Source organism: Pelecanus crispus, chromosome 1 (genome assembly GCF_030463565.1).
Source record: "Pelecanus crispus isolate bPelCri1 chromosome 1, bPelCri1.pri, whole genome shotgun sequence".
Classification (NCBI taxonomy): Eukaryota; Metazoa; Chordata; class Aves; order Pelecaniformes; family Pelecanidae; genus Pelecanus; species Pelecanus crispus.
Window position 1 is genome coordinate 62663077 of NC_134643.1, and position 118783 is coordinate 62781859.

The following is a 118783-nucleotide window of genomic DNA, read 5'->3' on the forward strand; positions in this document are numbered from 1 at the left end:
GATACGGGAGTCCAGCACATCTTTTCTCTCTCCTTCCCTACCTCCAGTGCATCTTTAGCTTCTTCTTATGTCAGGGATGAAGGAAGAACCTAGCATAAAAAGTATCTTTAAATACGTCCATTTATGGAGTCCCCCAGGAAGAGCAAGCTCGGACAAGCTTTTCTGCACCAGGAATAGATGGCAAAAGGAACTTGCAGACTGATGTGCTTTGCACTGATCTGCTGCCGTGTCACTGCATCTTCCCTCAGATGTTGTTGACATCTGCTGCAGAGGAACCAAGAGCATGTTTTTCAGCAGGTAGTGTAGGCGGAGTCCTGTAGCCAGTAGGCGGATTTAACAGCAAATCCACACAACGGCATTCTATTTTCAGCTAGAATAAATGTTTCTTTTGGTAAAGATTTGTCTATCCCAAGAGGCTTCCTGTCATGCTCCTAAGTTTGAAAAATATACTTGGTTCAAATGTCAGTTTTTACATCCATCAGTCCTATGTCCATTTGATGGTAAAAGAAGCTGCCATTTTTCACATAATCTTTTAAATATCAGATGACAGGCATTCACATTAATTCATTCCATCCCCATTTTTCTTACCTCAGCTTTCATGACTCTGTTCATGCCGAGCATTATACAGACTCTTTCTAGCTGTGCTCAGTTGTCTCACCAGAAATGATTCACTAAACTTTGCACAAATGACAGACTACTTCTCCTCAGTTTCCTGGGAACAAGGGCCTGTCATTTGTATTTGACGGATTTCTTCCCAATATTTTGAAGCAAGCTTGAACTGCTGTGTCCTTTCCTTCCTACTGTTACTAATCTTCCTCTGAACTTAGCCACATTCTGAATATCACATGCATTGCATTATTTTCTACCATATACTTTACCTCTCCTATATCTAAGCTTTTGCAGTTAGCAGTGATGTATTTCTCTTTATTAGTGGGGCACAAGCGTTGGCTGAAGCTGGCCAACAGATTCACCATTGATTTGAGGGTTGGAGTACACAGGGACAGATCACGTTCCCAGACCATACGTCCTTCTTGTTGCCATGTGGCCCTCAGTCTCACAGCACTTTGCGTAGGAAGATCGTATCAGCATCCCTCTCTTACTGCTGGAGAAACTCAAGGCCCAGAGGGCAAAGCAGCTTTCTCACAGCCACCCGGGAGGGCTCAGAGCAGGATCCAGTCCTCTTGCCTTCCACCCGGCTGCTGACTCCAGGAGATGCTGGTGCCTTGGCAATGAGTTGCAATCAAGAAACAAGAAATCTCTTGAGTTAGAATAACTGTATTCTGTATCAAAAAGTACGATGTAAGTAAGGACATGCCTAAATGCTTTTTTGGACCAGAGTCAATCCAACTGAAATTTAATGGCAAAAAAAATGTGGGGTTTTTTAGGGAGAATTTTTTTTTTTTTTAATCTTTAGCTGATAAAAGTGAAAAGGTGTAAAATAAAAGCTTGTGTGGATCTATAATGTCAGTTAATATAAATCTGTTCATCTCCATGAAACTAAAGTAGTTTTTCTGGTATTTTACTTCCTCTGTAAAAATCGGCTGTTGAATGTTAGGGTGATTGATTTAGGACTTTTTGGGTCATCACTGCCGTTCCTCATTAACAGATGTGTTTCTAACGTCTGACAAGAAAGCTCAACCACGCTATTACTCACACAGGTTCTTCGGCTGGCTCTACTATACTTATCTGAATGAGTAATGGTTCCACGATTGACCCTTTCCCTTTGTTGAAGTCTGCAGTAGTAATTAGTTTTTTCTAAGTTATCCCGATACTTTTTTGAAACATGACAGATGACCTAACACTAACAAGTAGGATGTTCCCAGTTTAACTCCTAAAGCCTGGCCCTACAAATGCTTACACACACATAAATGCAGTTCTACATATACACATATATTTAAGCACAGAAATGTGCCTACTAAATTCATAATTTAACAGTGCTTGCAATTTTGAAATTTAAAACTACCAAAGAGCAAAGAGAGACATGCAGTTCTAAGTCACTCACTTAAATTATCTAAATTGAACAACCAAAAAAGGCCCCAATATAAATTAAAAACAGTTGCTTTGTATATATAAACGTGCTGAGGGCATGGATGCTGCAGGGTGCATCAAGAAGTTCCTCATAAGCTTGCCTTCTGTAATTTATTTATTGTCTGACACTGCAAATCCAGAAAACAGACTACACGGGTAACACAGATCTCAAGAGTATCTGTGACAACAGTGCTCATCTGTCAAGTGAGACCTGTCGTCAGTTCTCAGCTGCGCTCCGTAATAGCAAGGACAAGCCTGTTGTTAAGCTCTTCTCTCCACTTGTTTATCTGACTTGACAGCCCTCATTTCTACACCAGGATTCCTCTGTGTAATTAGAGTAGTTATTCTAAATGAAGTAAATAAAACTGAAGAATGTTCCTGTTGCATAACATGAAAATCTTTCCCAGGTCCCTCAGTCTCAACTCCAGTGGCAAATACCAATTACATGAAACAGAAGGCAGCAAGATCTCGGGAGGATGTCTTTAATGTTTCCTTTGATAGGAAAGTAAATTTATGGCTGAATAAAGCTGTTCCTGCACATTTCTACATCAGCAAATGAAAAATGGGCTGAGAAAGGTTTATCTTTTGCTGCTGCTTTTCTGAAACCCAGAAACTGGCAAGAGGCAACAGGACATAGAGGTTCAGACCTTCCACATTTAGAGAAAAACAGGATGGGTAGGGCTGCCATCTGCTATTCAGTGTCAAAGATAAGGGAGAGAAAGAGGAGCTGACAGATACTATCTTCAATGCGGAGAACATCTAGTGAAGGTGGGTACTTTGAAAAGGAAGTCTGGATGGGTTACCAGGTATCCTGCAAAGAGGGGAAATTTGCCTCAGTGGCTCTTTTAAATCTCTCACAGGGCTTGGTAGAAATTTGTGTGGTCACTTCATACAATGACATGGCCTTTGGAAAAAGGTGTACTGGTATGTGACAGGGAAGAGCAGCCTGAAATAACATGACCACTGCTGGGAGACAACTCTCTCAACAGAAACAGAGAAAAGACATTGCTGTTAGAGAAATAACAAGGGCAGGAATCTCTAGAAAAGTAAACAAGACAAGAAGTTGTTTTGTGGAGATGGAAGCTGTCACTAAAGACAATAAACATCTGGTGGTGTTGATTATATGTTAGGAGCCAGATGAATCATGTATGACTAAATCTAGTATAAGGCTAGTAAGACTGAAAATAAGTCCAGGGTTACATATTTGAAAGAGTAGAGTAAGTACTTACACATCTTTAGTAGTCCCTGTGGCACCTAGAATGAAAAAAAGAAAGGACATGTTTACAAGATAATGGCATAATCCTCTAAACCAACCGATAGCACAGTAGACATTTTTCTGTCTTTCTGTCCTAAACAACACAGAAATAGCAACAGGAATTTTCTGTTGTCAGAGAACAGATTTCTCATGATTGTCTAGTTTAGCCTTAATGATTACCCCTTAAGTCTATCATGCTTAGATCTGGGCCAGATTCTCCGTGGGTGAAAATGATGCTACTGCAGACCAGTGCCCAGCTACAATCACTCAGGGTGAGGGCAACATAAGATAAAATTCATCTTTCTGAATTTTATATGCTTCACTTTGGTCAGTCTTCTGGTGGTTTTGTCTGCTACAAAGCTGCCGCAACTAACCAAGCAGTTACTCCTGAATGCCTGTTTATTTTGTGCACGTGCCATTTGATTCAGCTGTAGACTTGGCACTACATGTGTAAAATGCCATTCCATTCTTCCTGCCACATAAACGAAGTTTTATAAAACAACTAGACAGAACTAATACAAACATTGGACCACAATCCATCCAAAGCCCCAGACATCTAAAGAGGTCAGCCACCCCTTAATTCATCTTGCTGTTTAACAAAAAAGAAAAAAGACAAAAGCTACCACTTGGCTGCCTGATCTCAGTGATTGATTTTTTTTTGGTGACTCAGATGCTTCTTGCTGGGAGACAAACATGCACTCAAGTACAAACTCTTTCCTGTTCCTCCCCAGTTATTAATGCTGTATTGCTATCGCTGGTGTATCATTCAGCTGAGTAACCAGCAAATTATCCCTTCCATTAATCACGTGAGCATGGGTAGACATTAGAAAACCTTTCACTTCTCCTTTTCCTCGTAGTACTTAGCTGGAAGAGGTTATCTGAGCTCACTCTGAAGAAACAGCAGTTGTCAATCCAGAAGATTTTATAGGTTTGGAGGTATGCTGGGTTTTTTTCAGCAATGGCACTTCATTTCTTGAAAATCTTTATTTTTGCTGCTGAAAAATATCCGTAAATAACAAATATCTTTCGTCTCACTCTGATGTATAAGAATATGCCTTCCACATCCTTATTTTAAATGCAGAGAGGAAGAAACAGTCCCACGAGTCCTTCCAGCACTGTCTGCCTGAATGGATGGCTTGGATGGCAGGAAACATCTCCCTTTACAGCTAACTCTTGAACATAGTGTCACTCCCAATTCCTGCAACTTGACTATGCCTCCTTTCCCCAGCAATAATGTAGACTAGACTTGTATAAGACTGTACATGTTTCTTTTGTTAGTATTGTTTCCAGAGTCAGCAAAATCTCAGTACAGCTATAGGTATCAGCAGAAAATCTTAATTAAGCTGGAGGGGGTACCTCTATGCACAATAAGCTCAGGTCTTTGCTTTAAAACTTGATTCTACCAAGCAGCTTTCTGAGACTTTTTGGCTCTATAGGCACGTCTACATAGTACTACATATAAACCCTCCAAATTAATTGTGTCCAGGTGGATGGTTGGCACTGCAGCACTGCATGCAAGCTTGATCTCAGCTGATGTAGGGAGATGTTTTCTGCTACCAAGGCCAGTTCATCCAGAGTCAGCTCAGCTGTGTACCTTCAGGGTACCACCTTGCACATCCAGACAGAGCCTAAGCATCAGCAACACCTCAGACAACATATGTTTTGAAAAGCCTAGCTCTATTGCTGTAGCTAGCAGGATTTTTTTTTTCCAGAAGAAACTATTCCTGTGCTTTGCCTGTTCTGCACCAGAACCACAACTTTCTAATTTTCTCAACCTAAGCTCGCTGCAGGCAAACTCATTTTCTCCAAAAAGGTTCACGGTCCTTTGTGAGGCCTTTGCCAAGCCTTTTCTGAGTCTGAGCTGAGGTCTCAGCACTTTGAATCCTCATCTGAAAAACTAATGCCTTCCTTGCAGGAAGTATGCCAAAAGTAAAAAGTGTTTAATATATAAACTGAAGCCTTAGCTGAGTGAGAACTGTGGGCCTACAGTACCGCTACATTTCCCAGTGGACATACTCAAGTTCCAGTCAATCACCAGGCACACTTCAGTGCCGTGCCCCTGTTCAATGCCATACCTGTCTTCAGTGCATTACGGTACACATACTTTTGCACTCTGGGGATGGGAGCTGTCTGTCAGACCCATCAACTCGGGCTTCATGTAGAGGTATACAGCTATGAACCTGTGTTTGAGCATGGAGATGTGCTCCTAGCATTCACACCTGGCAGCACTTGTTTCCTTTGAATATCAGAGAGGGCACCACTGCTGAAAAATCACTGCAGCATTTTGAAATGCACCTCACACAAAAACATTGAGAACTAAGTATGATAAAAACAAATTCACTTTTTAAGATATTACTTTTACTATTTATAATAAATAAACACATGTAATAAATAAACAAACAAACAGTTTGTTTTCTGTTGGTTTTGTAAGCATAAAGAACCAGGTTATCCTCACTTCCACTGATGGGATTCCATTGATTTCAGTGGTGTTATTTCACATTTTCACTAGCAAAAGTGAAACAAGAGTTTGGTCCAAATTCACTTGAGTACCACTAAAGTACCTGAATATAGATCTGCAAGTATTTCCAGTTCACAAAGCTGTTTTCTTCCTGGAAGAGTTCTGAGCTTGCGAATGAACATCACTTCAGTTAGGTGGCCCACAACTATGTAAAAACTCATAAGGTTTTCGTCATTAGGAAGCCTGAACACTCCTTGTACGTAGATTTTATTTCACAAGGAACCCAATAACACATATGTTTGTTTTTAAAGTCCAATCCATTCACCCTCACCCCTGTTACTTCACTGACATATTTCTCCAACTCTTCCATGTTTAGTGAGTGGCACATTATTTTATAGCTACTCAAGTTCCTCCTGCCAGAAGTTCAGCCAAAGGAACTTGTTTACTACCGATTCACAAACAGTGCATAGCTGTGCCACAGCAGCAAGGCGTAGTGTTCTTGTAGCCACAATGTTTTAGAAATATGACTTGAGAAAAGGCTCACATATTTGAAAGCTTGTCCATTTTTTCCCACTATATCAGCTTGGCCTAAAAAAAGGCAGCACTTGACCCTACAAACCTAGTCTCAATAAGCTCATGTTGATTTGGTTTTCCAAAACCTGTCTAACCTCAGCAACAGACTGAGGGGTAGCCAGGAAACTACATCCACAAAAAGTAGGCAGTACTGAGTTGACCTGAATGACCTCTCTGCTTACACCATCTACATAGCAGGACCATGGGTGCATCTTGGCATTTTAGAGCTGCAGGAGGAAGAGGAATATCGCTTGCAGAATAAACGGGGCACATTCAGACACACATCACTGTGAGCCCAAGTAATTACAGAAGAAAAACATTCTGTCTAGAGTAGTGGAGCTGTGATCCCTCAAAAAACCCCATAGCATTTAAACAGTCACAAATGAAGAAGGACAAAAACGTGTCCCAAAGCATATTCCATTCAGTGAGAGGGGTTTTTGCACTTTCAAAGCAACAGTAGCTTGTTACTGGCAACCCTGCAGAATTTAAGTAACTGCAGGACAAATGCAAAAGGTGGTTGAAAGAAATTGATAGCCACAGATGATGTTCCTCTGTGCTGAGAAATGCATCATAAATGAACACAGAAGACAAAAACTTCAGAAGAACATAAAAAGGATGAGAGGCAACCACTTACATGAATAAAAACATGGATACAAAAAAAGCCAGTATCTGAATTTAGAACAGATTATGAAACGTTTTTCCATTAATTGTTAATGAAAATTTTTCTCCAACATTTTATTGCAAATACTTCAAATTGTTACAAAAAGCAAATAAAAACCTCAAAATTACATGTGCATGCAAGCAACAGTTAAGATTACAAATGAGTTTTCAATTGTAGGCTCCCTTCTGATTTGCTCCAAAAGACAGCACTATGGAACCAAATCCTAACATCAATGAATTTATTCTATTTATACCTCAGTGTAACCAAGGATAGAATTATATCAATTTACTTCAAACTGATTACTTCTTCAACTCATCAGGTGGCAGCTTGGTACATAGACTTGACCTGACCAAACATTAATTTTAAAAATTAGTTGGATTTTAAATAGAACAGCAGCATGGTTTCGTGGGCATTCCACCAAACTTGAAGTTAATAAATCTGTTTAAACTTGGTGTGAAAGTTGTCCATCATAATTTGGCTGTATTTGAAGCTTTCCACAGACTAACAGTTTCTCTGTATATTTAAATGAAGGCTAGACTGTCAGCCTCCACTGAGTACCATAATTTAAGGTGCTGACATTGCTGCTACAATTGATACAGAAAGGGGAGGCACTTAAAAATTGTTAGTGAAGCAACACTAGAATGAAGGGAAATACCTTGAATCAGAAGAAAAAGTAATTTAATGTTTAAGGGCATCTTTTAAAAAGACCAAAAAAGAAAAACTATTTTGGAGCTTCTAAAACACCAGGAAATAACATGAAAGAAGGATATGTAAGCGAGCTAACAAAACATTAGGAAAATAGCAATTAATAATAAAACGTCCTATGGGTAATGGGAAATTTAAAAAATAAATATAATCCATAGTTAACGCATAAAATAGCCGGGTGATTTAAGAAGGATGTGTATCCATCAGTTTACTCGGATAACAGAAGTTGTCATTTCTCAATGAGAAGCCTTTTGCCAGTGTCTGATGCCCTGGCAGGAAAAATTAAACTCTGTGAGTTCTACTGGTGTTCCGGAGTACTGCACCACAGACAGAAATGTTATTCTAGATCATGTCTATTAGTTTAGATCTCACAGACCATAGGGCTGATAGCTCCTCTGATGTCATTCCAGCCGTGCAACAGAAGATAATATCATTAGCTGAACTATCATTACATATATGTCTGCTTAGGAAAAATCAAGTTAGGCAACAATAGAAATTTTACCAAAGTAAGAAAATGGGGACTAGCATAACACGTCTAATGTATTCTGTGAAGTATGCTACAATATTATCCTTAGTCATATAATATGACAGAGTGTGTTACAGGTTAATTATATGTTATGCACCTCTAGCTTTGACATCACTTACTGTAGAATAGTCATAACTTTAGCATTAAAGATGTAGTCATGCTGTGCAAGCCACAAAATTAATTTGTATTTACACAGTATTCATGTCTTTCGGGAAAATACTGAGAGTTACACTTTCCTTAAGAGCTCTAGAATTCCGATTAAAAATGGTACGTCTTCTCCCTCCCCTACATAAAATTATTTTATTTTTATTAGACATACTTTGTAAGGAATGCTAAATAGAAAAAAAAATAGTAGACATGTGACTTCCTACTTTTGTTACCAGTTGTTGGTTATTATAACACCATAGACTGCATAGTTATTCCTGACTGACAGTGGTGAAAGTGAGAAGAGACTGGACCTTTCAGAGCTGTACTTGCTTTGGAAAGGTCTATCAGGGCAACAGTAATAATTCCACTACCCTAATTATGTGTTTTACACGGCATTGCGGTTTTTTACCTGCACTAAGCCATTGGAGATCTGTGGACTATTTCTAAAGAGTATGCAAAAGGCTGCCACAAAATGCAAGTTCTAATGTGTTATGAATAACAGTCCAGGTAAGTTAAACTACCAAAGGGGCCGTACCTTCAGTAAAAATAATTTATGAATCTACAAGCCAAAACCTGTTGAAAACAGCTGCCTTTAATGCAACAGTGGACACATTTATCTAAACAAACAAACTTTTAGTTCAATCTAATTCACTAACTGCTACCACTGTCAGAGTTAGTCTATCTGACATTTACCCATTTGTGTCCTGGTTCAAGCTCCACAGGGTGGCCAGATCAACGTTAATCAAGAAGCTACCACAAAGGGACTAATAATCAACTCAAAATTTTCCTCTGAACGTCTCTGATACTTGCTCTGGTGTTTTTACCCAGCAAACAGAAACGGGATGTGAACAAGCACCACCCTAGCAGTATGAAGCTACGGTGGTCATATACTGAAACAGCTTCCAGTCGCAGCAATGCAGGAATCAAGTAATGGGAGAGAATTAATGTGTGCAAACAGGACAGCTCTAATAAGAGTGCTGGAAGTTCAAGCAAATTCATACAGTGCTGCATTCTTTATGGATGAGAGAGGCCTCTGATAGATATACACAATACCTAAAACCTAATTTATAATCCTTTAACATTAATCAAGTAAGCAATGATGGCAGAAAAGCCTCCCCTTCCCGTATGAGTGTGAAGTGCAGGGTTTAGTGGCAAAACCAGCAACACACCACACAAACACACACGCACATACATACAACTTGGGGAAGTCATCGTCATTCATGCTCAAAGATACGCCCAGTTCCGCAAATGAGGACCAGCACCACCAAAGGCACAACTGAAACTCTGGGTAAAGTACGTCAAAGTGGTGAGAAATGGAGACCCAGTGATCCCAACTGGTCTAACTGCTATTTTGCTGTGCATTTTCAAGAGGTTATGAAGCTGACAAATGAATCTGAAAGACTTAATACAGGTAGTGAAACAGGTGGCAATGTTTGCCAAGTGCAGTTAGGATGAAAAACGATTGAGAAATACTCGCATTTATAATTATATGGTGACGGTCCACTTATCAATTTCCACATACTTTCCTTTTTTGCGGGGGCTGGAGGGAGGAAAAGCAAAACAGCACCACCTTCCCAGATTTTACCGCTTTTGAAAATAACAACGAACAAGTAAGGGAGCCAGCTGGATGCACCAGCCATGCATTCATTAAAATGCAATTAACCTCAATCTCGGAATGACCTCCAACTTCTCTGGCAAGCGAAGAAGTGGCAGAAATTCATTTCAGAAGCGGTATTCGTGGCCTTGTAGGGAAGCAAAGAGGACGGAGCTGACACCGCCGGCGGGATCCTCACGGCCAGCTCCTGGCCTGGGCTCACCGTGCCCCGGGGGTGCTGCTGCTGGAGGCGGTGACCCGCACCGCACCCCGGGCACCAGAAAGCCTCCGGTGCCCCCGGCGGGCCACATCACCCTCCCTCCCTTGGGCAAGGGGATCAGCCTCGGGAAAGTAAGATGCTCCTGCGGGAGCGCGGGCAGCGATTCCCGCGCCTCGGACGGGCAGCCCCCCTCCCCGCCAAACCGGGGGGGATGCAGCCGCACCGGGGAGCGAGTGTGTGCCCGCCGCCGCCGCCGCCGCCGCCCCCCAGCCGCCGCCCCCCGGCAGGGCTGCCCGCGGGGATGCTCGCACCGCCGCTCGCCCGGCACGGCACGGCCCGGCCCGGCCCCGCCGCCGCCGCCGCCGCCCTACCTCGCCCGCCCGCGCCGCTGGCCTTGGAGTTGCCGCAGCCCATGGGCGCTGCCCTGCCCGGCGCTGCGGAGCGGAGCGGAGCGGTGCGGAGCGGCGACGGGAGGCAGCCGGCGGCGGGCGGAGCTGGGTGGGAGATAAAGCCGCGGGGACCCCTCCTCCTCCTCTTTTTCCTCCTCCTCCTCCTCCTCTCCCCACCCATCGCCCGGGAAACAGCCGGCCCCGAGCGCCGCCGCCCGGCCCCTCACTGCACCCCCCCGTCCCTCCCCGAGGAAAGCCCCCCTCCCCGCCCCACCAGCCCCCCCCGGGCTGGACCGTGCGGCTCGGCTGGGCACAGGCACAAGCCCGCAGGAGCCCTGCGAGCCCCGCACGCAGGCGGCAAGCTCGGAGCTTCCCCGGGCGCTGAAGAGGCCCCTTGCCTCACGCCTTTCGGGGCAGCTTTGGGACACCCCTCGTTCACCGCGGGGGAAACCTTTGTATCCACTGGTCCAGGCTGCCACCCCTACATCTGCTATCAGTAACATCCAGGTCGCTATTTTAAGCAAATACTGGTTGCTTTCAGTATTTCTCTTCTTTACAGAAACATGATGGTGAAACTGAAGACCCATGGGGTTGATAAGAGCTACAGATTCGCTTTTCCCAATTAATGTCAATGGCACTGAGAAATGTGCAAGATGAGTTTACAAAGTCTGCAAGCAACCCTTTTTTTTATTTATTTGGATCATTCCCCAAAAAGAATTTGACTTATTTTCTGCTAACCTGAACCTTTCTTCCACACGAAGAAGTAAAATACTTCCAAACCTTGATGGCTTACTCTCGCTCAGTCCTCTCAAATGACCAGGGAGCCAAAATCCAGTGGATAGAACCACAAATACTCTAGATAGATAGATACTACTGCTACAACAAATCTGTTTAAGGACTCAGAAAGACGTTTTAGGGGTGTCATGTAAACACCAGTACAAGCATCATGGTTGCATATGACTGTTCTTTACTACAAAAGGACCAGATACAAAATGCTGCTGCCTGATCTTTCAGTCTATTCAGAGAAGGGAAAGAAAGGCACCAAAGCTCTCTTACAGACTTCCCAAAAAGCACATATTAAAAACAAGCAGCTCCATAAACAGCAGAGTCAACAGTGTCTGGTCTCCTACCAATTTATGCCCTGGGGAAGCACACCTGCTTTGGCTCACTGATGTCTAACCAGCAGTGAGCACACCTCGGAGTAGGGGCGGCATTTGTAGGATCTGCCTCCTCTGGCTGGAGAAATGTAGTTTCATGACATTTGTAGAAAGTCAGTATTTTCAGGGTCTTTGCTTATACCTTCCTGACAAATTGCCTGAACCTGAACAATCAGTTCAAAATGCAGTAAGGCAGGGCTAACGGGCACATATGCATGGCTACACACCTCCTTCACCACCACCAGCCCCCAACCACACAGGCAGTGCGACTGTGTGCGTTTTGCTTCAGAAAAAGATCTCACAAAGGTTCACAGCCACCTCTTTTTGACGGCCAATTTTCTGAACATCTCGTATAGAAAAATAAATCCTCAGGCTGAGCTTTCAAGTGCCAAGCATCAGCCCAAAGTGAATTTTTAATGGCGGAGTTAAGAAGGAAGAAAGGGTGCTCTGAAAGCAAGACTGAAAGACATGCTGCTTAACATCCCATATGGTTTTCTAATACAAAACCAAACAAAAAATCCCAGCAACCCACACTGACCATAGACTTGCCACACTGTGGAATAATCTATGAACAAGTTTTTCATATATAACTTACCTGGGAGGAAGCAGTTGTGGTGAGCACAGAAACGCAGCCATCTCCTCACATATTAGAAGAGGCAGCTGGGAGGCAAAAATCCCCTGGAGATGCCTTTACACCAAGCCACCAACCTGGCCACAAGCAGAAAATACGAGACTGGTTCAGAAACCTGCAGCAGTACTAACAGAAGGATGCTGTCACTTCCTTCTAAGCGCTCTCACTCATCTTACAAGTTCAGTGTATCGCATACAAGCTGAGCACCCTGTGTGCACAAACTAAGGGCTGTATTGAGTTCAATAAGGCAAGAAACTTCCAGCACACCCATCCAAATGTGGAGCTAGTAGCCGTTTCGGAAGACTTAGGGCAAAGGGAATGTGATATATTCCTCTGTATACTGTCTGGGATCGTAATGAGTCAGCCCCTCCTGAACCTTTTAAAAGAAGGGCCCTGAGGCAAACTTTCTTGGCAGCTGTATTGTAGGTGCCTCCTATTTCAAATGAGAGGACACGCTTTAGTTTCAACTTTACCTGTGTTCTACACAAACCGAGCATTTCACTTTATTACTGAAAATAACTGGTAGCAAAATACAGTCGCATAAGCAAGTTAATTAAATGAATACTTTACATTAAAAGAATTGAGTCCTCAGAACAGTATGTTCCCTGCATCGAAGAACTTTTGGTGTCTACCATCATGCACCCTGCATACTTCATCACCTCTGAGGAAGACTGGTAGATGTATGGATGTGAGCTTCTGTAAGTATTTCAGAAGGTGTAGTGAGAAAGGACTTTGTTATTCTTTCCCTAAAACAACCTAAAATTTATCCAGCTGGGAAAACAGGTTAGTTAATGGGATTATCCAAATCTGAAATTCCAGTGATTTTCTCTTTTTGGACATTTTTGTTAGTCTGTTTGAAATCCAAACAATCTGTCTGTCAAGCTGGTATATGGGGCTATGGAGAAGGATTTTTAAATCCCATAGTTACTCCTGGGTATCAGGAAACAGCCCTTATTTCTACAAGAATGTATACTTTCCGGAATTCTTTTTTATCTAGGCATCCATACAGAAACGTTATTCACCCATGATTTTTTCTAACAAAACACTTGCTTCCAAAGGCTTGCATCTCAGCTCATGCAAGTACAGAAAAAAATACAGTGCTAATTACCATCTTCTGGGTATTTTCTTTTGAAGAAGGTCTTTTAGATATGGATGTTCTCAAAACCACAAGTGTCCTGAAAAAAAAATGTCCATTCTTCATCAGTAGTTGGCATCCTGAGATTAATTTTTTCTTAATCAAATTTACAACAGGAATTCAGTTTAGACAAAACTTTCCCACTTGAGGAATTGCACTACAGATCCATTGTCAGAGTTAAACAACACACCACCTTGCTCTGGTGGATTCTCAATTCCAGTGTTTTCAACCTCAAATTCCAGTGTTTCCAGACTGCTGTGTGTGTACTATGTTTCTCCCTGGACAGTTTTACAGTCTTGCTACAGCACTGTTGTTTTATAGCTAGCAACCTGGGCTAGTAGTTTTCACTGACTTGTTCAAATATCATGCTGCTGCACAGATGGTGGTTGTGATCATTTAGCCAGCAAAGGTCAGCCAGTTACACCCCAATTTCCCAGTAAACCTGCAAGGACGACTCTGCTTGAAAAAGTCATTAGTCCAAGCCCCAGTCTACCATGGACAAAAGCACTCTTGCGTCAACTGGGGGTTGTTTGCTTTTACATGTCAGTAAACAAAGCCTAATGTATCAAGATATTAAATTATTTTCATTTATATAAAGAGGGGGGGAAGAAACAGATCAAGAACTTATTAGTAAAAGCTATCATGATTCCACAACTGTCCAAGGTGCCCACTACATGGCAGTGGGAATTGCTTCAGAATTTTATATACAGAAAAGATCTCTGCATTGCTGTGAGCATTTTCAGAAAACCCACTGCATTCTTAACAAAAAGTGTTAACAAATTTGATTTGGGGAACAGAAGCCAAATGACAATTATAACAAAACCCATAGGCCACCAAAAAGAAAAAAAAACTACAATCCCCCATGTTTCTATAGTGTTTCTTAGTAATGCTTATATTGTGATAGCACTTGATGATCACACCAGTCTGACCCCAACTGTGCAAGGTACCACCTGGACATACAATGAATTTCCATCTTCAATGGCAATCAGAAAGACAAGAAATAGCTGATGGGTGAGATAACAGAGAAGCCAAAGCAGGAAGCAGTGGGATAGGATTACTATTTTAAAAAAAGGATGTGCCTAACAAGAACATAAAAAAGCTGTATCGGGTCAAAGCAAAGATCCACCTTGCTCAGGATCCTGTCTCTGATAGCAGCTGAAAGAACAGAGGAAACCCCCAAAACTCTCCCATCTTCCAGCATTTGCAGATCACAGTCTTCCTGAGACAGACATGGTTGCTATGTATTTAGCAATCCTTAACACATTTCTCTTCTATGAACCTGTTCTGCCCACCCTTGAACCCATGTAAGCCCTTGGCACCCAAAGCATCCTGTGATCCCCTTCTCAGCCACGTGTAATTTGAAGAACCTCCTTTTGCTTCCTTTGAACCTGGCTCCTGCCTGCTTCAGCTGTTGATGCTTTGTTCCCTGTATCAGGATAAACACTGAAGAATCAATCCCCCACTTCATGCCATTCATGATTTTTGTTCTTCATAGTAAAATAAACAGCAAAGAATCAATATGCCATATCCCCTATCCTAATCTTTAGTTAGCAGCAGTGATGGTAAGCTGTCGTTTCCTGGCAGCTGTAACAATAGGTAGTTAAAATACTTTGAAAGAGATTTTCTGTGAAAGGATTTTGAAAAAAAGTCATTCTAGAGGCTAAATTCTGCTACTTATAGCAAGCTTTTACAAGAAGCAGTGCAACAGAAGACCCTGCATGGAGGGAGCAGCCAAACTCCTTTGCCCATCAGACTTACTGCAATCCATGCAGTGTCCCCCCTGGCTTGTGCTCCTTGTTAGCAATGAGAAAATGTGGATAAAGAGCTTTCTATACCATCTCCCCCTCTTCCTTTTTCTGGCTGCCTGGGAGCCCCACGCTGGCTGTGGGAGCTTTTCAGCACCAACCCCACACTCCTCTGACCCCTGAGCTGTTCTTGCCTCACCTTGAGCCCACCACTGGAGTGAGCAGCCCACAGACAGGCCAGCTACTAGCTAGCCTTAAATCATCCATGTGACATTATTTCTCATGACAACACAGCGGAGAACAGAATCCAACTACAAGAACTTAAAAGAAGAGGAAAAGCCTTCTTGCCTTTCTCCTTGCAGTGATAGCAGAAAACTTGACATAAGTATTTCTTTTAAATCAAAATGACCACTCCTTCTATTTGAAACACAAAATCAAGCAGAATGGATTGTTTTATAATGGTCTGTGGAAGCTGATTTAAAAAAAACCAACCAAACAAAAAAAAACATTTAAACTCTTCACTTTAAAGAAAAAAGAGTATTTGTCAAGAACAAGGCTGGGGATGTTCCTAAGGCAAGAAGATTTTCATTCATCTATCTGTTCCTGCTCTCATGGAACTCACAAATAAAATTTTCATTATTAGGCTAAATCAGACATGGATTGGGACAAAATCAATGACATCCATGAAACTGCAGCATCTGCTAAAACACCTGGCAAGAAATGAACAAGGAACCCACCGGTCAGCCATGGAGAAGGGCAAGCATATCACTAAGTGGAAGGCCAATACATGTCGGACAAATGTGAATATTCGGTTAGCAAATAGACCAGCTTTACAAAAAATCTCCCCCAAATCTCTGACAGAATGAACAGTAATTAATTTTGCAATAATTCTTTCTGAATGTGATTATTGTGCATAGTCATGAAAATCCCTTTTGTTTTTAAAAGCTAACAGTCCAGGGCATATGATTCTTAGCTGTTTCACAAGGTAGAAACAGAGTTCAGGATTAAAACTTTCAAAGGTAAGTTCATGGGGAAGAAATAAGTCATAATTCAACACTAGTATGTTCACATCGGTGTCATGTCTGTTCCTAAAAAGGTCTAGATTTTAGCACACAGACCTGCACAGAGCTTTTGAAGAATTTGCCCCTGAGCTCAGCTATTACCCACTCCCTGCAAGATTTCTCCTTCAGAGTTGTAAGGATGATTCAGTTTGGGGCCATGTAACCAAGCATTCTCCGAGCTCATAGGATCTCTGTCTGAGTGAGGATCACTATATCAACCTCAAAGCTGATTTAGAAGGTATATTTTATCAGTCTCCTTAAACAGCTGCATTCATATCGGTGGCAGTGAAATACAGTTCCAACATCTGCAGCACGTTCAGGCCTAGGAGAGTGAATTACCAGCTTTCAAGAAATGATCATGTTTGAGACATCAGTGAGTCCTCCCTGGGAAAGGCAGAGGAGGACACAAAAACCTCCCTGGAGATCTTTACCTGAATGCAAATTCTGACCTTCCATGTCTTATTTCTTCAGAATCAGTTGTAACTACCTCACTTTTTCCCTTTCCAGATACAAATGGAGGATCCCAGTGACTTTTAATTAATAAAATTTTAAATTTGTGGGCACATTTTCCTTAATTCCCCTCCCTTCCATTTGAAAAAGATGCTTGGCTTAGCGTTGGTGCATTTGCTGCTACAATCCAAGGTAGGTGCCCTTCAAAATAACAAAAGGACAAATGCTGACATAGTATATTCAGAAACAGTTTGGAATCCTTTCTGTGCCCAAAAGGTAGATATATATGCTGTATTAGATCCTTCTATTAGAGGTCTTATAAAAATACAGGAGATACATAACAGTGCTTCCTACCTCTGAGGTCACTCAGCCTTCATTTTACTATCGCTGATAACAAACAGTCTCCCAAAACTCTATTCTGGAGGAGAAAAGCGTCTTACTCTCTTCTTTTAATATGCTATGCAGACAGAGTAATCTCTTTCCCCTGTCTCTCACTACATAAATTAATTTGTAGGATGCAGCTAAATCAGCTTCTACAAACAAAGAAGGGATCACAAAAATGAAAAGATAAAATAATGGCAAAATGCTAGAGAAAGGACCTTTATACTGAGATGTCATTGAGATGCTGGTGCAGCAGTGCATCCCTTCGGAACAAAGTATGTGCTTCACTTAGGCATGTGCTTAATCCCACTGATGTGTACTTAACACACGCTTGCACCATGTGATAAGCCTAAACTACTACTCAAGTAGTGTAAGACAACCTGATCTAGATCCCTGAGAGAAAACTCTCCTTGCCTCAAAACTGCATACGAGAAAAGGCGCGCCTCTTGGGAGATGGTCCTCTGCACAATATGCTCATCTGCCTTACGAAGTCCTACACCTTCAAGAGAGGCCCTTCTGCACACAAGGCTCTTATTTGCTCAGTATCGTGGGAAGATGCTATCCCTGCTTTATTTTCTTTTCATTTTCATGCACTTTTTCAGATGTAAATTCTTCCTCTATTGTTGATACAGGTTTTCATTAGTTTTCCACACATGGTAATTGCTTTTGCCTTATATTGGTAATGAAGCCAAACAGCACAGTCACTGCCTTGTTTTTCTATGCAGAGTACCTGCAGATTGTAGAAACAGGAGATACATCCTCGTGACGAAAAATGTGTTTATCAAATCTGTGTATTTATCCACCTCTGATTATTTAACACCTTATCTTTTGAAAACTTAGGTAGGCTATACATAATTCACTCCAGGTGGGACTTTCATAACTTGTATGTGCCTTTTTATTGAAAAAATTGAATTCTGCTTCAGCAAATACCAGCCAGGTTAAAAAAGAGAAAAACTCTCTGTCCATCAAAACAGCAACTCTTTATCTAAACATGCATTTAATACAAGAGGATGCTAATAATTTTGATTAATTGAAACTTCTGCCATATTACGCATATGGTAAACAGAAGTTGTTCATATAATTAGCAACATGGAAGCAGTGTGTGTTAGCTTATTTGAAAGACACCCACGTATGCCAATTATATTATTTTGCATTGACTGACAAAGAGCAAAAGTATGTTTTTAACACTGAATTTTAATCAGAATGTGATTTTTGACAGATAAAATACTAGTAAGTTTTAAGTGCTTAGAGAAGTCTTTTGTATACATAATTTGAAATATTTATGAGAGGAGAGTATTTGTACACATGAAATAAAACAAACTAAGCAATCAGGATGTGGTTACGTATGTTCTCATAGGAGACCTCCTTTTAGTACTTCTATAAAGGTGACAATCTCCTCTCACATTAATAAAGATGAAGCAATTCACCCTTGTTCTAACATGGAGTCAGCTTCTGGATCCACAAGTAGAGGAAAAGGGTAGAGAGACACACAGAAATGGACGGAGTTTGGGAATCTCTGCATTAAAGACTAGTTTCATTCAGTCCGGGTTTAACAACATAATGGAGGCAACACACCAAAACCCAGGACCAGCTGTTCCTCAATATAAGCCCAGAATTACTCCCAAAACACTAGTATTTTGTTTACTAGTATGTACATCTGTAAATGTGTCCAAAAATCACGACTTGGGGCTCTTAAAATGCATAGGATTGTATAAAAATTATGAATGTAGCTTAAAATAATTGCTGTGGAGATTTACTACTTTGATTTCTGTTTAGTGAGCATTTAGGTTTTGAGGACTTGCATTTACTCTCTCCCCCACAATGATAAGGACTAGTCTTTTCGCTGCAAACCCCAAATCTCTCTCGCCTACTAAACAAGAAGCACATGTTGCTCGGGGAAGCACTGACGGGGAGATGACAGCCCTGGTAGTCCCTCGCAGCAAACCTGCCCCAGAAGTTTGCAACACGGTGAAACCACATGCACCAGCAGCACCGACCCAAATGTACAACAATGTAAATGAGAAGAGATCTGGACTCAAACCTAACAATAACCTGAGCGCTTACTTGAAACCAAGCCGCTCTTTCTCAATTTAGTTTTCAAAGTACTGAACATTGCTCCATTTGGCAATGCTATGACGCAGTGTAAATCAAATGTAACAAGACCTCTGAAGTACTGTATGCATAAGCAGTTCTGTTCAGGCAAGGGCTGAGAAATTCTGCAGACTTTTCTTTTCTCATAGATTTCTTCAAAAGTAATTGTTAGTTTAAATGCTGACAAGAACATTTTCCACTGCATTGTTATTCATGTTCTCTCATGGATATGCATTGCTGTTCTGCTTGGGGCTTTTTTCTTTTTGCTGTTTCATACAGGTTTGATTTGAGAGGGTGAAAAACTAACTAGGAACCATTGGTCCCTTCTAAGAAAAACCAATGTATATTACTAGGTCCTCCTGACTCTGTCTGCTGTACATGTTGTCTGCATGCTTCATGGTTTTCAGAAAGACAGATGCTTGCAGACCTAGGATCTTGTCAGCACTTATGTTTACAGAGTATTTAAAGATAATGACTGTTATGTGACCCTTGAACTAAATGTTCTGTTCTTAAAAAGTGAAAGAAAAACAAAGATAAGCAATGTGTTACCATAAATGAATTTGAAAGAACTGGAAAACTATTTACTGATCCAGCCAACATTTATATGCCCGATTAACCTTCAGGAATTTGACAGGCTAAACACAAGTTTCTATGTTTGCAGAACTGAAGCCAGGTAGTCAAGTGCACGGGTAACATACGGCAACATTACAGGTGTTAGAAACCACCTGCCTGCACTGCAAATCTCACGGTGGAAAGCAAAAGGGCAGGGCAGCTTCTCCGCTGCAAGGCAAACTCTGGAGAAGTTGATGTGAGGTGCTCAAATAGTCACATAACGTGGGCAGTTTGTAGCCAGCAAGCTGCCCGTGGCCTGGTGAGGTAATTCATCTTGCTTGTACCATGCTCACAGTGGCCTTTATCCTGGGGAAAAAACTTGAGAGAGGTTTGCCGACTGGAAGAATTATTTTGCTAAGCACAGCAGTCTGGCCCTGCTGCCAGCCCTCCTAGGGGCTGTGCTCCGCAGCCTCCCTAGGGGCTGCGCTCTTACCCGTGTTGTAAGATCAGCGCCTCTCTGACAAGACAGTCTAGGAGCTACAGTGCTATGAAAGGTAGTAACAATATGTGGCTTGCAACCTCCACTATAATCATTCAACTCTGCTGCCCTTGTACTCCTGACTGGCCCCCATGAAAGCAAACCACGAACATGCCAGGGTGACGATCCTGCCAGCAGCAGCAACGCTGGATGGAGTGTCTCAGTGCACACACTGTGCTGTTCGGGCTTTCTGGCAAGCCCTGCATTTGCAACAGGAGGTCCAGTCATATGACAGGAAAGGGTTTCCAGTATTTGGCTTTCTCCAGACAGCAGAAGAACTTCCAAGTGGCCGTCACAGGAAGAAAAATTGGAAACGTCTGATCTCGTGAAGCTGGAAGCATCTGAACTGTGGAGGAACACAGAGCTTGGTGAGATGGTTCCTGCTGACCTAGACTGGGGGTGTCCAAACCTTCTGCCTGGGCAGCAATGCAGCAGCTATTTTCCCGGTGTGCGAGCACTTGCTTGTGTCCACGTGTTCCTGAAGCTGCCTTGGCAGCCTGCCTGGAGGAGTCATTCCCCTTCAGTAAACCAACAGACTGTGATTTCAGTGCCCACTTGGGTGCTGCCTGGAGTTTCCTTATTGCTTTCTGTTTCATCCTCTGGGTTTTCTGCTTTTTCTCTAAAAACACAAAATAACACCCTGTTGCACCACCACATCCTGCTCTGCCTTTGCCATGGGCAGCACAGGCAGGCTCCGCTTAAGGGAGAAGCAACCAGGAGAGCCCTTTGCGGCCTCTGTAGTCTGCCGTAGCCTCAGTTATGGACCAGGACCCCCTTGTGCTACGCTATGTATGCAGAACAAAAAGAGCCCAAACAGCAAGCAGGAAGGCCAAAAGGGATATAATAATGCTAGTAGACTTTTGTGCATGCCTAATAGGCCTTAGGATATGTTCTGCCATGTATAAGTGTTACAACTTTATCATTCAGCTTTTTTAGCCTAAGCAGCCACACAAAGATGCCAAGGGAAGGTGAATCAAACGGAGCGATCAGAGTTAAGACAACATGAACTTTTCAAGTCTGTTGTTCAGAAGGGAACACAAAAGTGCAGGGCCTGGTTGGTTCAGGTAATAAAAATGATAAAAAAAATAAGGCTAAAAGCTGGCTTTAGACACAGCGGCAACAGTAAGCGCATTTGCTTCTGATGTTTGTATTAATGTTGTATTTTAAAGACTCTAAAGGAAGGGCTCCGAGTCAGTGTTCCCTCTGACACTAAATTGCCAGTTCTACCTGCAGATCCAACTTGCATTTGCAACATGGTATTCTGACCTTTGGTAACCTTTATACCTAACAGGTTACTTATTAGCATTTCATAAAACAATTATATGCCAGGCATTCAGTGTCTCTTATTTTAGTCTACAGAATCATACCACATGCTGCATTTCTTTGATGAAGCACTTGTATTATTCTTTCTGTCACTTGTATTTCAAAGTAAGATTTTTCACTATACCTCAGATATCCCTGAAATGCATTGGACCGTCGCCTGAAATAGAGGAAGTATCTACTAGGTTAGGGAGCAACACACATTACAAAAAGCACAGCTAGGAGAAAGGAGCCTGTATCTTAGCATTTGCCCAAGCACTGCAAAAACTGTGGACAAAAGGTAATAATATTAGCTTAAAATATTTCAATACTTCTCCCTACCAACGAACCACCCATTCTCTGCTTGCTCCCGTTCCTTGCAAAGCAAATGCAAACTCTTAAATCAGATGCCCTTCACCAGGCAGGCTCCCAAACAGAGTCGTGCCAACACCACCCGAGGCCACGCACCACAGGGCAGAGGCAGGCATGGGGGAAGCAGTGGCAATACCTCTAGCCGGTATTGCCGTCAGAGACTCCGGCTTTTGAAACCATATTCTTATTCTGGACCTGGATGGAGGCTGCTGCTGTACTTGGTTACATGAGGGAACTTAATTGTCCTTAAATTACATTAAATTAAAGATGGCAGTTACACCCTTCACCTTCAAAGAGATTTTAATTCAATCCATCCCACTAGCCAGTACATCTGTACATATCCATTCTGGCATATTACTAATGTGTTTAATGGAAATAAACAAAGCCATGTGTTTTACGTTAAAACAAAGAGCATGAGATCTTGGTTACATGGCAATTAATAATTTCAGTGGAATTTTATTTCAGCCTGGTATTATCTTGTGGGTCATACACAAAATCACAAGATACGCCCTCTCTATGTGTCCAAGAGTTCTCCTGTACTTTAGATGCCCTATTATTAATTTAACCAGAAATTTATTCAGATTCTATTAAAAAATTGTTTTGGGATGCTTCTGGTAAGGAGAGCGGTGAGATTCTTTTTCAAATCTTTCACTTGTAAAAAATTCATTTGAAGTAATTTATTGCGACTGTCATTTAATATACCCTCTATATTTATGCAAGACAGCTGTACAACTTAAGGTAAATTATTACACCTCTAAAAGTAATTTGTAGTTCAAAGATTTCTTTGTCACTGAGCACGAAGATGAATATTAGACACTGTTAAATGCATAAATAGACTCAGCTGACTTTGCAAACATGTGACTAGCACACTACTGCTCAGAAATTTCTTGTAAAGTATAAGGTATGAAGCCAAAAAGGAAGTATAACGCAATATGTTCTTTAAAATTACAATGGAACATATGAGAAAGAAAACACAATGCAATATGACTTACTCTGTAACTAGTCTAACCAGAAAAAATAATTACAGTCAGCTCTCCATTAATTCTGGGTGGATTATCAAATTTGGAAATAAATTATGCTAAGGATGCAGAACAGCTGCCTTGTTTCCAAACAGGCCAATTAAAGCTGGCAGGGCTTATTAACTCACACGCAGCACCATCCGGGCTCAGCACTGCTGCTTCCAGCCTGGCGCTGGCGCTAGGCAGTTAAGTGGAAAAGCACTTGGGCAAACCTGGAAGCAAGGCACTGAGACCCACCAGTCCTGCAGAAGGCACAGTCCCCAGCTGCCATCTCACGCTGTGGTCCCTTCTGTCACACGAGCGAAGGCAGTCTGGGGAGGACCATACTTGACTGGCTGGTTACCAATGGATATTCTTGGCCAGCCTCAAGCAGGAACAAGACTGTCACGCATAAACCTCCAAATTCAAGTTTGAAGATGCGCTAATTTCTGCGAAACTGCAGCAGTGCTGGAAGATTTTACATCACTCTGCCAGGAGATTTATATAACAGACAAATCTCAAGCTTAAAGATTAATCCAAACTTTCTTCTTCTTTCCTTTAAAATTGTTCATTCTCTCAACTATGAGATTTTTGGACTACATTCAGGCTTTTGCTGGAAGGAAGCACCATCTTTTCTTAGAAACAGTACAATTCGTTCATGTAATGAATTACTGCATACTCAATGCTCAATTAGTTATTGATTTTATTTGATGCTATTAATTCTTACGAGTTTTATAAGCAGTATGTATCAATTCCATTTTGGCCATGCCAGGGTTTTTACCTTAAGTTTTCACATTCTAAGAGGCATTTATCTTAACATAATCAAGTCATCTGTAAGTTACAGAATAGGCACATAAAAATTAATTGGACTGCTTACTGGAAGTGTTCTCCAGCTCAGTTCACACTGCCATGACATTTTTTTTGAACATTCAGGTGATTGATTCTAGGTACTGTGCCTGCTGTTTCCCTACTCTCTTTTCATATGTACAATGTTCCCATTAAATTTGGCTTTGAAGAATAGCTACGAGAGTGCTTTTCACTAGCAAGAGATTTTGTAGTAACCGAGTATTGCATTCAATACCAAGATTTAGAAGACAGGAGCTGAAGTGTTGTTAGTCTGCTGCTAGCACTGCCCAGTGCAGCGAGCAGCTCCTGGACCACACGACAAGATAAATGCCATGCCACTTCTCTTCCAGACGGGGATGAAATACTGTGCAATGTAAAGCTACTGAGAAAGCTCTGAAGAAGCTGGCTTGGGTACCAGATGCAGCATAGGTACTGCAGAGTGCCCCACACACATGCCACCAGGAGCTGAGCTGGCTGGGCCTGGCAGCCCAGCACTGCAGCACTGGTGCCGTGCATGGAAACCCATGAAACCCAGAGACGACGTCTTCTCGTGTCAAAGGCTTAGACACACCCTATCCAAAGGTCTGCCTATACACAAAGGTACCTAATTTTTTTTATATCACTACTGTTGTAGAAGTAAATTGTTGAAATGTTTGGTGGTAGTACTATGGGGTTATTTTAATTATTTTAGAAACATTATTTGGCGTTACCAAGACTGAAGAATAATTCTTGAGACCTAATAAAACTAGGTGACTAGGAAATTAATTGCAATGATCAGTAATCCAAGGAAAACGTAATTTCAGTTATTAATAGGCAAGATTTTTTTTTTTAAAGTCAAAACCACCTGGACTGTATTGGGAAAGTTCAATAAAAATGTTTTGATCATATAAATAAGCAATCCACCGAGTTTATAGCTGTGTAAGGAATGATGCAAAAAAGAATGACAGACAGTAAACTAAGCGTCACCCTTCAGCAATTACTTAAGTGCTTTTTGTTTTATTTAAATAAAAGTAGTAGAACCTGTTCTGGAAATAGCTGTCCTCAAGTTTAGAATGACAACAGGCTTCCACACTTGAACCTTAGACTAAACAAAGCCGTCAAGAACAGGATAAGACCTAAAAGGTTATAGCTCTTGGGAGGGAAGACAATGTGAAATAAAAACACAAACCACACCAATGCTTTCTTGGTGAAGGAAATACTTCAACCCAACAGGGAAGAGCTGTTGCTGAACTATTACAAGACTAGAGGGGGAAAGAAAAGGGCAGAGTTGTTAACAGAAGTATTTGGGAAATATTCAAAAATGCCCTGAAGCTACTTTAACAGATAGAGAAAATCTGATAAAGCACGGTCTTCTCTTCCTCAGTGAATTTCAAATGTTTTCAAAATCTCTGAAGAAAGAAAAATAAGACTTTTAACACAGACTGACAAAATTGGCTCAGAAGCCATCACGATTCTTAAGTCTAATGCCTAACTAGCACCTTACTTCATATTCTGTAGGCAAAAAAAAATTCTCTGACTTCTTTCCACCATTCTAAAAGCCTCTGAAACAACATTGTTATGATAAAGCCATATCTGTTTTTGTTTTCTCATTATGTAAATATATACTGTCATACTTAGTATTTTTGGTATTAGCTAGTGATTTTTATTATGGTTCAGTGTCTTTATTCAGGCAGGAAAAGTGGACTGAACGTGAGAACTTTCTTCTTACTCAAGGGCCTGGAACACGGAGTCCAGCTTCAGGTCCCGTGGAGCAGAGTCATACCAAGGCAGGCTTGGCACATTGGGTTAAAGGTCCTAGCACAAGCTTCAGAAGCAATACCAATCAATGTCAGACCCACAGAAATCTCTTAGCTGAAATTACAGGGTTCAACAGTCATTTCTCATACATAATTAAAGTAAACAATCACCCAGCTGATCTGCAAAACTTTCCTACCGCCACCTGCTTGTGTACAGCCTTTTAATCAGCAGAAAAAAATCTGTATTAGCAACCACCTTTGTTGCTACATAAAATGTTCACTATTGATCAAGAATGACAGCGGTGGAAAAATCCACTGGGATTTTAGATGCAAAGAGCAGGCACTTACCATAACGGCCAAGCAGGCCATTGCTAATGTTTGGAGTTCTTTCACAACTCAAGCTGCATTTTTTTAAAAAATTATTTTTCTTCTTTTAAAAGAGGGCAGCAACATGAGTTATCTGAAGACTGAAATTTCTTCTAAGATGATAACGTTATCATTTTACAGCCAATATTTTTGTTTGCATATTCCGTTTAATTGGCAGGATTCCTCCTAAACTCTTCAGAAACATTTCTTTCTTAAATGAGATTCTGGTTTTGCATATCTCCATTTTTGACTAGAGCCACGCTGGAACAACAAAAGCTACAGCTGACAAGCACAGAGCAACTGATCTGCAGATCAGTAACTCTGGACTTTCAGAGAAACTCAGGCATCCAAAAGCAGTGGACACCCTTCAAAAACGTGAACATAATGAAATACTCATGGATCAAGCAAGGCTCTGCTTACTTTGAAAACATTAGCTTTGTTCGACTAAGCATCCGAATGAATGTCCAGATGCTGAAGTTATCCAACACAATTAAGAGAGCAGTGAGACGGTAATGACAACATGGCTTTGTATATGAAGGGCCAGTTAACTTCACATGCATCCCTTCTAGCCACCCAAGAGTAGGGATGTGGCTGAGTGGGGATTGACCTGCCTGGAGCACTCTAGTCCCACAGTTTCGCTTGTTGTCCAAGTCGTCCAACAAACTAATGCACATGCCACGGATGAGAGGTGCTCGTAAGCAGGCCTGTCTGAGCCAGCGGCTGCACTGGTCCTAGAAAGTGGCCGAGATCCTGGGGTGCTTCTCTGAGCCAGCCGGGGCTCCGGCAAGCTGGCTGACCTGCCCGCAGCCCCCAGCCCTGCGGTGTCCGAGCAGAGCCGGGATGCCCCGAGGGGCAGAGCAAAGGGCTCGCCCACAGCTGGAGGGCCTCAAGCCCCACAAGCCTGGGCTGGAGGATGCAATCTTCCCCTCGCTTCCCTCACAGCCACGCACCTTCGCAGCCAAGGAGAACTCCCTCAGCTGAGGGGGGATCCCACAGTCCCCACCGCATCACCCTTCCCGCCACCCTACTAGGGGACAGAGCCAAGAGCCGGGCTGCGGGAAGCCATTCCAGCCCCCGCTGCCCGCGGCCGGGGAGGAGCTGAGCGGGCGCCCTCCATCTGGGGCCTCGTCCCCACAGGCGAGGCCGCCGCGGCGCCGGCCAGGCCCGAGGAGTTAATGGCGGCAGGAAGCCACCCCCCGCCCGCCGCGCTGCCGCCGGCCCTCCCCGTGACACGCTTCCTCCGGCGGACGGGAACTGGGAGGAGTGAGCGGCCCCGGGCTGCCGCCCCCACCCCGCCAGCGGAGCCAGCCAGCAGCCGTGCCCCGCTGCCCGCGGAGAGCCGCGGCCGCCCCCGCGGGGAGGGACGCCGCCGAGCCCCGCCGCCGGGGCGTGCCAGCGGGCCACCGCCGCCGCCGCGCAGCCAGCTCCCTGCGCCCAGCCGCCCCGCAGCGCCAACATGCCCGCCGTCGATAAACTCCTCCTGGAAGAGGCTTTGCAGGACAGCCCGCAGGTAGCGGCCCGCTGCCAGGGGGCGAAGCTGGGGCGGGGGCCGGGGACACGCCTGACACACCTGAGGGCTGGCGGTGCCGGCGGGCAGCCCGCTGGGTCCGGCCGCGGCGGTGGGCGCTTGACAGCTGCGGAGGGCCGGGGAGCAGCCGTGCCGCGGCGGGGAGCAGGCGGTGCAGGAGGGCAGGGCGGCGGGGCAGCGGGGCGGGCTCCCGGCGGGCGGAGAAGTGGGTCAGGGCGACTTGGCCTGTCGGAGCCGGGGCGGGGAGCGGGGATGCTGTGAAGCAGGTAAACGGCAGCCGTGTGTTGTCGGGGGAGGGCTTTGGTCTCCTGCGGGGGCATCTCTCGGGGGAAAACTGGCTGTGTCTGCTCCTGGGGGCCTCTGGAGAAGAGGGCTGCCCCCCAGGGCGGGGGCCAGCGTGTGAGGAGGCCGGGGCAGGGCGCCCTTTCTCCTCACCTCCCTCAGAGTGACCCCTCCTGAGGCTTTTTCCTCACGCTGTCCCGTCTGGGTGCGCGCAGGCTGGCTGTAAGGGTTGCCCTCAAGAGGTGAGGTGTGCTCGGGAAGGATAGGTGGGCATGGCTTGGTGGCCTGGCTTCCTCCGAGGCCCCAGAGGGAAAAGGGAGACTTGTGCTCCGTGAGTCACCTGGCCGCGGTGACAAAAGTGGGCTGGAGGAATGTCACCGCCAGCATGCCTGCTCCTCCCTGCTTGCCGTGAGGGATCCCGAGGGCGGTAGTTCAAGTACAGGGGCTTCCCATGAGGATAGATGAGGTGAGGTGGATCCCACCAAAGAAGACCTCCTTCTGAAGGAGTCCGAGAAATGGGGACAGGCGGTTGCTGCCCGTTCCTGCCCAATCCTTCCAGGCAGGGAAGAACATTTCTCCCCTCACCCCTGTGCTGCGCCCAGCCCAGTGTAGCACCCTGTGCCCCAGTGCCGGGGGCCATGATGCGACATAGCTGCCGAAGTGACCCCTGAGGACCGCAGAAACCCCACAGCGAAGAACACACCATATTGTGATGTTTTTGGGGGGCAGAGAGGTGTGAGGCCTCGAGAGCTGGGAAAAGAGGATGGAAGGAGGGAAGTTTGGGTGGAAGGGAGAAGTAAGGGGAAGGAGAAAGAGTGGGAATTTCACAGAGTGGTGGGGAAGGCACACTTGAGGACAAAGCGTGGTGCAAGCAGGGGTACAAAAGTAATTGGTGAAGCAGGGAAAGAAGAAGGGAGGGTGGATCAGCATGGATCCTGCTCCCAAGCAGCCCTGTGTTGTAATCCTAACTCATCTGCTGATGGATCAGGAGGAGGAATTAATAGGTAAGCTGTGGAGCAGATTGCTGAAAGGTGTTATGGAGTCTGTCGTGACAGATTTTGAAGGAAAGATTGGACATGCACCTGTCAGGACTTAATGAGTCTTGGGGCTCATCTTGATCACCTCTTCTTCTTGACCAGCCGGGTTAGCTCAGTTGGTTAGAGCATGGTGTTAATAACGCCAAGTTCACAGGTTCAATCCCTGCTTACTGCAGGGGGGGTTGGGCTCGATGATCTCTCAAGGTCCCTTCCAACCCAAAGCATTCTATGATTCTTATCCTGTTTTGATGTGATTCCATGAAATCCCATCCTAGTAAGAATGATTTTCATCATCTGTTTGATATGGCTTATGTGGAGTCTCCATCCTCGGAGAGTTTCAAAACTTGACTGGAAAAAGTGTTGAGTAACCTGATGTAATGTCAGAGTCAGCCCTGCTTTCAGCAGGGGTTTGAACAAGGTGAACTGCAGAGTTCACTGCCAGCCTGAACTGTTCTGTGTTCCACAGTTTACCAAAATTTATAGATTTATTACGAGCAGTTATTAATGTTTTTAGTATTAACCTCCCCACTGCCCTCTGGAGCTGAAGAATTTGACATGCAGGATAAGTGAACTCATTTACCTCTTCAGTCAACACCTCCTTCAATGATTAAAGATGTAACACTGACTGAAAGCAGCTGAACAATGCACTGAATTGAATTTGGAAGTCTTCATCTTTCTTCTGACCTGAAATGAAGGCTGTTAACATCTCCTTTGCAATTACTGGAAATACCAGGCTGTGCATAAACCCGAGTATTTGCAGGATGTTTTGGCTTGATTTGGTCATTACTTTTTGTTCAAGTCCTACAACTTTGGGAGGGAGGGGCATTGTTTAATTTTTATAATGGCCCAGTGTTGATAAAATCTATTTTTTCATGCAAGGAAATGTTTTTTTTTCCAGTCTTTTATATTTTTATTTTTTCTTGGGGAGAGCTTTAGATTCACAGCACAACAGGGTGCTACAAAATCAAAGCAAAAAGGCAGTCTCTGTCCCACAGAACTTACAGTGTAGCAGCTTATGGGATCATTTACTTCTGTCTAAAGTGACCTGATTCTCCTCGGCCCTGTGCAGTCACTTAGAGCAATGCAAAGGGATGGTAAAATGAGGCTGTAACCTCACTTTGTTTAAACTGTGTGAAGTATGTAAACTACGTGCAAGACAGAGGACAGTTAGGCCAAAGTTATTTCTTCATCAGTTTCCTGAAACTTGATTTCTCTCTCCCCAACAGTACAGTACTTTTGTCTTGATTTGTCTCCAAGCACTGGCTGAAAAAGGCCATAAGAAGTGTCTTAATTTTGAAGTGTTTGGCCACAAAATAGGAGAGAAATTTACGTAAGCAGTCATGCTAAAACCATGGGAAATACTTACATAAAAGTAGAAATTTTCTTCCCTATGTTTCCAGAAGCCGAGATAATGGTGCTATTAATGAGTCCTCCTAAATGTTAGTTTAATATTTGGATTACTGGTTTATTTCAGCAGCATTAGCTGCTATTCCAGAATTTGTTGAAACAGCAACAACAAAAATACACACAGGCTGGTATTTTGTTGCAGCGATTTAAAATGGTGTTCGTCAATATAAAAGTTTCCAAGAATAACTTCCAAACTGCTTGAATCATTTATTCTTTTTATTATTTTTAACAATGTGCTAATAACTGAGGCCAAGACTTTCAGAAATTATTTCACAGAGCTGTTCTACCTGAACTCGTATTTAGACATCTGAAAAACTGAACCTGCAAAAATTCAGTAAGATTTAGGAATGTAGCTGACATTCCTGTGTTTGGAAACCTCTTCCAGCATGCAGAAACGTGTGATTTGTAGCTTACTTAGGCAATTTCTTTCTAACTTTTTAGTCTTGGCTTGAGATTTGTCTTGATAAACATTGTGTCAAGTTTTATCATTTTTGCCTTCCCTAGATTTATTTTTTAACCTGTGCATTTCATGTGCTGTTGTAATGCTAAACAAGGAAGATGAGCACTGTATAAATAGAAGATAGTTTGTTGACATTAGTTTTGCTTGTTTTAATGCATCATTTAAGATAAAACGTTTAAAAACAGATATTTTTGAAAAGCAGCATGTTTTCAATTACTGAAATAATAGCTTAGTGTGGAAAACTCTCAAAATCATGCCAACTGTCCTTGTAGGGAAGTTCTGCACGAAGGTCCTTTATAAGTTTGGGTTCTTGGTAACCATTTCATTGACTTGGCCTTCTCTCCATTCCTTGGTTTTTATGTTCTCTTCATTTGAAAACAGGATTTTGTATTACCTATCTCCTTACATGCTAAGATCTCAAGCTAGTTTTCTGAATGCATTGACTGGCCATGTCTCTAAGGTAGGAAGTATTGTAGCAGCTTAGCATGTTAGCAGACTGAAATGTTGAGAGCTTTAGAATTACTCAAAGTATGGAAGTACTCCTGTGAAATGTCTAGAACAGAACCCAAGGACTGACTCCCAAGTCATGTACTTTAACTGCTGAGCAACACTAATTTCTGGCTTAGATACTACTCGGCAGAGATGAAGTGATAGTTAATCTTACGCCAGGGTTCTTGAAGGGTGGTGGGTTTGAGTTTTTCAGGACAAACATAAAGTCTGGGCAGAGAGTTTTGCAGAGAAGAATAAATGCCTTGGGGAAGTACATGTGCCTTCTGTTAAAATAGAGGAACAACTTAAAACTATCTTAAATCTTTGAAATAAATTTCCCAGATTCGAACCTGGATGTTTCAGGTATGTTAGAGATTCCTGTAGTATGACGATAGATAAAGCACTTGCTCTGTTACAGGACTGACATGATTATGAAAGTACTGGAGTTTATGTGTGCCCCTCATGTAAGCAGATGAAACTAATTAATGCCATATAACTTGGCTGTACAGATGGAAAGACATTGCCAGTTAGCATCAAATAGATTGGATTTACCAAAGTTAAGACTAAGGATGGGTCATGACTTTGTTAAAGGGACAGCCTTCCCTCTTTCATTATTGTCTCGATCTAGCAAATTCTGGAGCTCAGCATTATTCTGAGATATCTTTGTTTCCCATCTCAGGAGCTGTGTCAGCAATGTAATTCTTTGTTCCTGATGATTCCACCAAAATAAATCAAGGGAATTCATGCCTTTAAGATAACGCAAGTCATTATGCTCTTTTTTTGCCCCCGTTTGCTGACAAGGATGAGCTAGCAGAATGGAGAAAGTACAGGGTATCTCTGAGTGGGTGTATACTTTGCTGCCTGTTGTTGTAGATGAACACTCAGTTGTTTGGTCCCATTACGTCAGCTAGCTTTGGCAGTGGCCCTTTAAGAGTTGCTCAAGACAGTTGAGAGTGAATAATACTCTGTAAATTACCTCATGGAAAGGGGTGCTTTTAATGCAGTCTGACATTAGAGAAGTGAGCAAGCAGTGGTGTTTGACCCAGAGTCCTTAACGTGGTTTGGATTACTGTGTCAGCAGGCAGATATTCAGGATTTTTTACATTCCTGATTATATTGGAAGGAATGCCTATTAGTTACAGAAGAGACTGGGAGTCATGATTTGGCCATACCATTTTATCACTTTGCTTTCTTATGCCTCAGTTTACCTGTCCATAATAGAAGGACTAATTTCTACATGATTAGAGATTCTGAATAAACAGAATCATGCAAAGTTAAAGGCTTATTATTTCTGATTGATTTGTATTTTTTGCTACCATCTATTTACAGTCATTTATGATTCTTAATATTTTCACTTGGGACTAAAACGATTTGCTTTTTTTCTTTTATTGAAGACTCGGTCTTTGCTCAGTGTATTTGAAGAAGATGCAGGAACCCTAACTGAATATACAAACCAGTTGCTTCAGGCAATGCAACGTGTCTATGGTGCTCAGGTAATTTTTCATTTGTGTTTCTTTTGTTCAATGTGCAGTGGAAGATAAATTGCTATTATGATGCTGTTATTTACATGAAAGTTGCCAAGTACATGCACCTCTTGTGGTTTAAGAGGAGTTGTGGGTGTTTTACATCTGATCTCAGCCCCTTCCTGCCTTGATGTTCAGAGAAGTCATATGCATGAAAGAAGTCTTATCTGCTTTGTCTGTCTCCAAGCAATTAGTAAAAGAAGAAATTGTGGTATGTCCTTACCTTATGGTACACTGGAAGACCAGCCTTGACAAAATTGCTTGCCTAAACGTAGACACAATACACAGCTAGGTATTCACACTGACTTTAGGCATCTAACTTAGATGCTGTGACTCACCATTTGGAAGGAACTGTCTATGTCCATTGATTACAGAGAGAATGTACACTTTGAGTCATACTGAAGTTGAGTACCTGAAGTAGTCAGTGTGAAAAATATTGAAAATTTTTGAATTGAAAATGAATTGAAAAAATTGAAAATGGAGCAGGAGCAGAAAAAAAATAACACTTTCTCAAGCACTTACATAACCTAGATGACTAAATCCCTTTGAAAGTAAAAATTGTGAGGTAAATCATATCCAGTGCTTTGGAAAATATTATTATAAATCTGAGTGATTTTCAGTGAAGCTAGGATTCCCCTGTGCATAAAACTAGGTATTTCAAAATACCATATCTAGGTCTTTAATATCTCATGGAACGTTTGCAAGTATTTATGTGGGTTAGATACCCGAGTTCCTTAGAAAGAACAACTTTTCTATTCTTAAACCATTAAATCAGAGGACACAGAGAGATGAGGAGAATGGGGGTATTATGAATTTACTGGAAGACTGAGTGCCTGATTCTTATGTTACCAGGAATCAGTTCAGCTATAAAACTACTGTGAGTGTATGTCCATTTGGTGGGATTGCTCTTTTGGGTGACTGACAGTGTGACTTGGAAGAAAGAGCCATCTGCCCAGGATCTAGCTACCCACACCTGGAAGATCCAGCTTTGGAGAGCTTCAGATTCTTTATGTCCTGGATCGGGTGCAAATGCAGAGCAATCAGAGCCTTACAGCACAGCTCAGATACTTAGAAAACAATACAACACGTAGCTGGGGCCTGGAGAGGTGACATGAAATCAGCACTGAAAGTCAGTGATGGGTATTTTGGTAGAGTCACTGAGCTCTAAGAGTAGCAAGAGTGTGGGCATGTTGGATGGTAGAAATCTGAGACCAAAGAGCAGGTAGGATTGAAATAGGTGAAAGAAGGAAATCAGAGGATAAATATGGCTTGATTATTAAGTGTCCAGCTTGTGGTCTACATGTCCCTTTGCCTGGCTGATGCCTCTTTAGGATGGTATTTTAGGAAGCGGTTACTCTGGCCTGTGATTCATGAAAAAAATGCTTTGTCTGCTTTTGTTTGCCTCTTCTTTTCCATCTTGGTTTTTAGCCTTCTCCATTTCTCTTGCCCCACAGTTACGACATTTCCTCTTTCTTGTCACTGTCTCAGCGCATTTACCCATCTGTACTTTGCAGTACTACTGAGTCTACTTCATTTTCCCAGCACTTCTTGGCCACTTTCTTCCTGCACACTTCCTGCATTCTTCCTGCTTTAGTTTGATCTAAATATTCAGTCACTTGTGAATACCTCATCAGATGTTTGATGCCATTTTGAGATGAGAGGTGCATAGCAGTTGTTTAAAGGCAAGCTTTGTAAGGATGTGGAGGAGGGCACCCTACACTACCATTGACTTAGGAAAATTCAGGTTTAGTGGCCAGTGATAGGGACTTTACCAAGGACATTGGCTCAACATTTAGAGTTCTTAGTGTTGCTTCTTCTGCCATTTAATTCCTTGGGAATCACTGTGTGTTGTGACTTCAGTTTGGGTTTGTGTTCTCAGGATCCAGTAGTGGCAAAAAAATGACATTGCAGTAACAAGAAAGCATAAGTAGATCATATTAAATATGTAAGTGGGGAAAAAAAACCCCACCCTTTTGAAACTTTTTGTGTTTTTTATTCTATATACACTTTAAAAAGTCTTGATATTTTTGCATGAGACCCGAAAGAACACACTAAAATTGGGTCAGAATTCTGTTTTTTAAATAAAAATTAATGGAAATCATTAATTCAGCCATATACAGTGCTTAATTCCCAAGAGAATGTTAGTGTTTTATAGGCTAACATTGATTTCTGACTAGTTTTACTGAGCTTTGCAAATATCAATGTATCTTTTTAAGGAATTGCTCCTGAATATTTTGAAGGAAGACTGGTTTCTGATTGAACTCACCCTCAATTTTTGAGAGGCATACCCCTTACTGCAAAACTTTATGATTGCAGTTGACATAGAAAGAGAAGTGTAATGCTGAATTGTCCACTAAACATGAATGAACAGTTAAGAAAAATCTGTGTGTAATATTTCTTTGCTGCCTAATCACAACTGGAGAGAAAATCAACTTTTGCTGATGTGTTGTTAGGAGACACATTGTCTGGGCCTACTAGCAGTGTATTAGGAAGTGCTACCAACCCTTTTTTGAGAAGGAACGACATTTAGTAGAGTATAAAATTGAGAGTTGTGAGAAGCCAGGTTCTGAATTTGCCTTTTTCTTTTCCTGACTTAAATTTTGTCTTTGCAAAGTCATTGTCGTCCCCTGCTCTGATTTCCTTATCTGTAAAATACGGATTACAGTTACTGACCTACTTTGAAGCAATGACACAAGTTCTGTTTGCACAGCCATGAAAATGGCTGGAATCACAGTCATGGCAGTCAGACAAAACAGCAGTGTGTTGTACCAGTCCACAGTATTGAAAAATCAGGGTTTATACCCCCTCAAAACAGTTAGGACAGTTTTTAAAATTTAAATCTTGTTTTCTTCCTAACTACATTCCAAACTTTAAAATTTCCCAGGTGTGTCTCAACCATATTTTCAAGATTTTCTGGAGAGGTTTACTAGAAGTTTGGTGTTTCATGTGATGAAAGCTCAGATTTTCATGTAATTCAAACCGCTGTAGCTTGTGATCAAATAACAATAGTTGATAGCTCTGAATGGATGCAGTGCAAAGTCTTGGGGGAGTAGCAATTAGTACCAACTGCAAGCTGTTAATTATCCATGTGGATATATGCACATATTTGTCCCAAAACACTGCTTTGTGTGCAGAGCAGCAGTAAGTTTGTAAATTGACAGCTCAAGCTGCTCTAAACACTTGGATCAGTGCATTTGAAAAGAATGCAAGAAAGATAGAAATATTGCCTGGGGCTTTTTAAAACACTTAGAAAAGTAGGAATCTTTTTGAACACTCCTGGTTTTTTTCCCCTGAAGCTACAGATTTCTGCTAGGTGCTGGGTACCTAACTTTTCAGACTTACCTGTATTCAAGCAGGACTTCATGTTGCATGCCTTTAACTTTTCTAATGACAGTAGGGCAGTTGTTGGGATGAAGCCCATCCCAATGAATGCACCCAGTAAAGGATGTAGATGGATGTTTGAAGTGTCTTGAAACTGCTTCTGTCCCCAGTGGAAGGAGAGGTCTGCAGCATCCTATTGTGGGGTGGAGGCGTTGCAGGGTGTCGCAGTGGATGCGCTGCCTAGGCACATGGAGCCACTTGATGTGGAAGGGCCCATAACGCTAGGCCACAGCTGGGTGATGTATTGCTAGCAGATTGCCTTTGGGTGCAAGGCCTTCAATGCGTGTCAAGCCCCTGGTTGCTGTGCAGGATCAAGACAGTGCTCTCACCTCTTTGGGCACCCGCACCAGATGCGATGGGGTGGTGACTCTATTTCACACATGGAATTCTTCAGTGAAAAAGAGACTGCGATGCTCCAAGGCAGATGCAGTGTATGATGCCGTGATTAAGGAGAAGTCACAGGAACCAAATGTATGAGCCGTGCTCTAGGAATGAGGTTTGGTTGATCTGGCAAGCCCATGTGTGTAAATACAGTGAAGCAATTTTATATTTCTTCATCAAATAAACCACATCCATGTGAGTACATACTGTACTTCCTGCTGTAGTTCTTCCATCTGTGCTGTGGTACCCTGAAGTAGTTACCATGTTAGTGGTCTTATAGAGAAATCTTCCTTACAGAGTTTATTCTTGTAGTTCTTCTTCCTTGCAAGTAAGATGCATCTGGCATTACTGCTGTCTGATTTCTGTGAATGTTGTGTTCATCATTCAGGACATTTTATTACCTGAGCAGTATGTAATGAAGCCAGCGGGGACTGTTAGAAAACTTCATTTACTTACGTTGCATGCTGAGGCTCTTGCAATGGCGTATGAGCAAAGTGTGCCCAGTTTACATTCCTGACTTCCCACTGCCATAGTAAATTATTTTCAGAGCTTTACTATCATCTCCAGTTCTTCATCATACTATGGAAATGGCTCAGCTGGGATCTTCACTTGAAACAAAATGCCATTTAGAAACTCAGGAGGCTGTTGTGTCTCTACTGATTATTAGAAGGGATAAACAGTTAAGTGGGTTAGAGGAAAGTAAGATGCAGTATTTTGTCATTGGAAAGAGGTTTCATCTCATTATTCCTGACGTATCTGTCTAGATACTAAGAGCAGTGATGGCAGAAGAGGAATAAAAAGCAACCCATATTGCCTTTATCAATATATCCACGGGGAGAACAGCATGGAAATTGTCAAGTGTAATTCTGTTCAGCATCTGTGTCTCTGAGCAGTTGTCTTGTGATTCTAGAGTCAAATGGGCAAAGCAGCAACAACCTCTGGAGCTCACTGCCTTTTTATGTCCAGACTCTTAAGGAAACTCTTGACAATTACGGAATAGTCTTGGGTTATATGTACCACATTACATGGGTATTGGGACAGCTTGTATCTGTCCAGGGCTATTTTAGGATGTGTTTTATACCAGTATTTCTCCCCCCAAATTCATGACACCTCATGTCTGCATTTTTCAACAGTGCTGGCTGTTTCATCTTCACTAGGCTATGACTCAGTAGATAGGGGTCAAGCTCTCTAGGGCATGCATAGATTTTCATACTTATTATGTTGCATAGCTAACCCCAAGTGTTCAGAATTCTTAAATTAGTTCTTGCTAAATTAACAAGTAAGCACTGATACAGTTTTTCTTTTAGTTGTTTTCTTTTCATGTCTGAGGGAACAATTGTGTTGCCTTTTCAAACGACAAGACTTTTTTCCCCAAACCTTTTGGAACAATAAAGTTTAAGTTAGCATTTTGTAAACTTTCAGTTCCACAGAGAGAAGCTTCAACAGAGTATTAGATAGGACAAACACTCGCAATAAATTACTGTTGTCAGCACTGACTTCTGTGAAATACTGTATATATTATTGTTCCATATTCATTGTAAGTTTGCATCATGTGCCTCTGCACTTCCTGAGGCGTATTCACCATATGTTGCTAACAGAGGTAAGCAGAGCATTATCACATGAGAACTAATGTATTTACAAAGCCACGGGAGTTATTTTTAATACTGCCTATGAGGTTGGAGTTGTCACCATGCCTGGAAGCAAGTTAATGTTGCGCTAAGTAGGATCTGGAGATTTGAATACTACAAGGAGACATAAATGTATGGATGCCCTGCTGGTAGTAACTGTTTTACAAGTAACTGAAGAGATTCTGTCCCTACTGAACTAGCCATCCTATTGCAGCTGCTTTTGCTGTTTTACAGCAGAGTTTTGAGTAGTGTTTTCTATTTCTTGAAGCTATTAGATGATCCTTTGCTGAACTGTTCGCATTTGTGAGGACTGAATGCCATGCTGTGAATCAGCAGCAGGGCAAGCCATCTGTTAGCCTGATCTTGTAAAGTGCTGCGCAGCCTGAGCACCCTGGTGAGGCTTAGCTTCTCTCACCCTTGGATTCATGTTTCCAAGCTATTTAATATGCAAACCTAAGCCTGTAGGACTGTAATGTTTACTAGATTGCTGGAGAACTCTATTTTGTAGGAAGATGACGTGCACATGTAGACAGAGCTGCATAAAACTGTTGTATCAAGACCCCAGTCTTTCTGTGCCTGGTTTTGAAGGTAAATGTGTTCCCTAGTTCTGAAAAGATGAGAAGGCTGCAACTGCCTTGTGGACCTCCTCCTTCAACGACCTACCTGTTTGGGGTTTTTTTTCTCATTTATGAGGCATTAAACTTTCCCACATGTAAGCCAGATTTTATTACGTGTCATTCTGCACGTACAGGGTGCATGAATAAATATCTTTACCAGTATCTTGCTTGTTTACATGAAGAAGCCTTTGGCAGTTCTGCGTGCTAGTTACTTGCAGAGTTTTAAAAATGCCAGCTTTAGCTGGAGTAGGAAAGTAGCTTTGCAGAAAGCTTCATTATATTGGGATTGGAATTGGACATGCTGGAATAGCTCTCTGTCTTCAGAAGTTAATTTATAGCTCAACTTAATCCTTTACATGCCCTCAAATCTGGAGTCTGTTAGATGACTGTCTATAGAAATATCTTCTGACTTCAATGTATTAGCCCTCAGAATTTATTTTGGAAAAAATACAAACAGAGACCCTAAAAAGGGATGGACTGTGTCACTAGTAAATGGTTAACAGCATGGAGATTTTATTACAAACAGGTTACAGAAAAACCATACTCTCTTCTGATGATACGAATAGCTTGGTGAATAAAGGTGATAATGAAGAAGGTGGAATCAACCCAGAAAAATCACATGCCTTTGCTCCGGCACTAGAATAGAAAATAACAGTTGGACATTTTCTTGCTGACTTACTTGAAGGCAGGGTGAGGTATTGAAATAACTTGAGAATTAAACAATGTTTTTTAATCTGTTGTTTTTTTCATTTCTGGTAGATTAATGCTAGATTCAAGACACCATTTCCATTACCTTATCTATGTGAACTGGTGTTAGTGAACTTTATAAAAACCTTTTCCTGGGGCTAGTATGCCCTAGCATGCCAGCCAAGGTGAAAAAAGAAAAACAAATCACATCTGTAATAATAACTAATTGTTTGATACCTATTTGCATACAGTCCTTTCTTCTTCCCTTCTAGTATACTTTTTTACACTAATGCTGCAATGATGTTTTCCCTGCTAAGTAAAATCATCTAATGAAAATGAGTGTGTGTGCAAGGCCCAGTAGTGGTTAATTTTGCCTTCATTTAAAATACTTGGATTTCTGTTCAGGATTTTACTGGGTTTCTGCCTGATACATCATCTCATCAATAGCTCTCCCACTCCAGAAATGCTTGATGAATTCTGAAATGTCAGAGTAATGTGGAAGAGATATGAGCAGGCAGTCAGGATTGTATAGCAGCTTTTCTTTTGCTGTGGTATACTGAATTTCAGTCACTTCAGGATAAAAGAAGTGAATGTTGCTGTATTCCATGGGAAAATGTCTTGGAAATAGATTAAAACCTGTTAAAATAATTTGCCTGGATTTAGTGGATCTGTCAATTGAAGCAATCAAATAACTTTTAAGTCTTGAGACTGATTAGTACTGGGGGAGGGGGGGAGAAGGCTGATTAGGAAGAAATGGGAGGAGGATTAAACCAAACTTTCCCAGATTAGTGTGCTTAGCAATGCAGTATTACCACTGGGTCAGCAGAGCACTTTGCCTGCTTCCTGTTCCTTATGCAATGTGGCTGTCTTTCAGTTTGCTAGCTTCATTTGATTTGTTTACAACTATTTGGGGGGGGGGGGGGGGGTAAGGGGGTGGTTGTTGGATGTTTTTTTTTTTTTTCCTAGAGATATAGGGAATGATTTTGTACCTCTAATGGGAACAAAGTCCGGCAGAGGTTGGGAGGGAGGATGAAGGACCCAGGATTAACTCTTCCACATGGGCAGGGATTGAGTAACAAGTTTGTTCATGGTGTTCTGACACAAAGAACCAAGCCTATAAATGAAAAAAATGTGACCTGCTGGCATCAATGGGATATCAGTGATGTGTGGAACTGTTGTCCCAAAATCCCGAAGTAAATTTTCTGTCAGGCCCTTCCATTAATTTGTTCTGTACCTGGAGTAGTGTGCCATAAATGTCTGCTTGGGGTCTATATGTGACTGTTGCCACCTGATCATATAATTGATATGATGATGTTAACTTATACCCCTTTGAGATCCTCAGGGTTTATGTATTCCCCCATTATCCTGTCACGTACTGGAGAGTGCTCCTGGGGAGCAGTAATCACTGGAAGATGCTTCTTCCACATTGCCCATCCTCAAACTGTCCCACACAGATGAGTAATGATGCTCTTTGTTACTCTTTGGTTATTGGGTGAGGAAACTGAGGATCTGGTAGTCTTTAAAAACCAAACTGGTAGAAGCTTTGAGGACGGCTGACACAAAGGAATAGGATGCCTTTGGTGTCAGCCCATTATTCTGAAGCTTCTTTTAGTGTTAGCAAGTTTAAGCCAGAAGCATTTACTTTCCAAATTCAGAACAGGCCACACAGTTGCAGGCTTTGCAGGAGTAAGTGAACTGAAAAAAGAAAAGAGGCATATTTCTAACACTCAGTTTATTTCAAAAGATTTCTCTCACCCTGACCCAACTGTACAACTGACAGATGGCATTACAGTTGCTGTGTGAGGACTTAGTCTTCTTGCAGTTCTTACTCAGCTCCATCTTTGAGGTTGTGTTTACAAAAAAAATCCTAGTTCTGAGAACCTCTGCTTCTTTTTGTAATCTTAAATTCATCTTTGGATTCCACTCACATGCATACAAATAAACAAACAAATCCTTTTAATGTAATCAGTCCACATAGAAGGAGTCTCATCCTTTCTGTCAAGTCATTGCTTGCTAGCTCCCACTTTGAAGGTGGCAAAGTCTCTCAGGTGTTGTTACAGCCTGGGAGCAGATAGTTAAGGCTCCTTCCTACCCTTGCCTGAGCCCTTAACAAGGTTTGTTAATTTATCATAAAGCACGACATCTTTTTTCCATCCAGTGGCTTGGGAAATATTTAAATGCCAAGTGTTTGTGTAAAGCTTTTTCATATTAAAAACTACACAGTCTGCATAACTGACCTGCAAATCTTACGTGAATCCTTGGCATTATTATTGTATGAAAGTGTAATGCTCATTACTAATTGGCCTGAGACAAGAAACAAGAATAATCCATCACTGTGAGGTAAGAATAGTCATGGGGTGCACATGACCTGAGTTTGGAGCCAGATTAACTCAGTTCTGAGCCCTTGTTTGTACCTTGGAAGGCCTCTGCTCTCCCATCTCTAGCCACGTGTGAGTATTACCACCATAGTGTTTTAAGTTGGTCAGAATTAGCTCACCCATCTTTTTCTGCCATGTGTTCACATACAGCTGCTGTTACCAAGGTTGTGGCTACCTCTCTTTGTTCTGAGCACTGGGGCACACTTAAGACTCTGGCTAGGTGTTTGGGCCTTGCTGTCCATATTAACCCTCCTTCCTGGCATGCCAAGGTGGTGCAGAAGCACCAGGCTGTAATGCAGTATGTCAGAAGTGGCATCAGGCCAAAGTAAACAGTGTTTCAGAATCTCTGGCCCACATAGTTAACTGTGCCATGCTCTGCATGCTCAGGACGACAAGGGAGAACAAGAGAGCACACAAACTCTGTCCCGGTTTTAATGGTTTTCTGTACCAGCATAAAGGGTGCTGTTAAAGCAGATCAGAGATTGCGCTTAGTTTTACAAACTGTCTATGGCCTTATATATTTGGAGAGAGGAGTAGATTATTTTAAGGTTTAAAATGAAATTAAATGAGGAGTGGTTAGTTTTCTGCATTACTGAGGAAGAGAAGGATCTGACGGGTTATGACAGATCCCAGTTCCCCCCTTCCCCTTTTTCTTTTATTCCAGTTTTAAGTCATTGTTAACAAATCAGGAACAGAGGAGTTGATATACTATTGTTAGGAATGCATTGAGTGAAGATCATAGAATCATAGAATGTTTTGGGTTGGAAGGGACCTTTAGAGGTCATCTAGCCCAACCCCCCTGCAGTGAGCAGGGACAGCTTTAACCAGATCAGGTTGCTCAGAGCCCCATCCAACCTGACCTTGAATGTTGCCAGGGATGGGGCCTCTACCACCTCTCTGGGCAACCTGTTCCAGTGCTTGACCACCCTCATTGTAAAAAACTTCTTTCTCATGTCTAGTCTAAATCTATTCTTCTTTAGTTTAAATCCGTTATTCCTTGTCCTGTCACAACAGGCCTTATTAAAAAGATTCTCCCCATCTTTCCTGTAGGCCCCCTTTAAGTATTGGAAGGTCGCAATAAGGTCTCCTCGCAGCCTTCTATTCTCTAGGCTGAACAATCCCAACTCTCTCAGCCTGGCCTCATAGGAGAGGTGTTCCAGCCCTCAGATCATTTTGGTGGCCCTCTTCTGGACCCGCTCCAGCAGGTCCATGTCCTTCTTGTGCTGAGGGCCCCAGAGCTGGATGCAGTACTCCAGATGAGGTCTCACCAGAGCAGAGTAGAGGGGCAGAATCCCCTCCCTCGACCTGCTGGCCACGCTTCTTTTGATGCAGCCCAGGATACGGTTGACTTTCTGGGCTGCAAGCGCACATTGCCGGCACATGTCCAGCTTTTCATCCACCAGTACCCCCAAGTCCTTCTCCGCAGGGCTGCTCTCAATCTCTTCATCCCCTAACCTGTACTGATACCAGGGGTTGCCCCATCCCAGGTGCAGGACCTTGCACTTGGCCTTGTTGAACCTCATGCGGTTCACAGAGGCCCACCTCTCCAGCTTGTCCAGGTCCCTCTGGATGACATCTCGTCCTCCTGGTGTGTCAACGGCACCACTCAGCTTGGTGTCATCTGCAAACTTGCTGAGGGTGCACTCAATCCCACTGTCTATGTCACTGATGAAGATGTTAAATAGCACTGGTCCCAGTACAGACCCCTGAGGGACCCCACTTGTCACCGGTCTCCATGTGGACATCGAGCCATTGACCATGACCCTCTGGATGCGACCATCCAGCCAATTCCTTATCCATCGAACAGTCCACCCATCAAACCCATATCTCTCCAATTTAGAGAGAAGGATGTTGTGGGGAAGTGTGTCGAACGCTTTACAGAAATCCAAGTAGATGACATCCATTGCTTTTCCCTTGTCCACTGATGCAGTCATTCCTTCATAGAAAGCCACTAGGTTGGTCAGGCAGGACTTGCCCTTGGTGAATCCGTGCTGGCTGTCTCGAATCACCTCCCTGTTGTCCATGTGCTTGAGCATATCTTCTAGGAGGATCTGTTCTATGATCTTCCCAGGCACAGAGGTGAGGCTGACAGGCCGATAGTTCCCAGGGTCCTCCTTTCTTCCCTTTTTAAAAATGGGCACAACATTCCCCTTTTTCCAGTCAGCAGGGACTTCACCGGACTGCCATGACTTTTCAAATATCATGGAGAGTGGCTTGGCAACTACATCAGCCAATTCCCTCAGGACTCTGGGATGCATCTCATCAGGTCCCATAGACTTGTGTACATTGAGGTTCTTCAGGTGGTCTTGAACCTGATCTTCCCTTACAGTGGGAGGGGCTTTACCCCCCTGGTCCCCATCTTTTGGTCCATCGATTCGGGAGGGGTGAGGAGAGAAGTTGCCAGTGAAGACCGAGGCAAAGAAGTTGTTGAATACCTCAGCCTTCTCCTCATCCGTTGATACAAGTTCACCTTTCTTGTTCATCAAGGGGGGTACGCTTTCTTTAACCTTCCTTTTCTGGTTGATATACCTGTAGAAACCCTTCTTGTTATTCTTTACGTCCCTTGCCAAATTCAGCTCCATTCTCGCCTTGACCTTCCTGACCTCCTCCCTACACAACTGGGCAATTTCCCTGTATTCCCCCCAGGACACCTGTCCCTGCTTCCACTGCCTGTGCAGTTCCCTCTTACTCTTTAGTTTGACCAGCAGGTCTCGACTCAGCCATGCTGGTCTCTTCCCTTCCTTGCCTGATTTTTTACACTTGGGGACTGATAGCTCTTGTGCTCTATGGAAGGTGTCCTTAAAGATCTGCCAGCTCTGTTCCGTTCCCCTGTCCCTGAGGACCGTCTCCCAGGGGGTCCTTCTGACCAACTCCTTGAAGAGCTGGAAGTTTGCTTTCCTAAAATGTAGGGTCCTGACTGTACTTCTCGCTTTTCCCATGTCCCTCAGGAGCGTGAACTCCACCAATGCGTGATCACTGCAGCCCAAGCTGCCTCCAGTCTTGATATCACCGATAAGCTCATTTGCATTGGTGACCATCAGCTCACTTGCATTGGTGACCATCAGATTGACATATCCAAATGCTTGTCTGTTTTTTTTTTCCAGCTGTCAACCAAAATTATACAATCTCCCTAAAAGTTTTGCTTTGCGTAAGCATTTCTTAAGGATGTGTGTACTTTCATTGGCCAGTTTAGCCATGACAGTACAGAATTCTGTGCTGTTTTGTACTCCTGTATCAACTTAAAGCACTTTAATTACATCAGTACGTTCCCTGCACGTGAATGCATTATATAAAGGCACATCTACTGGTTCTCTTTGTTGCTGTAGATTTGTGGAGAAGATGATTAACCAATATGAAACATTCTTGTGCTGGTATGACAGCTTACATGTTTGAGGGTGTTCTAGTTTTGTTATTTTGGGGGGTGGGCGGGAGATCCAAACCCAAAACTAAATCCCAAATCCTACCTCTGTTCAAAGTAGTTAAACAAACCATGTGTTGATTAGGTCTGAAGTGTACCTGTTACTACTGCTTCTCTATGCGGGTATTTTGGGACAGGTTGTTTACATACAACTGAATGTTTGTGTTAAGCAGTTGCAGATTCAGTCAAGAAGCTGGTAACAGAGTAGTAGTAACAACAGAGCTAAAGACCTTTCATTATTTCTATTAACATGTCTTTTTTGTTTGTAGAATGAAATGTGTCTTGCCACACAACAGCTTTCGAAGCAGCTTCTTGCCTATGAAAAGCAGGTATGTTCAACATATGCCTTTGATTTCTTTTCAACCTCAGCACTTGCGAAGAAGTCGGTGTAAAGAGTGTGGTTTCCAGAAGTGCTTAGGGCATTGGCTTTACTTGGTTTCGTGTGAAGGCTGTTGTAAAATTTCCCAGCATGTTAAGGGAGTTAGGTCACTAGGTCACTTGTGAGAATCTTTTAAAAAAAAAAAAAAAAGGTGCAAAATGTGAGTAAATAAAATTATGAAGATGCAAACCAGTTTGTTCGTATTGTATGACCACGACTTTAAAATGAGTATAATAAGCATTAATGATAAGTTGTCCAAAATCCATTTATTTAAAATAAGAGGAGCAGGGTAAAAGAGTATGTATTATTTGAGCTGCTGTTTTTCCATGTAGTTTTATCATTTATTGCATTTTGTAGGTGTATTCATTACCTTTCTAGTAAAACATGTATTTTATACTTACCTTTTTTGATTTATGGACCAAATGTGTGTTTCTATTTTCAGCATTTTGCCTTAGGTAAAGGAGATGAAGAAGTGATATCCACCCTTCATTACTTTTCAAAAGTTGTGGATGAGGTAAATTGAATTGCCAATATTCTATTTTTACAATAAAGAATATTGGTGGTTTTTCTTTTGGTCTTTGTCCTTTTGGTTATGAGCCTTTCCACTGAAGGCTAGATTGTGCCTGGGTTTTATAGAATCATGTAACTGGGGGGAAAAGAAGTGTAATATCATCCTTTCATAATGGTTAGAGCTGTTTCTGTGGCTTTGTCCCACATGTTGTCCTCAGAGCAAAGCTGAACTTCCTAAACAGGGGAGTTACAAAAGAGACTGAAAGAGGACGTTTCATCTAGGCTGGGGCCATTTTTAATTTAATTGCATTTAAAAATTACATTTACGTTTTTAAGCTTTAAAAACTGCAGTTTGAGCCAAAACCTGTCAGGGATGGATGCAGGGCAGCTATGAATTAGTAAAGTTGCAGTTTAGTTGCTGTGAGATCACGCAGAATCCAGAGATGTCTGGAAGAGGCTGCAGAACTGCCTGCTGAAGGCAGGTTAGGTACTACAGGTGTGTGCGCTGAACACTTCTACTCTCTGTAGGTTGTTGCTGAGTACTGAGAGTCTTTCCAAATGCTTTTGTTAGACCTGCCCATATAACATTTCAATATAATCTTAGTATCTAGGTTGTTATTGCTCAAGTATCATTTGTCACATCACTCTTTCTGTTGTGAACAGCGCTGTGCCATCAGAAAAGTGTTGTTCTTCTTGTTAGTCTACTTTCTACTTTCATTATGAAGGCAAAAGGCTTTACTGAGGTCTACTTTTTGGGAGAGGAGAGGAGATAGGACAGTTGTGGGGCAAAAAATAAGTTAAAATTTTTAGAGCCAGTGGGTAACTCTAACAATATAGTGAGAGGAATCCCGAAGGTTAACTTTTCATTTAGGCTTCTCTCACTGCAGGTCTGCTCTCAGGGAATATTTGAAAGGAGCATTTATTGTCACAAGTCTTGTACTTGTCTGTGTGAACTATGACTAAATCAAAACAAGAACTTTCTCCTTCCCAGGTACAAGAGAACCATTCCATTTGGGAGCAGAAAGCTGAGAGCCTCTCTATGCAGTTCTGTCTGTCACGTTTTCCCTCACCAGAATTTGCTCCATTCCTCAGCCTCCTTTTCTGTGTGTCAGCTACCCCCTGTACCTGTTTCTCAGTTGTCTGTTCTACAGGGATTGAATTGTCCTGGTTTAGTTTTGTATTGTCTAGTGGGAAACACTGACTTCATCCTCACCTGCATAACTCCGCCTAGAAACCTCCAGGATACCGTGAGCAAGTGGACAGAATATCATGGCAGCATGTGACGCACTCCTAGATTGTAGTATCAGGCGCTCGAGCAGTGTAATTGATAATTAGAATCATAGAATCATCGAATCATTTAGGTTGGAAAAGACCTTTAAGATCATCCAGTCCAACCATTAACCTAGACAACCAAGTCCACACTAAACCAATCAAGGGTAGACTAGACTAAACCATGTCCCGAAGTGCCACATCTACCCATTTTTTGAACACTTCCAGGGATGGTGACTCCACCACCTCTCTGGGCAGCCTGTTCCAATGCTTGACTACCCTTTCCGTGAAGAAATTTTTCCTAATATCCAACCTAAACCTCCCCTGGCGCAGCTTGAGACCATTTCCTCTCGTCCTATTGCTAACTACTTGGGAGAAGAGCCCAACACCCACCTCACTACAACCTCCTTGCAGGTAGTTGTAGAGAGCGATAAGGTCTCCCCTCAGCCTCCTCTTCTCCAGGCTAAACAACCCCAGTTCCCTCAGCCGCTCCTCATAAGGCCTGTCCTCCAGACCCTTCACCAGCTTCGTTGCCCTTCTCTGGACACGCTCCAGCACCTCAATGTCCTTCTTGTATTGAGGGGCCCAAAACTGGACACAGTATTCCAGGTGCGGCCTCACCAGCGCCGAGTACAGGGGGACAATCACCTCCCTGCTCCTGCTGGCCACACTATTCCTGATACAAGCCAGGATGCTGTTGGCCTTCTTGGCCACCTGGGCACACTGCTGGCTCATGTTCAGCTGGCTGTTGACCAACACCCCCAGGTCCTTTTTGGCCAGGCAGCTTTCCAGCCACTCTTCCCCAAGCCTGTAGTGTTGCATGGGGTTGTTGTGACCCAAGTGCAGGACCCAGCACTTGGCCTTGTTAAACCTCATACAGTTGGCCTCGGCCCATTGGTCCAGCCTGTCCAGGTCCCTCTGCAGGGCCATCCTACCCTCCAGTTGTCCTACCTGAATCCATCTAATATTCTTAGCATGCCACTGCTGACATGAGAGCCTTGCCTTCATCCTAAACAGCATCACACGAGTGCTTTAAAACATGTCTCGATATGCTGAATTTTAGAGAAACACTTATAAAAACAGGAATGGGAAACGCTCTGAAGTTAAAATATTTGAATGGGACCTTTCATTGTGTTTGGCCCCTGTTGTGATTGTGTCCTGGGTAACCCTTGTTGAATGGAAAGAGATTCTAGTCATGGTGGTGGGACTGTAACTGTGTGGCGTAGGGACTGGTTAATAAAGTCTAATTACAGATTAAATCCTGTTGGGTTAAGCATTAGCGTTAATGGTCAAGTGAACTGCCCTGATAGGGTATGTGGGAACTGAAAAGTTCTTGGATCCTCAGAAAACACCAGGCAGGAATTAAGCATTTAGGAGGAAAATCCCCATCTGTCTCACATACCTTGAAAAATGTATTTTAAGCACTGAAGTACATTGCAGTACATAATATCCTTTTTTTGTCTGCTGGGCACAAATGGCAGGTGTGCTTCTTCAACAGCTGTAGAGTGCTGTTATTTTTATTTTTTTTATTTACACCGTGTCTTAGGGCATTCCTCTATTCTCTTGTTTCAGCTTAATATTCTTCATTCTGAACTGGCAAAACAGCTTGCAGATACAATGGTTCTACCAATAATACAATTTCGAGAAAAGGATCTCACAGGTAGATTTTATTTTAAGTTTTTATTTTCCTCATGTGTTCTGTCTTGCTTATTTCATAATAAATTGAGACATAATGTCATGTAATAATTTGTTCTTTGATGATTCACAGAAAAATTTTTTGTGGTTTTTTTTTCTTTTCTGCTACAGAATTTCATTGACAGGTGTATGCTTTTACTCAGACTTAAATAGCTCAAGTTCACCACGTAACGTTTTATGCACCATATGATGGTGCAAGTTTGAAAATACACACCTCTGTTCTTTGTTGGGTCACTCTGCTTTTACACTAGTGTAATTTTACTGAAATCATTGATGTTATAATGGCCTAAAGAAGGAAAATGTAGCAGTGAATCTGGCTTGCAAACAGTATTTATCCGACTTCAGAAGCTTGGGTTTGTTTGAAAAGCAGAAGCAAGAATGCTTTTTTAACTTCATAGTATATTCCCTCCCTTTTAACGACTCAGTCCACTTTAAATCCTTGCCATCCAAGGGTAGTTCCAAGTAACCTGATTGCACAAACTTGGAAATTCATTACTTAAACAGCAGAGCAATAATGCCAGCATTTGGTGTAATTTCAAAAGCAAGAAGTTCATATTCAAGGTCAAGGACACTCTTAACCTACTCATGCAACAGAAACAAGATTTTTTTACTGCAGCATTTTTTTTTTTTCTTTTTAAAAGCCCACTTGTCAACTCACTAAGCTCAGTCCTGTTTATGTACTTTTTAAAGACATCATTTTGATGGGAGACAAACCAACTACAGCAAAACAGTGACTAGTTTAAGGTTTCTTATATCATAGATTCTCATTTGAAATTGTGAAGACATCAATGGATATCTTGTTTATAATAGAATGTCAAATATAAAGCAGTATTTGGATGGTAAGATTTTGGTTCTATAAACACTTTCCCACCTCTTTAATGTGGTTTCACTGATACAGTGATTGCGCTTCTGTCTTTACGGATTCTGCCCCCCAAGTTCATAAAAGAAGACATAAAAAGAAAATGCAAGTGAAGCCTGCAATCAAAGCCTCAGCTGCTTTGTGACAAAAAATGAAAGTTTCTTCAGCTTCCCTGGATGTCAGACTCTTTTGTTGCATCTATCCATCCATCCCAATCTCCATTCTTCTCTGACACAGTCTGTAGAACAGCATTTTTAGTAGAGGCCTGGCCATGTTGAAATTTCATCATGGGATTAAACAAGGAAGATTAACTGTGTTCTTGTTTTTACTTTTGATCTTGTTACAGTATTGAATACTGTAGAAACCTCTAGGTACAAGTTAGTCACACCTGGGAAGAATTTCTGTCCTGCATTAGAGTCATGAGGAAGTGTTCTGGGGAGAAAAGGGTGGCATGAAGCTGATGAATGTGTAGGTTGTTACAAATAATCAGAAACCACAATGACATCGTACAATTTCCCCTTACTCTTTTCACAGTTGCGTAATGTCTGTTCTTGTGAATGTGCTTTGTAGCTTTTTCAGAAGCGTTTTGCCAGTTGCAGCATACATTGGTATGGACACTGAGAGTAGCTTGTGGCCAACACTTGTGAAAGTTGAATTGCCTATTTCTCTTCCTTCTGTCTGCATGGAAAACTCATGGCCAGTGTTTGTTATGTAAGCATCATAGCCAGCAGTCAGATGTGTTAGGTACATATTTCTTTTCACAGAGAAACTTAGCAAAAAATGTTCCACGTTGATGAAGATTCATGTACAGGAAGGGGGCTTAGTTCATATGTCTCTGGGACTTAAGATTTCTTGGTATCACATAAGCATTGTCAGAAAGTTGTTCAGAACTGCCAATCTTTTATGATAGTGGTGGGCCTTTTGTCATAACAAGCATACTGAAACGGTGCTTCTGTGGGTAAATTACACTGGCAGATAAGGAATCTTTTTCGTACCGATAACTTGCTCAATCAAGTAAACTCGCTCAACTCTTTATTTGCTGTCTGCCTATTCATTTCTCTAGCAGCTGATCTGGTTTATCATTTTCAAGACAGGCACAACTTACGCATCTCTGCTTTGAAAGGATTGGAGTGACTTAGTCATTAAATGTGCCATAAATGGTCTCAGTTGAACAAAGTGTTTACAGCTGGTTTTACTTTGAATATTTGATTTCTGTTTTCCAGAAGTAAGCACGTTGAAGGATCTTTTTGGCCTTGCTAGCAATGGTATGTTTCCCTGTTTTGTTTGTTTCTAATGGTGTGCACCTGTTATATCACACAAGACATTTTTTATCTCCGCACACACACATCACATTTCTAAAAAAAATAATATTCCTTGTCTACAGAACATGACGTGTCCATGGCAAAGTATAGCAGGTTACCGAAAAGGAAAGAAAATGAAAAGGTAACGAACATGAAAGGGAAAAGGAAAAGTTTTTCTCAGCTGTTCTGTCTGCATCATTGTTCGCTTACGAACTTTGGAGAGTTCCATCAGTTTAAATTCACAGTAGCTCAAGAGTACTTGGGATTTCATTTCCAAGCAGGCACAAAGCTTTCAAACATCAATTCAGCAAAGTTATACCTGTTTTCTCCAAGTTAGGCAAGTGATCAAGTATTGTGCTGAACGAGAGCCCTTCAGATCCAGGGGAGCTCTTCAGACAGAGTCAATCCAAATGGTTATAAATAGATTTGTGTAGGCCTACTGTTGTACAGCTGATGTGATGATGCTGTATAACTGGGTACAATTCATTGTGAACTGTCATGAAGCCTTGTGTCTGCTGTTTATAAAGCATTCATTTTTTTCGCATCTACCTTCCTGCTAAATATCTCTGTATGGTTTGTCGTTCCACTTACAGCACACATAACTGTTGTTGGGATTGTTTTACATTTCTTCTTCTTTGCCCACTGGACCACTATCCCAAAATATATCCCTGTATACCTAGAAGTGTGTGATTGGCCCTATCCTGAGAGTGCATCAGTTCTACAGGATGGTGTTTAAAGGAAGTGCATTACAGAACAGGATGTGATATAGCATATTGTGAATTATTAATCTCTGAAACTCCGCTCTTGCAGGCTTATGTTGTGATCTCAGCTGCAAATAAATTTCTTGCACTGAGATCAGCTGCAGAATTTTAGTTGTGGTAGTTACATAGTTTATTGTCACAGGGGCTCCCCAAATGCTTAAGTATCTTGCCAGAGAAGGGCTTGGAAGTACTTGCTTTGGGTTTTGGATTTGCTTTCTTAGTTTCTCATCCTTCATTTTAATGTGGAGAAGTTCTGTAAGGAGAATTGTTTAAAGATAACTTGAAAATAATCAGTAAATATATCCATATGCACAGTAACATTTTGTCAACCTCTTTATCAATTTTTATTTAGCTTAAGGCAGAAGTGGCAAAAGAAGTGGCAAATGCAAGAAGAAAGCAGCATCTTTCATCTCTGCAATATTACTGTGCCCTGAATGCTCTGCAGTACAGGAAGAGAGTGGCAATGATGGAACCTATGCTAGGATATACACGAGGACAGGTATGGACAGTAAAGCATCTATATCACTTAGACATGTCCCTGGGAAAAGTAAAACATTGCAGCTCTGGATTTTTTTTTTTTAGAACTGACAATAACGGGGAAAAACTTTTATTCAGCTTGCCTAGATTCTAACAACTGATTTTGCTTGTGGCAGATAGTTGAATGTTTAGATATTCAGGAAAGACACCAATATAAAAAAAAATCCAATACACTTATATGCAAATCAGGCTGGGGTTAATTTTTTTCATGGCTAAGCTACCCGTGCAGCAGCGTTTACTTCCACTGTTTACTCTGCCTGCACAAACTCTCCTATGTAGCAGTTCCCTTCCTGGCACATAATGTTCAGCATACTGATGAGGCGTGTACACGATACGGAACAGAGCATGCACTGGAGAACTGGAAGGACAGAACAGTAGAGCGGATTGAGCATAAGGCTGGAAAATTCTCCTTCTAATCTTTATTCTGCCAGCAATTTGACAGAGCATTTCTCAAGTCTGTAAAAGGTGGTAGTAATACTGATAACCTGACTCCCCAGGATGTCAAGAGGATCAACAAACTAGTATTTCCATAGCACTTGATTCTCATTACCACCCATTTTAAGGGTCTGTTGTGCTTTGACATGATGAAAGAAAGTGTTGGGAAAATGAGAACTGGGCTGTGAAAACAGGAAAAAATGGATGCAGTGCTCTGAGATTGTAGTGTGGATCATCATCTCCATTGGCCTGTGTCTTGCAGATCATCTGCCCCATAAAAATAGGTAATAAATGAGAAATCAGTCACTTTCCCCAGCGTGGGAGTTCACGCTGCTTCTCTGCTGTATGAAAGAACTGCATTGGTTTCCTTTACTGGAAGCCAAGCAGAACTTTCTTTCCCTGTATTTTATCCGGCAAAACTGCCATATCTCAGTGCTTTATACAGGAAAGTGTTAGGTTGTCATGGTAATGACTGAGTAGCCAGAAGCCAGTTGATATTGATGCTTAAATACCGTGAACTGCCCTTCAGCCCAAGTATATGTTTTCTTTATTAATTACTCAAAATGTGTCTCATTTTACATTTCCAGTGAATGAGCAGGCCCTAAGGAATTTTTTGAAGAAGCAGTGGCTGGTGCAGGGTTTATTTGACTGAAAGCTGACATCAACATCTAAGCTAGGTGTGTCAGTCTATCGTCAGTGGAATTTAGAGCTCTTCCCTCCTGAAGCAGGCTTTTGAAATAGAATAGGTGAATCATTCTTTAAGAGGGCATGCTTTCTCTCTTTTGTCTGTAAAGGGAGTCTCTGGTCAGTAACATGGTTGCAGAAATCTGAGTTAAAAGTAAGAGGAATTACACGTCCCAAGGTTAGGGAAAAGGAGTGGAATCACAAGTACAATTGGATGAAATAGCTAATAAATTGCTTAACAGCCAAGAATTTGCTTTTACATCTCTTTCCAGAGTATTTCACTGATATTTTTTTTTTTTTAAAAGCTTATTAATTGTGCACATGTGCTAGCTGTGTCCATGTTTCACACAGTTGCCAGTAGGTCCTAACAATGACTGTGTGCCCCACAGCAAGATAGTCTGAGGTCAAGTCTCCACTGAGTGCTTTGCTGCAGTTGTGTGCCTGCTCAGCCATACCAGCTAAGTGAATTCATCTTCTGTCACAAAATGTGCACTTTGGCCTTAGTAGCTTCTTTCAGCTCCTTCAGTAGAACAAAATCCATGGCAAATCTGTAGTTGATATAACTGGTTGCCCTGGAGGTTTCTGCTAGCACAGCTACACATCATCACTTTCCTGACTGACTTTGCTATAGCAGTATAAAATTTCCAGGTTGGAGTTGGTAGTCCAGGTTGGACTACTAAATCTAGTGGATGATTTGTGCCCTATTCCTTCTGATATGGTGGCATTGCACGCAGTGGCTCATAACACCACTGGACCCAATTCTGCTTGGTGCTAGTATGGGAGAAGGCTACCTGTTCCCTTATTTCAGTCATTTAGCAAGTTCATTGGAAACATACCTGTCAGCAGCCAATAGCTTATGTGTGTGTAAAAGGGTGTGTGAAAGAGTGGAAAGTTGCAAAAGTGAGAAATACAAGGAAAGGCAATGCAGCTGTTTTGACCGTGTGTTTGATCGACAGCCAAAAGTATCAGTCGTTATGGGATCGCTGTTAACACAGTCCCCACAATCTGTTATTTGTCTGCCAAAGCCAAGATAACTTCCAGTGTCCATATTTTTTTTTTTAAATTACTATTTTTCAGATCAACTTTTTTAAGAAAGGAGCAGAGATGTTTTCCAAAAGAATGGACGGCTTTTTGTCATCTGTTTCAGATATGGTTCAAAGGTAACACAATACTTCAGCGCTGTAACCTTCAGCACATAACAGAGAGTGCCTCTGTTTCTTTCTCACGAGAGTCCTTCCATGCTTGCATTGCGTTGTTGGGCATATTTTGTTAAAGCAGCAGGTGGAAAGGAGGTATGTTTGTACATGTAAAGGAAAATGCTGTCAGTGCACTGCAGTGTATTTTTACAGTATAGCCAGGAACTATATACTGCAGCAGAGTGTATTTTTACAGTATAACCAGGAACTATATACTGCAAAGGGTTCACATGCTTTCTTACATCTCTGTGTCTCTTCATGGACACAAAGCATGGAATCTGCCCTTGAAATGGGTTAACAGAATTAATATAATAGAGCTAAAGTGCATTCTGAATTAGAGGTATTTACACTTGCTGGGTCTTCTGTAATAATACTGTAACAATAATCCATTAACCTCCCAAATAAGGATTTAGGGCCTATAGTGTTTGATGTTCTAGCTGCACGAGGCAACCAAAACTCCTCACACCAGAGAATGTATTCATTGCATCCCGTATAGGCTGTATCGGTCCACTGAGTTCAACCTGCTTTGGCTAATTTATTTCAATAAACTGCCTCACTTTTGTACTCCTAATTTTGTAATTATTTTTTTCTTCTCCCTCTCCTCCCCTGCTTGTAGTGAAAATTGACATTTTCTTTTATAATTAAGTCCCTGTAAATGTAAACTTTACATTTAAAATGTAATCATGTTGGAGAGAACCTTAATAATTTATTTTAAATTGGCTGGAACACTAAACTGAGTCCTTTATTGCTTCATACCTTTCATATGGGATTGTATCCAAATCATTGCTTATTCTGACTGTGGTGGCATTTTAAATAACGCATACTTGTTAATTTGAGAACAGTGTTGCAAGTAATCTCCCTGTATAGTAGATTCTTTCCTTCCTGTACCTCTATGCTTATCTATGTATCTTTTCATACTCCTGAAACAAATCCCTCCACAGTCTACATAGCATTTGTACAGACTGGAGGACAGATTTTAAACTCCCTTGCAATAGTGGCCTTTATTTATTAAGGCTAGAGCACCTTGCTTGTGTCTTACAGGCACAGTGAGGATCCTGCCATTGGACCCTGACCATAGAATAAACCCTTGTTTTCCAAAGTCTGATGGATTTGAATTCTGGGTAGTACACAGTAGTAAATGGAAGTAAAAATAACCTGCTCAGTTGGTTTGCTGAGTCTGTTTTTTGTGCTTTAAGTCTGTCACACAGCAAAGGCTGAAAGTACAACTCAAATGTAACTAGTGCAGGAGTGTGACGTCTTTGGAAAAACCGAAAGAGAAGCTTGCAAAATGCTGAATGACACTGTGCAGCTTAGAAATTACTGACACAGGACATGGTTTCATGACTTAAGATTACACAGCCCCTGAAAACTGTGCTGCCCACTCCTTTCCTTCTTTAGCGCTGGAGATCACAAGGCCTCAGTGAGTCAGATCTGCTTGCTAATCAAGCTAAAAGCTTTGTATTTGTCAGATTTGTTTTCTTGGAATAACAAGCCAATGAGACCCATTGTGCAGTTACAGAATTTCAGCAGTGATGTAGTCTTGCATCTGTTTAAGCTCATTGTGAAACTGAGTCTTCGTATTTAAAAGTATTTTCATTTATACAGTGAATATTGCTAACAGTGTAAAAGCACCTAAGAGAGGACAGGTCATTAAAATAGTCTCAGTAACCAATTGGTATAATTGCCACAAATGCATATAACTTCAGAATTGTCAGCTTTTCTCTCCTTTCTACCTTGGAGATAAAAGAAACACGCTTTAGGAAAAGGAATCCAGTCTTGGGGACCATGAAAATGCCAGGGCAGTTTTGTCGGAAGCAATTTGTGGTGCAACAAAAATGACTGATCAAAAGATTCATTGAAGTAGTGCTTATGTAAAACCTGACAGCACTGTTCCATTTTATTTCAAAATTGAATTTAAATAATTCTTACTCTGACTTTTAATGATAACGTTGAAAGGCACTAGTTTGCAAAATGTGGTCTAATTTAATTCAGATCTGATGATATTACTCAGCCTCTCATATGACTTGGCTAGGTGGTAAGATGCACACAGCTGGTGTCATTTCGGAGGTGATGTGGGAGCTTAGGAAGTCTGAGCTTTCTAAAGATGCGGAAAAGCTGGAAATAAGCTAACATGAAACGGACTAACACCATGATGCAAGAGTGACTCTTCATCTGGCCGGTCAGATACTGCTTAGTGCTGACTTAAATGCAGCACGGTGTCTCTAGACTACATCAACGGTTATGGGATATCACCAACTTCCACAAAAGACTTGGGAGGAGGACAGGAGAAGAATCATATGTACTTGCCTTGTACTTTTCCACAGGCTTTTTGCCACTGTCAGAGACAGAATAGTGGACTATATGGATCTCTGGTCCTGCTGTGTACAGCCTGTGTTATGTGCTTATGTTCTCCGAAAGGTTTAATCACTTGGGCAGGAAGTAGGGAGAAAGTTGCTTATTGTATAGATGCAGGTATTAGTGACTTTCTAAGGTGTGCAATGACAAGTATTCTTATGTTCCCACCCCATAAGTTTTCCTAGTAGCCTGGATACGGTTGATAACTCCTCAAGTTTGGAAAAGTTAATAAAGAAATCAAATATTTGCTAGTATTGTTTCTCTGAAAGTCGAAGAACAGCTGCTGTGCAGTATGGACCTCAAGAGGTCATCTAGTCCACTCTCCTGCTGAGAGCAGGGTCAGTTACAACAGAGTGCTCAGCACTGTGTCCAGTCAAATTTTGAGCATCTCTGTCTGTCTCTCACACACTGCACACGCAGTATCTGGTTACAGCTTGTGTCCATTGTCTCTCACCCTATCGCTGTGCACCTCCAAGAAGGGTCTAGCTCCATCTGCTGTATACCCTCCCATCAGGCAGTCAAGCTAGCAGTAAGATGCTCACCTTAGCCTTCATTTCATGAGGCTGAAAGACAGTAATTGCAGCGTCTTCTCATGTCACATGTTCTGGCCCCCTAGCCATCTTGGTGGCTCTTCACTTGACTTTGTTTCTGTCTCTCATGTGCTGGGGCACCAAAACTAGACACAGAAGTCCTGTTGGACTCTCACAAGTGCTGAACAGACGGGAATAATTACTTCCTTTGACATGCTGGCTCATGTTCAGCTTGTCTTCTAGGATCCCCAGGTCCTTTGCTGAAAGTTGCTTTCTCTCCAGATGCCTCTCATCCTTTACAGTTGCATGGGGCTGCATTCCATCCCAGGCAGGACTTTATCTTTGCTGAACTTCACGATGTTCCTGTCTGCCCATTTCTGCAGCATGTCAAGGTCCCTCTGAACAGCAGCCCTCCAATCTACCGTATCTGTCAATCAGTCTTCCCAAATAAGACAAAGTTCTGTGACAGCCAAGAGATACGACAGTGAAGCCTACTTTGAACTGTGCTGCTATACTAAAGCAACATCTGTATATGTTCAGCAGTGTAAATTCATACGAGCATCTATGAACTTAAGTGTTCCTCATGTGTGCTCATTTCAGGTTTACAGAACAATCTCATAATTCTGATTGTTATCTCTCTATACTGCTTGAGGAAAGAAGATAACTACGTTTAGGACAAATTGCAAAAAAAGAAAGCATAGCTACTGTATGAGGCATATTGAGAGTAACATCTTCAAGCTGGGCTTTCAAAATAAAGACCAAGGGGAAATCCTGGCTGTGCTTTTGCTGCCAGCCTGCCAAAGATAGCCATATTTTCCTTAAACCATTGTTAATACCTTCAGAGCATATGCATCTTGTCTCTTTAGGCTCAGATGACATTTTCTGGGAGCAGTTCCCCATTGTATGCCTCTTCATTCTTTCCTAACTGTACTGATTTATCTAGTCCTTAGAGAAAGCCTTGGACATGTAGTCTTACATTACATTTCCTACAAAGTCTAGTCTAAAAATAAGCTTTATCTTGCACTACTCTCCAATATAATCTCAATGGGTATTTTTTTGTCCACTTTGTGTTACAGATGTTAGCTAAATCCTAGTATAAGTTGACTAATGATAGCTTTGGGTTTGTTGTGGTGTTTGTTTTTTTTTTTTTCCAGCATACAGGGAGAGTTGGATGCTGAAGCTGAAAAAATGAGGGTATCCCAGCAGGACTTAATTGCAGTTAATGAATCTGTTTACACCCCAGATTCTGATGTAACTTCACCTGCTATCAATAGAAATCTCATCCAGAAGGCTGGCTACCTTAATCTTAGAAAGTAAGATGACTGTTGCTGCCCACTGCTTTGTTTAGTTGCTTACTAGTTGCTACCTTTTTTTGTTTGTTTGTTTTTGGTCATAAGACTCCTCAGGTAATGATGTTTGAGGCTCCTGAATCACTGTGGTAGCTGTAATCTTCAGCTCCTAAGTATCTCTTGTCATCTTTGGAAATGTGTTTTAGCAGTTTAAACCAAATTAGAGGCATTTGAGACTGTTTTTCTGAGAACAGAAGTTTACTTCTGGTTGAATTCACCTACAGGGATGATTTCCTGCATTCAGGTAGCTAAAAATTAGAAGCTGATGGGGCTGGGTTCAGATTGTTCCCAGTTCTTAGGGTTAATGAAAACATAGTTCTTACAAAAATAAACAGCTATATTTTAGATTTAATACATGTTTTCATAAATGACCTCCTTTACATAAATAAAAGCTTTATGGACAATGCGAGTGCGTAACTTCGAATGTGTACCATACCTCTGCAGATTCTCCGAATAAAATCTTTCTTCACCTTCCGCAGGAGCTATGTATATTGGTGGCATATAATAACCCTGTTTATGTAATTGATTAAATATCAGTTTATTTCTATTTGAGTAGTAATTTTTTTTTGTGAGTCGACATTTATTAATTTCTCGTAGCATTCTAAGAGCTGGATTGCAATATAATAGGACTCCATAGCTACGGAGAAGATGGACTCTGAGATACTACTTGCAGAAGACTTTTTTTAATGATGATTCTTTCTGCTGAATTTGCTCATGCTGTTCTTCAGCTTGAAAATACTTTTTTTTTTAATCCAGCTTAATAGCATTTCATGACAGTTACTCAATCTCAATAATTCTTTTATTCCTTAACTAGGAGATACTGCAGAGAATGTTTTTAACTTGGGATGTTTGGAATTAGTTTAATTCTTCAGCTTTCATTAAGGATTAGTCTCTGCTAGGAACAGGTGCTGCTTTTACTTCTTAACAGAGACTCATAAAAAAAATTGTGGGGTTCAACATAAAGTTCAGATTAGCATCAGGGTATGTTTGCAGTTTCGTATATGTTTGGAGTCATTTCTAAATGAGCCTTTATCACTGCATCTTCTTTTCAGTAAAACAGGTCTGGTGACAACAACCTGGGAAAGACTGTATTTCTTCACTCAAGGTGGCAACTTGATGTGTCAGCCAAGGGGAGCAGTAGCTGGAGGATTGATTCAGGACCTGGACAACTGCTCTGTTATGGCTGTAGACTGTGAAGACAGAAGATACTGCTTTCAGATCACTACTCCTACAGGCAAAGCGTATGAGACAGGTTTTATTTGAGGACAGCCAGTCACACCTACCCTTTCAGATGCTGTTTCATGTAAAACATGCTTGCTGTAATAGTAAGCCTTTCTGGATTTCCAGAAGGGTGTTTCCAAATTAAAAGCCTGTTCCTTCCCATCCTCCCCCACAACTGCCTGAACAGCACATGCCGTATCCTTTAGCTGCAGCTTATTCGTGATTTTTGTTTCTTTGATGGATAATAGATACAAAGCTTGGTGATGTTATCATAGGACCTGGAGTCAAACAGTCCTGGTGTCCACTGCTAGCACTGATACGCTATGTTTATGTTTTAGGGGTATAACCCTTCAAGCAGAAAGCAAGAAAGAATATGAGGAGGTAAAAATATTTTCTTAATGTTGTTATTCTTGTATACAAGTGAGCTTGAAGAGTTTAATTTCATGTTTCCCTTCCAGTGGATTTGTGCCATCAACAACATCTCCAGACAGATCTATCTCACTGACAATCCAGAGGTGGGAGTTTGTTTCCATCTTTCAGTCCATTCCTTCCAACTTGCTTTCCCATTGTTCTTTACATGGCAATGTAAAATATGTGTATAAAAGAGCTGTTCTGTCTTGTTTTCATAGGCAGCTGCAATCAAGTTAAATCAGACAGCCCTACAAGCAGTGACGCCCATTACCAGCTTTGGGAAAAAACACGAAGTTCACCACGCCAGGTAACATTCTCGCTTGCACGGACTAGAGGCTGTGTGCTCAGTCATGGTTTTTTTACAGAGCAGCAGTCACCCAGGAAACAGCCCTGTCTAGGCCCCGGCTTTACAAGCCTGTGTGTTCTGGCAAATTCCTCTACTTCTGATGTTTCCGACTGAAAGCCGTAAGAGATGTTAAGTATTGAGGGTAATGCTTATTGTTCCACGTCACAGCTTTGAAGCTCCTTGCAGTTGCCACTGGGATTTTGCTGTTTCTTCAGAAGCAAACACAATGCTTTACTTGTAGTGCTTTGCCATAAGGGAATGATTTGTAATGTGGGTAGTACAGCAGGGTCCCCAGTATACGCTGAAGTAAGTATATTCTTGCATATTACCTCAAGCAGTTCCTGTCAGTCTGTCATAGGAATATGCCTTACACAGCTGTCAGAATAACTACTGTTGTTCTCGTGCTCATTTCAGGTCAATCAATACAGCTCTCCTCCTTCAAAAATTGTTAATAATGCTCTAGGATATGCTTATATTCAAAATACATATTTTATGTATCGTTTCTTTGTGTCCACATGATCCTAGCATCTTGCTCAGTGGGAATTCTTCAGACTTCATCATCAGAGTTGGCTTTGAAGTCCAGTGCTGGACTGAAATCCTGCTTTCAGAAGCAGTGTGATAAATAAAATAGGGCAAGTTTGTGTCACACTGCCTTCAACATGAAGAGACTTCTCTGCAAGTTTTGTCAGAAAATTATAAATTCTTTCTCAGATATTTACTTCTAGAAATTCAATCCTTTTCCAGATCTTCTGCCTCTCAGGCCAGTGCCTTTACTACGATTTATGATTCCCTTTATTATAATTGCTCACAGATTCCAAAGATTCCCTATAGCCATGGGGAATGCCAGACAATTTCTTTCTAATTTTATTCACAGTACAGCTGTTTCACTTCGACTACAGATTTATAAATAGAAGAGTATTGCCATCTATTTCACTGGGCAAAGGAAGTAGCTATTTCACTGACAACTAATCTGCCTAATCACTTTTACATCTGTATGCAACCAGAAAACTTTCTAGAAATAGGATGCTGCTAGTAGTGATGTGTATAGTTATGACTTCTGTAGCTGTGGGAAACTGTTTCATTCACTTTGAGAAAAGGTGCAGGAAGAAATCTGACCCAGTGTGCAACACTTCTTCTCCGCTATCGCATTGTAACAAGCCTGTGGCCAAGTAAGATCTTAAAAAGGTGTCAGGATTGCCATTGACACCTGTAGACACAAGTCCAGGTCTCTGCTGTTTGAACTGGTAATGTGGCTGTAAATGGTGACTGGAGGGCAGAGAGGCAAACAGCAACTTATTGCTGAAAGTCTGCCCGTACTGAGAATTGCTCTGCGTTCAGGTTTAATGTACCAGCATTTATTTTTCCTAAATAATTTTAGGTACAAAAACATAAAATGGAGATTTTATTAGAGTCCTCAGTAACAGGCAAATACGAAAAAACTCGGTATTTATGTTTATGTATACTGGTTCAATCCCACTCTGGATTTTTTAATAAGCTCATCTCCCTTCCAGAGCAAAGATAGGGTGTCATTGACTGATTAAAACACTTTTTTTTTCCATTTTCACTTTAGCCAGAATGTAAAGAATATGGAAAATGATAAAATAATTCCCAGTGAATCAGCTGGCATTCAAGACTCCACACAACTCATTGCTCCTGGAACACCGATTCAATTTGATATTGTACTGCCTGCCACAGAATTCATGGACCAGAACAGAGGTGGCAGGTATGACCAGAGAGAGTGATGGATCACTTTAACAGAGTGGTTTCAGGGGAGAAAATTAGGTATTGCAGCATGTGTGTGTGGTGACCAGAATCTGTAAGTAGAGTTTTTATTCTTATTTCATAGGCGTGCCAACCCATTTGGGGAATCTGAAGACAGCAGCAAAGATGAGGAGGAAGGTCAGTGCTTCATTTTTCCAGATAAAATTAGTTATGATTTTAGGCCCAATTCAGCTGTCAGCTATCCAGTGTCTCTTAATGAAAGCACGTGACACCATGGAGCAGCGGTAACAGATCCATAGTACGGCTGAAGGTAGTTACCTTTCAGAAGCCAGTCTTTTAAATATCACTACCTGTGAAAATAAACACCTTTTTCCTTGACAGTCCAAACTGTATTCCAGATTAGTTTTATTTCAGATGTTTAAAGGCAAAAAGATTTGGTTTGCTTGGTTTTTGTCTGTCTTTTTCCTTTTTTTTTTTTTTTCTTCAAGTAGCTGTTGATGTCTTTAGAAAGGGTTTGATAGGACTGTATTATAATTCTGCTCAAGTTGAGGCCGCTTAGTAGCCATTTGTTATCCACGTGCACTCTGAAATCCACAATCTGAATCTCACAGAGGCCCAGCAATGTAGCTAGCAGCAGCAGTGTGTCTCTTTCAGCAAAGGGAGAGTTTCTTACTGCTGCCCCCGTTCCCTCCCCCCAGTGACATGCCAGTAAAAGTCAGCAGTTCTGGCCTTCCTCTGCCAGCACACGCAGGGCTCAGACCTTGGCTGCTCTCCTCTTCCTCTGTACCCATTACAGCCGCTGTCTGGAGCCCACAGCCCCTGTCAGAAAACTACTCACAGAACCAAAGCAGAACCTGCTGCTTTGAACCTGCTGGCTTGCGTGCGCTGTCCCATTGCGAGGTGGGGTGGTTGCAAGCTGCCCGACAGCAGAGCAGCTGTGACAAGCAGCGCCCTGCTCCCCTGCAGCATGCAGACGAGAGCACAGTGCCCAGGTGACAGCCCTGCATCTCAAACTGCGCAGGTGGATCTGCGTAGCTCAGCTCAAGCTGATGCTTAACAATCGCGGTGGTGTCTTGCGCAACGTAGGCATGGCTGTTGTGGCCTTTGAACAGTCACACTCGGTGCGACTCGTCCCGCTTTCCCTTGCTCACCGCCAGCCATAGAGGGAGCCTGATCAAATGATGGCTTTGTTGCATAATGGCTACTTAGTTGTAAACAGGAGTCTTACGGTGATAGTCAATGAGCAGGGAAGGATTTAATGAAAACCACATTGGAACCAGCTGTGTGCAAGGTCAGAAGGACACAGAAGAAAGCGAGGAATGTACAAGGTTTAAAGAGTTAATTTGATGGAAGCCAGGGCTGGCACGCAATCATAAATTTAGCACAGTTTATGTGCACAGTTTATGAGCACCTGATAACAAGATAGGCAAATGAATTTTACTAGCCAATCAAATAAACCTGTTACACTTTTAAAGCTTCCAAGCAACTGTGATTTGTTTTTTTTTTTTTTTTTCCCCCTACTTGCTGCTAGTTCAAGCACTGTTTAAAACTGGGTCAGAGCACTGACTGGCTCATAGCAGGAAGTCACCATCCCCGCAGTCACCGCCCACAGGTTTAGTGTTGAATTGCCAAAGTGAAAGAAGTAGTTTCATTGATAACTTCAGCTCCTGGAAAATTGAAGTGGTGCAGTGAAGGAAGTCATGCCTTTTATCTTCCAGATTCACTCTTGCAGCAGATGTTCGTAGTTCGGTTTTTAGGATCTATGGCTGTTCAGTCAGATGACACAAGTGAGGTGATTTATGAAGCTATGAGACAAGTGTTAGCTGCTCGTGCCATTCACAACATATTCCGTATGACTGAATCCCATCTCATGGTCACCAGCAAGAACTTGAGGTACTGTAAAACTTTCAACTTGTCAATATTCTGTTCTCTTCACACAGCTTGTGATTAGTGAAGTATTTTTGGTTTTGTTTTTCCAAGAAACACACCCTTTGAGAGAGCAAGATCCCAAGATTCACTTTACTTAGTAAAAATGTCTCATCTCTTACTCTGTAGTATCTAGAAGTCATCCTCCTGACTAAGTTGTAAGAACATCTACCAAAATTTAGGGGATGCAGTGGGACTATAAGGCCCTGCAAAGATACAGAAAAAGATGCAAAAAAATGCATTGGAAGATTCTCTTTCCTTACACATAGTAACAGCAAGAGAGCCATCGCTGTCAGTATTGTCACTGTAGAGTACGTTGATACAAGACATTCACTTTAGCTGGAGTGCGTTTATGTCCGTATGCGTATTTGTGTATTAGCCCATACACTCAGGATGCTTACCAAATTTGTGATTCGGAAAGATACTACAACCTGTACGCGTCAGGCAGCTGAGAGTTGGGGTCTAGAGTTGAACCTCGCCATCGACCGACTTGAAATCACAGATAAAGCATTTGATTCTGTGCCTGTATTTCCTCATCTGTAAAACTGCTATAGTGATTGCCTTACTATTACAAAGCACCTTGAAATTACTAAGAACCACTCTAACATAATTTACTTTCTTTCCCCCCCCACCTCTACACATAATTGCAGGTTAATAGATCCTCAAACCCAAGTTACACGAACAAGTGTAAGTAACTTTTGTTTTGAAGCTGGTCTTTGACCACAGCCTTGAATGCTCAGTCACATGAGCTTGAGCTCTTGACCAAGCTAAGTGTATGCTTGCTAAAAAAAAAATAAATTATTATACTTTTCCAGTTTGAACTTGCCACTGTGACACAGTTTGCTGCTCATCAGGATAACAGGCGACTGATTGGCTTTGTGGTCCATCTCAGTGAGACTCTGGGAGAAGAATCCATGAGCGCATATATTTTTGAGAGCAACACAGAAGGGGAAAAGGTTTGCATAACATTTAATCAAATACTTTATTTAGAAAACAGGTCTTGGGCTTCTCAGCTTATGCATCTAGGAAGCAGTGCTACAGAAGCAAGAGCAGCTCAATTTCTTGCTAAGAGAACATGCCTTAACATGCAAGCCTTTGATGGTTTATGTCTAAAAAGGATCAAATTTACAGATAATGCAGCAGCACGTACAACAAGGAGGAAGGGATGTGACCACTAATGCCAATACTAAGAAAGAGGAGGCAGTGTGTGCGTCTAGCAGCAGCACTAACAAAAGCGAACGTCAGCTCTGTTGAGACAGGCACATCTGTAAAGCTTTCAAAGATGAGACGGCCATACTGTGTTAATGCCACTGCCTGCTTGCTGCGTATGTTAAAACCAGACTATTAGGAATAAGGAATGCACTTTTTGTCTTAAAAAACAGTAACACTTTTTCTTACATGCACTGGCAAAGAACCCCCAGGTGTGGAAATAAAAGTTTGGTGAATAAAACTGAGTTGAGTACAAAGACTTACCAGCCCAAGTGAGCTTTGAAGCAGAACGTAAGATAGTTTTATTTTTATGTAGGTGGCATGGTGAATTGGTATTCCACCTCTGCTTTTAGGCCGTATTTAAGACTAAGTTTGCATTAACACTTCTGTGTTTTAGTCCCAATTAAGGAACAAAAAGCCTAAAACAAAATTGAACTTTATGTATGTTTCTTTTTTTTCTAGATTTGCTATGCCATTAGCTTGGGAAAAGAAATCATCGAGGCACAGAAGGTAAATTTGCTTCATTCCCCACATCTGTAGTGTGGTACACCAGATTCTGCTTTTGGTTGCACTGTCCAGGCACCTCTGGTGTGCGTAAGAAAAAAGAACTGCCACTCTCCCTAATGCCAAAGTTTTGCAGACGTCATTTAACACAGCCCCTGGGTAGTTCACACAAAAATAAATTCAGTTTGACTTTGCTTGATTTGAGATAAAATTTGACACCTTAAATCAAATTCAGAACTGTACAAATCCATTTTGTTCATGTTTGCAAGGAAGCTGTGAGCAAAGCTATCAGAAAACCCCAAACAAACTCTTTGGGATGAAGCGTAAATCACACACGTTGCTGTTTCACTTTTAGAAACTCATACTCTTTCCTCCCCTAGGGAAGAAAAACACACCGCGTTTTTCCACTTAAAATGAATGGCAAAGTTACCTAGCCCCTTGTAGATAAACTTATCTATGTAAAGATGTGGCACTAACACATTAGTAGTTGCTGTATATTTTTGCCACTAAGATTTCAGAACAAGTTGGGGAATGAGCTTTTACTCACAGGCAATAAGCACAGGTATAGTAAATGCTTTATTTAGACAGTTTTTCCCCTTGTTTTCCAGTAATTAGAGCAATGCCAGATAAGAACAGCAAAATAAAGGTTCAAAATGAATGCCTACACCACCCAAGGGGTGGTTTTACTGAACGAAAAGGGATTAGTTATGTTTCAAACCTTTAGACTAAAGGTTGTCATTAGAAAAAAAAAAAGTTGCAAAGTCTTAACAAGAAGTACTGAGAAAACTCTGCACCTCAGAGATTGCTGCAGCCTGGTCAACTCTTTGTTTGTTTTTCTTCAGGACCCAGAAGCATTAGCTCAGCTAATGAAGTCTGTGCCGTTAACAAATGATGGAAAGTTCATGCTTCTGAATGATCAGGCAGAAGAGGATGGAACTGTACATGAAGAAGGGGAGGAGTCAGAAGCATAAAAAAACCTCTGGTTGTTTCCTGCAGCCCCTGCAGAAGCAGGAAGAGCAGGGAGTCGTTTTGCAAGAATCTCTGGTTTTCAGTCGTCTGCGCACACACAAGGCCGGCTTCCATCTTCCCGCTAGAGAGAGCGCAGCCTCGCTGCAGTGGAGTTTTCTCTGGATTTACAATGGAACAGCAGCAGCACTTGGCCTTTGAGGCTTTTTGCGTTTGTGAATGTGTAGTGTCTAGGTGTGTCTGGGAAGCTGACAATCTTCAGGAATGGTTCAGCGTTAGCCCCTTGCTGCCAGTAGGTAGGACAGCACAGCTGCCAACCACAAAGGGTTAATGTCATTTCTTCAGATTTCCATGGTGAACAGCCTACAGTTCTGCTGAAATTAGTGCAAGGTGTAAGCTGTCAGCTCCTTTAACAAATACCAGGCCTCCAATTGCCTACCATAGTCAATTTTCATAGTTTGCATGATTATCTGAATGAAGGTTAAAAATGCACTATTTACTTTATTTTCAGATGAAGTTATTTTTAGTCTAGCCTAAGTGTAATGAGATTTATCTTTTGTGCTAGCCTATTTACAAAACAATTTGTTAAACACTAAATTTTTCCTATTAATATAATCTATTTTTATATTGCATCTAGAATAAGCTTACAAAACAAATCTAAGTGCCTACTCTTACCTTCATGGGGACCGCACTCACACATTCTGCAATTAAATAATGGGCATAATGTACCTCCTTGATTTATTATCCTAAATACCACTGACATGCAAACATCAGTAGTAGTCAAACGAATGTGGCGTGTTAGTTGTGTGCAGTTTTTCTACAGTTAGGTTTCTTAAAAGTTAAGTTGCCAGAGATGATAGTTGTAGGACGAATAAGTACTTTCATAATACGAATTCTTTGTATTTTTAACATATGGTGACATGCAACAGCTGAGTCTACCAGCAATCTTTGGGTTTAAAAAACTGAGCAATAAAATGATAGATTGTAAGTCTGCAATGTGTTGACTAGTCTCATAGTACATTCCTAAAATTAGACACTAGATATATTTGGCTACTGAATTTAGGTTTTTTTCCCTTCCAGTTTAACCTGAAAACATGAGCAACTGTACTTTGCAAGAACAAATGAAAATAAACAAAATAAACCATAGTTATTGGGGGGTGTAATCTGTGGCATAGTTTGTATTAATCAAGATAACTGGAACAAATGGCCGAATTTCCTCAAATTTAATTTAACTCTTCTCAAGCACTTACTAGGCAACTAGATTTTCTGTAAGCAGAACCTGTGCTTCAGCATCTGAAAGATCCCAGTTTGCAAGCATTTGACATGGAATAAATTCAGTTTAGCTGGCTGTTGACTGTCTAAAAGGACCATGGAAGAGAACTGTTAGTTACTAACACAAACACTTCCTCATAAATAAAAGCTGAAGCTGTCTTATTAAAAAAGTTAAAACCTACTGAGCTGATGTTACTGAAGACACTAAGAATGAGGTTCTCAAAGTGACATTTATTAACACAGTTTTATGTACATCATGTTCTCTACTCACAAACCAAAGAGACTGAGGTAACAAAACACCCTTTTGTACAATGAGCTAGGAAACGTTAAGTGTTACATTTGGTCCTTTGTACCTGAGAAGCTGAAAACAGCTGTTGTTGATGGACATCCGATGAAAACTCAAATTTACTTCTGGACCTTACACATTAGGACCTCCAGAATCCACCCTTCAGCAGCAGCAGTTCACCTCCCAGTGAAGCGAACGCCAGCTGGGTGCGGCTGCAGCCATCGCTTCCCACCGCTCAGCGCGAACACCTCCTGACCCTGGGGCTGAGAGCGAGCGGGGCGGGCGCCGCGCCCTGCTCCCCCTCACCCCCGCGCTGCCGGGAGGAAGGGCACAACGGGGCGCAGCACTGCAGCAGAACTGGGCTGGAAGAGGTGCTGCTGCCACTTCTACGTGCAACAGCCTTGTCGCAAGGCCGAATGCAGAGGGAGGTGGTGGCACCTGCCTTCTCGGGGGGAGAGACAGGCCTTCAGCCTGTGCTGCCCCTGACATGAAGGAAAAAACCTAGAGATCTGTTTTCCATCCCTGCAGCAAACTCATCATCCTCACTTTCCTTTTATCACCTCTGTGAGTATTGAGTGAGCACGCTCGGTTTAGTTTGGGGGAGGGTTTTGTTTTAGTTCCATCATGTCACCTCCAATCAGTTAGGGCCCATTTTGTTCCTACAATGGGCACAGGAGGGCAAAAGCAATGAAAAGAGTAGTAGCACCACAGCAAGAATTTTGCACCCTTCTCAGATCCTTGTGGGGGAAAAAAGGATTTAATGTGACTCTCACTGACACACAGGAGCATGTGACATCCAAATCCAGGACCCACCTTGTCTTTCAGATAGATGAGAGAAGCTTTCTGCATGTATATGCTGCTACATGACAAAAAGAGAGAGGGAAATACAAACTACAATCCAGTATTAGCAAGAATAGCTCTATTATCACTGTACATATTTGCATGTATGCATATATTTTTGCCACATAAGTATACATTCAGGTCTCCCAGATTAAACAGGGTTCTATAAAAATAGGCTTACGTCTTTCCTGTAGAATTTCCATTGCCAGAACCACATGAATGTTAACCACCATACATTCAGAAAATGCACAGTTCAATTTATATTCAACCACAAAGTATGACCTATTTGAGATAGTGTCTTCCCAAAAAAATACAAGTGCAGATTTTATCAGGGCGCAGGTAATGTCTTGACTGTCCATAGCTACCTAGCAGCTCCATCCTGGGGGAAATGAACCCTGCCTTCCTGCAGTTGCTGCGGAAGAAGGGAATGCAGCGCTTGGCCATTCCAAGCCAAAAACTTATGTGACTTCCGATGAGATAGGAATATGAAATATGTATACACTGCAATTGCAACAGTACGGAAATGAGCAGCAGCAGCAAGAGTGCTGATCTCAGCAGTGCTACTGAGCATTCAGTGCGGGTACAATTTGGTCAAAAAAGAAAGTGTACACAAGTTACGAAAATAATACCTGTATCAAAATAAAAAAAGGCAAAAATATAAATCAAGTAATGCAGCATTCTTTAGGGCAGTCTCTGCAGTTACAATGAATTAAAAATAAAAACTTTTATGAGCCCAGCTGATTTAAACAGTCCATGAAGCTTCTGTGTCATGTTTTCAGAACCAATGAAAGGACTTTCATATCAGTCCAGTCTGTCCAGTTGCAACAAAACATTTTTCCTAGCTTTCTGAATGTGGAAGTGATGGCAGGAAAGGGCAAATCAGAGGTACATCAGGAATTGTCTTAAGCAGTGACCCAAGGGTGGGTGGAACAATTTGAACCATTAAAACATTACTTTTTTTGTAATTAGAAGAGATGAAAGAAGCTGGCAAGTATGGTCTAAAAATACTGTTACAAGTGCAAAAAAAAAAAAAAGAAAACCAACCCAAAAAAGTAATTCTAGTTGGACTGACTAGAGTAATTTATTCTAGTTAGTAAGACCTAGAAGTGTTTTACGTTCTGGGATATTAAAACACAACTGTATCTTTTAATGAAAGTGGTGTTTACTTTTAAGCTAAGTCTAGCTACTTACTTAAGTTAGGAATCTGAGTAACTGTTGCACAGTCTAGAACCTCTACTTGCAGGCATTAACAGATGTTGTATTTATACAGTTCTCACAGTGTTCAGCAGCTTCTGAAGCCTGCAGTGCAATTATTGTTAATAATCAGGCATGTAAGACTGTATGAACAACACAGACGGTACAACAGACCTACAAAGGCTAGGAAATACAGAATTGAGGCTGAAACTTGCAATTAGGCACAACATATTCATGAAGTGTAAGATCACTTAATAGTTACAGACACCCATCACACAGTGTCTGGTCATAAAAGGAAGAGCTGATTGTGGTTCTGTCTTGGCTCTGGGTTTCCTTACTTCTGTAGATGCAAATCAGACCTTCGGTATGAAATGAGAAGTAATTTATTATGTTAACTTTTCTGGTTTTCCTATTCTCTGATTTAGGGAAAAAAAAACAGTAAGGGAAAATAAATGCCTGACAGGATCCTAAGTTCCCACAGTACAAATACTATCTATAGTATTAATAAGGGTTTGTGGAATGAAACATTAATTAGGATTTCCATTTTGTGTAATAGCTTTAACATACATTCACAACATACACTGTTACACCTACAGTGTAATCTGTGGCTGCATTAAACACAACAGGACTGCATAAAAACATCTGAATTGTTTCTTAGACGACAGATACACACAGTATCTTGATTCAATTTTTTTTTTTTCCTGGTTGAAGAGATGCACCAGTTCAGACCTTAGACCAATGGCCTATGACTTTTTTTTTTTTAATGCTATCTTAGAGATGCAAGAATGCATCTAAAAATTAGTAAGGTTTTTTATCTGCACATCTGTACTTTAAAATAACTACTTCCAAGGTCAACATTTTATATAATTATTTTCAATCTAAAAGTGCTGTAAATAATATAAACTCCTGAAAAATAGGAGTTTCTACAGGAAATATAGACACAGACCCAGCCTCACTGGATGCTAGTATACTACTGTACATTGTCTCTTGAGTTTAATAGAGCAAGTAAATCAAATCTAGAGCTTTTACCCCTACAGAGTGTTACTGAAAACGACAATAACATGAATTATTTGAGTAAGTAATCATCACCCATACCAGCCATATCATTTCACAACAGGATCTGCAGGTGTAGAGTTGGAAGGATCTCCGTTGCTTGCTTTAACAGATTCTTCTACAAAAATAAAAAATAAAGACATGGGTCATGTTTAACATTTTATTCAAGGCAGTAAAACCAAAGTTTTAGCATCTATATTATGTCATAACACACTTGGTGCAGTACGCCATGGTCAGCGTATGCAAACTGACCTTGCAGCACAAAGGGGCCCAGCCCTATGAAGAAATCTGTATTTGGGGTGAAAGGCTTCTGCAATCAGTAGAACTTGTGTAAAGATTACATATACATGCTCACATGTTTTGCAGAGTCCAAGTCCAAATATTACTGTAGAAGGCAAAGATATCACTATGTTCAAAGCTTTTCACCCTGGTATGCATTTTTCAGGGAGCTGAACACCTATCACAACAGTGATTATTTAACCTAAAACATAATTAAGTAACTGATGTTCTACAGAATGCTCTCCTAAAGAAGCCAGGATAATATGTCTATTCTTACCACAATGCCTGTAGGTTTTTTTTTTTGTTTTGATTCGGGGTTTTTGTTTGGGTTTTTTTTAGTTGAACAATTACTTGAGCAACTTCACTGAACATGATCAAATATAAATTCATACTGAAACACTTCTTTCTTTGCAAACTGTTTTCCTACTGCAGAAGAAAACTGATCTTTGGCTCCAGTGACTGTAATCTCACAGGTCACTTGTGCCTTTGTCAGAACTACAGCAGAAAATTATTTACCAATTCCATTTTTAATATACTGCTACCTGAGTTTCTAAGTAACTTGTCACTGAACTGCACTTCTATATCTTAATCCTTGGGAGCATTCGCATTTCTTTGAAAAGAATTCTCCCATACCCAAGAGAATCTTCCAGAATTCCTGAGGGAGAATATATAAGCATAAATATAAAATGCAAAATACCCATGTTACCTAGTCAAGAGACCATGCCACAACTTAAGGTCTTACATTTGAATATAATTCAATGGTAGACCAAAACATATCATAAACATCTGAAAGGCACATACAGTATCTGCATAATCTGCCTACATAAGTTGAAAACCAGCTGGTAAACAACAGGTGGAAAACAGCAGTTTATTTCACACCAGTTAAAGCTGTGCAGAAAAGGCTGTCATTGTCAAAATTGGTAATGGAGAGGATAAGGATGATGCTGACATTACTGAATTTAACATTACTGCAAGTACGCAGTTCTCCCAGTCACAGATTTTTTGGGGTTGGTTGGTTTTTTGTGGTGTAGGTTTTTTGCTCCCTGCCCTCCCTCCCCCCGAAATTCACCCATTACAGAGGCAGCCTCTGTGAGCTGTTCTTGACTCCTCAATCATCCATGACCCCATAAAACTCTGGAATACCGAATCAACCTGCTAGCAAGAAAGCAGGTATGGAAAAAGAAAAAAACCACTTTCCCTACTAAGGCACACTCTCATGCGCCAAATGTTCTACATGTAGCATTCACTCATCACCTTCTTTTTCTTTCTTTTCCTGGTTCTCTTCTGCTGCAGTTTTATCTGCTCTGAAAAAAATTCTTGCGCTGCTTAGCGAGAAATAAAGGAGTTCAAATTCCTAAAGGAAAAGATACAGGAGTGTCAGTATATCACAAGAATGAATTTGTAGACAGAAATAAATGGGATTTTTCAGAAATGTCCAAGGCAACTAGATTTCAATATCTAAATCACTTAAATGCTTTTGAAAATCCTCCTCCATTCATACCTTGTTCACATGCATTTTACGAAGCAAATGTCAGCCAAAAACTTTAAAGGGTAATTTAAGCAAAGCAGCATCAGTGCAATAAATCTGTCACTAGTCCACTGAGGCTGAAAATGAGGTTTGTAACAGCAGTGCGAATTTGAGGCAACTTGCTCATGGAAAATCATGCAAGCCAATAATTTAAATGACCGCAAGCTTGATCAGTTTCTGAACAAGGTGTGATACAGGCTTTTTAACAACAGAGGACCAAACACAGTGCACACTCATAGGAGTCATGAGGACACACAGGGCTTTATCTATTTCAACAACAGATGTGCTTTTACAGAAGGTAATCGTGGGCTATTTATAAAAATAGGCAACTACAGATTTGTCCCATAGCCGCCTCAAATCAAGAGCGGAGAGGGAGAGACAGAGAAAGCATTTACACCACCGATGAAACCTGAACTTCTACGCTTCCAATTTCAAATGCATCTTTCCTCTATTTGACAGCTAGTGCATCACTCAACTTCGCAGCTCAGTATTAACTCTGGGAACCCTTAGAGTTGCTTGGGTGTTATGTAAAATCTTTGCTATAAGACCTTTAACCAAAAAGTTATTCTCTCCTATTTAAGCATTTAGGTTTTAGTTGCATTAGATTTTGAACTCCATGGGACAAAGACTTCCAATCAACCATGTCAAGTTCCTGCCTCACTCAAATATCACAAACACTTACAACATCCCCTTCAGATCATACACCTCAAGTCTTCAGACTCTTTTTGCATTGTTGCTGTAGACAATGCTCTATGTTTTTTTTCTGATGGAGCTTGTCAAGAGTAAACAGATACCGGAATTGTAATGGGTAAGTGCAGAACTCAATATAGAACAGATAACGAGACCCGTGCTATACCTGTAAACAAACTTCCAGTCGCTTGTGGGTAAGGTTCATAGTTTGTAGTAGTTTTTCATCTTGATTAGTGGACTGCACATTCTGTTGCTTAGCTACTGCTCTTATTTCCTTCACATACTTCTCTCTAACAGACTGGAACCAGTGCAGAGAATCAAACTCCTGGTACTGATCCAAAAGCTTCAGAATGTAAGCCACACCTATAGTCATTAACAAACCATGTACCAAAGTCAACATGTAATTTGTAAAACATTTTGTGAATGTCTTTAATGGATCAGTCTAAGCTGATAACTCCCACACAACTAAACCAATTACAATTACCTTACAATTAAATCTAACAGGAAAAAGGATCATAATAAAGAACAAGCTTAGATTTTTGAAAACCTCATAACTTATCCAAAGACTTGCATACCTTCTCATCTGCTGAGATCTGCGACCTTTGAAAGAAATCAGGGAGCACCAACTTAAAACAAACCTGTCTGCTCCCATACTCAGCTATTCCATGCTTAGGAGATTCTGAACACAACAATAGCCCTCAAATCCATTTTGCTGAAGCCAAGACAACCCAAATTTAATTTATGGAATTTTTAATTATGGGAACACACAAAATAGAAACAAAACTTTTCTTGCAAATATCCATTGTGTTGGTTTATCCAAAGGCTAGTCAGTGTGCTGAAACTTACCCATGGCAAATCCATCATCAGTGAAAGCTGCTCCACTTTTGTTCTTCTTATTCAATTTCTCCTTGCAACTGATTGAATGCTCTACAAAATTGAGCGTCTGAAAGAGTGAAAAGCTGAGTCTCTCTTGATGATTCCAAGACACAATTTTAAACGGTATTCACATACACGCTGTTACTTATGAATATAATTCCATGCCCAAAACTATCCTAATTGTGTCTCTCATCATTAGGCATTTTTGTATGAAAACTTGCCCTTCTTCTAGATTTTTTGGGAGGAAAGTAAGTTAAGCTTTAGAAAACATTTGCATATGCATAAGTAAAAAAACAAAGGTATATTTTCATCTTCACTGTTCTTGTCAGACTATTACTTCACATTCTCTTGGTGATTGCTAGAGGTAAACACATAAACAAGTAAAGGACAATTAAAATAGCCCAGGTTCCTGGAAAGCTTGAAGATATTAATGTTTTAAAGCTACAGTACATTATTTCACTCTATCTAGAAAACAGTAAAAACATTTCAATGGTTCAACATCATCGTAAATGTAAGACAATAGATCCAGGTAGTACAATGGATATGTGTTTTTATGCAATAACTACTCTCGAGACATGGAAACGTGCACATTAATAACTTCTCAAAAACCTATGACAGTTTCAAATTTAACTACACTGAAATGCCTTTTTAAAACTAAAATGGATGGTATATTCCTGAAACTGTATGTATTAGAAAAAACTCAAAACAGGAAGGGAAAAGAAGAAAAGTATTTGTCATGAGCCTTTACTTCCCCTCACTTCTATCACCATGACATACCTGTCCTCTCACAGTCTTAAGTTTATGGCTCATCGACATTCCAAAATTAGTTTCTAAAAATGGGATATTACACAGTAATCTGTTTAGATCATTTAGGCCTTTAAATGGAACTGCTTCCAAATGCCCAGAATGCTGCACTCAAGTGTGCATCAACCTCAATTCAGCTGGACTCTTTCTAAAGAAAGCCCACTAGCAAAAGCAGGTCCAATTGCAAGAGGGAATGCCCCAATTGTACTGCATTAGATCACGACACTAAAAGAACCTGAAGATACCTAATGTGATGTGGAAAGAGCATAAACATGGAAGCGCTGAAGAGCTTGGTTTTAAACTCCCTTCATCCTTGCTGTTTCAATTCCTCTTTTTTCATCTTGGCTTCTCCAAATTTGATTCAAACAGGAGAAGAAGAAATTTTTAAAGTTACATCAATTCATGTACTAGCACTCAAAGGTAAACAAACAAAAACATGGCTGTGGACAACTATCAACAAAGCCACACTCAAAGCAATCCCACTCATAATCAGGGAAGAAAGTAGAAGATGATAATCAACAGCCTAATACAACATACTTAAACACAAACCTGATCTGATAAATTTGTTAAAATAAGTATGGTAGACACAATGCAAATACTAACCAGCGGGGGAACAATTATATAGAAGTTCCGCAAATGCATGTTCTTTGGGCTGCGGAATTCGGGAGCAAATACATCCACAAGCATTTTGAAGTACTCTGTTCCTTCTGCAAAGTTACGGGTGAGGTCACTGAGGACAGAGTCCAGCTGCCTGCAAAAGAAGCAGCAATGTGTTACCGGGTCTCTGCTAGACATTTCCTTGCTTACCCTTCAGGGTAACAACCCTCTCTTCATCCTTTGGCTGCACCTACAATCCAGTATTTGGACAAGAGTGCCCAAGATTACACCCTACCTCTACAGCCACCTTAAATCATGTTTCTTGATTTAATTTCCTCAAAAAAGGTTTATGAATACTTTCCTAAGACCCTGAACATTCTAAAAGTAGATGTCAGACATGTGGTGAGGAAAGCTTATTAGCCTTTAAGCCACAAGGACTTTATCAAGAAACTACATTCTAATAGTCTATTAGTTCAAACAACAGAATCATAGAATACCTCATATTGGAAGGGACCCATAAGGATTGAGTCCAACTCCCTGCTCCTCACAGGACTACCTAAAACTAAACCATATGACTAAAGACATTGCCCAGATGCTTCTTGAACTCTGACAGGCTTGGTGCCATGACTACTTCTCTGGGGAGCCTGTTCAGTGACAGCCCACCCTCTCATTGAAGAACCTTTTCCTAACATCCAATCTGAACTTCCTGAAATGCCACTTCACATGCGTTTTTAGAACAACTTCTTCTATTTTCTCTGCTTTTAAGAGCAGCAAATATTTTTGCATAAAATCAGCTAACTTTTAACACACGCACATACAAAAATGCAACTAACAGCTGCATTTACAACTTTAAAATTATAATTCTCTCATCCCATCCCTGCACCAGACCTCAAAAGCATGGTGTTAGGGTACCTTGCTGCTTTTTGTGTTTCTTCTGAGAGTCCTTCTTCTTTCACCAGCTCTTCAAAGTTGACGATATCTTCCAGATCAGGAACAAACCTGAAAACTTCCTGCTTGTCAGTATTATGTTCAACTGTCTATGTTCACTGAAGTATCGACCATAATTTGTAATTTAGTTAATTTAGTCTTCTGGGCTTGAACTACATACTTAGAAAGTTATATCATACCATCTCTTCTCTCCAGCACTTGCTAACTGTAAGTTTACTATTATTTGCAAGAAAACCAGTTATTTATTTTTATGTAAAAGTCACTATGTTTTAGTGACCTTTAGATAAACACAGACAATTGTCCATACAGAAAGAAGTATCAAAGAAATGTTTTTTCCAGGCTCCTCAAGGCTTGTACTGTTTTTCCTTAATACACCCTCTCGAAGTGATTAACATCAGGAATTACTGACTTAATTAAGGGCCAATGACTTTGATGTACATTCTATTAACTCTTTTGCAGTATTTTTCCATAGAATTTGTTTGATTTTTGTGTTTTATGCCAATGATTATACAGTTCTGAATTCCAGCACTGTTAATTGATAATTTCACTTTAATGAAGGCATAAAATGGACCTTTTTAATAAAAATTTATGGGGGATAGGTAAGAACCTAGGGAATATCAGCATGAATAGGGAGCAAAGGAATGAGAAGGAGCAAACAGAAAAAAAGAAATATTTGTGGAAGTACCTAATTGCACTACTACAGCAGTGAAGTCCACCAGATCTTATCATTCGTACATAACCCATAGCATTGCCTTAAAAAAAAAAAAAGAAAAAACAAGGAAGTAATTTATAGTACAAACTCTTTTCACTGGACACATTAAACACTTGCAAGTTCAGGTCAGTCCTGTGCATCTACAGCATCAATGGCTGAAAATACCACTGTAGTGTCATGCATCACTCAAAGTTAGTGCAGCTGGATATATGGTCTTTTTCTGAAATACCAGAACTTAAGAGTACTATTTTTTTACTGGGAAAGAAACTCAAAGTCACTTCTATAACATAAAGAAAAGATGAACTTGGAACAGGCATCTGTGCAAGCTGTAGCTGTATTTTAGATTAAGACATGCAAGGGCCATTTCTGTGTAACTGAATCATAGAATCGTTTAGGTTGGAAAAGACCTTTAAGATCATCCAGTCCAACCATTAACCTAACATTACCAAGTCCACCACTAAACCAGTTAAGGGTAGAATAGCAATTTCATGTTTCCTGGCTTGGTGGCTGGATTATTTTTAATGAAAGTAAAAACTAGGAATCATTAAGATTAGAAAGGATCTCTAAGATCATCAGTCCAACCATCAACCCAACACCACCATGTCCACTAAACCATGTCCCGAAGTGCCACATCTACCTGTAATGAGAGTATTTATTTCACATGTGATACAAGTGAAGTACTTTCCATCTGCCTAGAGTTAAATCTAGTTTTAGCCCAAGCTAAATGTTCAGTTACCGGAATATGAAGACCTCTTCCATTTAATAACATTTATAACATTGTCTTAGATAGCATTTCATACCAATTTGACTTATCAGTTGTCTGAACTGGTCAAGATAGCTCTGGCCATCTGGCGTTATTCCAAGTTTTCTGATGCCGCGGTTGAATTTATCTGCTCTTTCAAAGGGATACTAGAAAAATATTTCAGAATAATTTGTAAGAATAATTACCTACCCTTAAAAAAAGTTTTCATTGTGTCAATACAATTCTATTTGCAATTTCTTTTTAATAAATTATACACCTTCCTGTCTATTTAGTTTGCAAAAGTAATTTGGCTAAGTCACTTCTGCAAGTTGAAAAGTGAAACAGAAGTCTTAATGTAAAAAGAAAGTATTCCTAAATGAAACAAGTACTTGACACACAAGAAGCTGGCAGCCAATTTTACCAAATATATTGTGTCTCACATTTTCAAGAAATCAGTTTTCCAGCATGGAAAAATCAGACCCTAGTCCCCAAGTCTTGACACACTGGAATAAGTGCTATGTATTCACATCATTTTGGATTCAATTTGATTAATCTTATTATTCAAAACTGAGAACAACTGTTAAGCATGGTTTGGACCAGAAGTTTAGACCTCCAACAGACCACGACTCCATCAAGTCATTGTTTTCAGGTCACTGAGAGAACGATTTTAGCCAATCCCATATTTACAGAGCAGCCAGAATGAAACAAAGCCACCCTGAATACAGACATTTGTAACACTGCATTTTGCCAGGACAAAAGCTGTCATTTTGTCTGGAGATACACATTTAAATAATAAGAATGTTATGATTTGGTGCACCTTCAGTCACATAAAGTAGCACTTCTTTTAGCCAAGTTACTCTCAATCCTTCAGAAGTTACTATACCTTGTGATCATTTTGATCCTTGACTTCCCTGAAGAATCTGATGTCTTTGATAAGTCTGGATTTGATATGTTCATCATACATGAACTGGCTAAAAATATAAAACTTTTTCCTCAAAAATTGGTAAGTGAAGTTTACCTAGAAGAAAAAAAAATATCAAATCAAGAAAGTTAGCAAAGTCACAAGCATATCTAGCAACCCATTTTCAGTAGATACCAGAGTAACTTGGATTTATTAATGACATAACTTCCAAAAATGGAACCTTCTACTCCGTTTACTTCAATTTGTTATTCTCAACTAATCTTTTTAATTTCACTGGTTTAAAAGAATAAAGAAAACCCTTCTCCTGGAAGACCTACTCTCTTGCAGGAAGGACAGAGGGACCAAGGGACAAGGTAGCTATTTCAGTTCGATGACCTGCCCTACACAGCCATTAGTATATGTCTGGAATATCCTGTAACTGTCCTTTTGAAGCAATACAAACATTTCAAGTTGGAAAGGGCAGACAAGCTCAACTTCCTCAGTTAAGTTGTGGAATCTGCATAACCTCTTGACACACCTTTTCACTTCCTCAAAGCTTTCTAAAACACTCTCCCATAAGACAGAAGCACACTTCTACCCTACATGTCTCAATGACTTCTCATGCATAAACAACTTTACTCACAACCTGAAGTGAATAAATCTACATCATCAGGCAATAATGTAACAGCATTTTTTTTTGAGTAACTGTAGTCCCCAAGATTAATTATTCCAATAACAAGAAAATCACTCTCAGAGGAATAGTGCAAGAGAAGTTATTTCCAATAGCACAAGAAAGCATGAAAACCTTATTTTTCTAATCGTTTCCACTTTTCAACAAGTTCTTTTTTTTTTTTTTTTTAACAGGGCCAGAAGAACAGGAAGCAGCAGATTGGAAAGCACCATCCTGAAAATGTCTTTAGCACTGCATCCAAACCTGAGAACCACAGTGACAAATTCCTGCTGCAGTAGGCATACCACCGGAAGTGCCCTTATGTACCTTGCAAAGAGGTAAATGCCTTCGGCTGGTTAAAATGACCACCTACACTACAGACATCATTGAATTAAGAAGTAACTGCAGTAAGAAGTCAGTCTTCCAAAAAATGATCAGATTTTTCGCAAATTGAAAAGCTGATGTTTAAGCTTAACAATTACAAGAGGAACCTTAAAAAATTAACATTGGATTTCTTCAAGATTTGCTTTAACTGCAGCAAAAGTGTCTGTCTACTAAGTGTGAATAAGAAGAAACTTAGAGCATGGTAATTTATGCAGGCAGCTTAGAAATCAAAGTATTTTACTATGCTAGTTTGGTAAGTATTATTTATCTTTACTGAAATTCAGAGTCCCACCAGAACACCTGTATCTTCTTTTATGTGTTTTTAGATCTCTTCATTAACTTTTATGTAACAACCGGAAGTGGCATAATTCCCAAGAGATTATGATACTGATTTGTGTCATGTCCAAGAACTCATTTATTTTAATACACACAGAACCTTATTATTGCATTATTAAAACTGCACAACCAAATAAACCATAAGGAGATGCAAGAGTGTGAATGCTTTTGTGCACTATTAAAAAAAAAATCCAACAGTGCAAAAGATACTCACTGTTGTGTTCATGATTCCTGTTCCATGAGTTCGGATTGAATTAGCAATGTGTCGGATATTGATAGTGTTCAAGTGTTTGTTATTACTTGTTCTTTCAATGAAGATCTGGGAGGCAGGGGAGAAAATAGTTATTTACCCAAAACTGATTCTTTAATAAATTATCAATCCAGGTAGCCCATATCCTATTTCTAAGAGCAGCTAATAACTGGCAATTAGGGAAAGAACCAAGAAAATACAGCATGCATACAATAAACTTTATCTGGTAGGTTCTTCCGACTTCTGCACAGCAGCAGTTCAACAATTCCAAGGCAGGTGATGTACCCAAACTCTCATAGAGACTATATCCTACATTAAATTGCTCTAAACTATTTTGGCACCTCTTTGTACTTTTGGCCCCACTATGTAGCATGGCAGCGAGTTCCACTACTGAATTATGTGCTATGAGGAAAAAGTACTTCCTTTTCTTTAAGGAAGCCACTCATTTTCATAGTAGGCCCCTCACTCTCACATTGTGACAAACCACAAAGGGTTGTTCCCTGCACGTGTTCTCCATGTCATTCACTGCTTCATCTCTCTAATAATCCATATTCAGATACCCTTTTTTCAAGTTGAAAAAATCACGTACTTAGTATGTCCTTATACAGCAGCCAATTATCCTTGCTGCCTTCTCCAAGCTTCACTGGAACATTTGACATCGAGTGATCCTACTGGTACACTGTACTCAAAATACGCTCAGAGAACATTCTCTGAGACCTAATCTTAAAGCATCCCCAAAGATGTTTTTCTAGAGTAGCAATAGCTATTTTACAGCTTGTTATTATGTATAATAAAGCCTGGGTTTTTCTTACATGTATACTACTCTGCATTTCTTAACCCCTTCAAATCAGAGCCAAATCCAGGAAAAAGTATGGGATATACCTTACCTGATTATTCAGATTGTAGAGGTAGCGGGATACAAAAACATGAATATTTCTCATGATTTCCAAAACATCCAGACCCTGAAACAATATTATCTATTGAGAATTATTACAATAAAATTTCTCAAGGACTACTGACATGCCTAACCATGTCAGTAAGGTGCACAAATACTAGTTCTGTAGTTACTTGAAAGCATTTTAGAAAGCAATGTTTTCACTTTGCAAAATGAAGAACCTCTTAACAATTTTGTTCAGTGTCTGTAACATAATGCTTAGAGGAGAAAAAACAAGCTCAGGTCACGTTTTAACATTTACACTTCTGCCTGATTTTTCCCAATTTCCCCTGAAAGTAAGGAATCCTCCAGTCTATTCCACAAACCCCAATTAAAAAAAAAAAAAAATATTGAGATTTGGCTATTCTCAGATTCCAGAAAATGGAATCTTGCCTTAGACATTTCTACAGACACATAGATTTCTACAGAGACATAAGCAACTAGCTGCTTCTTGATATTGTTTTGCCCAGCCTGTCTAGAAGACTGAAGTTTTGTATTTACAATGTAAGTTTTACAATTGTTTTACTTGAAGGCATCCCTTTAGTATCATTGTGCATAGAAAGGATGCTATTTAATCTATACACTCTATTTCCAGTTGTGGCAAGGATTTTATATCAGGATTTTTCTGGGGCTGGGGGGGAATGGAGTGTGGGGTGTCTTTGGTTTGAAGTAAAGCTCATACGAGAATGAATGTTATGGAACCAATGTTGTGAAATGATTTAATTCTTTGTAACGATGTGATGGCCAAATATTGCCAATAGAAAGCCAAAGCCAGAAACAGGAACTAATCCACAGAACTTTTGTACCAAGAAGCAACTAGAGTTCTTATTTCTATGCCCCCTTTCAACTTCGGAAGACATAGCCATCATGAACATTAGAAAAAAAAGAGGCTGTATTTCTAAGAGCTTTCACCAATGTGCTAACCAAAACGAGGGAACAAAGCTAACTGCCAAAAATATTCAAGATACTAACACTCTTGAAGGGAAATCTTCAGAAATACGCAAGTTGTATTTCTTTTGCACCGACCCTGTAACAGTGCATGCCTTCACCATTAACTTGGTGAAATTGCAACTTTACTCTGTATGTATGTAACCATGTTTAGCAGTTTCTAGGAGGCTGAGTCACTCTCCTATTAAGCTATGCTATTAAGCTAAGCACACATGTCCAGCCTGTGAAACTGTTTCTCTTGATGATCACTAAGCAGAACTTGCTGAGAAGAAAGCCATAAACCAGGGAAAAGACCAACCATTCAAAGGTCATTCCAGTCTTGCAATGGTTGTATTCCAGATGTACTGCTTGCCAAATTGCTGATATCAAATTTTCAAGAAAACATTCTCTGACTTTGTATACCAAATTTCATTTTATTAAATCTTATGTTAAAAAAAACCATGAATGATACAAGTCCAACATGAAATTAACTGATATTGGTGCTATCTCCAAATGTAGATAAAGATCCTGTCTCAGAAGTCAACCAGAAATTAAAGGTCACTTTTCCCAGACAGTTCTCTAATTTTCTGTACTTTCATTTTAACAACTCAGTCCTTTAAATAGGTAGCTAGTATGACAGTGTAATGGAACAAGTGATATTCATATTCACACCCTGTGGGCACTGTACCTGTTCCAGAGTCTGGCTGGGAAGATGTGCTTCAGTCATACTTAAACCATAGCGTTGAGTTGCTAGGTTTCTCATTTCACTGTAGGTGGCCCAATCATGAAGAGCTACAGTCGTTAAGTTGTAGAAGGTCTTGTCCAAATAGTGAGTTACATAAGCTGTAAACACATAAAAGGATGATCTAAAATAATACTACCTATTTAGTCAGGGAAGTGTGGAGAGATCTGAAAAGATATACTAAGCCAAAGCGTAGCACAGATGAAAGTAATGGAATCACAAAAATTCTTAACTCCTCACCTTTTATGTCAATGAACCGATTGAAAAAACGTATTGGGTTCAGGAAGAAGAAGTGAGCTAGATCCTTCATACCAACTCTGAAGGGGTTTCTGTCATCCAGCTTTAAGTGTGTATGAACTGATAAGCGCAGGTCCTTTTCTATCTCTTTACATAATTTGTCCAGTAAGTGCTATTCAGGGAAGTTAAAAAACAAGAAGTCATGTTCAGTGTCCGCTCACAATGCTCTGTTACCGGAACTAACCTCTCTCTCCAGAGATACATAAAAGACTGAGTAGACTAGTGAAGACAGCTTTGCTTTGGCAGGGCCACATAAGTCAAAGCAAATCAATACTTTGGAACCAGAGGGATGTTTAATCCCTGTGTTCTTGTTCTAGTACACAATAGCAAGAAAAAGCTGCAACAGCTCAGAAGAGGTAAAGGTTTAGCCACCTAATGCCATTCTGTACATGATTAAAACTTCTATGTGGGAGTTTAACACAATTTAAACTTAAGTATTCTCACTTCTCATTTTAAGGGGAACTTGGCTTAGAGCTATCTATCTAGATAATAATAAGACCTAACTCAGTGAGGAAGAGTCTTGCAATAAGCAATTTGGCCTGATTTTCTGCAGAATATGTAATGTTCAGTTTTGAATTAATCAAAAAGAGTGGTTCTGAGGTTAAAACCTAGGACTTAGGAAATCTGAATTCACATCTTCTCTCTGTCAACCATCCTTCATAATTCTAGACAGTAACTCACTAAAGAGGCCACCTATGTTTACAGCGTCTTCACTACTAAAGGCCATGCATACATACTAAGAACAGTAGTACTTATTTTAGGCATTCATACAAGCAGAAGCTCATCTGACAAAAAAGCTCATCTGACAAAAAACACTCCTCTGTTTGCACAGTCAAATCTGTAACTGAGGTTTTGCCAACTTACGTAATTTAGAGTGCAGTATTTTCATGTTCCCAGCCAACACAGACACCATTAACAACAGGTCTTAAAGAACCAAAATCATCAGTGAACACTTTATTTATTAAAATACTTCACACCAATCTCAAAGATCTCTGCTATTTTTATAGATCGTATTGGGTTTGGTACAATAGATGCTGGCCTATAAGACATTGCAAGCATAGTATCGCCTTTAATTCCCATGCACAACAAATTACCTCATTGAGCACTTCCATGATTTCTTTGTCATAGCATTCCAGAAGCACCTCATAAGATTCCAAGTGTCTTGCATGCATCATAGCAGGTACGCAGTCCCGTAGTGCACTAAACATATACTGAAAAAAGAAACTATTATGCTTCACCAAAAGGTTGACAGACATGTCAACAGCATCTCAAATAGTGTTCAAAGGTAACAAACAAATCAAAATGGCTACTCTTCCCACTTTTATTAAAAATAGACTTCATAAACCCTACTGAAGTTTCCTGTCCTTAATACATTCATCTGAAGTATTTAGTTGCTACTGATCTATTTACTGGAAGGTCATAACTATTAGCTATTTAATCTGACATTATTTGCAGTATAATAATTTTAAATTGACCATGGCATGCACAATACTGGACTAGATAATTGATTTTTATCGCAGTTAGTATGCAAAGCATGATTCAGTTCTGCAGCAAATACTTGATACTTCAAAGAAGGGAGGAGAGATAGGGAGTGGAAAAAGCTACAGGACAACTATCCCACACAGCATTGCTGAACACAGTGATATGTGTTTTAGAAATATGTAACCACAACATGGAACAGGTTTTTACTATTCAAGGCTAGCAAAAGGTGTTCATTTCAAATTAGAATGAATGAAGAACAAAGAGACACAAACACAGAGACACCCAGAGTTAACAACAGCAACCTGAGATTTTTAGAGCAATTTAACAGATACACTTTAATTAGATTTAGAACAAAGACTGCTTTTATATCCTCCAGATTGAGAAGAAATTTCTGCCTCAGTAGTAACTCTTGCCTTGGTTTTACTTTTTTTTTTTTTTGAGCTCTTTCCTTAAGAGTTTCAGTCTAAGCTTTATCCTCTCCTCCTCTGAATCCCTCCCACTACAGTGGCTTGTTAATCTAAGTTACTAACATTATTACTTACATGCAGTCTAGCGGAATCAACAGCGTTTTCATACACGTCATCTAAATAGATTGGAAAGACTGCTCGATGCCAGTATAAGAAACAACAGTCACATTGTACTCGAACTCTAGAATACAAGATTACTTATTAGACACAGAATTGGAAGAAAACATTCTTATAAACATAGTGATATTTATTTTAGTGTGTTTAAACTGAAGACAACTGCATTTCAAGCCTAAGCTTTACATGGTTACTTTAATGTTCCAGATGCATTGTCCTTCAAAAGAAAGTTCTTGAACAAAGAACTCTTCCCCGCCCCTTATTTTCCACTAGGGTATTTATCAAGAAAAGGTACCTGCTTTAGAAAAAAGGTTTACTCAGTTTCTGAAAGAATTAAACCTTACATTACAGCAAAATCCTAAATAATTATTTTCTTACTGCATGCAATTAGTAGCCTAGAAGTCAAACATATATTCTAAGTTTATTCCTGTAAGTCAAGAAAAAGGAACAGGCCTCTCCTGATACAACCTGTGTACACCACTCATCCCAGGAATTTTTCCCATGAGTCATCCACTGAAGGTGTTTGTCTCCCTCCATAAAGTATGTATGGAACCCAGATATTCACCTGGCTTTCAGATGGCCCGCATTATGGAAATTGAGTGCCCACTAAAACTACAGCAGCAGTAAAACATGGCGTCACATGTGAACTAACAGCCTGATCTCCCAAACAGACTGGTATTAACTCATAACTTTTGTGTTTGGGTTAAGAGGAAGACTTTAGCTTAACATAAAGCCTAGCCATCCAAGAAAGTGACAATTTCTAAACAGAGAAGTGGATTACCTAATCAGCAACAGTTAGGTAAAATATGACTTGCCCAAAGACCAGCAAGCTTCAGGCCTAGCTCTGGAACTCTTTCTGTCCATCCCTGGTCTACAACACATGCAAAAATCACCACCAGCATGCAGCTACCAGATCTTGCAATTCACACAGTGAAGATCCAGCTCCCCCAGTGACGCGACACTGCCTTCTATGTATCACATGCCATTGCTTACCGCTCTATAAGTTCACTGATCAAGTCTAGTTTTTTCAGAACTAACTGAAGGGGAATGAGTTCTTCATCTTTAAAAGTTTTCTGTGAGGAAAAAAAAAAGATTATATTTCTTTATAAGATACTACACCAAACAAGTAAAGGTCTGGAACAATCATGGCACTTACCATCTGCGTTCCCACACTCAGTGCAAGGGAAACAATTAGTCGCCTCTGTTTTGTACTTGGCCCATTGAGGATGTTCTCAGCCAACACCAAAGCAGAGAGGACATCCAGGCGTTGCTCACTGTACTTTTTATCGGAAATGACTCTTTTCTTGATGACAGAAAGACACAGAAATTCAGAGAAAAGTTACCCAAGCCCAAAAGCAATAGCTTACCTCTTCTTTCCAAAGCTTATGGACTTGTCATAAATTGAGTATTTCTGCAAACAAATTATGTTTTGTGAACAGAGCTAGCCAAATCCAGGCTCACTCTGTCAATTCAGTGGTATTACCTATCTATACACTTGGAATATGTGCAGTTCAGCACAAACATGCGTCAGGTATACAAATACTGTGCAAGCTGCATGTGTCTGTATGCCAATTTTAGTTCTAAGGTACATGTAATTTAAAATTTTGTAATCATTGTTTAATCAGTGACTCCCTGTTGTTGGTAACAAAGTCCAGTTTACAGCCAAAGAGCCAGAAGACATATAAACATGGTAATAATGACGACTTGCAATTTTCTACAAATTCTAATTTATCAGAATTACGTTAAGAGCAAAAACATTTGTATGAACAAATGAAGAAACCAAGTCTTCTGGCTAAAAAGTTGAAGTCACAGATGTATTTGAGTAGCAGTGTAGCTTGGAAGAGGTACAGTTTCATGAAAGAGTTAAAGAAAACCTCTTCCAATTCTAAGAAAGTATGTTCAACATGAAGCTCCTAACCTTACATGCTAAAGCTATGTTAGGTATATGCCTTAGACCTTACACTACTTTGTTTCTAAGTGGAGCAGGCAAAAAAAAGATTAGTACTAATTAACTCTTCTGTTTACCAGCATTTGCCTCTTACGTCTTCAGAAAAGCAGTCAAAATATCAAGAATTGTTCACAGATGTGTTCCCTTTGATATCCACTCAATACACAAGTCTCAGCATTTTTCTATACATTTAAAAATAATTTGTAATGTAATTACAGATATCATTGGAAAAGGTTATGAAAGTTATCTAAATATATGTGAACTGTTTGTTTGAAGATACACAGTTTTTTAGTAGCTGTGAAGCCTGGAACTTCTTCAGTTCATGCTACTCCTGAGAGAGAGAGATTTTTTTTTTTTTTTTTTTTTATATATATATATATGTATGTATATATCAGCTTTTTAGAAGTACAACTTTTTTTTTTTTGCTTATGCTAGAAAATACAGAGATGCCAGATACATAAGCTGAGATTAGATTACAGCCAAATTTCAAACATATCAAACTTCCAAAATACAAGTCTACTGTTAAAATTGTAATTGAATTCAGAAATTCAAGATTTGATAAGTGTGTACTCAACTGATCTTATTTATAGAAAGATGTAATATGTAGATATTACAGTGTCTTGCCATTAGAAGCCATTTTACCCCAGAAATACTCAATACATGCCCACATTAGACTCCTGTAAGCCATCATGTATTAACCACTGCTATTTTGCCAAGCAAAGATTTAAATAAAAACAGCCTGTTTGCTTAGACCTATAACAGACTGCTTTAAGAATATGCATCAGAAAAGAGGTAAGAAAAGGTCAGTTTGTGAAAATCACTAGAAATAAAAACTGAAAAGAACACAAGAAGAACGTGATGAGATGCAGCAGTTTAGAGGAAGAGAGGACCCATTCTTGGTCAAAAATAGCTAGCTATCTATACTGTACAGTTCCTAGGGCAAAGCTCTGACTTACTGGAAAGCTTACATATCTGTTGATTATGATAGAGCAACACTACAGATTTTACTAAAGCAAGAAAAATACTTAGATTTAAAATGAAGATTTTTTTTAAACAGTTAGCTAGAAGATTAATTATTAGAATTTGGAGTACATACCTTGGCTACAGAAATAGCATGAAGAGCCTGATATTGCAGATACTGAGCAATGTGCGTCACAGAATCTGCCACAACCATACTTCTTCGGTAAAACATGTGTTCTATTGCCTAAAGTCAATCCCAAAACACAATAGTTCATGTAGTTAATGACATTGTTGCCTTTAGAATTTAGCTTTATGCTGGCAGACTCATCCACACTGCAAATACAGACTCTTCCTACTTTGTAGTATACTGTTAGTAGCAGCTGAAATTAACCCTTAGAAACTGAGAAAATCAAATCATTCAGGAGCATAAAAAAGTTTCAAGACTGATGTAAGTTCTGTTGTTTTTTTGCGCTTTTTTATATAATCCAGCTCTGTTCAACATTGCTTTCTGAAATCATTCAGGAGCATAAAAAAGTTTCAAGACTGATGTAAGTTCTGTTGGTTTTTTGCATTTTTTTAAATAATCCAGCTCTGTTCAACATTGCTTTCTGAAGTTATCTCAAAACAGAGTATTTTCCTTTTGGAAAAAGTACCAGGAGAAGTGCAAAGTCCTGCACCTGGGGAAGAACAACCCCATACACCAATATATGTTGAGAGCCATCAAGCTGGTAAGCAGCTTGGCAGCAAAGGAGCTACGGGTCCGAGTGGACACCAAGTTGAACATGAGCCAGCAGTGCGCCCTTGCCGCAAATAAGGCGAGTGGTATCTTTGGCGGCATTCGACAAAGTATTGCCACCAGGTCGAGGGAGGTGATCCTTCCCCTCTACTCAGCACTGGTAATGCCACACCTGGAGTACTGTGTCCAGTTCTGGGCTCCTCAGTACAAGAGAGACATAAACATACTGAAGAGAGTCCAGCCAAGGGCCATGAACATAATTAAGGGACTTGAACATCCTCACACATGAGGAAAGGCTGAGAGCTGGGATGGTTCAGCCTGGAGAAGAGAAGGTTTGGGGCAGGGTGGGAGGGAGGGAGGGGGCACAAATCTTATCCATGTGTACAAATACCTGAAGGGAGGATGCAAAGAAGACTGAGCCAGGCTCTTTTCAGTGGCACCCAATGACAGGACAAGGGGCAGTGGGCACAAATTGAAACACAGGAGGTTCCCTCTCAACATCAGGAAACATTTTCTTACTGTGAGGCTGACCAAGCACTGGCATAGGCTGGTTGCCCAGGGAGGCTGTGGAGTCTCCATCCTTGTAGATAGTCAAAAGCCATCTGGACACAGTCCTGGGCAACCAGCTCTAGGTGGCCCTGCTCGAGCAGGGGGAAGTTAGACCAGATGACCTCCACGTCCCTTCCAACCTCAATGATTCTGTGATACCAACTAAGGAAGGCAGTTAAATAAATCAGTTCTAGCCTCCCAAATCTCCTGTTCTCTAACCAAATCCAGTCTTGAACAAGAAGCCATGCAAAAACATGTCCCCACTCAGTTGTGGGTTTTTGGGGTTTGTTTTTTTTATGGGGTGGGGGGTTTAATATGTGATGTTTGATCAGTTTTCATCCAGTGACCTACCTTCAGAAGTTCTACAAGTCTGCACAGAGCTTTCACCGATGTTTTTGTCATAGGTTTTTGCATTGACATGTAGAGATTCATTGTAGTTTTAATGATGGTGCTAAGACTGTATGCGTAAAGAAAACCCTAAAAATAAAATGAGTAAAGAGGGGAAAAATTTTTTTCACAACATATCAATCAATCAAGTCCTCTCTGTTTTCTTTCATACATGACAGAACTAACTTTTACCTCTTCACACTAGAGAACCTACCCCTCCACATAATAAGCAAGCCTGAGATCCCAAAGCTGAATGAGACTCTTTTACTGGGCAGACATTATGAAACCGCCTAAAAGTCATTAGATCACCTGATCATTAACTTCTTATAGAGCCATTCAAATTAAACACAGGTCAGTGAATTAATTGCACAGCCTCAAAGGTCTAATAATTTCAGACCTATTGTAAAGCAACCCATCAAACAACTCCCCCCTCCCGCCCCGCCCAAAACAGCCTATCACAAAAACAAACTAAAACTTCCCGATTCCGTGGAATAAATACACTGACAGTATTTGCACAGTTCTACACTGTCTAAATAGACCAGTCCATCCCACAGTAAAAAAACCCCAATCACTTCTAAATCAATGTATGCTAAGCTTTTAAATACAATGTTGATTACATACAGCATGACAAAAATGTTATTTGACTTATTTCAAAGGAAAAGTAGTAACAAAAAGAGAGACCAGGGAAAGAGAAAAAGCAGTCTAGGAACCTCAACTTGCTACAGAGCAAAATTTACATAAGTCCACTGCAAATAATTCAAATATAAAAACCACAGATCCTAGTACATGTATGTCTTTAGATATAGAAGATTCAGGATCATGCTTCTGTCACACACCTATTCTCATCAGATTTCTGTCAGGCAGATAGATACATATCAAAACTAGCAAAAATAAATTCAGAAATAAGATGCATCTTACATTAAGACTACATGCTGTTAGTAGGCCAAAAGAAAACCAGCTGTCTCGGAACGTAGTTAAGATTCTTGCAAAGTACCATCACTAGGCAAAGCACAATGAAACAACACAAAACCTTTACTGGAAGTATGTACTGTGCTAAATAAAACTAAATTAAGACAGTGGTTCAGTCCAACTTATGTACCTTATGACTGAGTCAAAAGGGAAAAAAACCCACCAAAATCTTTACTACAGAGGAAATGAAGCTTTCTTGATTTCCTAAGAGAAAAATCCAAAATTTTAGCCACTGAGTATTTTAGTCAGATTTGTTTCCCCCACACACCTTATAGAAGTACCTTTTACAGATTTACTTAAGAGTATCTACTGGGCATTTAAAGTTTTAGAATTCCCACATTGTAAAATAACACACTGATGATCACAGAACTCTCTGATTTCTTTTTATGTTCAACAACGTGCACCAAAACATCAGTTTGCTGCATCATTTCCTGTATCACCATATTAAAAGACTGCACACCTGGATGAAGACATTGCAGCGGTTAGAAAGATCTTCTGCAAACTTATCCACACGTTGCTCCTTTGACAAGATAGACTCCATTTTTGTCATCCACGAGCTCACAAAAACATAATATGACTGCATATCTCTGGAGAAAGAAACAAAAACGTTGCTTACTTCAAATAAGAAGAGTATGAGAATTTTCTTTTCTCTTTCCAAAGCTTAAATTCTGCCAAGGGAAGTATGTTAAATCTTCAGTCCCCAAAGTAATAACTTTCCACTCCCAAAAGTATCAGAACCTCATGCTCATTTACATTTTAATTTTGTATTGGTAAGGATTAGTCTGCCAATTATATCTGTACAAACATACTCTGAAGAGTCAAAATCATCTATCATTCAAGAGAACAAATGGCCCTCTTAGCAGTACATATACTACACTTCTTTAAATTAAAAGACTAAAAACTGCTAGAAAACGCTTTCAAACACTAGACAAAAGAAGTCCTACATTTAATTTTTTTCCTCCAAGTTTGAATTTTTGGGGAGGGGGTGTGTGTATATGTATATGAAAGATAAAAAGATAACTTGTCACTCCATCAATGTCAAACTACAGTGCTCTTAAATAAGATAATTCTCCAGCAGTTAATCTGCTTGGATTACACTAGTTGTAATTAAATGTTTGATTCACTTTTAAAACTTCTATTTATTCCATGCTACAGAACTGTGATACTGCATTACTACTTATTATAGCAGTTATAGCAGGAATGTATTCAGGTCATTGCTTATGACAAAAAAATTACACTTTAAAGAGTACTCAATATTTAAGGCAACAGTCCAATTATTAAAGGCAATGCAAGAACTTGTAAAAAGGCAAGAAAAAGTTATTGGCAGAATTCTAATCAGCAGGTGTAAAATCTGCATTGTATTACAATATCCTCAAAATGTCTGTGAACACCCAGATCTTTTTTTCAACCTTTTCTTCATCTTAAGAGCTGTAAGACATGACTTGTACCACTGCCCAAGACCAAAAGCAAAGCAGCAGTGCAATTATGCTAACACACACATATTGCCACAGTGAAATGGAAAAGTTTAACACCACTGAGCAACACTATACAACATGCTAGTACACTTGAATAAGAAACCCATGTGTTTATAAACTGTTTGCCAAACATCACCATGAAGCGATATTTAGGAAGCATACTTGGTAAGTGACTGTGCCTTCTGCTGTAGAAAGTTCTCCCTTTGCATTTTAACTGTATGAATACTTTTCTTATCCAGAAGTTTGGCAGCAGCTGGTATCTTCTGAATCAGAAAGTTGTCAGCAAACCAAATAATGTTAGCAGTTAATGTGATGGCTGGTACCTGGGGTGGGGAAAAAAAAAAGGGGGGGGGGCAGTACTACAAGTAGCAATAGACGTAAGTAGCTACACCAAACACTGCACCACCATGCATGTTTGTTATGCCTCTTTTGAATCATAACACACAATTCAGTTTATTTCTGCATAACTAGTTTCTACAAAGTATTACGTTCACATTAAAAAAGGTTTCTCCCCTAGAAGTCCACTAAGGACACCACAGCCAAAGTTATTACCACTCTCAGTCATTCTAAACAGTATTAGAGAATTTACTAATTTCTTAATCCCATCTGATAGGAAAAAGCCCTAACCACCTTTGGACTTCGTGATGTTTCAACATACATATTTATAGCCAAGGTCAAAACCCAAAGCATTTATTCAGTCACACAATACTCATAACTCAAACAATTTTTTGTCCTCAGTGCAACACTGAGCTTAAGAAGAAACATTTTAATGTAATTTCTCCTCATTTTACCTTGCTGCTAAGCGAGTGGACAGGTTTTTGGAGCATCTTTAAAAGAACATGGGGGGAGAGAAAATTATAAAAAGTAGAAAAATCTTAATTCTGCTTTCTGACTTGTTTTGGTAAATTGTGTGTTTTCTTTTCCCAAGTCTTTGCTATGCTATACAACTAAGAAAATTATCTACTTCATTACTGAAGATTTCCCCCCCTCCCTTAATTATTGACAAAAGAATGAAGCATTCACCTTTTTACAAACATCCAACAATGACTTGTAAAATTTCTTGTCTATGGTCCGAAAAATCTGAAAATGCAGTACAAAGAGGCCACAGATGCCCACATATTTATCTCTCTGGTCAATTTCTGAAGGTTCACCTGCACAAATACACCCAAAAAATCCTATTTTGAAGTCCACTCTCAGACAAACAATACAAACAATTTTAGAGACAGTGAAGCCAGCAGGAGAATCATGAGCTTGCATTACCAAGTTTGGCCTCAACATTTGCAAAAGTTGTGCGAAGGGTATAAGCAAATTCTTCAGCAAACGTGCTGTTCTTCGACACTGACACTCCACCATTTACAGAATCAAATTGTTGCTCTATACAGGCCTGAGCAAAAAGGAAAGAAAAAAGCATTATGATAATGCCATGAATTTTGAACCTTTTCTTTTGAAAAGAATCAGTATTCTTTTAAGAATGCTGATTTTGCAAGAGAAGAATACTGCAAGAGCACACTGATTTATGTCATATAGCACTAACCTGAAGTTAGTCTTAGACTTCACAACATACAGATTTTAAGTATACTTCAATTATTTAGTATAACAGAAAACATTAAAAACCTCTCTTACACCTAACATTCAAAAAAAGTTTTATTTACTTAACATTTCTGTTGAGGCATTTTTAAAGAAACCACATGATGTGCTAGCAATAAGAAACTAGATGCGTATTTACATCATTACAATATGTTACTAACTTTTCATTAACTAAACAAAATTATCATGCAAGTCACTTCTAGGATCTGGTTCATAAGACCCCCACACCACTGGTGGCTGTTTAAAAAAAAAAATTACTAAAAGCCACACAACAGAAAAAAAACAAAAGACATTTCATATTTTCTAAAGATATTAGAAAAGTCTTTAATGGAATTGTATTTAAGAATATTTTTCAGATATTTTTGTTAGGAAGAGGCGCAGACAGGACAGGAGGGGAAACATCCTGAATGAATATCAGGCAAATCCTACCGATGTCTCAAACATACAAGGAAGTCTTTGTACTAAAGCAACATTAGAGAAATATAGATGAAAAACGGATAGCTGGTAGCGGTGTCCTTTGAAAGAATAAGCCAAACTGTGTTTAATTATTTATTTACAATTTCACTTTTGGAGGCTTTTACAGAACAAAATCTTTTTCCCCATGCCATTTAAGATGTAACAGTAAGAACTGAGCAACAGTCCTGTTCAATTTACTCTGCTGTGACCAGATTCAGCAACGCTATCCTCTGCCCACTATGCCACAATACCCGATTTCAGTGTCTCAGATGCACACTTTTCTGAAAAACAGATGGGTTCTTGTATGAACACATTTAAATTAACTGTATTGAAAAAGTAATAATCCTTCTCATCCACCTGTACCACTTGCATGTTTCAGGGGTATACACCACTGAAGTGGTACCCCATGACAGCTACCTGTCTCACATGCTAGGAATAAGACAAAATATGTAACAAGGGGCCACACTTAACATCTTTTCAAGATGACTGAGGAGACTTTAACCTGCAGCTAAAATAAAGTAGACCTATGCTATGTAAGTCTGACCACTATTAAAATTTCTGGTGAAAAACAGACTCCCTGATAATACAGAGTCTTAAAGAAACGCAGACAACTTGGCATTAATTCTGCAAAACAGTAAGCATTAACTGCTACCATTCAAAGCCTGGCACAGTTCTAGCACATGAGAGGAGCAAGGAAGGATCTTACAATAGAGCCTTTTTTTTTTTTCCATGCACAGATGCAAGAGCCAAATTCACACATCACTGTATCCAGAACAAAACAAAACCAAACAAAACATTCTAAAGAGAGTGTCACTTTAATGTAATAGTTTCCCCTATCATACTGGGGAACATTAATTTCACTACCTGAAATATCATTCCATCAAGTAACTGGCATTCCAGTTTTAACAGCAGCTTTTCAAACGGCTTCAGTTTATCTTCTTGAATCCCAAACTTAGAAGGGTTGTGATGGACAGATTTTAGCAGCCTGTAAGGAGTACGTGCAGAACACACATATACAACACAATTAAAACATGCTAACAGTTTTATCATATCCTGTACTGTTTTGATAATAGATATTAATTGCTCACATCTGTGCCCAGCAGCAACTCCAAAATTAAAAACCAAAACAAAACCAAACCCACTAGGTCTGTATAAGCCATCTGCATTTGAATAACTCCCATTTATTCAGGTTCTCAATGAAACAGTAGTTACTCCACTAATTTAACTACCTTTATAATTGTTGACTCTTCAGCTTTTACTTAAGACAGTGTTTTTTCTTAAATGTGTATGCCCACCCCCATGATGAATATGGATAGTTTTAAGTCAGTTCTGTGCAAAATTAGATTTCTTATTGAATATATTTTAAACTCCACCGACCATAACTCTGTTTGTCAAGCTGCTTACCACGTACCGTGTATGTAACATTCAGCACTTTAAAAACTTACTGGTCCTGTTAGGACAAAGTGGGAGCTTAGCCCTGCTCTTCATTGAGGTTTCTAGAAAACTCTCGGGGCTATCAAAATCCATGTTCCCACACTGACTTTCTTGGAACAAAGACACACACACATGCTTTCTCTTTTATGTTGTGGGAGTATGTTTCACACCTTCAGAGACACACCTCTTATACATGGTCCAGTGATCTTTCAGAGTGGCATGATTGTCAATTATTTCATCAAGCGTGATTAAGACTGTGAGCAACTCTCCCAGATGCTCATACATTGCCTGTTTAAAACAAAAAAGAAGAGGACTGTAGTTACTGAAAAGTTTCTTACAGTCATGTATGGAAAGTAAAATTTCAGTTCCTTTCAATACATTATCAGCCAATAAGACATCAGCTAGAGAGTTAAATTGGAGATTTCTTGGTTTGGTAGCTTAAAGATTTATAGAATCATAGAATCGTTTAGGTTGGAAAAGACCTTTAAGATCATCCAGTCCAACCATTAACCTACACTACCAAGTCCACACTAAACCAATCAAGGGTAGACTAGACTAAACCATGTCCCGAAGTGCCACATCTACCCGTTTTTTGAACACTTCCAGGGATGGTGACTCCACCACCTCTCTGGGCAGCCTGTTCCAATGCTTGACTACCCTTTCCGTAAAGAAATTTTTCCTAATTTCCAACCTAAACCTCCCCTGGCGCAGCTTAAGCCCATTTCCTCTCATCCTATCACTAACTACATGGGAGAAGAAGTATTTTAGTATTTCTTGTAGTGACACAAGGAACATTAGTTTATGTAGAAGCACAGCTTTAAGTTCACTGATCTAATTTGACATTGAAGGTAGGATTTTCAAAATTGTCTACATGCAGAAGCACGTATTGCACACAATTAGGGGAGCATGCAAACACTTTTCAGCTAAGAAAGCTAGACTATGACAGACGTGGAGATACCAGCCCTTTCCACATAAAGGCCAGAAGAAGCTGATTAACAAAATAAAACCTTTAAAGTAGATTCCAGATTGAAAGTTGTACTTGAAATTCACTTTCTTGCTGCTTTTCTCAGGATTAATGACAGAGACATACATATATTAACATAAGCAAAAGGGGCTCCAAGTCATTCCCACCTGAAAATGAACTCCAGATGTCTCTATAATTTTAGATGCATTCCTGTAAACAAAAAAAAATATTTTAATGCCTTTTTGCTCCTTAGAATAGAACATATTTATCAATTTTGTACCACGGTGTGTTCTTCGTTTCTTGGGGTACATTCTTCTTCATTAACACAGTAACTTCAGAAAACAAAAGAATTCTCAAAATCTGATTAAAAGTATACACTATGTGAAATCTGTGTGCTATGATCGAATTTAATATTGCATTTTTAAATGTACAGCATGTGACTGGTTCAAACCACTGATTGCATTCAGTGCACATGTATATCAGCAATTCCCAATTCAGTTATGCTAACAGCAGGCAGCCTTGATACGTAGAGCCTTGTGGCCCAAAAGCACAAAATCACACATTTAATCAAGCCATGTCCAAGGTACACATCCAGCCTTGTTCATTCAGCACCACACAGAAATTCTACCTTGTGCTGCAGTGTAAGACAACAAACAAAACCGAGAAGAATGATGCTATCCTATCTGGAGCAGGGCAGGGTAGAGAAATTAAGAACCCTGCAGTCATATTCTGAGCTAAACCAAACAATTCCATTCTGAGCTAAACTCTCATCAGAGTTTTCAGAAGAGCTAAACCCAACATCCCTCACTAAGCTTAACCTCAGGTGTTAAAACCATGTTTATTCTGTGAGGAATATATACCAAGATTTACATATTTAAAACATTAGACTCTGGAAGTGATCCAATTTTTAAGCTTCTGAAACTAGTGGTATCCACCGTATCAGTCAACAGAAGGAATCTCTCAGAGCAAAGATGAAAGAGTAATAAGACAATCTCTTAATCATAAAGACTAAGTGCCTCTGAAGCATCAATTCTATCAAAAAATGGCAAAAAAAGTTCTTGCATCTCATTATATAAAAGCACCACCTTTTCTGAAAATAAAGCAAATCCACTTTCATAATGGCTTATGAAGCCCAAACTTGCAGAGCAAAGCACTCTCCGTATCCCTAGACCGCAGTGTTCCAAAAATGACCATGCCTTAGGCAGAACATTTATATTTTATACATGTGTTTAATATACATAAAATACATAAAAATTTAAAATACATAAAAACAGTATAGCATTTTAGGGAATAATTACTTGTTGCTGGTATAGAGAACAGCCAACTGATGCACTACATTCACCACCACTTCATAACATCGGGTAACAAAGCAAGACAGCTCCTGAAATACAAGAAAATAAAATGCATATATGTACAGACCCTCCTCATACACAAATTGTCATTACTTCCAAAACACCGAACATAAACCACTGAACTTGCAACCCAAGCTCCAACCACATTCCTAATCCAACTCAGTGTACAGACCTAAAGCAGGATGGAAAACATCATCCTCGTAACAGCTCCGAAAAAGGATCTGGGGCTAAGCTAAGAAGTTACTTAACACAAGCTCCCAGTACAAACTGGGCTATTAAGGGACCAGTATGGACTTTGGACACAAACAACAGCATAATAAGGAAAACATAAATTATTTCACATTTGCATATGGCTTTGACAGTCTAGATACTCAAATACCAGAACTGATACCCAGAGCCACATTTTAAAAAAGATATTGATTCTTTAAAGAAGGTACAGAAAAGAGTCACCTTAACAGTTCAATGTACTTTAAATATCTTGCTGTAAAAGTTTTCAAGAGTTCAATTTATCAAAGATAGTGCGAAGTGACTTGACAACAGTGCCCAAGTACATTCAGATAGAATATCCCTGACAGAAAAGGCTGTGAATTTTCCCACTAGATTGAAGAGTCACACTCTTGCAGCTGGTGATAGCTGAATTCAAATTGGAAATTAACACAGAAGCCTGTACCTACTGTAGAGTGATTAGCCACAGAAAACTGCTTTCAAAAAAGCAAGACAATGTCTTCAAGAGATATGTTTGACTACAGCAGAGCTGACTTGAGCTCAGTTACATACTACAAAATGAGTAAGAACAGGTCAACTCTGACCACATGAAAGACTATCTTAGTTTATAGGCTGGATTTTAAGAAAGCATTTCTTGAGCAACAGGGTAAACGAATCTGAGTTTCCCTTAACTGCAATAATATTTGCTCACTAATACACCCTGTAATCCCATGAGGGAAAAGTCAGCATGTGATGTCTAGCCAGCCAGTACACAGATGGCTTCACAGCAGACAGCCCACGCTGGCTAACCAGCCAGCCTGCCATTCCTGCCAGAAGACTGGCTAACAGCTGAATTCTGTCTTCCTCGTCATCAAAAATAGATCTTATTTGGGCTTCTGCCTTCTATTAGTCACCAGTTTTCACAAAACATAAAAGTGTCATTACTTCTTATACTTGTATTCCTCTATCAAATGCAGCTGAAACAAGCCAACAGATTCCAGAGGAATGGATTAACAGACAATTGAGATCATGTTTCCTGGGGAAGGGGCATCAGCTGCCATTTTAGAACTTCCAGGAAATAGTCCAATTTAACAGCACATGCATATTAGCAGCTACATAATACAGACGAGATTATGGTTTTAACACAGTTCTCCAAATACACTCTTTTCTGCAGGATCAAGAGTACCTAACTAGTGTTTCACAGCATTATTCTGGAAAACCACAGGTATACAGTAGCCCCATTTCAGAGCCACTAAAAGGTGTCTTAAACATCTGCTTGGAAAGAAATAGAGGATGAAGGAAGCTGACAGGACAAAAACTTGAAAAGTGGGGGGAAAAAAAACTAAGATAGCCTAACAACTAACTGCACTTGGGCATAGTAAAAGGGGTTGAGAAATAAACTTCCTATAGCATTCAACCTGTTGCAACTTAGTAAATTACTACTGCCATGCTAGCATACAGCAAGAACAGGAATTTTAACCTTTGTTAAACTAGAATTTGTTTAAACATTCTGGAAGCTTCCTGTATATTCTCTACTTCAACACAGATACTTCATTATGAGCAATATTGCATAAAACCAGAAACATTTTTGGGAACAGGACTGCCACTTAAGCTACAGCGAAGACAAGAAAACTCCACAATAGATTGAAACCCAAGAGCCCAGGAAAACCTCAGAAGAAACAGAGATCCTGTTTTCATGCAAAGGACCCTGATAACAACCAAACTGTTTAAGAAACACATATTCTTCCTTGAAAGTTTGAGTGAGGCACAACCAATTTTTTTCGAGGTGTTTTAATTTTTAATTCTGTCTGCTAAAAAAAGATGTATAAACAATGAATCCATTTCCAATGTTCAAGAAAACTACATCTTGCTAATCAAAACCATAAAAATAAATATCTTTACCATCAAATGAAACAACCTCAATTTATCTTCTCTTACTGAAATTTTCTTAAGTAAATTCAAATTCCTTTTAACAATGATTACACAAACTAATGTCTTCTCTCATTAGACTTCCAGAATTTTAGACAAGTTGTCGTGGTTTAGCCCCAGCCAGCACCTAAGCACCACACAGCCGCTCGCTCACTCCCCCTGCCCCAGTGGGATTGGGGAGAGAATCAGAGGAGTGAGAGTGAGGAAAAACTCCTGGGTTGAGATAAGAACAGTTTAATAATTGAAAAAAAGTAGAATGGTAATGATAATAACAATATAATAATGATAATAATATACAAAGCAAGTGATGCACAATGCAATTGCTCACCACCCACCAACTGATACCCAGCCAGTTCCCGAGCAGCGATCGCGGCTCCCTGGCCAACCCCCCCCCCAGTTCATATACTGAGCATGACATCATATGGTATGGAATAGCCCTTTGGTCAGTTTGGATCAACTCTTCTGGCTGTGCCCCCTCCCAGTTTCTTGTGCACCTGGCAGAACATGGGAAGCTGCAAAGTCCTTGACTAGCATAAGCAGTACTTCGCAACAACTAAAACATCAGTGTTATCAACATTCTTCTCATACTAAATCCAAAACACAGCACTATGCCTGCTACTAGGAAGAAAATTAACTCTATTCCAGCCGAAACCAGGACACAAGTATAATAAAAAAACCCCAAAACAATGTGTGATATGTCAGCTGGTTGTGACAGGTCTGCAGGCAAAACATAGTAACATATCAAATGACTGCAATGCCTTTCAGCAAGATGCAAAGCAGGATACTGCAGACTGTTAAATCCACTTTGCTAGTAAAATTAAGATTATAATTGCTGTCAAAAAGTAAAACATACTCTACCTGCAAGAAAGAAACAAATCTTCCCATCTGTATTTGGCAATCTCCCTCCACCATGCTGGAATCTGTGGCTTGAAAGAAAAACATTTGTCACTACTTTCAGAAGCCTGTGTTAGACCTGTTAAATTAACATTGAAGCTTGCCCTCCAAGCCATTTGTTTGTCATATAAGTGGTGCGCACTATTGTAAGCATACTGATGGAGCCTTAAAAACTTTTAATTTTGCTTTCCTAAGATGGACTTATTTTTGAAGTTTCTTTCCCATTAAAAATTACATTGTTTAAGTTAGACACAAAGCAGGAAAAGTCTCCATCACCTGAAACAAAATAAAGAATATGAAACATAATTCTTTAAAGGCATATAGATGATGTACCTTAATATAAAAGTTGCCATTTAAAAAGTTGATATGAAAGCACTAGAGATTTACATTGCAAGGAACATCCTTGGTATTTACTGAAAGAATATACTACATCATTAATCAGAAGAAAAAGCTGTGTAGCATACAATTTCCTGAAGAAATGTATTTTCTTTTTCCCACATGTCATCCTGCACAAAAGAACCAGCTCATCACCATAGCTTCAAAGCATTACCTGTATGACAAAGTACACTAACAGGATACTATAAAATACAATAATTACATCACCAATGCCAAATTGTTTCAGTCAGCTGGCGCACTTGTAATACTACCTGACAAAATACAGTCTTTTTAATGTGATGACAGATTAATGCTCTAGACTTGAGATTTTTCTATTGGGCCACTGAGTAAAAATGGCTTACAATTACAAGTTTACCTGCATAAGAAATGCAGGTCTTACTGCTTCATAAAATATGTTATTTTAAAGCAGTCACCAGAGACTAAAGTGGTCTCCACACTTCTGTAAGATAGAGCTCTGGGACAAGATTCTGAATATTGCATGCTTCCTCTTTACACCTTTTATGTAACCTTTACTCTGCTCAGTGTACGTCCCAAAAAACCCAATCCAACTAACTATTTAAAGTTCCTAGACTAGCCCTAACCACTCAAAGGACAAGATGAAAAAGATGTTTCTGTATACAGAAGGAAAAGGCCAGCATAGTATTTGTTTAAATTTCAACCATTCTTAAGCCAGTAACTTTGCCAGCTGTTCTAAGTAAGCAAGCCTGCTGTTATCAAAGTAGATGCTACAAGGAGGGATATGGAAGTGGAGAACATAATTTCTGCATCCCCACCTAACCCACAGAAGGCTGACCTCTCAGTTCCTGCCATTCTCAAGCATTCCCTGCAGAACACCCATAAGGAACAAACTGCTGATATAATATGTTAATCTGCAACAGTCTGACTTTTTTCGTGCTAGAGACATGGAGAAGTTTCGAGAGATCCCCTAGTTATCATTTTGGCAGCATATCACTTTCTTTTAAGATATTTAAAACCATGTCTGATAAGAAGTGAGAATCTGCTAAGGGGGAAAAAAAAAAAGACAAAAAACCAACCCACCACTTTTTCATGTTCTTTAACCAAACCACAACAGTCATCTTACATAGCACTTAAAAGAACGATAAACAGTCCCTATCTCAAAGATTGCACATTCCCCAATATTTCTGTCACAGTCAAGGCTCTTGAAAAGCTTTTTTTAAAGCCCCTTTTTACTACTTTTAGTTTCTCTCAAATTTCTGAAATCGAAAACAAAGTTAGGTGATGTCTCTAAGTCAACTCACTAATATGTTCGGTCCTCAGGACCAAGATCTGGGCTTATTCCCAGACTAGCATCCTTTAAGGTGGAAGCTTAAGATCAACCCTTCGGAGGAGTTACCTGTTTAACTCCAAGACAGAAAGCAGTTTTTGCCTAAAGCAGGGTCTCATGATTTGTTAACCGAATTGGCTTATGCCCCTGTATTATGTCATGGTCTAAACAGTAATACAAATACTAGTACCTGCTCTTGAAGGGCAGATAACATTACCACACTGCAACTTCTCTTGGAACAACTATGATTGCATAAGTAAAGTAGGCAGGACTTGGACCAAGTTATTTATTAATAGTTTCCTTGTTCTATTACAATCAAACTACAGACTTATTGTTTTACTACAACCAATGTAAAATCTAGTCCTAGTAGGAAATAAGTCTGTTTAGGATGTGTTTGCATGTGAAAAACAGGTTTTCAATGCCATACTTCGAAAAACAGCCGCTATGGTATATAAGCTCAGGTTTCTGTATGTTATACATTAAATACAACCTCAACAGCCTATACTCCCTACTTCTCATGTAAATAAGGCTGCAACAAAACTTCCTGTTAATGTAACAGATAAATCTTACCATTATCTGAAGCTAACTGGGGGTAGTTACAAGACACCAACATACATCCCTGTAACCTCAAAGTCCATTATTTGTTGTTCATCAAAGATACAGAGAAAGTATGTATCTGCATTATAAAATTACACTTACTGTAGCATTTAACATAACCTGGAAAAGTAACGTAACACTACTAATTTTTACAGTAAATGGAGCTACTTACCTCCTTCTCCATAAAACAAGAGGCCATTATAAAATTTAGTTTCTGCCTAACAACAAAAGCAGAAATTTGGTTTTTAATAAATAGCATGATTACATATATCCTACAAAAATTATTTAGACATTGTATCTTGTTTCTTTACTGCTAAAAAAAATCAACTTATATATCAGCTTGCCAATCTGCAAACATTTTCATACACAGCAATAAAAGACAGCTGAATTTACCTCATATTTTAACTTCCTGATTTCACAGCAAAGGGCAGCATACACAGTTATTACTTTGTTTAGAACCTAGACTCAAAGGGGAAAAAAACACACAGATTAGATAGATTCACGTTTAGGGCTTGGTCTTAGCTAGAATATATGTATTTTTTTTTCTAGTAAGCATAACACACTTACCTTGTTTTCTGTCTTTATGAGCTCCAGCAGGGAGGACTGTTCATATGGCAAAAGCTAAAATTAAAAAAAAAAAAAAAAAAAAAAAAAACCACACCACAAAACCCAAAGAAACCACAAAACAAAAACAAACAACTTTAGAAAATATTGGTCAAAAATACGTTCATCCAACTAGGTAAGTCATTTTTTTCCCCCAGTTTAATCGTGAATAAGGTCAGCAATAAGAGAGCAATAATTGCACGTTACTGGCAACCTACACTGCAGGAAACCTTCACTCTTCACCTTTACATGGAAATACCTTTCCTTTCACTCTAGGCAGAAAGGCAAATAACTAGCTATACAGCATTTACAACAATTTACTTACAAAACTTGGAAAGCAAAAGCGTGGTCATTATGGTGTATTAAAAACAGCTCAGGAAACTGAAAACATGAATTAAGAATCCCAAATGCAGGACATCAGATGCATAGTGTGTATCTGTATGCAGGCACTGATATTTTGTACTGAAGTCAGCCATGATATTGACCAGTTCATATCCATCCAGCACTGTGCTGGCCCTACACATAATTTATTCAAATTATTCAGACAGCTGATTACTTAAGAGTTCATCTTCAGCACAGACAAGTTCCATATAGTAGCACAAGCATTTTTAAATGATGTCTGCAAATTCAGTGAAGAGAAAAAAAAAAAAAAAAAAAGCTCCACAGAGGATAGAGAACACATGACCAAGGAAACGGCCACCTCTGGAGGACAGGAAATACTGTACCAAGGCCATTAAGTCAAAACACAACTATAAATACACACACAGTTTGCTCTGCAGTTATACAAGTATTAGTGAGCTCTTCTGGAACCTCAACCGCCAGATAAAAACACTAACACCCACAGGGAAGAAGTTTGCTGGAATTAGGCTTCCCAACACATGCAGAACTATAAATTCACTTAACTTCCACTAGTACCCAGAAGACTGGAAAAGAATAATATGAAAACATCTTCTCTTACGATATGCAATTTATTAATTATGTGATAGATAATTAAAATAGTATTGGATAGGTTTCTCAAACACTAAAGTAAAAATTTTAAGATCACAAATGCATCAAGCTTTTACTTCTCAGGTTTTGAAGGGAAGGATGAACTAGGAAAATAGCAGTTGCAATGCATATTAAATATATGAAGACCTTTAATGCAATGGGATCAAGACTGAAGTCCCAAACATCTCCAACAGAGTCATCCAAAGCATCTTCAATTCTCTTCAGCTGAGATGTATATTCCTCAAGAAATTTTCCATAATTCTTCAGCTGCACTTCAGCATGAATTTCTGAGAATTGATAACATTTGTACAGTTTTACACACTGTTCAGTAAACTGCAATATTCAAAAATTGTATAAAAAAATATTTAATCTGTTGCTATTTAGCTTGTAGTATTCCTCATTTTGCTGCAGCATTTTTCCTTAATACAACTGCATCTTTAATACAACGTTCTTATTTGTTTAAAAACAAATCATACAACTCAGTGTTTGTTTAAAAGAAATCCAAATACTACTTAAAGAATATCAAACACCTAAGAGGTTTGCAGAAAATTGTTTTTTAAATTTACATATATTTTCAAACTAAGATCTTAACAAACCTAACAATCACATCAAGATGCTGAGCAAAGTAGTGTAAAAATTGTAACACGGCAAGTGATTCTACCCATCGGCTGAACTCGTACATACACAATTATATTAGAACTTCGAGGCAATGGGTCTAATCATTTCAGCCTGCGTAGCAGCTGTATTAGTAGCAACCCCCCTTCCACTCTCTCCCTCCTGCCTCTCAGTGAGTCATCTGGGCATTATACAGGCAGTTTTTGACTTTCAGTCATTCCCCCTACTTGCAAATTCACCATCTTCAAGCAGAACTTTACTTCTGCTTAGCACCTGGACATTGAAATGCACAGCCGTCCTATTCCTGCTTGGGGCAAGTAGGTTTTTATGTTCAAAAGGTAACATTCCGCTGGTCAAACACCAAGAATAGCAGCATTAATTAGCAAAGTAAGTCTAAAAACTATTGGTCCACAAAAGTTTCATTCACTCTTTTTTCTTCCCATATTATGACACTTCCCCCTTCTCCCTCCCCCAAATTATATATACTGACTTAGTTGCATAATCTGAACTACGGAGTGATGATTATAGGTCAAGGCTTCTATGCTCAGTAAGAAAGTACAGTCCTTTTTCATGTGAAGACTAAGGTGTCTTCCCCATAATTAGATAACAAATCTAATAGCTTGTGATCTTCTGCTATTTGTTGAAAATGTATTTATCTAAAAGAGTCAGAGAATGTAGATCAGCTGAACAACTGAACTTTTCCTAAACCAGAATTCAACTCTCACATAGCTTTATACATGCCCTTTTCACATTTCAGCAAGCAGGCTGCTCTAGAAAATTAAAAAGCTTACACTGTTTTATTCTGCATGCTTAACCTCTCACTCATCCACATTGCCAATAAACAAGCCAAATGGTAGTTGATGGCTACATCAGTGGGAGAGCACTACTGAATCAATTATCACTTAGACATTTTTTGGAGAAAGAAAATACTTGACTAAGGCACTGCACCAGGCATAAGGGGAGGGAGGAATGAGTAAGGGCAAATTAATAAGGAAAAGATGAGAAGGACTATGCACAGGACGGTTGACACTGAGGGGGAGAAATGACTGAAGTCCTGAACTAATTCCAAGCTACTACTTTGAAGCCAGCAGCAATGCCAACCATAAGGGCACACGGACTGCAAAGCCTATCCAAGAAGCACGGTAAACTCGCCCACACTAAGTCCCGCACTAGTGCCGTTGAGTTCTACCTGTACCTGAAGCCTAGACAAGTGCACAGGCACTGTCAAAATAAGGAGACTGGATTTCATGTAAACTGATAAGAAGCAAGTGAACAAAAAAACTCTCCATCAGCAGTATGTACTCCAGACACTGATGTATGGCCCTTGAGTTGCATCATCCTATTATTCTATTCCATCAAATTAATCTCGTCTTTCAGGTTTCTTCCAGTGTATCTTCTGAAAGCTCTGCTGCAGAAAACCAGTAGAACACTGATGGATGCAGAGCCCTACAGAACAGATTTTAATGACCCATCATGTCAGTTCCAGTACTTTACTGCTAGAAAATTTGGAGTATAGAGGTATGCTATGGTATTCCCCCAATCCCATCTCCTCCCTTTGCACAAAAGACAAACTAAGAGCAGAGAAACTGACAGAGATATTGGGGCTTTATAGAAGAACAGAAGAAGCTCCCAAGTCATCCAAGAGTAGGAAATTAGCACTGCTGTTCAAATTAATTCCCTAAGAAACAGGCAGCATTTCTCAAACAAAATCTCGCAGCAGTCCTCTGCTAGAGGCCCACAAACTGTCACCTTTCCAGCAGCCAAATGATGAATTTGAACAATGCTATAGCTCAACATAACTGGTATTAAATATTTCCAAATACTTAACTACTGATAGCCATCAATTTGCCACCTTGTACTGATCATATGAGAGACAGGTGTGAATAATTTCTCACCATTTTAGAGAGACAAGAGAGTGAAAGCTATTAGCTAGCCAGAGATAGGCAGGGTTGAACTGATAAAAAGCTTCCCCTGTCTCCTAGTCATTTTTTAAAGATGCAGAAAGTTTTTCCTAAATAAACTGGCTCACAGGGAGAAAGAAAAAGAAGTCACAGAAAGCAGGTATTTTCTTTTTCTTCAGAGCAGCAGATATACTTCATAAGGTATAATCTCTTTACAATAAAGTTTGGTTTAGTTGCTATTCAGGTGATCAAATGAAAGCATTACAAGTAGAACAATGCAAGAGATCTACTCAGCAGTACAGATCCCCCAACTTAATCTTATATTCTTCCATAAAGTCAGCAATATCAATATGCAGCGGACTTATTGCCACAGCAGGATTTGCAAGTGTTCTGTCCGTAAATATCTAGCACAGAGATGCAACAAACCAGACTTACTTATGTCCTCAGGTGAGAACATTATAATTGCTAAAGGTTAGTGATGTAGGCATAAAGTGAAAGTAGACAACAACAACAAAAAAATGTTTCTCAAGTCACAGGATTTTTCTTTGGCTTTTCTCTAGGAGAATGTTGTGTGCTGCTGTCAACAGAAGATCAGCCTGTTTGGTCACCATCAAGGTGGTGGCAACGGAGCATATTATGTCACATAAAGTTCTCCCAGCTGCGCTTCATGTCACAGTCAAACGAGTAGAGATCTGGCATTTTGAGTAAAAGCTACATTTCCAATTCTACAGCCAGAGAACTGGTAAAAAAAACTCAGCTCAGGACAGCTTCAGTTCCCACTGAAACCCAGATTAAATGAATATGGCATAAACAGTATCATCCCTTGGGATAACATTATATGTGAAACAGTTGGTCCATGAGTGACATATTTTCACAGCAACACCTGGTGTAATTACTTTGGCACAGTTCAATTTACAGTGTGTATTACAGTGTGACAGCCATATACATTCCCTGTTTAGAAAGTAGGTCACCTCCACACAGGCTGAGAAAAACGTGGATTTCGACGGGCACACAAACCCACTGCCAAAGACTTAAGCATCACAAGGTCTTATTTAATTATTTTTTAAAGGTGAAACCACAAGTGACCGCCCAACTCCGTGCCAGAAAGCCTTTAGCAACAGAAGCTGCATGCAACTAACTTATCTCGATATGACTTCTCTGGCTAACCGAGGAAGCACCTGCGAAAATTTGTGAGCCGCGAGAAATGATCGGGAAGGAAAAAAACCACCATCCCCACGACAAGCATCTGCTCCTCCTGCCCGGTTCGTGCAAGAAGAAAGTCACGCAAGCCTGCCTTGCCCCCGCCACGCTGGGGCACTGGAGACGACTCCCCAGAGGGAATAAGGGATGAAGGGCTGGAAAAGCCACTCTCCCGCCCCCAACAACCTCCAACAACTACGGAGAGGGCGGTGGGAGGAAAAAAGGTCACGGCGACAGCCCACCCCCGCAGGCCTGAGCAGCCCGGAGGAGGAGCAGCGCTCGGCTGGCGGCCGGGGGCAGGGGCGCGGCGAGCGCCCGGCTTCCCGCACAGGGCAGGGTCCGTGAGGGAAGCTGGGGAGGGCGAGCTCGCTCAGCTCCCACGACTGCTTCCTCCTTCCTCCCTCCCTCCCGTTCCCAGCGGGGGTGCAGCGGCGAGCGGGGCCAGGAGGGGTCCGTGAGGGGGCCGGGGGGGTCCCCTCAAGCCTGCGGCTCCCCCGCACCCTGTGGCGGTCACCGCCGCAGCCCCGCGCTGGCGCCTCCCGCCCCGCCCTCCGGGCGCGCTTACTCTGCGAGCCGTCGTCGAGGCGGTCGAACTCCCAGTCCGGGGAGAGGGTGTCCAGCGCCATCGCCGCCGCCAGCCCCCGGCAGCGGCTCCCCCTCCTCCCCTGACTCAGGCGCACGAGACTTCCTGCCCCGCTGCCGCGCCGCACTCTGGGAAATGGAGGCGGAAGAGGGGAGGAGGAGGGGCGGGGGGCGCGTGGACTCCGGGCGGCGGCGGCGGGGCGGCAGCGCCCCCGCGAGGGCAGCCGTTGCACACCACCGCCCCGCCCCGCCCCGCCCCGCCCCGCCGCCCCGCGCCGTTCCCGCCGTTGGCGCCCTCAGGGCCCGGCGGGCCGGGGCGCAGGGGTCGGTGCCGCCAAGCGCCGGCCCCGCGGCCAAGGTCGGGGCCGGGGCGGGGGGATTAAAGCAGAGGGAGAGCGGAGGGGGGAAGGCAGGCACTGCGCCTCGGCCGCGGGGTGCGGGAGGAGAGCGGGGCGGCAAGCGAGGCTCCTGCGGAGCGGGCAGCGGCGCCTCGGAGGTGCGGTGGGGCAGGGGAGTCCTCTCTCTCCCCTCTTTACTCCGCCCCCCCCGCAGCCTTGAGCTGATGGTTTTGGTGAGGCAGGGCCTGTCTCCGAGGGGCGGGGGCTTTGGGAGCTTTTCTGCTTTTCCCCTGGAGTACAGGGCCCCAGCCCGAGCCCCTCTCGCACCGATTCCACACCTCTGTCACGTTGCTGAGGGAAAACTCCGTCGGGTACAGCCGACAGATTGTGACCCCCAGCCCCCCAGCACTTCCCCTTCCTGATGCTGGAGGAAGGGAGCGGTGCCAGGAACTATCCCAGCTCTGGGGGAGGGTCGGGAGCTCAGAGACGGCTGCACGGGGTGACTGCAGCAATGGTGTCATCTCATCATCTCACTGTCATTTGTTGTCACACAGAGCCTTGAGATACTTACCTGCATGCGGTCAGTCACTGTTGGTTTGGGTTTTTTTTTTCAGGGCCCTGGTGAGTGTAATATCGGAGAATAAAAATAGAAGTACTTTGGATAGTAAGAGAAGGAGCTATTCAAGGGCCATTAACAATGACCACAGCAATTACATTATCTCGGCAGAATCTGTATCATCAGCAGAAAAAGAAATGGTTTCAAAAGCAGAGTCGCCAGGAGCATCAGCAATTTCAGTGGGGAAAGAGCAACAAAAATAGCAACTCGGGTGAGAGATGTATCAGTAAGTGCAGGATCATCCATAAAAGCTAACTCTGTAATGCAGCAGGTCTGAAAATAGCACCTACTAAAATTGTTTTCTGATTAAAAGGAATCCATCCTTTGGAATCTATTGATTTTAAAAGTTTCTAGGGGAGAAAGATCTGGTTGGCAGGTTTATTGTTGATGAGTTTTTACCTATTTAAAGTGCATTCTAAGAGACCAACCTAGGTCTGGGAAAGAAGAGGTCAAATTTAGTTTTGTGTGAAACAACATAAACAATGTTTCAAATAACTTTTTTTTTTTTTTTTTTTTTTTAGGGAGAGAGCTCTGCTTTGGTAAATGTTGTCAAATAATCATAATGTAAATATGTCACCTCCACTCATTGGCTTCTGTGCAAACTTAAGATGGTCATATTGGGGTTTTTAAGACCCTAGAAGTTTAATTGTGCAGGACGTTGACAGGTGGCAGTGAGCACAAGTGTCTCTAAGGAGATGATAAGTAAGATGATAAGTATCTCTAAGGACATGATAAGTATTACACAAAATGACACTACAATTTATGCTAGACTTTAAGGATTGCATTCTGTCTACAGCCATACAGATTGAGCTTTCATTGAACTCAGTAGGGCTGCTACACATTTCACAAAGCTGGTGAAGGGTCTGGAGCACAGGCCTTATGAGGAGTGGCTGAGGGAACTGGGGTTGTTTAGCCTGGAGAAGAGGAGGCTGAGGGGAGACCTTATCGCTCTCTACAACTACCTGCAAGGAGGTTGTAGTGAGGTGGGTGTTGGTCTCTTCTCCCATGTAGATAACAATAGGACAAGAAGAAATGGGCTCAAGCTGCGCCAGGGGAGGTTTAGATTGGATATTAGGAAAAATTTCTTCACGGAAAGGGTAGTCAAGCATTGGAACAGGCTGCCCAGAGAGGTGGTGGATTCACCATCCCTGGAAGAGTTCAAAAAATGGGTAGATGTGGCACTTTGGGACATGGTTTAGTGGGCATGGGGGTGTTGGGTTGATGATTGGAATGATGATCTTAGGGATCCTTTCCAATCTTAATGATTCCTAGTTTTTACTTTCATTATAAATGATCCAGCCACCAAGCCAGGAGGCATGGGGTTGCTACGCTACCCTTAATTGGTTTAGTGGTGGACTTGGTAATGTTAGGTTAATGGTTGGACTGGATGATCTTAAAGGTCTTTTCCAACCTAAATGATTCTATGATTCAATGATTCAAAGCCAAGGTATGTCTTCCAGATTTGAAAAACAAACCAAAACAATAGAAAACTTTTCTCTACAAACCATATATGCTTTCTTTGAAACAAATACTGTTTCTTTCAGTTATGGAAGACTGCACATAAACAGAGGCTGTCAGACTGCTTAAAAAGTCATCACCAGGCTTTTTGTTACCTCTCTCAGAAAAACGTGTCCTTGAATTCTTCAGGATGCTACAAGAGAGAAACTTGTAGAACTGGCACTTGGTAGGGCCCTCCCTTCCCCACGTCTGAACTAAATTTGTAAAGAGTGAAATACTGTAGGGTTGGTTATTGCAAGGTTGTGAGATCATGAAAACTTCATGCAAGGTAACCCAACTGGTTGGACTGTACAGTGGCTAGACCAAAGAGTGCACTGTGATCCCCACAGCATTAGCTGATGTAACCCTTATTTTGAATATGGAAAAAGAAAATTATTTTAAAAGAAAATGTATTTGAATAATGCATTTTTTAAAAAGGAGCAGGAGGCTCTGTAACTGAAAAAATCACAATTAGACTCGAGTAAGTACACCAGTTAAATTTTATGCTGCCGTTCATGATGCAGTTATTTGAAGGGCTAATTACTGGGTTTTCCTTTGGCTCACTAGGTGGCAGTGTTTTTTGCCTGCACTGAAGTTATTTAGGTCAATTCTAGATGCTGCTAGAATTTCTATTTCCTCTGAAAAACTGATTTAGACTTTATCTTGACGCTGACTGTTTTAGCGACAGCAAGTCTAGCTCAACTTTGGTTTATAAGTTTTCTGTGCTGTCTTATCAGTGAATGGCCTTATGCTGTTTGCTCATGTGAAATTGTTGACATTTTATAAGCATAATTTCTGAAAGTTGGGTGGTACTCATGGCTTCCATTTGTACCAGGAAACTTTTGTTTGGTACAAGCTTATAGGAAGTTGCTAAGATATGTAATAGTAGTCAGAAAAGTCTTTAACCTTTGTTTAATACGGTGATCTTTGGTAAGCTGAATATTACTGAACACAGACATAGTTGAGAAAACAATAATTTCTTTTGACCAGACCAAAATGATCATGAAAGTAAAATTTCATATTGGACTTTCACATGAACTGAGTGAAATGTGAATGTAAATATGTTCCAGCTGAAATTACTTGTTACACTTGAGTACTAGAAAGGGTAGGTGAGAGAATTAAGTCCAAAATATAGTGGAATTAATATAGTACTGTGACCGTTTTATTTATGAAGTGGCTAGGTATCTATGGATTCATAAATCAACAGGGGCTTGATTCTATGAGGTATTAAAAATGTTTTTTCCTTTGAAATTATCCCAGCTGGAAATATGATTCAACATTGGACAATACAGTTACGTGGTATTTTTAAACAGTATATTTTTGTGATGTTTGAAAGCTTATTGAAAACTTTAACATAGCATTCAAACAGGAACCATTTTATAAAAAACAAAGTGGTGAAAAACATCCAGAGCAAAAATTGCTTCTCGTGTATACAGGCAAAGCTCCTCCAAGATTGATAGAATTGTAGTTACTTATAGGAGAAAGAATTTGGCTTGCTGGATCTGCAGGAAACCAGCTATGCTATACATTCCTTGTCTGTGGAACATTTAATGCTCATCTCTCTGAATATTTTAAATAAAATAAAGTTCTTGCTCAAAGTTTTTGTGGCAGGATTCCCAGAAAAGATTTACTATCTGAGATTTGCTCTTTGCAACTCTCTTCCACAAAGTTGACGCCAACTTTTGCAGAAGTAGTTTCTATTCTACTGTATGGAATTTGAGAGACTTCCATTTATGCATATGAGTAAGGCATTTGCACATGAGAATTCTTTCTACTGGTTAAATTGATAAAATAATTCCCCCTTTTCTCATCAAATGTATGCCTCCTTTTGGTTACTCTGGAAAAAATAAAATGTCCAGCATAAGGTTTTAAATGGTTGTCTAGATGGCAGAAAATCCGTATCAGTAGGTTGTGAAAGCCTTACTGTCATGTGGGTGTCTGGCCTGAAATCTTGCTTCAGCAAGTAGAAAAACATGAAAATTTCTGTTGTATAAAATTTGAGTTTAAACTTGTTGTGCAATTAACATAGTTAGGGAATAACCAGTACAAAGCCTTACTTTATTTTTTTTAAATTACTCAATTTTTAAAACTGGGTGAACTCTAAAGTACTCCTGAGGAATTTGAGTCTGAACTAGGACCAAATATTTATTCATCGTGAAAAGCCCCATCAAGGCTGATTTCCAATGACAAAAAGCCTATGCAGAGCTAATTTAGTTGATTACTGAATCCCAGGGCATTATTTTCAAATGAAAGCAAATCCTGGAAGATTCCAACCAGTTTCCCAGGCACTTCAGTACGTGCACGTACTCAGCATCCTGTGGAACAGAGCCTTCCCTAATGATCTTGCCAAGTCTTGATGATATCTTCAAAGACACTGAGTAACTTCTGCTTCACAGAAAGCAAACGAGTATTTATAATGTTCAGCTGGGTTAGGTCTTACATTTGTCCCGTACATTTCTGCACATACAAACACATTTTGCTTTGTGAGCGTGCTGTTGAACAAGAATGTTTAGCTCCTGAATAGTTTTTGTATACATATCCCCCTATCTGGTTTTGCGACTTGCTGACATACATCTCTGGAAAATTAGGGAGCAGAAAGGGGGAAGCCCATGCTGAAAAGCTTACTATGGATAATTGCAGTTTTTTTCAAAGCTAAACTTTGGCTTTAAGAAACAAGGACCAGAACTGGAAGGAAAAAATCAAGGAGGAAAACTTAATGTATAAAAAGTGCTGCAAACCAATTGCATAAATTTACACTGATACCACTGGAGCTAGGATTTCTCCCCAGATTAACAAGAAACTTTGATAATTTGCAAGGATACTGGGATACAGAAATCAGTGGTGAATACTGTATGTCACTTTTTCCAAGCAACATAAAGCCCAGATGAGCGCATTGTAACCATTATAATAATATTTGACACTGATGTTGGAGTTTATTATGTCACTCAAGACCTACTGCCCATTCTCAGACAGACAGGTCACCTAATCATTTTCCGGATGACAAAAAATGTAGGATTTGAATTGACTGTAAATGTTTACACTAATCCTTGAAATTCTAACTAGCCAGTTTGTTAAGTGGTTGTTAAAACCTGTGCATATGAGTTCATCACTCTGATTGTAAGGAAGAAGCAGATGGTATGCAGATACCATCCTTGCATGTGATTTAGCACACCCTTACCCCTGTTTGTCTCCCTGCCCCTCTCATTACTATGAAATCTAAAGTAAAGCTCACCTCTTACACCCCAGCTCTTCTTTATACCATGACTCTACTGACAACAGACACCTTCTCTTGTGATTTTCCCCTTCCCTTTTTTCACCTAACATTTTAGTAGTCTGTGAAGTGAATGGAGATGTGTTATTGTCTCAATACCTTTGGAATTGTGTTTTGGAGATGAAGGTATGACAACTAATTAAAACCTTGGTGCTTTATACGTGCATTTTGTATTGTCTATGTTGCGTGTGTATGACAAATAGAGCCAGAAGTCATTACAAATTGCTTACCTAGGAAAACCAGGTATTTTGCCGTAAGCCTGTGTATCAATGGTTAAATGCCAAGTATGTGGTGTTCTAGTTGGAGAGGATTTTGGATCATGAACCAGGATTTGGGGTTTCATGAACTTCAGCAGTGCTTGAATCCAGTTCCAAACTTTGCAGTATAGGACCATTTTGATGCCAGCTTTTATAGTAGAAGTTGTTTGCACTCTATTGTATGGAATTTGTGCAACTTCCATCAGGTCATAGGAGGACTGTACATACACTGATTCCTCCTGCTCTCTGAGGTAGCGAAATAGTTCCGACTAGGCATCTATACTTTTTATTTGAGCACATAGTGGTTTTGGTCAGTTGCGTGACTGCCTTGTGCTTGCATGTGCGTAGTCCCTGTATTGCTACAACGTGACCTATCAAACTGTGCAATTATTAATCTTTCTTAAAGAAACTGCTAATTCAAAAAGAAGATTAACAACAGGCATTTCAGACCAACAGTGCCTGTAGCAGTTAAATGATGCATTTTAGTCGAAGAAAATTATGAGTTTTAATGTTTTTATTGTACAATTTAAAAAGGGCGTATTTTAAAGAAACACTTTTAACAATGAAATTTGGTAAATTTTATGTGAGATAATGAGAAGATATGAGGCCACATACCCATAGAAGTAGCCAGTAACAACAGAATAGATACTATTTTAAAAATAGGCCACAAGCAAAATCTTTTAACTTTCTTAACAGAAATCCTGAATTACTGTACACCATTCTTTTTAAATCCACAGTACCACAGAAACTAGAGAAGGAACCACTTGTATAAACGTATTGTCCCCCCTTGTTAATGGGACTTTTTGACGAATTCTGCTAGTTTAGTTTTTAATGTCTCAGAGCAAAAAACCTCACTAATTCCCTCACTTGACTATTCCGTTATCTAATAAAACACCACATACTCCAAGTGAAGGCATCATGAAAAGAAGTGGGCCAAGTATTCCCCTAGGTTTTTCACCCCATAGAGAGGAAATTGTAGACACTGACCAGTGATGATCTTTGTTGAATTTTCACTGCAAAAGCAAAGTCTGGTGGTTTATTTTAATTAAGAAGTTTTTATTATCATTTCTGTTGATTCCACTTGATGCCTCCTACACTGATGGGACTGCCAAGAGCCTTGAATAAAGGGCAGGATATAGTTTTGCTACAGAGGAGTAAATCAGTAAACGAATTATGTTGTGAGAGTCATAATGCAAGCCCTTGTGGAACTTTACTCCGTGGGGGAACTGTGTTGTGCCAACCTGACTTACTGTGGGACTGGCACGCTTTGCCTCTTGCAGAGCCTCTCCTTCCCCTGCCCCCTGAACACGGAGGGAGCAGCAGTTCTGCGGCAGTGCTCTTCTTCCAGGGATGGCTGTGCCTTGGAAGTACCATGAAGAAGGGCGGGGGGGGCCTTGGAAGTAATCCCTGGGGAGGACTATTGCACTCCGTTTGCAGGAAAGCATCAAAAAATCAGTGAGACATGGATGTTTGCAAGTGCTAGGCAAGACTTTGTCTACTATATTTTCTACTGTAGCAAGATCTCTGCAGGTCATAGATTTGGCTTAAGTGTTGCTTCTGATCTCTCTGATGTGGTTCACAACTCGGCCCTATGGTGACCAACTTCTCCGTTTTTTCCTTCCTTGTTTTTTTCTTCCTTGTTTTCTTGACAGGAACGGAGTGTATTTCAGCCTTTTACCCACCCTTGTTCTTTAAGCGTTGCTGGGGTTTAAACCTGACCCAGTTTGCAATGATGCTTATACTACTGCCATGCCATGTACTTTTGGGTTTGCTATTCATACCCCTTTTGGGGTCATTTTCATTTGCCTTCTGGGTTTTTTTAGCACTTTGAATTTGTATCTTCAAGGTCTCCATACCTCCGACCAAGAAGATTTTGTTGTGACTTTAGAAAAATAATGAAGTTGAAACATTTTTCTTAATAGACGACCTCGAATGCTAAGAGATTTTTTTTAATTATTAAGTAGAATGAGCCGCTTGAAAAATACCTGGTGATGTTGGCGATACGGATTTCCAGAAGGTCATTAATGGTTTTCAACCTCATTACTGGCATTTCCGGCACGCAGGAAACTGAAAATTCATGTCGATAATCTGCGTGACCTCTCGACTGTCACGGCAGATTCACACGAACCTCCCGCCGAGAGCCTCGGTAGAGGGGGCGGAACGGGAGGCACCGG

The 118783-nt window shown here is 40.5% G+C and overlaps 2 protein-coding genes across 2 annotated transcripts; one reads left to right on the forward strand and one right to left on the reverse strand.

Annotated features, from left to right (window-relative positions):
- Positions 1 to 27370: 27370 nt before the first annotated feature.
- Positions 27371 to 67300, forward strand: APPL2 (adaptor protein, phosphotyrosine interacting with PH domain and leucine zipper 2). Its single transcript, XM_075715099.1, has 21 exons — positions 27371 to 27424; positions 32512 to 32610; positions 45400 to 45459; positions 45952 to 46023; positions 48861 to 48948; positions 51066 to 51107; positions 51227 to 51285; positions 52257 to 52403; positions 54638 to 54720; positions 58796 to 58954; positions 60043 to 60231; positions 60550 to 60592; positions 60670 to 60726; positions 60841 to 60929; positions 62539 to 62691; positions 62815 to 62867; positions 64409 to 64583; positions 65267 to 65303; positions 65432 to 65572; positions 66288 to 66335; positions 67172 to 67300. Exons 1-21 carry the CDS (start codon positions 27371 to 27373, stop codon positions 67298 to 67300), a joined length of 1977 nt encoding a protein of 658 aa, XP_075571214.1.
- Positions 67301 to 71128: 3828 nt separating this feature from the next.
- Positions 71129 to 110674, reverse strand: WASHC4 (WASH complex subunit 4). The gene is made up of 34 exons (XM_075710271.1): positions 110614 to 110674; positions 106480 to 106619; positions 105310 to 105363; positions 105136 to 105201; positions 104915 to 104960; positions 102429 to 102496; positions 99384 to 99466; positions 98253 to 98295; positions 97306 to 97409; positions 96552 to 96672; positions 94905 to 95028; positions 94668 to 94795; positions 93807 to 93967; positions 92630 to 92756; positions 91165 to 91290; positions 89665 to 89772; positions 87777 to 87923; positions 87614 to 87693; positions 86582 to 86687; positions 85652 to 85768; positions 84501 to 84669; positions 84207 to 84361; positions 82545 to 82619; positions 81622 to 81726; positions 80000 to 80134; positions 79175 to 79283; positions 78348 to 78414; positions 77627 to 77713; positions 76721 to 76868; positions 75284 to 75380; positions 74604 to 74800; positions 73474 to 73573; positions 71983 to 72055; positions 71129 to 71246 (listed from the first exon to the last, which is right to left on the reverse strand). The coding sequence occupies exons 1-33, from the start codon at positions 110672 to 110674 to the stop codon at positions 71991 to 71993; spliced, it is 3519 nt and encodes a 1172-aa protein (XP_075566386.1). The 3' UTR covers positions 71129 to 71246; positions 71983 to 71990.
- Between the last annotated feature and the right edge of the window lie 8109 nt (positions 110675 to 118783).

Coding starts and splice junctions, on each gene's coding strand:
- APPL2 (XM_075715099.1), top strand. CDS start 27,371: ATGCCCGCCGTCGATAAACTCCTCCTGGAAGAGGCTTTGCAGGACAGC. Junction 51,108..51,226: donor TTTTGGCCTTGCTAGCAATG/GTATGTTTCCCT, acceptor CCTTGTCTACAG/AACATGACGTGTCCATGGCA. Junction 66,336..67,171: donor AAATCATCGAGGCACAGAAG/GTAAATTTGCTT, acceptor GTTTTTCTTCAG/GACCCAGAAGCATTAGCTCA.
- WASHC4 (XM_075710271.1), bottom strand. CDS start 110,674: ATGGCGCTGGACACCCTCTCCCCGGACTGGGAGTTCGACCGCCTCGAC. Junction 87,694..87,776: donor TGAGTGTGGGAACGCAGATG/GTAAGTGCCATG, acceptor TTTTCCTCACAG/AAAACTTTTAAAGATGAAGA. Junction 74,801..75,283: donor TGATGATGGATTTGCCATGG/GTAAGTTTCAGC, acceptor TAATGACTATAG/GTGTGGCTTACATTCTGAAG.